This window comes from Eucyclogobius newberryi, unplaced genomic scaffold, assembly GCF_026437365.1.
Source record: "Eucyclogobius newberryi isolate DKJ021-1_F unplaced genomic scaffold, fEucNew1.0.hap1 SCAF_16, whole genome shotgun sequence".
NCBI lineage: Eukaryota > Metazoa > Chordata > Actinopteri > Gobiiformes > Gobiidae > Eucyclogobius > Eucyclogobius newberryi.
In genome coordinates, this window is record NW_027315790.1 from 691,342 (window position 1) to 835,520 (window position 144,179).

The 144,179-nt window shown below is 45.8% G+C and overlaps 2 protein-coding genes across 2 annotated transcripts in view; one reads left to right on the forward strand and one right to left on the reverse strand.

Annotated features, from left to right (window-relative positions):
* The first annotated feature begins 4,531 nt into the window (after positions 1-4,531).
* Positions 4,532-98,642, forward strand: LOC140361565 (inactive phospholipase C-like protein 2). The gene is made up of 13 exons (XM_072447275.1): positions 4,532-4,706; positions 10,176-10,277; positions 10,349-10,498; positions 15,688-15,848; positions 29,701-29,977; positions 34,785-34,976; positions 36,337-37,527; positions 50,978-51,227; positions 66,059-66,345; positions 76,881-77,084; positions 82,881-82,956; positions 97,745-97,854; positions 98,305-98,642. Exons 1-13 carry the CDS (start codon positions 4,575-4,577, stop codon positions 98,527-98,529), a joined length of 3,357 nt encoding a protein of 1,118 aa, XP_072303376.1. The 5' UTR covers positions 4,532-4,574; the 3' UTR covers positions 98,530-98,642.
* A 12,470-nt stretch (positions 98,643-111,112) lies between these two features.
* tbc1d5 (TBC1 domain family, member 5) overlaps positions 111,113-144,179 on the reverse strand; it is an 85,177-nt gene continuing 52,110 nt past the window's right edge. The window contains exons 17-21 of the mRNA XM_072447277.1: positions 139,739-139,938; positions 129,501-129,600; positions 126,983-127,062; positions 126,108-126,359; positions 111,113-111,478 (exon numbers count right to left, since the gene is read on the reverse strand). Of these exons, the coding sequence (XP_072303378.1) occupies positions 111,224-111,478; positions 126,108-126,359; positions 126,983-127,062; positions 129,501-129,600; positions 139,739-139,938 (887 nt within the window). The 3' untranslated portion in view covers positions 111,113-111,223. The remainder of the gene's footprint in view (positions 111,479-126,107; positions 126,360-126,982; positions 127,063-129,500; positions 129,601-139,738; positions 139,939-144,179) is intronic.

Below are 144,179 nucleotides of genomic sequence, written 5' to 3' on the forward strand. Positions count from 1 at the left end.
TGTTAGTGACGTATTAGTGCCATGTTAGTGCCATGTTAGAGCGATGTTAGTGCCATGTCAGTGCCATGTTAGTGCCATGTTAGTGTCGTATTAGTGTCGTATTAGTGACGTATTAGTGCCATGTTAGTGTCATGTCAGTGTCATGTTAGTGACGTATTAGTGCCATGTTAGTGCCATGTTAGTGTCATGTCAGTGTCATGTTAGTGCCATGTTAGTGCCATGTTAGTGTCATGTTAGTGACGTATTAGTGCCATGTTAGTGCCATGTTAGAGCCATGTCAGTGTCATGTTAATGCCATGTTAGAGCCATGTCAGTGTCATGTCATTGTCATGTTAGTGCCATGTTAGTGTCATGTCATTGTCATGTTAGTGCCATGTCATTGTCATGTTAGTGCCATGTTAGTGTCATGTTAGTGCCATGTTAGTGTCATGTTAGTGCCATGTCAGTGTCATGTCATTGTCATTTTAGTTCCATGTTAGTGTCATATTAATGCCATGTTAGTGTCATGTTAGTGCCATGTTAGTGTCATGTTATTGCCATGTTAGTGTCATGTCAGTGCCATGTCAGTGTCATGTCATTGTCATGTTAGTGCCATGTCATTGTCATGTCAGTGCCATGTTAGTGTCATGTTAGTGCCATGTTAGTGTCATGTTAGTGCCATGTTAGAGTCATGTTAGTGCCATGTTAGTGCCATGTCATTGTCATGTTAGCGCTATGTTAGTGTCATGTTAGTGCCATGTTAGTCTCATGTTTGTGCCATGTTATTGTCATGTTAGTGCCATGTCATTGTCATGTTAGTGCCATGTTAGTGTAATGTTAGTGCCATGTTAGTGTCATGTTAGTGCCATGTTAGTGTCATGTTAGTGCCATGTCAGTGTCATGTCAGTGCCATGTTAGTGTCATGTTAGTGCCATGTTAGTGTCATGTTAGTGTCATGTTAGTGCCATGTTAGTGTCATGTCAGTGTCATCTTAGTGCCATGTTAGTGTCATGTCATTGTCATGTTAGTGCCATGTCATTGTCATGTTAGTGCCATGTTAGTGTCATGTTAGTGCCATATTAGTGCCATGTCAGTGTCATGTCATTGTCATGTTAGTGCCATGTCATTGTCATGTTAGTGCCATGTTAGTCTCATGTTAGTGCCATGTTAGTGCCATGTTAGTGTCATGTCATTATCATGTTAGTGCCATGTCATTGTCATGTTAGTGCCATGTTAGTGTCATGTTAGTGCCATGTTAGTGCCATGTCAGCGCCAATGTTAGTGTCATGTTAGTGCCATGTCAGTGTCATGTCATTGTCATGTTAGTGCCATGTCATTGTCATGTTAGTGTCATGTCATTGTCATGTTAGTGCCATGTTAGTGTCATGTTGGTGTCATGTTAGTGCCATGTTAGTGTCATGTTAGTGTCATGTCATTGTCATGTTAGTGCCATGTTAGTGTCATGTTAGTGTCATGTCATTGTCATGTTAGTGTCATGTTAGTGCCATGTCATTGTCATGTTAGTGTCATGTTAGTGCCATGTTAGTGCCATGTTAGTGCCATGTTAGTGTCATGTTAGTGCCATGTCATTGTCATGTTAGTGCCAAGTTAGTGCCATGTCAGTTCCATGTCATTGTCATGTTAGTGCCATGTCATTGTCATGTTAGTGTCATGTTAGTGTCATGTTATTGCCATGTTAGTGTCATGTTAGTGCCATGTTAGTGCCATGTTAGTGTCATGTTAGTGCCAGGTCATTGTCATGTTAGTGTCATGTTAGTGTCATGTTAGTGCCATGTTAGTGCAATGTTAGTGTCATGTTAGTGCCATGTCATTGTCATGTTAGTATCATGTTAGTGTCATGTTAGTGTCATGTTAGTGCCATGTTAGTGCCATGTCAGTGCCATGTCATTGTCATGTTAGTGCCATGTCATTGTCATGTCATTGTCATGTTAGTGCCATGTTAGTGTCATTTTAGTGCCATGTCATTGTCACGTTAGTGTCATGTTAGTGTCATGTTAATGCCATGTTAGTGTCATGTTAGTGCCATGTTAGTGCCATGTTAGTGTCATGTTAGTGCCAGGTCATTGTCATGTTAGTGTCATGTTAGTGCCATGTTAGTGCCATGTCAGTGCCATGTCATTGTCATGTTAGTGCCATGTCATTGTCATGTCATTGTCATGTTAGTGCCATGTTATTGTCATGTTAGTGCCATGTCATTGTCATGTTAGTGTCATGTTAGTGTCATGTTAGTGCCATGTTAGTGCCATGTCAGTGTCATGTTAGTGTCATGTTAGTGCCATGTCAGTGCCATGTCATTGTCATGTTAGTGCCATGTCATTGTCATGTCATTGTCATGTTAGTGTCATGTTAGTGCCATGTCATTGTCATGTCATTGTCATGTTAGTGCCATGTTAATGCCATGTTAGTGTCATGTTAGTGCCATGTCATTGTCATGTTAGTGTCATGTCAGTGCCATGTTAGTGCCATGTCATTGTCATGTTAGTGCCATGTCATTGTCATGTTAGTGTCATGTTAGTGTCATGTTAGTGCCATGTTAGTGCCATGTTAGTGCCATGTCATTGTCATGTCATTGTCATGTTAGTGTCATGTTAGTGCCATGTCATTGTCATGTCATTGTCATGTTAGTGTCATGTTAGTGCCATGTCAGTGCCATTACGCCCCCGACAGTCACATCAGTACTTAAATTTTACCTTGACAGTGTTGGGAAAGTTCACTTTCTACATGAACTAGTTCAGGCACAACACTGCACCTGAACACCACAGCGTGCCGTCATTTTTACTGTAGTTTTCATCTTTGTATCGTGTCATCTTCATCATGCGCCTCTTCATCATGCTCCTCTTCATCACGCTCTCTTCATCATGCTGCTCTTCATCATGCTCCTCTTCATCATGCTCCTCTTCATCATGCGCCTCTTCATCATGCTCCTCTTCATCACGCTCTCTTCATCATGCTCCTCTTCATCATGCTCCTCTTCATCATGCTCCTCTTCATCATGCTCCTCTTCATCACGCTCTCTTCATCATGCTCCTCTTCATCACGCTGCTCTTCATCACGCTGTTCTTCATCACGCTCCTCTTCATCACGCTCCTCTTCATCACGCTGCTCTTCATCACGCTGCTCTTCATCATGCTCCTCTTCATCATGTGCCTCTTCATCACGCTCCTCTTCATCACGCTCCTCTTAGTCACGCTCCTCTTCATCACACTCCTCTTCATCACGCGCCTCTTCATCACGCGCCTCTTCATCATGCTCCTCTTCATCATGTGCCTCTTCATCATGCTCCCTTCATTACGCTGCTCTTCATCATACTCCTCTTCATCACGTTCCTCTTCATCACGCTCCTCTTCATCACACTCCTCTTCATCACGCTGCTCTTCATCACGCTGCTCTTCATCACGCTCCTCTTCATCACGCTCCTCTTCATCATGCTGCTCTTCATCATGCTCCTCTTCATCATGTTCCTCTTCATCATATTCCTCTTCATCATGCTCCTCTTCATCATGCTCCTTTTCATCATGTTCCTCTTCATCATGCTCCTCTTCATCATGCTGCTCTTCATCATGCTCCTCTTCATCATGCTCCTCTTCATCATGTTCCTCTTCATCATGCTCCTCTTCATCGTGCTCCTCTTCATCATACTCCTCTTCATCATACTCCTCTTCATCACGCTCCTCTTCATCACGCTCCTCTTCATCACGCTCCTCTTCATCATGCGCCTCTTCATCATGCTGCTCTTCATCATACTCCTCTTCATCACGCTCCTCTTCATCACGCTCCTCTTCATCCCGCTCCTCTTCATCATGCGCCTCTTCATCATGCTCCTCATTATCATGCTCCTCATTATCATGCTCTTCTTTAACATGCTCCTCTTCATCGTGCTCCTCTTCATCGTGCTCCTCTTCATCATGCTCCTCTTCATCATGCTCCTCCTCTTCATCATGCTCCTCTTCATTATATGATGTTATATTTTGCTGTATGAGCGGAAACACTTTATTAAATTCATACAGAATTGTGGATTGCAATGATTCGCTATGTTCCCCAAACATGCACAATTGAACTTGGGTTAAAACAATTGCTATTACTAATATAATGGAGTAATTAGGGGTGTGTTATTCTGTTCCTTGTCTGTGTTAATTACTTAATTACTAATTAATTGCTAATTGTCATCTTCCCTTCCTTCTGCAGCAGGTCATAAAGCCCGGCTCAGTCTGTCCAGTGTCCGAATCCCAAAGTCCCCGAGTCACCGCAGCGCGGAAACTCACGAGCGACGTGAGCGAGAGCCAAACATGATGATGGATGTGGGCGGGAGGAAGGCGTGTCCCCTCCCCGCGGGTGTCACCGCCGCCTCCCGCCGTCCTCCCGCTGCCCTCCCGCCGTCCTCCCGCTGCCCTCCCGCCGTCCTCCCGCCGTCCTCCCGCTGCCCTCCCGCCGTCCTTCCGTCCTCCCGTCGCCTCGCGTCCTCCGCCAGGACCGCTCACATCCGCCGTGACCAGCGCGTCATGACCGAGCCCGGAGAGAGGAAGACGGCCGTGTGGACGGACGGAGCCGGAGGACCAAGCCGAGACCGCTCCGCGATGTCCAATGGAAACTGCGGTGCTCCGGAGGCGGTCAGGCGCGTCCAGAGCGAGTGTTTGGCCGAGACATGGGACAATATCAGTCCCGATTCGGGTTCCAAGAGCCTCCCGCGCCGCAGCAGTCTCATCAAGGTAAGACACGGCTGTCTCCCGCTGTCTCCCGCTGTCTCCGGCTGCACAACGCGGACAACTTAGGGAACTAACTGTTGCCACTGCTCCTCTTCATCATGCTCCTCTTCATCATGCTCCTCTTCATCATGCTGCTCTTCATCATACTCCTCTTCATCATGCTCCTCTTCATCATGCTCCTCTTCATATGCTCCTCTTCATCATGCTCCTCTTCATCATGCTCCTCTTCATCATGCTCCTCTTCATCATGCTGCTCTTCATCATACTCCTCTTCATCATGCTCCTCTTCATCATGCTGCTCTTCATCATGCTCCTCTTCATCATGCTCCTCTTCATCATGCTGCTCTTCATCATGCTGCTCTTCATCATGCTCCTCTTCATCATGCTCCTCTTCATCACGCTCCTCTTCATCACGCTCCTCTTCATCATGCTCCTCTTCATATGCTCCTCTTCATATGCTCCTCTTCATCATGCTCCTCTTCATCATGCTCCTCTTCATCATGCTGCTCTTCATCATGCGCCTCTTCATCATGCTCCTCTTCATCATGCTGCTCTTCATCATGCTCATCTTCATCATGCTCATCTTCATCATGCTCCTCTTCATCATGCTCCTCTTCATCATGCGCCTCTTCATATGCTCCTCTTCATCATGCTGCTCTTCATCATGCTCCTCTTCATCATGCTGCTCTTCATCATGCTCCTCTTCATCATGCTGCTCTTCATCATGCTGCTCTTCATCATGCTCCTCTTCATCACGCTCCTCTTCATCACGCTCCTCTTCATCACGCTGCTCTTCATCATGCTCCTCTTCATCATGCTGCTCTTCATCATGCTGCTCTTCATCATGCTCCTCTTCATCATGCTGCTCTTCATCATGCTCCTCTTCATCACGCTCCTCTTCATCACGCTCCTCTTCATCATGCTCCTCTTCATCATGCGCCTCTTCATATGCTCCTCTTCATCATGCTGCTCTTCATCATGCTGCTCTTCATCATGCTCCTCTTCATCACGCTCCTCTTCATCACGCTCCTCTTCATCATGCTCCTCTTCATCATGCTGCTCTTCATCATGCTCCTCTTCATCATGCTCCTCTTCATCACGCTCCTCTTCATCACGCTGCTCTTCATCATGCTCCTCTTCATCACGCTCCTCTTCATCACGCTGCTCTTCATCATGCTCCTCTTCATCACGCTCCTCTTCATCATGCTCCTCTTCATCATGCTGCTCTTCATCATGCTCCTCTTCATCACGCTCCTCTTCATCACGCTGCTCTTCATCACGCTCCTCTTCATCACGCTCCTCTTCATCATGCTCCTCTTCATATGCTCCTCTTCATATGCTCCTCTTCATCATGCTCCTCTTCATCATGCTCCTCTTCATCATGCTGCTCTTCATCATGCGCCTCTTCATCATGCTCCTCTTCATCATGCTGCTCTTCATCATGCTCATCTTCATCATGCTCATCTTCATCATGCTCCTCTTCATCATGCTCCTCTTCATCATGCGCCTCTTCATATGCTCCTCTTCATCATGCTGCTCTTCATCATGCTCCTCTTCATCATGCTGCTCTTCATCATGCTCCTCTTCATCATGCTGCTCTTCATCATGCTGCTCTTCATCATGCTCCTCTTCATCACGCTCCTCTTCATCACGCTCCTCTTCATCACGCTGCTCTTCATCATGCTCCTCTTCATCATGCTGCTCTTCATCATGCTGCTCTTCATCATGCTCCTCTTCATCATGCTGCTCTTCATCATGCTCCTCTTCATCACGCTCCTCTTCATCACGCTCCTCTTCATCACGCTCCTCTTCATCATGCGCCTCTTCATATGCTCCTCTTCATCATGCTGCTCTTCATCATGCTGCTCTTCATCATGCTCCTCTTCATCACGCTCCTCTTCATCACGCTCCTCTTCATCATGCTCCTCTTCATCATGCTCCTCTTCATCATGCTGCTCTTCATCATGCTCCTCTTCATCATGCTCCTCTTCATCACGCTCCTCTTCATCACGCTGCTCTTCATCATGCTCCTCTTCATCACGCTCCTCTTCATCACGCTGCTCTTCATCATGCTCCTCTTCATCATGCTCCTCTTCATCACGCTGCTCTTCATCATGCTCATCTTCATCATGCTCCTCTTCATCATGCTCCTCTTCATCATGCTCCTCTTCATCATGCGCCTCTTCATATGCTCCTCTTCATCATGCTGCTCTTCATCATGCTCCTCTTCATCATGCTCCTCTTCATCATGCTCCTCTTCATCATGCTCCTCTTCATCACGCTGCTCTTCATCATGCTCCTCTTCATCATGCTCCTCTTCATCACGCTCCTCTTCATCACGCTCCTCTTCATCACGCTCATCTTCATCACACTCCTCTTCATCACGCTGCTCTTCATCATGCTCCTCTTCATCATGCTCCTCTTCATCATGCGCCTCTTCATCATGCTCCTCTTCATCACGCTCCTCTTCATATGCTCCTCTTCATCATGCTCCTCTTCATCATGCTCCTCTTCATCACGCTCATCTTCATCACGCTCCTCTTCATCATGCTCCTCTTCATCATGCTGCTCTTCATCATGCTCCTCTTCATCATGCTCCTCTTCATCATGCTCCTCTTCATCATGCTGCTCTTCATCATGCACCTCTTCATCTTGCTCCTCTTCATCATGCTGCTCTTCATCATGCTCATCTTCATCATGCTCATCTTCATCATGCTCCTCTTCATCATGCTCCTCTTCATCATGCCCCTCTTCATCATGCGCCTCTTCATCATGTGCCTCTTCATATGCTCCTCTTCATCATGCTCCTCTTCATCATGCTCCTCTTCATCACGCTCCTCTTCATCGCGCTCATCTTCATCACGCTCCTCTTCATCATGCTCCTCTTCATCATGCTCCTCTTCATCACGCTCCTCTTCATCGCGCTCATCTTCATCACGCTCCTCTTCATCATGCTCCTCTTCATCATGCTCCTCTTCATCACGCTCATCTTCATCACGCTCATCTTCATCACGCTCCTCTTCATCATGCTGCTCTTCATCATGCTGCTCTTCATCATGCTCATCTTCATCATGCTCCTCTTCATAATGTGCCTCTTCATATGCTCATCTTCATCACGCTCCTCTTCATCATGCTGCTCTTCATCATGCTGCTCTTCATCATGCTCCTCTTCATCATGCTGCTCTTCATCATGCTGCTCTTCATCATGCTGCTCTTCATCATGCTCATCTTCATCATGCTCATCTTCATCATGCTCCTCTTCATCATGTTCCTCTTCATCATGCTCATCTTCATCATGCTCCTCTTCACCATGCTCCTCTTCATCATGCTGCTCTTCATCATGCTCCTCTTCATCATGCTCCTCTTTATCATACTCCTCTTCATCATGCTCCTCTTCATCATGTTCATGTTCCTCTCAAAGTTAGGGGCCCCCAAGCATTTTCAGGGGCCCACAAGCGCGCGCGGCGTCATAAGAACAAGATAAATGTGTTGTTTTAAATCTGGTTATTAGCATGTAAAACAATGTAAAGTACTTTTATCTGTTATTTGATATGAAGAGCACAAATACTGAATCATATAAACCAGAGATCATTATCTTTAAAACTGTTTAATTCAATATAATAATGTTTCTTATATATAAAATAAATACTGTTTACAGCATTTGACACGAGGATATCTTGTGGAATATATGAAATCACGTCCTACAAAATAAACTACTAACATATAAACATTATATACATATATACATTGTACCTGTAAATAAGAGTGTTCTATTTTGTTTTTATTCAGTTTACTTACCTGCTAATAGTATTACCTAGTCTTGTGCTAGCTATTTTTACTTGACTTTATTTTATTTTTATTTTATTCTATTATCATTATTATCTTATTTTTATCTTTTTATTTTTATTTATCTATTTTATTTTATTCCCCCCCTCCATTCCCTATTAAGATAGGAGAGGAGTTTTTGTTATTAAGAGTTCATAAGAGTTCTATTAAGAGTGTGTTTGAAACTTCCTATAGTCTATAATCTGTCCTTTTCCTCTGTTTCTACTGCAGTGGAACAACCACATTTCCCCTTGTGTGACATTAAAGGATTATTTTATTTTATCTTATCTTACATTGCCCCGAAAATTAGACGGGGCATTTCCGAGGGCACGTGAACGCAACACGAACGCAGCGGCCAATCTGATGCCCGCTTTCACCGCTGTTACATCACGGAGACCGCTCGGCCAACGAGAAGCGTGTCTGTCAAAACGAAACTGAAGCGATGAAAATGCCCCGAATATGGACTTGTTAAATCTTGATTTTTTTCAAGGAGGGGCACGGCGGGTCCCCTGCTATTTCAAACCGCGGGCCCGCCGGAGATTCAACTGCTTGCGGGCCCCGGGCCCCCGTCTATTTCGCAACCTGATCATGCTCCTCTTCATCATGCTCCTCTTCATCATGCTCCTCTTCATCATGCTCCTCTTCATCATGCTCCTCTTCATCATTCTTTTGGACATAAGGTGTAGAAACGATAGTACACATTCAGAATAGAAATAGTCTATATGCGGCACAGTCCAGGCGCTATTGCACCTTCTCCCCTTTGCTCTACAAATAAAGGGAAACGTTTGCAGCTGCGCCGCACAAAGTCTGTGATTTTCAATAGATAAATCTCGATAACTTTTTTGATAGTCCACTCCTGAAGATGAGGGCTAACACTCCAGGAGGAGTTCATAAAAGTATAAAGTTATAAAGTTTACGTAAGCATGATCAAATTTCAGAGATTTGGCAATTTTCCCATTGGATTAACATGGGAGGTTTCTGTCACTATGGCGAAAAGCGAAATATTTTACTCCCTATATAAAATTTTATTTCACTCTGTAGGGGGCGCTATCATGACAAATGCATTTGTTTCACTTCAAGTAGGTTTTGGGCGAAGGGTTTAACAACTGATTCAAATTTGACGCAATTCGTACAATGTATGCGCAAACGGCAGAAAATGTACAACTTTACAGTTTGCGTCTTCGCCGCACAGAGACCGTGTAAGATGATGATGATGAAGAAGGCTTGAACAGTACAGATTATTTAGGAAAATGGCTCATTGGATGATAAATGAGTCCAACACTGAATCCACAAATGTTTAAATTGATAATTTTCTACTGAATTTACTCTCTAAACTTGCAGTTTTTAAATGGAACTGGACCAAATCTTTCCATACTTCCTATTCTGCAACAATATTAATTATAAAGTGGTAAAGGTGGTAAGCACTTCAGCCACACAGCTAGAAGGTCCTGTCTTCGACACCTGGGCTGGGCATGGAGTTTGCATGTTCTCCCTGTGTCAGCATAGGTTTTTCCCTTACCAATAAAATCATGTACAGTAGTCTCCTCTCTGGAACAGGACTGAAAATTAGATCCAAAAGTCTGTATTTGGAAGCAGGAGATGTGTTGTAGGTTGGGACAGGTTCAAAGTGATGTTGTGTATGCCCAGGAGGGGTCACGGTCCGGGCGGGAAAGGAAGAAGACTGTGTCCTTCAGCAGCAGCCTGTCAGAGAAAAAGATCAGCAGTGCTGCTGACTGCATTCACGCTATGGTAACTCATACTTTATTTACAGTGTGTGTGGTAAGGGACAATGTTTTTCAGATTGTACTGTGTGTTTTCAGGTGGAGGGCAGCGAACTGAAGAAGGTGCGTCCTAACTCGCGTGTGTACAACAGATACTTCCTCCTCGACACGGGGCTGCAGGCGCTGTGCTGGGAGCCCTCCAAGAAGGAGTCGTACAAGGCCCGGATCAGCCTGGAGTCTGTGCGAGAGGTTAGACTAGACAGCTCCTGCTACACAAGGAGTAACTGTGCGAGAGGTTAGACTAGACAGCTCCTGCTACACAAGGAGTCACTGTGCGAGAGGTTAGACTAGACAGCTCCTGCTACACAAGGAGTCACTGTGCGAGAGGTTAGACTAGACAGCTCCTGCTACACAAGGAGTAACTGTGCGAGAGGTTAGACTAGACAGCTCCTGCTACACAAGGAGTAACTGTGCGAGAGGTTAGACTAGACAGCTCCTGCTACACAAGGAGTAACTGTGCGAGAGGTTAGACTAGACAGCTCCTGCTACACAAGGAGTCACTGTGCGAGAGGTTAGACTAGACAGCTCCTGCTACACAAGGAGTAACTGTGCGAGAGGTTAGACTAGACAGCTCCTGCTACACAAGGAGTAACTGTGCGAGAGGTTAGACTAGACAGCTCCTGCTACACAAGGAGTAACTGTGCGAGAGGTTAGACTAGACAGCTCCTGCTACACAAGGAGTCACTGTGCGAGAGGTTAGACTAGACAGCTCCTGCTACACAAGGAGTCACTGTGCGAGAGGTTAGACTAGACAGCTCCTGCTACACAAGGAGTCACTGTGCGAGAGGTTAGACTAGACAGCTCCTGCTACACAAGGAGTAACTGTGCGAGAGGTTAGACTAGACAGCTCCTGCTACACAAGGAGTAACTGTGCGAGAGGTTAGACTAGACAGCTCCTGCTACACAAGGAGTCACTGTGCGAGAGGTTAGACTAGACAGCTCCTGCTACACAAGGAGTCACTGTGCGAGAGGTTAGACTAGACAGCTCCTGCTACACAAGGAGTAACTGTGCGAGAGGTTAGACTAGACAGCTCCTGCTACACAAGGAGTCACTGTGCGAGAGGTTAGACTAGACAGCTCCTGCTACACAAGGGCATTTACCCCATTATGAGATCTAGAGTGTGCCCTCTACTGTGGGTGGGGCCTCTCTGCTGTGGGTGGGGCCACTCTGCTGTGGGTGGGGCCACTCACATGCTGAGTTAAGCTACGTACACACCGCGGAAGCAAAATCGCAGCCGATACTTCAGAGCTGAGCAGAGTTTAGTCAATATCATTATTTGCTCCAAGAGCTGCGTTTTAAGGATTTTTTTTTATCTTGCCGGGTTTGTTTTGGGTCTTTTTCCTGGTCGTGCATAGCACGTCATCTCTGATTGGCTGCAGCACATCTGCTGCAGAAAGCTGAACAAATCTGAACACGTCGCGCCAGCCGCTTTGGCTGCCTCGGTTGCCTCATACGCGCGCTCAAAGCGTCGAGAGCGTAAGAAAACGCACCAATCGCGCCGCAAAAATGAAGGAATCGCGCTGCGGGAAACGCACGACATGCTCGACACGCGTTTACATAGACTTTGAATGTAAACTGGACGCTTCGGCTGCCGCGGTGTGAAGGCCCCTTAAGACTGAAGGTTTCAAGGACAGCATCAAGCTATTTAGCGTTTCTGTCACAAATATTATCCACATGAACGTTGAAATCACCTGTAATGACCAAACCATCAAAGTCTGTGCATACGACTGAAACATCTCAGTAAAATCATCAATAAAACGTTGGCAGGAGAGGCCTGTATAAAACAATGAAGAGAATGGATGGAGACCGTTTTAGCTCCATTTTAAAGGAGACATACTCAAATGATAAACACCCCAAAGGACAACCTGCGGGTAATTATTTCATCTCTAAAGACAGCACAGACTCCACCCCCTTTTTTGTTTTCTCATGTTTCAGATTCAAACTTAAAGTTGGGTGGAGCAGATTCTATCAGAACTACGGCGATGGGATGGTGATTGGCGTTTTCCCATTTGTGACAGTATATTTGCAGCTCCACGGCACAGAGACCGTAGCACTTAAAATCAAAATATGGATAGCTTTTGATGCCCCGCTTGTGTAGATGATATTCTCCAAATATGAACTTGATCGGACAATCGCCCTAGGAGGAGTTTGTTAAAGTGTGAAGCGTAAAAATGTGGTGATTTGAGCGATCCTACGATTTTCCCATAAGGATAACATGGGATGTTTCTGTCATAGCTACGGTTACGCCGTACAAAATATGACTTTGGCTCTCATACTTTTATGATCAGGATGGCAAATTAGAATTTTGTTCAAAATATCAGGTCATTTGGAAAAACTCTATTGTTTCTAGGCCACTCTGAAGGCCAAATAGTCAGAATTCTGGGAAACGTTTGCGGCTCCGTCGCACAGAAACCGTAAATGTTATCCTTAAAATTTGGATAACTTTAGATACACCACTTGTCTAGAGGACGTACACCGATTTTGAGGTTGGTGGGCAAAACGCACTAGGAGGAGTTCGTTAAAGTGTGAAGCGTAAAAATGTGGTCATTTTAGAGATTTCGCAGTTTTTCCATTTCTGACATATATTTGCGGGTCCGCCACACAGAGACTGTAGCACATAGAATCAAAATATGGATAAGTTTTGATGCCCCGCTTGTGTAGATGATATTCTCCAAATATGAACTTGATCGGACAATCGCCCTAGGAGGAGTTTGTTAAAGTGTGAAGCGTAAAAATGTGGTGATTTGAGCGATCCTACGATTTTCCCATAAGGATAACATGGGATGTTTCTGTCATAGCTACGGTTACGCCGTACAAAATATGACTTTGGCTCTCATACTTTTATGATCAGGATGGCAAATTAGAATTTTGTTCAAAATATAATGTCATTTGGAAAAACTCTATTGTTTATAGGCCACTCTGAAGGCCAAATAGTCAGAATTCTGGGAAACGTTTGCGGCTCCGTCGCACAGAGACCGTAAAAGTTATCCTTAAAATTTGGATAACTTTAGATACACCACTTGTCTAGAGGACGTACACCGATTTTGAGGTTGGTGGGCAAAACGCACTAGGAGGAGTTCGTTAAAGTGTAAAACATAAAAATGTGGTAATTTGAGAGATTTTGTGGTTTTCCCATAGGGATAACATGGGAGGTTTCTGTCATCGCTACGACTACGCCGTAAAAATTTAGGCATTTTTGTGATTGGCTTTTGTGATCGGGACGGCAAAATAGAATTTTGGGTAAAGTTTAGACAATTTTGGTAAAACTAATTTTTGACCTTCAATGTTAATTTAAAGGTCACTCTGTAGGGGGCGCTATCGCGGCCATTTCAATTTTGTCATCCTAAACTGGTCCAAACTAGAAAGTTTAACAACTGATTCAAATTTGGTCCTAATCGGACTGGTTTTGATCAAATGGGAGCAATTTTTAGACTACGTGCGCACTTTCGCAGCCGTGCTTCGCACGGCCTTACGAGATTAATAGGCCTCTCGCCAGCTTGTGGCGCTCGGGCCTAATTATTAATTAAGACTGATTTGTTACATAAGGATCTGACATTTAGCACAGCAAGTTTCAGACTAGTTTCAGTGGGACTGGGCTTTATCTTTTCACAGGGAATATGAATCACATTTCGATTGGGCCTGACTCACATTTTGTTTACCCATCTGTGGGATGTGACTACAGAAATAGCACTAGGGGGGGCAATTTTTACATAGGGCAACACTGAGTCCCAGTGAATCCTATCAATGGGAGATAGTTTGGGAAAGGCGAGGGGAGATGGATGGGGCTTTTGTTGGTGTAGTCGGCTTGTGCAGGGAAGAGTTGATAAGTATTGACATAGCATTGCTATATTGGGCGTGAGTGGAGCCATCTTAATGCCTGATTTGATCAGACTTTCAAAATGACTGGGAAGGCCCCTGGGTGAGGGTGGAGATGAGAAGGAGAATGAGGGATCTGTAGTGGGAGTAGATGTTGCAGGGGGAACCCAGGGCTGCTCTGAAGGCAGGGGCGATGACAGGGATGTTGTTGGGCCTGTCACAGATGGGTCAAAGGCCTTTGAAGATTGTTGTGGTGCTGTTGCTGATGAGTCCTTCGCTGGAGGCGGTGAAGGTGATTGTGGAGCAGCTGGAGCTGAATCCTTTGCTGGTGGTGGTGGAGCAGCTGCTGATGAATCCTTTGGTGGAGGCTGAGGTTGTGGTGCTGTTGATGTTGAAACATTGGCTCGGTCTCTGGCTGATGGGGCAGGGATTCTTCTCTCATTCCTCTCTTCTCTAACTATCTGCTCAGGACCCTGTCCAGGCCCAGTCCAATGCCTCAGAGCGTGGAGCAGGTTCTCTGTCAGCACCCTCACTCCACCTCTGCACCCTCACTCCACCTCTGCACCCTCACTCCACCTCTGCATAGGTGGGGGCCATTTCTCAGGTCCTCTCGTTTCCAGAATAAATAGAAGTTCTCAATGTAGTGCAGTCCTCTAGGTGCACACTCTTTGGACAGCCATGTGTTCAGCTGAAGCAGCTAAACTTTTTTACCTTCCTGTCGATGGAAGAGGTCCACTTATGAATGTTTTGATTTTCATTTTATCAAGCAGGTCTAATAACTTCAAGAAGTCTGTTCTCGTTGTATGTCCACTACACCCATGTGTACAATCAGCTGTTTAACTCCTCGATGTGTGGCCAAAACATTGGGAAGGAGTGACCTTATTTCAGAAATAGTGATGCTGGGAAAATAATGTGTTTGTATTTTTTCGTGCATCACGTAATTAATCGCAGTGTCTGCAATCAGAGCCAGAGTCTCTGTGACCTTGGCGTTTGACACAGATTCTCTCTGTCTGCTGCCTTTTGGCCACGTCTTGTATCACATTTTTCCTTTTTTCAATCACTTCAGTCTCTGAAAGTGGTAAAAATCTGTCTGTAAGCTGTATTTTCGGTGACTTTACGTAATCTTTGTATCGTTTAGGCTTTGCACCGAGTTTGTTCCAAGATACAGCCTGGTCTTTAGACTGTTTTGGAAACGACACTCCGGTTTAAGTTGAAAGTAGCATTTTTAATTATAAAAATGGTGGACTTCTTACCACTGGATGACGCTGGAATGCGGTGTCATCCAGCATTCACTAGAGTTTGTTTCCAATTTTGTCCCGAACAAAATTTTGTCGCTGGCACTTCAAATATGTTTTTCAAACTGTAAAACAGTTCTTAAATTTTTTGTTTTAAAAAAAAAAAATTGGAAGACAAAAAATGATTAAAAAAGGAAAGTGTCTGCACTTTTCGGAAGCCAGGTTAATAACAAGGCACCTTTTGAGAGAGTGAGAAAAAAGCTTTTCACTATAGCATGCACGTTAAAATATTTGGGTTTAATGGTGCTCTTATCTATGTTTTGAAGGTGCGCACAGGGCGTAACACTGAGACGTTCCGCTGCAGTGGAGTGTACGAGCAGATTTCTGAGGACTGTGCCTTCTCCATCATCTATGGAGACCTGTACAACAGCCTGGACCTGATGGCCCACAGTGCCGAGGTGGCCAACATCTGGGTCACTGGACTTAGGTGAGATCATCAGCCATGCAACATATTACCTTTCACAGGACTGGCTTTACAGTATTGCACATTGTGTCTCAATTTGATTTTCTTTGGATGTCTTCGTACTTTATTTACTTTTATATGAATGCTTTTGCTCTCTGGTTGTTTTCTGTTTTTGTTTTGAAATGTTTGAATTTAGAAAAAAAAAAAGGAAAACTGAATCTTTTAAAAGAACGGGTTGTGGAGATGCTGATTGCAATGCCACGTTTTGACAAGGTGGACCTTGTCGACCTGAGAGCTGACCTCGGAGATCTAGATAGGAGTATGGTGGAGACGGCGCAGAGCATCTCAGACAATACGGATCAGGAGCGTGAAATTAGTGCAGAGGTGGGAAAACTACGGGCAGGTAGCAGGTAACAAGGTTATAAAGAATACGCTTTTGGATTTGGAATCCAGGACTCACTGGAGAAATCTAAGACTCGTGGAAATCCCTTATGGCAAGGAGAATGACATGGACAAGGCTGTTATTTGGCACTCCACTTCACTTTGCAGAGGGCGTAACAGTTCGGCCTGATAATGTGGTTCCTGAATCTTGAGATAAGGAATGAGTGCTGCAAGCGAATAGGTTCAAAAGAGACATCCAGTGTCATGGCTCTTCAGGGTTCCTTAACCCAGACTTGGCAGAGGAGATTTCGTCAACAATGAGCAAAGTTTCGCTGTGTGTCTGAGGAATGGTGTTGGATGTTACCAATACAGTAACGCGTTATAATGAAACTATTTGTAATTGGATTACATTTATTAACAAAGTACTCCGTTTGTTACTAGCACCACTGGCTCTGCTTGCTTGAATAGCGAATGACACAAACTTCCTCTGCATGTATAACTCCTGCCACTATAAGACACTGTGCAGGCGAGCTGGCCCCTGTCGTCACTGGCATTTTTAACACCTCCCTGGAGTCATGCCATGTTCCAGCTTGCTTCAAGTCGTCCATCATTTTCCTTGTCCCCAAGAAGCCCCGGATCACTGGACTTAATGACCTGACGTCTGTAGTCATGAAAGTCCTTTGAGCACCTGGTCTTGCCCCACCTCAAGTCCCTCACCTCCCCCTGCTGGACCCCCTGCAGTTTGCCTACAAAGCCAACAGGTCTGTGGACGACGCCATCAATCTGGGATTCCACTTCATCTTGTAGCACCTGGACTCCCCGGGAACCTATCCCAGGATCCTGTTTGTGGACTTCAGCTCTGCATCAACACCACCTCCTGCTCTGCTCCAGGACAAGCTCTCTCAGCTCAATGTGCCGGACTAGTCACTGACTTCCTGACGGATCGGAGGCAGTGCGTGCTGGGGAAGAAAGTCTCCTGACACTCGGACTATCAGCACAGTTTACCACAGGGCTGTGTACTTTCCCCTCTGCTCTTCTTCCTGTACACAAACTGCTGCACCTCCAGCCATGACTATGTTAAACTGATCAAGTTTGCGGACATTACCCTCATCGGGCTCATCTCGACAGTGGAGATGATCGTGGACTTCAGGAAAGTCACGGCCCCCCCAGGAGGCCGGTCCATGTTTAGTCCTGACTCTGGCACCAGCAGGAGGCCGGTCCATGTCAAATCAAATCAAATCAATTTATTTTTGTAAGGCCCAAAATCACAACAACAGTTGCCTCTGAGGGCCACAGGGAGAAATGAATCAACAATGTCTGTGGTGGCGATGGAGTCAGACAATGTCTGTGGTGGCGAGGGACGATGTCCCAGGGTCCTCTGTCCTTAGACTCTCCTTCTCGGCCAGGAAAAACTACAAAAAAAAAAACCTCTTTGGGAAAAAAGCGTAGAAACCTGGAGGAGTTCCAGTGAAGGAGAGATCCGACTCTCACAGACGGACACGAGGAGACTGGAGCTGGACCCACTCTTCAGGCAGAAGAGGGACCGTCTGAGTCGAGCTGGACCCACTCTTCAGGCAGATGAGGGACCGACTGAGGCGAACTGGACCCAATCTTCAGGCAGAAGAGGGACCGTCTGAGGCGAGCTGGACCCACTCTTCAGGCAGATGAGGGACCGTCTGAGTCGAGCTGGACCCACTCTTAAGGCAGATGAAGGCATGTTTAGTCCTGACTCTGGGCACCAGCAGGAGGCCGGTCCATGTTTAGTCCTGACTCTGGCACCAGCAGGAGGCTGGTCCATGTTTACTCCTGACTCTGGCACCAGCAGGAGGCCGGTCCATGTTTAGTCCTGACTCTGGCACCAGCAGGAGGCCGGTCCATGTTTACTCCTGACTCTGGCACCAGCAGGAGGCCGGTCCATGTTTAGTCCTGACTCTGGCACCACCAGGAGGTCGGTCCATGTTTACTCCTGACTCTGGCACCAGCAGGAGGCCGGTCCATGTTTAGTCCTGACTCTGGCACCAGCAGGAGGCTGGTCCATGTTTAGTCCTGACTCTGGCACCAGCAGGAGGCCGGTCCCTGAGGTCGTCAGAGTCTGAGATGGTTCATATGGCTCTAACATGTCCGAGATGTACATTGGTACATTGTTAGGGTTAGGGTTATGCATAGGCTTCTTTTCCATTTTCCAATATTGGATTTTTGATACTTAGGCAGAGCAAAATAATATTTCTGTTTGCCGTAACCCGACCGAGCCGTCAAAATTATAGCCGACTGAAAAAAAAAATCTGCATTTTGTCAAAATTATGCCAAATTCTTTTATTTTTCTTATATTTCGCCAACTCACCGACTGTTTTTTCCAAAAAGCGCCATATTGAATAATTTTGTATCACTGGAACTCGCTAAAAATATTACGAAGCCGAAAAAGAAATTAAAATTAAACTTAACACGAGCGGAGAACGTTCAACTCATTGTCTGTTGAAGCTTGACCCCTGGCGGTCACTGCGTGTTGTGGATATTGATCAAATTATTGTCATGTCTGTGTCCTATTTATCATGAGTCACGACGATCTTGCTGCATATGGGTCTCAATGAACTATTCTGTGTATTTTAACTATTCTGTGTATTTTCTGATTATCTGTGGACTAGTCTAAACAATCTTAAAGCGGACGTCATGGCGAAGGCCTGGCGAAGGCCTGTTTTTCCATGTTTTCATCAAATAAAGAACTTGAGAACGATCTTCGCCTCTCGCAGTCTGTATAGACTAAACTTCGACAGTGTCACTGGTAGAATAAAAAAAACGGGATTCGACAGTGGGCTGAAATATGCAGAATTTGTCATATATGATGACCAAGACGTCGATGATTCTACGACATGAAAATGGCCAAAAAATAAAATCATTTTCCTGTACAAAAATAGTTTATTAGGTGGACTTTTATTTTTTTGTTTTGTACATTTACGGTAGCATCTCTTTTAATAAATGATAATATTAACTTAATTTCATAGGCAAATTATCATACATTTTTTATGCTTTAAAGTTAAAAAATAAATAAAAAATACCTTCCTACCTACCCACTTGAAAAAAATTGGTAGGGTTACACCAAACATACAATTAATTTTGGATCTTTTTTTGCCTTCAAAGTTTAAAAAAAAAATAATTTACCTACCTACCTAGCCACTTGAAAAATGGTGGGTCGGGTTACAGCAAACCTGCAGCCTTCCCTGTATTTGTTTTTCCGTTTGTTCCTGTGCCTCTCATGTGACCAGTTCCTGTTTCTGTCAACTCGCCAGTTTTGTCAATAGATTCTGTTTCTGCATTTTTGTTTCCGCCAGTTTGTTTGCCATAACACATTCTAATCAGAAAATGTATACTGGTAACATGAACATTCATGTCCTACCATTTAGAAGCACTGGAGCAAAAATAATTTTACACCTTAGGCTGCCCCAAATAAATTGTCTGTATGCTGTAACCCGAGTCAACATTTTTCAAGTGGGTCGGTCGGTAGGTAAATTCTTATTTTTTTTACTTTGAAGGCAAAAAAAACGATCAAAATGTTTTCATTTTTTGACTCGGAGTGACCGCCAGGGGTCAAGCTTCAACAGTCCAGGGGTCAGGCTTCTACAGTCCAGGGGTCGGGTTTCAACAGTCCAGGGGTCAGGCTTCAACAGTCCAGGGGTCAGGCTTCTATAGTCCAGGGGTCGGGCTTCAACAGTCAATGACGGAAAACGTCTCGATCAACCCGATCGGGAGACTAAATCTCACGATTTTGAGATATTTCAATCGACCTTTTGTACGCCGCTATCCTTTATTTTGGTAGCTAAGGCGAGCGGGGGGAACATGCGGGGGACATGGCTCCGCCATGTTTGTTGTGATGACACTGCTGGGCGTGTTTCAATCCCAGAATGCATTGCGTAAGTCAAATTTTACACCTTGATAGAGCGTGACATGTACTATGGACACTTCAGTGGCGCCAACAGACAAACCAACTTGTAAAAGGCAATATAACAACGCTTATGCGCGTTCTGTTTTGTCACAGACGCATGTGGAGGACTGATTAAGAACACGCACATGCATTGCGCAATGCGTTATCAGTCCTTTGGGATGAAAGATAGGTTTATCAAAGAACGGTCAGTGAGTTGGCGAAATAATTGAAAAATGAAAAAAATTGACATTTTTTTCAACAAAATGCTGATATTTTTTTTTCAGTTGGCTAGTTTTTTGGGTCGGTTGGGTTACGGCAAACAGACTTTTTGATATTATTTTGCTCAGCCTTAAGTTGAGGGTTTTGTGTGCACAGAGAAAAACACTTGTTGTTGGATTGGACAGGCGCTTTTACCAACAGCACCACAGCTCGGCAGGCTTCTGTATCTGAACAGGATTCCTGTGGCCAAAACTTTAAGATGTATAAAGTCAATTTGTAGAGTCTATATACAGTGGATACAGAAAGTATTCAGACCACTTTTTTCAATCTTTGTTTCATTGCAGCCATTTGAAATAAAAACACTTTAATTTTATTTCTCATTAATGTACACTCAGCACCCCATCTTGACTGAAAAAAACAGAAATGTAGAATTTTTGGCAAATGTATCGAAAAAGTTAAACTGAAATATCACATGGTCATCAGTATTCAGACCCTTTGCTGTGACACTCGTATGCTGTCCATTTCTTCTGATCCTCCTTGAGATGGTTTTACTCCTACATTGGAGTCCAGGTGTGTTTAATTAAACTGATTGTACTTGATTAAGAAAGGCACACACCTGTCTATATTAGACCTACAACTCACAGAGTAAATTAGAATGCCCAAGGAGATCAGAGACTGGATTGTGGCAAGGCACAAATCTGGCCAAGGTAACAAAATAATTTCTGCTCGAGGTTCCTAAGAGCACAGTGGCCTCATAATCCTTAAATGGAAGAAGTTTGGGATGACCAGAACTCTTCTTAGACCTGGCTGTCCAGCCAAACTGAGCAATTGTGGGAGAAGAACTTTGGAAGAACGTAAAGTTTACTGTGGGATGCAATAGGCAGATGGGAGATGTGGGAGTTCCACAGAGTCAACTATCACTGCAGCCCTCCACCAGTAGATTTATGGCAGAGTGGCCCGACTGAAGCCTCTCTTCAGTGTAAGTTTGCCAAAAAACACATGAATGACTCCCAGACTATGAGCAATAATATTCTCTGGTCTGATGAGACAAAGATTTAACTTTTTGGCATTAATTCTAAGCGGTATGTGTGGAGAAAACAAGGCAGTGCTCATCACCTGCCCAATACAAACCTAACAGTGAAACATGGTGGCAGCATCATGCTGTGGGGGTGATTTTCAGCTGCAGGTACAGGACGACTGGAAGGAAAGATGAATGTGGCTAAGTACAGAGATATCCTGGAAGAAACCCTCTTCCAGAGTGCTCAGGACCTTAGACTGCCCCGAAGGTTCACCTTCCAACAAGACAATGACCCTAAGCACACTGCTAAAATAACAATAGGCAAGGCAAGGCAAGTTTATTTGTAGAGCACATTTCATACACAAGGCAATTCAAAGTGCTTCACACAGCAGGAAAAATGCATTCAAATCACAAAGAAATTACAGAAACAGAAATACAATAAAATTAACTAAATTAAAAAATATCAATCCAACTGATTTTCTAAACTAATAAAATCACAAACAAAAGAGAAGAGTGCAAAGAAAAAATCCTTTCAGTCATATGCGCAGCTAAACAAAACTGTTTTTAGCTTAGATTTGAACATTGTCAGAGTTGAAGCCTGTCTCACATCTTCAGGAAGACTGTTCCAGATTTTAGCTGCATAAAACTGAAATGCAGATTCCCCATGTTTTGTCCTGACTCTGGGCACCAGCAGGAGGCCGGTCCCTGAGGTCCTCAGAGTCCGAGATGGTTCATATGGCACTAACATATCCAAGATGTACTTTGGTGCTAGGCCATGGAGAGACTTGTACACAAGCAGAGCTGCTTTAAAGTCTATTCTCTGAGCCACAGGGAGCCAGTGCAGAGACCTGAGAACAGGACTAATGTGATCATACTTCCTGGTTCTAGTCAGGACCCAAGCAGCAGCGTTCTGGATGTACTGCAGCTGTTTTACAGCTCGTTTGGAGAAGCCAGTGAGCAGGCCGTTACAGTAGTCTAATCTACTGGAGACAAACGCATGGATAAGTCTCTCTAAATCTGGTTTTGACACTATATTTTTGATTTTGGCAATGTTTTTTAGATGGTAAAAAGCTGCTGATGTTATTGATTTGACGTGGCTATTAAAGTTCAAGTCTGAGTCCATTATTACCCCCAGATTTCTAATTTGGTTTGTAGGTTTTAGAGCGAGACTCTGGAGGTGACCGCTAACACTTTCTCTTTGTTTCTGTGGGCCAAAAACGATTATTTCAGTCTTGTCTGAGTTCAGCTGGAGAAAGTTGTTTTGCATCCACAAACTGATCTGTTGGATGCAGTGACAGAGTGAATCTACTGGTCCATAGTCACCTGCCGATAGTGAAACATAGATCTGAGTGTCGTCTGCATAATTGTGATAGGACACATTTTCACTGCGTATCAACTGACCTAACGGCAGCATGTAGAGGTTGAACAGAAGGGGACCCAGGACTGACCCTTGGGGCACTCAACAGGTCAGGGTCATGTGGTCTGAGACACAGCTACCAATTTCAACAAAGTACTTCCTGTCTTCCAGATAGGACCTTAACCAGTTTAGGGCAGTGCCAGTGATGCCCACCCAGTCCTCTAGTCTCTGTAAGAGGATCCCATGATCGACAGTGTCAAAAGCAGCACTCAGATCTAACAGAATTAAGACTGAGGCTTTGCCCGTGTCAGTGTTCAGGCGGATGTCATTTGTCACCTTGACAAGAGCAGTCTCAGTGCTGTGATGAGGTCTAAAACCTGACTGAAAAACATCAAATGAGTTGTTTATTAAGAGGAAATCTGTGAGCTGTTGGTAAACAACCTTTTCAAGGACTTTGCCCAAAAATGGCAGATTAGAGATGGGCCGGTAATGACTCAGTACTGCGGCATCAAGACTGCTCTTCTTTAGGAGAGGCTTTATGACCGCAGTTTTCAAAGACATTGGGAATGTTCCAGATTGAAGCGACATGTTAACTATGTGAGTGAATGGTGCTAACAAACTGTTCAGCACAGACTTTAGAAATTTGGTGGGTAACACATCAAGGCAGCATGTAGATGAACTCAGACTGGTGATGATCTCATGGACAGTTTTGTCAGTTACTGGTGCAAAGTGAGTTAGCTCTAAGTGTCTTGGTGGTTTTAGGGTAATTTTTTGCATTGTGGGATTTATAGCATTTTTAATGCCCTGAACTTTGTCATTAAAGAATAATGCAAACTCATTACACTTGGATGTGGAAATGAGTTCTAACGGCAGCTGAGCTGGAGGGTTTGTTAATCTGTTTACTGTGGCAAACAGGACACGCGAGTTGTTACTGCAGCTTCCAATTATTTCAGAAAAATATCTTTCCCTAGTTCTACATAAGATTAGGTTGTACATGTTCAGCTTTTCTTTGTAAATCTCTTTTTGAACCTGGAGCTTTGACTTGCGCCATTTCCGTTCGGCCCTGCGGCACTCCCTTTTCTGTGCCCTGACCGAATCATCATTTCTCCACGGCGCCTTCTGCTTATTTTTAACCATTTTAGCCTTTATAGGGGCGATGGTGTCCAGAACATTCAAAACACTAGATGTAACAGAGTTCAACAAATCATTTACATTAGAACATGAGACATTTTCAAAGTTTATCATTTCCATAAACAGTGCACCTGTGCCATCACTTATGTGTCTCCTCTGAACAACTGCAGGACCAACCGGAGGTTGGGGAGAAACAGACAGGTCAAAGAAGACACAGAAATGATCAGACAGAGCAACATCGATCAACATTTGAAATATTTACCCCCTTTGTAATTATGAGATCTAGAGTGTGTCCTTTGCTGTGGGTGGGGCCTCTCACATGCTGAGTAAGACTGAAGGTTTCAAGGACAGCATCAAGCTCTTTAGCGTTTCTGTCACAAACATTATCAACATGCACGTTGAAATCACCTGTAATGACCAAACCATCAAAGTCTGTGCATATGACTGAAAGCATCTCAGTAAAATCATCAATAAAACTTTGGCAGTGCTGGGGAGGCTTGTATAAAACAATGAAGAGAATGGATGGAGACCGTTTTAGCTCCATTTTAAAGGATACATACTCAAATGATGAAAACACCCCAAAAGACAACCTGCGGGTAATTATTTCATCTCTAAAGACAGCACAGACTCCACCCCCTTTTTTGTTTTCTCGTGTTTCAGATTCAAACTTAAAGTTGGGTGGAGCAGATTCTATCAGAACTACATTTCCTGTGTTTTTGTCAAGCCATGTTTCAGTTAAAAACATAAAATCAAGATTATAAGAAGAAATAAAATTATTAATTAAGAGAGATTTGTTACATAAGGATCTGACATTTAGCACAGCAAGTTTCAGACTAGTTTCAGTGGGACTGGGCTTTATCTTTTCACAGGGAATATGAATCACATTTCTCAGATTGGGCCTGACTCGCATTTTGTTTTTCCATCTGTGTGATGATGTGACTACAGAAATAGCACTAGGGGGGGCTCTTTTTACATAGGGCCCCGGGTTGGTTTGATTTTTAATGTGACAATAAGTCCCGGCAACGCTGAGACCCAGTGCATCCTAGCTATGGGAGATACCAGGTAAAAGGCGAGGTTGGATGGGTGGTGGGGCTTTTGTAGCCAAGGAGAGTTTGGGACCAGGTGAGAGGCGAGGGGGGATGGGTGGTGGGGCTTTTGTTGGTGTAGTCGGTATAGCCCTTGCTATATTGGGCGTGAGTGGAGCCATCTTAATGCCTGATTTGATCAGACTTTCAAAATGGCTGGGAAGGCCCATGGGTGAGGGTGGAGATGAGAAGGAGAATGATGAATCTTTAGTGGGAGTAGATGTTGCAGGGGGAACCCAGGGCTGGTGTGAAGGCAGGGGCGATGACAGGGATGTTGTTGGGCTTGTCACAGATGGGTCCAAGGCCTTTGAAGATTGTTCCTTTGCTGGAGGCGGTGGAGGTGAATGTGGAGCAGCTGGAGCTGAATCCTTTGCTGGTGGTGGTGGAGCAGCTGCTGATGAATCCTTTGGTGGAGGCTGAGGTTGTGGTGCTTTTGATGTTGAAACATTGGCTCGGTCTCTGGCTGAGGGAGCAGGAATTCTTCTCTCATTCCTCTCTTCTCTAACTATCTGCTCAGGACCCTGTCCAGGCCCAGTCCAATGCCTCAGAGCGTGGAGCAGGTTCTCTGTCAGCACCCTCACTCCACCTCTGCATAGGTGGGGGCCATTTCTCTTAAACAGGTCCTCTCGTTTCCAGAATAGATAGAAGTTCTCAATGTAGTGTAGTCCTCTCGGGGAGCACTCTTTGGACAGCCATGTGTTCAGCTGAAGAAGCCGGCTAAACTTGTTTATCCTCCTGTCGATGTTTGGAAGAGGTCCACTAATGAAAGTTTTGATTTCCATTTTATCAAGCACGTCGAATAACTTCAAGAAGTCTTTTTTCAAAACTTCAGTCTGTTCCCGCCGCATGTCCACTGCACCCACGTGCACAATCAGCTGTTTAGCTCCTCCATGCTTAGCCATAATATTTGGAAGGAGTGACGTTATCTCAGAAACAGTGGCGCTTGGAAAAGAATGTGTGTTTATCTTTTCATGCGTCATGTGACTTATCGCGCCGTCCCCAACTAAAACAATCTGCGTGACCTTGGCAGATCCTCCTCGCTGTATTTTGGCCACGTCATCTTTCCTTTTTTCATTTAATTCCATCTCTGAAAGTGGTAAAAATCTGTTGGTGAGCTGTATTTTAGGTGACTTCACGTTATCTTTGTATCGTTTAGGCTTTGCTCCAAGTTTGTTCCAAGAAACAGCCTGGTCTAGAGTGGCTTTGGAACAACTCTGACCATTCTTGACCGGCGCTGCCAGAGCCCTGACCTAAACCCAACTGAGCTTCTCTGGAGAGACCTGAAAATAGCTGTCACCAACGTTCACCATCCAACCTGACGGAGCTGGAGAGGATCTACCGGGGCCCCAACCTGGAAACTGGGGTGGGTGCTCGACAGCGAGCATCTGGTGGCCGGGCCTTTCCCCACAGGGCATGGCCGGGCACAGCCTGAACGAGCGACGTGGGGCCGTCCTCCCGTGGACTCACCACCTGCACCCGAGCGGTGTTCAGTTATTGGACTTCTGTGCCACGGATTGTCCATAACGAACACCATGTTCAAGCACAAGGGTGTCCATCAGTGCACGTGGCACCAGGACACCCTAGGCCGGAGGTCAATGATCAACTTTGTTGTTGTGTCATCTGACCTCCGGCCGCATGTCTTGGACATTTGAGTGAAGAGCGGGACGGAGCTGTAGAGCACCACCTGGTGGTGAGTTGGATCCGCTGTTGGAGGAGGAAGCCGGACAGACTTGGAAGACCCAAGCGCATTGTGAGGGTCTGTTGAGAACGTCTTGCGCAGCCCTGTGTCGGTAGGGTGGTGGACACCGGAAGTAAGGGATGTCGTCAGGCTGAAGAAGGAGGCCTATCATGAGTTTCCACAGCCGGGTGGCTGGGCGCTCCATTAAGCTACGTACAGACCGCAGACGCCTAATCGCGCGCTCTCGACGCCCCAGCCACTGTACACAGGCGCTCGTACGGCGCGCTCGAGCTCTCTGCGCACATGCACAGTAGAGGTGTTGTCGCATGAGCAGTGGAGTTGTTGTCGGTGTGGCCTTTCATTGTGTAAAAATGGCGGATATCGAGAGCGTTGTTTTCACGTTTTTGGTTTTCAAAACTCTCACACGGAGGCGCCGGGCTTATTTCTATCTCTGTTCCACCGTGAATACATCGTACAGCTCTTTTCTCCCACACACGGCCACAATCAGTCTTTCGTCTGCCATTGTTGACGAGCAAGGAAAAAGTGGCGCTTCTTGGGGAATTCCACGGGGAATACCGGAAACGCGAGGGGAAATACGTACGTACGTACGTACGTACGTCACTGGAGCGTCAGCTCTGATTGGCTGCTGCGGCGGCTGCTACGCTTCAGCTGCAGAGACCTCAACATATCTGGGTTAGGGTGTGTCGCGTAAGCCGCATCAGCCGCATCGGCCGGCTCATACGCGCGCTCAAAGCGTCGAGAGCGTAAGAAAACGCACCAATCGCGCTGCAAAAACTAAGAAATCGCGCTGTGGATAACGCACTACGTGCTCGACGCGCGTTTATCATAGACTTTTTACCTTTAGAGATAGGGTGAGGAGCTCAGTTACACGGAAGGAGCTTGGAGTAGAGCCGCTGCTCCTCCAGTTGAGGTGGCTCGGGCATCTGTTCCGGAGCCTCCTGGGCGCCTCCCTGGGGAGGTGTTTCGGGCATGTAGAGGCCCCGTAGAAGACCCAGGACACACTGGAGGGACTACGTCTCTCGGCTGGCCTGGGAACACCTCAGGATACCCCTGGAGGAGTTGGAGGAAGTGTCTGGGTAGAAGGAAGTCTGGGAGTCCCTGCTTAGACTGCTGCCCCCGTGACCTGGCCCTGGATAAGCGGAAGAAGATGGATGGATGGAATATTTATTTATAATACCATTAGTGTTATTGATTGACACCAATGATTTCATGTGATAATTGAAATCTGTGGTCTTGTGTTTTATTCAGGCCAGGTTCTCACATTTTGATGGTGAGCTATTGGATTAATCCTTGAGCTCAAACCTGAAGATTTTGTCTACAACACTACAGACTGCAGCTGCTCTGGTCAGGTGGTAGGCGGCTCACTGAAGCCTTTTGAACAAATGTTGGAATGCAGTAAATATTGGTGTCGGGATTCGAACTCACAAATTCATTTTACCTTTCCCCTGTAATGCCAACATTTCGCGGGGAGAGGATTTGTATGACAAGGTGTCTGCTGCCATAGAGAAACGTAAATTACCTTGGAGTAAACTTGCCAATGTCACAACGGATGGATCACCAAATTTAACAGAAAAAACGTTGGGCTGCTGAAAAAAATCCAGGATAAAGTGAAAGAGGAAGACCCTGAGCAGGATGTGATTTTCCTTCACTGTATCATCCATCAGGAATCACTCTGTAATTCTATATTGCAGCTCAACCATGTTGTGAATCCTGTCATAAAACGTGTGAACTTTATTCAATTCAATTCAATTTATTTTTGTAACGCCCAAAATCACAACAACAGTTGCCTCTGAGGGCAAACTTTATACGTGCAAGGGGACTCCAGCATCGTCAATTCATCACGTTCTAGGAGGAAACTGATGTGGATCTTCAGGACTTGCCACTCTCGTGTCCGCTGGTTAAGTTTGGGCAAAGTATTTCAATGTGTCTGGGACCTGAAAAAGAAGATCGGCGCATTTTTGGAGTTCGGGGGGAAATCTGACGAATTTCCAAAGCTAAGCGACATGTAATGGCTTTGTGATTTTGCATTTGCTGTTGAGATATTTTTACACTTGAATGAGCTGACTGTGAAATTGCAGGGGAAAGTTTGCAGTTTGTGCACAACATGTACAAACATGTTACGGCCTTCAAATCTCAAACACATCTTTCACTAATTTCACCACATTTGGCACTCAAAAAGAGGCGACCTGCATTGAGAATTCAGTCGCCGATTCTCTGATTTAGGAAACATTGAAAAGTCACTTCAACTGGTGTCTTCCCCACTGTCACAAGATCCTGAAACAGCAGCACATGAGGTGCAATTGGAATTGATCGATCTTCACTCTTAAACTTAATGACTTATACTTCACTGAATGAAGCCACATTTCCAAACCTCCGGAGGACGGCACAGAAGATGCTGGCCCTGTTTGGCTTGACCTACGTATGTAAGACATTCAGTGTCATGAACATGAACAAAGCCCGTCACAGATCCAGCTTCACTGATCAACACCTCAGATCTATCCTGAGAATTGCCACAGCAAAACTTACTCCAGACTTTGATCCACTTGCAAAACAGGGAGATCAACACTGTTCCCACTGAAATTCAAGGTGAGTTTTCCTGCTGTGTCTATTAAACTGAAATGTAATTAAATTAATAATTGAATGCATTTGGAAAACAATTTGTACAATGAGCCTTGCATATTCATACTTTGTTACATGTTACAGGTAAAATCTTGCATGTAGTCTTTTGTAATTTACTAGTTCATAAAAACACTCAATCTGTTCCTGGCCCTCGAATCAAATAGTTTGCCCACCCCTGTTCTAGCCCAATGATCTGCTATCACTATAATATACAACTTATTATATGGCAATTTCATTTGACCAACCTATTATACCCGTTACAGATATTTAATTTTTTCTTTTTTTAATAAATTTGTATAAATGTCTACATTTCATTTTTTTCCATCAAGATGGGGTGCTGAGTTTACATTAATGAGAAATAAAGAGTGAAAAATGTAAAGGGGTCTGAACACTTTCCATACCAACTGTATGGTTTACAATTAGCTCAAAGTCAAATACTGGCCTTTTGCAGATACCTGGTGCAGTATGGGCGGCAGGCTCTGGACATGCTGGCACGCTCTCAGAACAGCTTGCGCCTGGGTTGGCTGGAGCACGTGTTCTCGTGTACAGAGGAGGCAGAGCGGCTGGAGGATGAGGACCAGGGGCTGAGGATGCTCTCTGTGGTCAGGCTCATCCAGGCAGTGAACCCCGGTGTGAGCAGCACCAAACTAGAGCAGCGCTTCAGGGAGCTGCAGAGGACCAGGCAGAGGAGCGGAGGAGGCAGCCTCACAAACGTCTCGGAGGCAGAGGTAGGTTGATCCAGGTAACACTAAACTAGTTTAATATTTAGACATAAGCTACATGAATCTGTACATATGAATAATGTAAGTGATGCTGGACAATAGGAACACTGAATTTCTATATGATCTGATTGTGATGGAATGCCTAATTCAGCTCTATACTCAAACTATCCAAGATGGCGCAGCTGATGGCGAAGAGCCCTTATCCATCAGAACCATAACTCCTACGGATCTAGTTCCAGTTGTTTTAGCATCTGCTGCTGTAACCGCAAAAGGGGAAAGCGAGCACGTTTCCTCCTGCACCTTAGGAAACATGGCACACGTATGTCCTTACCTAGGATATCTTCTTTAACATGAACTCACTACCCAACAAACTGGATGAACTGGTGCTGCTGATGAGACAAAATAGAGACTTTTCTTCATCTCCTGTTTTGTGTTTCACGGAGACGTGTCAGCGAGACGGTCACGGATTGCACCGTGGAGCTGGAGGGCTTCCAGTTGCTCTGCTCTGACCATCTGAGAGATATCTCCAGAGGGAAATCACGAGGCGGATGAGAAAACTGCTCTCCTGCTCTGGAATATCTTTTCATCAACTGCAAACTATTCTACTCTCCACGTGAGTACACCTTATTCATCCTCGCCGCTGATTACGTACCACAGAGCGTGCCCTCTGACTTCTGCATGTTTGCTTGTGGAGCGGCCCTTCCCGAACTTGTGTTTTATCCTGGGAGATTTTAACCAGGGGAATCTCAGCCACGAACTACCAAAGTACAGTCAGTTTATGAAAGTCCTGACCAGAGAGAAGAACACACTGGATCACTGCTACACAACAGTCAGCAACGCCTTCCACGCTGTGGGCGGAGCCACGCTGGGCTCGTCAGACCACGTCATGGTTCACCTGATCCCCACGAACAGACAGAGGCTGAAGCTCTCCAAACCTGAAGTGAGGACTTCTAAGAAGTGGACCAATGAGGCAGTGGTCACACACACAGGGACGTCATACATTTGATTCTGTGAGGACAGTATTATACTATACACACTACAGTCACTTTCAATCGACAAACCCTTGATCACACCAAAACTAAGGAAGTTAAGACAGAAGAAGGAGGCAGCGCACAGGGCCAGTGACAGAGAGTGCTACAGTATCAGTAATTAACCGCAAAGTATGGATTTAGCAGGGAGGGGTCGAGAGTTAGATCTCAGTACAATACACGTCTGAAGCAGCAGTTCTCAAACAACAAACCCCGCCTCTGTGTGGAGTGGGCTCTAGCTTCACCAACACCTTCATCGGGCTCATCTCGGATGGGATGAGTCTGCCTACAGGAGGTGGAGCAGCTGGTGTCCTGGTGCAGCGGTGACGACCTGGAGTTCAACGCCCAGAAGACAGTGGAGATGATCGTGGACTTCAGGAAAGTCACAGCCCCCCAGCCCCCTACCAAGAAGGCCCAACAGAGGATTTACTTCCTGCAGCAGCTGAGGAAAAACAAGCTGCTAGCGCAGATAAAAACAGAACAATTCAATTCTTCAGGAGGAGAACCAGTTCTTCAGGAGGAGAACCAGTTCTTCAGGAGGAGAACCAGCTCTTCAGGAGGAGAACCAGCTCTTCAGGAGGAGATCAGAAAACAAAACAAAAATATCAGCGTCTAAGTTGCATTAGTTACCCTGAACTACATGTGTACATTTACATTTTTATATTGAATCATCACAGCCAAAATGTTATTGTAGAGCACAATTCATACACATACACAAGCAATTCAAAGTGCTTCACACAACAGGAATAAATGGAATTAAAATCACAAAGAAATTACAGACCACATACATAGCATTTCAGACACTCTTTCCCATATTTATGACAAGCATGATGTGATGTGTCTCCGGGTTGGACACATCACTTTTTGATTCTTTCTCATATCAACGAGCTATCTGCCTCTGCCTTTGTGCTGAGTGTATGTATCTTTTACGACGACTCTCTGGTCGACGCCTCCACCTTATGTGTGGCGCTTTCAGCTGGAGAAAGTTGTTTTGCATCTACACACTGATCTGTTGCACCAGTAGGAGGCCCTCTGGCACCAGCAGGAGGCCCTCTGGCACCAGCAGGAGGTCCTCTGGCACCAGCAGGAGGCCAGTCCACACACTGATCTGTTGGATACAGTGACAGAGTGAATCCACTGGTCCATATTCACCTGTGACAGTGAAACATAGATCTGGCTCGTCTGCATCATTGTGACACATTTTCAGTGCGTGTCATGTGACCTAACAGCAGCATGTAGAGGTTGAACAGAAGGGGTCCCAGGACTGACCCTTGGGGCCCCCCACAGGTCAGGGGCATGTGGTCTGAGACACAAAGTACTTCCTGTCTTCCAGATAGGACCTTAACCAGTTTAGGCCGGGGCCAGTGATGCCCACCCTGTCCTCTAGTCTCTGTAAGAGGGTCCCACCCAGTCCTCTAGTCTCTGTAAGCGCGTCCCACCCAGTCCTCTAGTCCTTGTAAGAGGGTCCCACCCAGTCCTCTAGTCTCTGTAAGAGGGTCCCACCCAGTCCTCTAGTCTCTGTAAGCGGGTCCCACCCAGTCCTCTAGTCTCTGTAAGCGGGTCCCACCCAGTCCTCTAGTCTCTGTAAGAGGGTCCCACCCAGTCCTCTAGTCCCTGTAAGAGGGTCCCACCCAGTCCTCTAGTCTCTGTAAGAGGGTCCCACCCAGTCCTCTAGTCTCTGTAAGAGGGTCCCACCCAGTCCTCTAGTCTCTGTAAGAGGGTCCCACCCAGTCCTCTAGTCCCTGTAAGAGGGTCCCACCCAGTCCTCTTGTCTCTGTAAGAGGGTCCCACCCAGTCCTCTAGTCCCTGTAAGAGGGTCCCACCCAGTCCTCTAGTCTCTGTAAGAGGGTCCCACCCAGTCCTCTAGTCCCTGTAAGAGGGTCCCACCCAGTCCTCTAGTCTCTGTAAGAGGGTCCCACCCAGTCCTCTAGTCTCTGTAAGAGGGTCCCACCCAGTCCTCTAGTCTCTGTAAGAGGGTCCCACCCAGTCCTCTAGTCTCTGTAAGAGGGTCCCACCCAGTCCTCTAGTCTCTGTAAGAGGGTCCCATGATGGACAGTGTCAAAAGCAGCATCAGATCTAACAGTCTCAGTCACCATGACAACAGCAGTCTCAGCAGTGCTGTGATGAGCTCTAAAACCTGAAAAACATCTAATGAGTTATAGTAGAAAAAGCTTCAGTTGTAGTCATCTGGACTCAGTTTGAAAAAACTGAGTCCAGATGACTACAACTGAAGCTTTTTCTACTATGGAACACGCCTGGACGAATGAGGGATTACACCGACATCTAATGAGTTGTTTATTAAGAGGAAATCTGTGACTGTTGTAAACAACCTTTTCAAGGATTTTGTCCCAAAATGGCAGATTAGAGATGGGCCGGTAATGACTCAGTACTGCGGCATCAAGACTGCTCTTCTTTAGGAGAGGCTTTATGACCGCAGTTTTCAAAGACATTGGGAATGTTCCAGATTGAAGCGACATGTTAACTATGTGAGTGATGGTGCTAACAAACTGTTCAGCACAGACTTTAGAAATCTGGAGGTCACACATGGAGTCAGCTGTAGATGAACTCAGACTGGTGATGATCTCCTGGACAGTTTTGTCAGTTACTGGTGCAAAGTGAGTTAGCTCTAAGTGTCTATGTGGTTTTAGGATTATTTTTTGCATTGTGGGATTTATATCATTTTTAATGCCCTGAACTTTGTCATTAAAGAATAATGTAAACTCATTACACTTGATGTGGAAATGAGTTCTAACAGCAGCTGAGCAGGAGGGTTTGTTCATCTGTTACTGAGGCAACAGGACACGCCCCTTGTTACTGCAGCTTCCAATAATTTCAGAGAAATATCTTTCCCTAATTCTACTTAAAATGAGGTTGTACATGTTCAGCTCTTTTTGAACCTGGAGCTTTGACTTGCTCCATTTCCGTTGGGCCCGTGACACTCCCTTTTCTGTGCCCTGACCCAATCACCATGTCTCCATGGCAACTTCTGCTTATTTTTAACCATTTTAGCCTTCATAGGGGCGATGGTGTCCAGAACATTCAAAACACTAGATGTAACAGAGTTTGACACATAATTTACATTAGAACATGAGACATTTTCAAAGTTTATTATTTCCATTAACATAACTCCTGTGCCATCATTTAGGTGTCTCCTCTGAACAGCTGCATGACCAGCCGGTGGTTTGGGAAAAACAGACAATTTGTTGAATTTTAGAAAAAAGAGATAGCCAGAATGTAGAAATGCATGATTTTTAGAGGTGTGCAAATTTTGGTGACTTTTTGTCAATGTTAACTCGGTGGAAAATTACGGGGTTGGTCCCGAAGAAGAAGGAGAAGGAGAAGGAGAAAGAATTAAAGCCTCAAACGGCATCCAACGGCCCTCGCGGAATGCCGGGCTTCATACTCTGCACTTTCGACTTGATGAGGAGGAACTCTACCCCTCCTGGTGTTCCAAGTACATGCTTTTTACCTTCGAAAGTCACAGAAGAGTCGCTGGGAAAGAGAACCCATGTCTCAGTTTTCTCTTCCTGAGCCCCTCATAGATGTGGTGGATCTTCTAGCAGCAGGAAAAAAGCCCATCATAAGAAATGGCTGAGATAAACCTCACCAACATTCAAGGACTGGACCAACATAGTAAACAAAATAAAATGACATTCGGACTTAATTTTGAAATGGACAAATTTGAACGACTTTGGACTAAATGGGACATTTATTTAATTCAGTTTTTTGTGTGTTTTATGTTTAATCTTTAAAGTGTGGTGTGGTGTGTGGTTTGTTCTCCACAGGTGGACAGCAGGAGAATGGGAAAAGGTGTCAGGAATGAACGTGTCTCCAAAACAGACTTCATCCAGGTGTTCCACGACTTCTGCACGCGCCCAGAGATCTACTTCATGCTTGTGCAGTTCTCCAGCAACAAAGAGTACCTGGACACTAAAGACCTGAGCAGGTTCCTGGAGGCTGAGCAGGGCATGGCTCATGTGGGTAATGCAACCTCTGAACCTTTGTTAGGGTGAATCATACAGGCAAGATGGAGAGAGGCTCAGGAGGCGTGTATTTATGTACTGTATAAAGAATATAGTGATTGGTTGGAAGGTAAACAACAAAGCTATGAAACTTTTGAGGAGGCTCAACTGTAGCAGAATGTACCTTAAAATATAACATAATACTAAGTTTTGAAATGCTGTAAGACTTTCTTGATTAAAATATGGCCAGGAGCCTTAGTGATAGGTCACCGTCAGCTCTGGCCCGGGGTAAAGCTGAGTTTGATGTAGGGGGGGACAGGGAATGGTGAATGGAAATACATGGCCCACTAAATCAAATGTTAGGGAGGTCTTGATCCATCATATAACAAACAACATTAGAAATAAATCATTATTAATAGTAGGCCAATTATTATGATCAATAATAATTACATGGGAAAATATAAATATAATAGTAATTAATATAGTTAATAAATCGTATTAAAAGTATAATATTCATTATTTAGTTTGAAATAAAACACAACATACATTGTCTTTTTGATCATCTGACTCTATCGCCTGATTCAAATTAATAATTTGAGTCATGGGTTGTGAACGCTTAGCCACTAATACGCCTTTAATTTCAAGCATGCTGTTGTTTTCATTGTAATACTGTGTTTTTGTTGGTCTTCTGTCTCATAACACGTCCCTTCCACAGTATGATTTTGAAGTACTGCAGGGTCCATTTTCCCAGCTCACCATAAATCCCTTGCTCACTGCTCCTTGGGTGTTTTGAGGCAGACTGGTACGCATGAACCGCACTCAAGCACTGGCACAACTGAAAATTTCAAAATATTTGTTATCAGCGCACATACAAACTGGACAAAGCACTACTTTTTGAACCAGTTTTACTGCATTGCATTTTGAAAGCATCTTGCACCTGTGAAGAAAAAAATCTGTCAACCGACAGAACTAGCACTTGCTGTAAACTTTAGAGATAGAGCACCGTCTCAGTTTTAAATTGTTGCTCAAACTCGTTGTTTCTTCTTTACATAGCCTTGTGTGCTCTCTCATTTGCTTAAGCAAGTTTAATCCACCATCAAGTGGTGTTACAGCAGTATCAAAAGCACAGATGTTAGGATGAAAGTAGTGGCGCTGCAGCTGGAGCAGTGAATGTACCGCGCACAGACTGAACCAAGTAGTGGAAATTAGTAGAAGGAGTGGAGTTTGTTATTTTGAAACATATTTTAAAATGATTTCATTGTATGGAGAGTGAGTGTGAGGATCAGGGGATGTCCCCTCCCCCCGTGATTTTCACCTATATTTCTAGGTATCTGTTTTCCCCAAACAAGCATTTACCGCTGCTCTCTGCCCACAGGTGAGCGAGGACACTGCGCTGAAGCTGATCCAGACCTACGAGCCCTCTCCCCAGGGCCGGCAGCAGGGCTTCCTCTCCCTAGATGGTTTCAGCAGCTACCTGACCTCTGCCGATTGCCACATCTTCGACCGTGACCACAAGATCGTGTGCCAGGACATGAGCCAGCCCCTTTCACACTACTTCATCAGCGCGTCTCATAACACCTACCTCATTGAAGACCAGTACCGTGGGCCCTCCGACATCTCAGGCTACATCCGAGCACTTCGCATGGGCTGCCGCAGCATGGAGGTGGACGTTTGGGACGGGGATGACGATGAACCCGTGGTCTGCGTGGGACACACTCTCTCCCCTCCGTTGTTGTTCCACTGCGTTCTAGAAGCCATCGGGCGGTTTGCGTTTGTAGCCTCGGATTACCCGCTCATCCTGTGCCTAGAGAACCACTGCTCGCTGCGGCAGCAGCGGGTCATGTTGGGGCACTTGCTGAGGATATTGGGGGATAAGTTGTACCGGGATGAGCCAAAGGAAGGGGCTACATACTTACTGTCGCCGCAAGCCTTAAAACATCGGATTTTACTCAAGGGTAAGAAGTTGTCGTGTTGTGTGCCGGAGGAGGGGGAGGTTAGCGAGGAGGACGAGGGAGCGGACATGGTGGCCAAAATGAAAGCAACAAATTGTAGAGAGAAGGAACCCAAAAATGTATCACTAAATGTCACTGCACAAGCTAGTCCTCAAAAAACGTCAAGAAAGTTCAGGCTCCTGAAAGAACTGTCAAACCTGGTAACGCTCTGCTGCTCGGTGCAATTTGTGGACTTCCGAACTTCATCCGGTACTCAGAAACCCTGGGAGATATGTTCTCTCCATGAGGCTCTGGCGCTGAGGCTGGCCGGAGAGAACCCAGGGGAATTTGTGAACCATAACAAGCACTTTCTGACACGCGTGTACCCCAGCCCCATGCGTGTGGACTCCAGCAACATGAACCCACTTGACCTGTGGAAGTGCGGCTGTCAGCTGGTGTCCATGAACTTCCAGACGGCAGGGCTGATGATGGACATGACTACGGCTTGGTTCAGGCAAAATGGGAACTGTGGCTATGTGCTGCGGCCGGGCATCATGCGGCAGGAAGTGTCCTTCTTCAGCGCTGACACTAGAGACTCGGTCCCCGGAGTGTCTCCTCAACTCCTGCATGTGAAGGTATGCTCACAGTCATGGTCCTAATGCTGGTGATTAGGTCAAATATATTTGTGAAGGAGATGTTCTAATCTGAAACTGGGACCAGGGAAACAAACTATTTTATTTAGAATTTGTTAATGTAAATTAGAAAATAATATTTCTTCCCAGGTGTTTAACCACTGTATGGAAACATAGGAAAACGTCTACAAAATACTTAAATATCAGCTTTAACATTGTTGATATTAAAATTTGACTCCAGTGATAAAAATCAAATGTTTAGTTAAGCTGAACAAAAATATAAATGCAACACTTTTGTTTTTGGTCCAATTTTGGTAATGACCTGGCGACTTGGATTGAAGACAATCCAGGAGGTCCTCTCTGCTCTCTGGAGAACTGCTGCAGGTGAGGATCTTTCGTTAATCAAACCTGACTGATGCAGTTAGAGGATCCAACAATCTGGAAGGACAAATTCGCGGTCATGGAAATAATGTCAGTGTGTTTGAGAAGAGTCAAATCATTGGCATCAAGAAAACATCTAAAGAGAAGCAGAAACTAATGTACTCCAGATCTGAACCTGAGAGAGTGTTTGGGACGAGCTGGAGAAGGATTTGTCCATCATCAACACAAGATCTGTGTGAGGAACAATGACACGCTGAAGATCTGTGTGAGGAACAATGACACGCTGAAGATCTGTGTGAGGAACAATGACACACTGAAGATCTGTATGAGGAACAATGACACGCTGAAGATCTGTGAGAGGAACAATGACACACTGAAGATCTGTGTGAGGAACAATGACACGCTGAAGATCTGTGTGAAGAACAATGACACACTGAAGATCTGTGTGAGGAACAATGACACGCTGAAGATCTGTGTGAGGAACAATGACACACTGAAGATCTGTGTGAGGAACAATGACACGCTGAAGATCTGTGTGAGGAATGATGACACAGTCTGTCACTGAAGCTGCTCTCCAGAGTGGACAGAGTGTCCTGAAGGGGGCGACACTCATGGTCCAGCATAGATGTGAGTTTAGCCTTCTGTCCCCCACCTCCTGCACCGAGTCGGAGCTCTGTCCAGCTTCTTCCTCTCCCTCTCTGTGATGCTGCTGCTCCAGCAGACCACACCTACAGGAGCTGATGCCACCACAGAGTCAGAGAAGGTCTTCAGGAGTGGCCCTGTCACTCCAAAAGACCTGAGTCTCCTTAGGAGGTACTGTACGACACTCGTCCTGTACAGTGCGTCTGTGTTATGAGTCCAGTCCAGTTTGTGGTTCAGATGAACACCAGGTACTTGTATGAGTCACTCTCTCAATGTCCCTTCCCTGGATGTTCACTGGTGAGGGGGCAGTGGAGTGGCCTCTGGGGAAGTCCACCACCATCTCCTTGGTCTTCCCCGCGTTGATGAGGAGGTGGTTCCGCTGACACCAGTCCACAAAGTCCTGCTCCAGTCCTCTGTACTCTGCATCATCGTCGTCCGTGATGAGTCTGATGATGGCAGAGTCATCAGAGAACTTCTGCAGGACACAGCTGTCCATGTCGTTTCTGATGTCTGCAGTGTAGAGGGTGAAGAGAAGGGGTGCGAGGACGGTGCCCTGGGGCCCCCACACTGCAGGCCCTCCACACTGCAGGCCCCCCACACTGCAGGGCCCCCACACTGCAGGTCCGAGTGTCAGACACACAGTCCCGGGCTCTCACAAATTGGGGTCGGTCTGTGAGGTCGTCCAGGATCCACTCTGCAGGTCGTACTCCACACCAGCCGTCTCCAGCTTGTCCCTCAGGAGCTGATGGTGTTGAAGGCGCTGGAGAGATGAAAGGACAGGATCCTCACAGAGCTGCCAGGCTTCTCCAGGTGAGAGAGAGAGCGGTGCAGCAGGAGATGACGGCGTCCTCCACTCCGATGCCAGAGCCGGTATGCGAACTGCAGCGGGTCCATGGCTGAGCTCACGGTGGAGCGGAGGTGGTCCAGGACCAGCCGCTCCAGTGTCTTCATCAGGATGTGAGAGCCACCGGCCTGAAGCTGTTGAGGTCTTTGGCGCGCTGTGTCTTGGGCACAGGTACCAGACAGGAGGTCTTCAGACCTGTGGTACCACCTTCAGCTTCAGGCTCATGTTGAAGACATGCTCCACAACTCCACACAGTTCATCTGCAGGACTTAAGGAGCCTGGGGCTGATGCCGTCAGGTCCTGCTGCCTTCCTCACTTTAATCCTCTTCAGCTCTCTCCTCACCTGTGTTGCTGTGACAGTCAGTGGTTGGCAGGGGGACTGTGTGCTGGGAGGATGGGTGAGTCCAGGTGGAGTGGTGGTCTGATGGGCTGGAGCAGAGGTGTGAAGAGTTCCTCTGGCCATTGTCCAGCTGTGGAAGAGAGAGCATGCAGCTGTGCAGGGGGAGGGGTGGGTGATTGATAAAATCTCAGGAAGTGAGAATTTGGTTTGTTCACCCACTGTCGGTCCCCCTCCGTCTGGACAGGGGGAACTTCAGGCTCCTCCACACTCCCTGAATGTTCTTCTACTGCATGTGGGTCGTAGAGTTCAGTCCAGACAGTGGTGCTGAAGCAGTCCCTCAGAGCCTCCTCGCTCTCAGCAGACCACCTCCTTACCACACGGGGCACCACAGGCTGCCTGCGCACGATGGGTTCATACACAGGCCGCAGATGTACAAGGGTGTGGTTTGAGCTGCCCAGGGGAGGGAGGGGGGAGGAGCCTCCTGGTGTTGGCAAAAAACAAGTCCAGTGTTTTATTGTTCCTGGTGGGGCAGGTGACATTACTGGTGTATGTGGCAGAACAGAAGAGGGAGAAGTGTGGTTATAGTCACCAGAGATGAGGAAGAGCGCCTGTGTGTCTGTGACCTGCAAGTGCAGGAGAGCAATGCTTCACTAGCACTGTCAGCATTGGCAGACGGGGCCACATACACAGCAATCACAATCCCTTGTGAGAACTCCCGGGGCAAATAATATGGCCTCATGCCAACAGCCAACAGTTCAATGTCTTTCTTACACAGCTGCTCCTTCACTATGCAGTGACTAGGTCTGCACCACTTTTTGTTCACAAACACAACCATGTCCAGAGTAATGATGCACATGTTGTCTTTTGACTTGTTGGTCATGTCTGGCCAAGAAAGTTTAATCCCTCTAGTGACATGCCAGTAGTCTTTTCAACGCGCCCGCGGTCCGCTGCTGCGCCTCGGGACTAATTAGACTAAATTCTCCATGAATATGAGTCTGATTGTAATAAAACACACAGCGTTTTTTAAACTAAAAATATAGTGAACACGACGTGTCCCAAAGTCACAACCGCCGTTGTCTCGGAGGGCGACAGTGAAAAATGGATTAAACAATGTTCACAAGGACTTGGCAATGTCCCAGGGTCCCTTGTCCTTAGACCCTCCTTCTCACCCAGAAAAAAACTACAAAACCTCCTTGGGGAAAAAAAAGTAGAAACCTGGAGGAGTTCCACAGTGAAGGAGAGATCTGACTCATTGAGACGGACAAGAGGCGAGATAGACAGTGGAGCTGGAGCCACTCAGGAGGAGAACCAGTTCTTCCAGGCAGATGAAGAACCGTCCATATGGAGTAGAGACCATCTCTCCATGGAGTCGAAGAGCATCTGGGTCCACAGGTCATCGATGCGCCTGTCCCACTCCCCCCGGAGTGGCGGGAAGTGGGAGAAGAAGAAGAAAAGGAAATGAACAGATTGCAAGTGAAATTAAATATTAAATATTGTTTGATAGAATAAGTAGTCAGAAGCAGAGGATAGTGCTCAAGCTGCCATACTTCCCCCATAGTTGCTCCTAGGTCAGTGGAGCTGAATCTGTAGATTTGTATTTCTGTTCCTAACTGGTCTGACCATAAGTCATTTCAAAGAGGAACATTTTAAGCCTGGACTTAAAGGAAGAGACTATGTCGGCCTCTTTAACATGGACAGAGCTGATTCCATAACACAGGAGCTCTACCTCCTACTGTGCTTTTAGAGACTCTTGGGATCACCAGAAGGCTCTACCTCCTACTGTGCTTTTAGAGACTCTTGGGACCACCAGAAGGCTCTACCTCCTGCTGTGCTTTTAGAGACTCTTGGGACCACCAGAAGGCTCTACCTCCTGCTGTGCTTTTAGAGACTCTTGGCACCACCAGAAGGCCAGCATTTTGAGAGTGAAGAGCTCTGATTGGATGAGATGGTTCTATAGCATGTTTGAGGTGGGAGGGGCCATGTCATTTATCGCTTTGTAAATCAGGAGGAGGAGGATTTAAAATTTGATTCTAAACCGGACAGTAGCCAGTGAAGAGACTCCAGCACCGGCGTAATGTGCTCTGTTTTTTTAGTTCCTGTTAGTAATCTTGCTGCTGCATTTTGAACCAGTTAAAGCTTTTTATGGAGCTTTTAGGACCTGCTGTGAGCAGGAGTTACAGTAGTTTAATCTAAACGTTACAAATGCATGAATAAGTTTTTCAGCATCACTTTTAGGCCGGATTTTTCTTATTTGATCTATATTACGCAGATGGAAATAGTCTGTTTTACAGGCTTGATTTATATGAGCTTTAAATGAGAGCTCCTGGTCCAATAAGACTCTGAGGTTTCTTACAGTAGAACTGGAGGCTTCACTGACATTGTCCAGTGTGACTATCTGCTCAGATAAAGCGTCTCGTACATGTTTAGGACCAGCACAATCAATCAAGCAATCAAATTTATTTATAAAGCACAATTCATACAAACTGCAATTCAAAGTGCTTTACAGTGTTTAAAACACAATTTAAAACAAGTAATAAAGTAAAAACACAATGCAGTTTATAAAAATGTAAAACAATGTAAAGAATGAAAATAATGTAGTATTTTAAAATATTAAAAACCAGGTAAAATGATGTCAGGCATAGGCGCGGCTAAACAAAACAGTTTTTAGTTTGGATTTAAACACAGCCGGGGTGGGGGCCTGTCTCACAACTTCGGGAAGGCTATTCCAGACCTTTGCCCCATAGAACTGGAACGCAGATTCTCCGTGTCTGGGCTTGGCTCCTGGCCAACAGAACTGGACCCAGTACTGACCCCTGAGGCACACCGTAAGTTACTTTAGAGCAAGGGGAGGAGCTCTGGTTTACATTAGCAAACTGGTACCTATTAGATAAATAGGATTTAAATCAGCTGAGGACGGGACCTCTGAGGGCGGGGCCTCTGACACCTACATCACATTCTAAACTCTGCAGTCGAATGTTGTGGTCGATGGTCAAACGCTGAGGTCAGAACCAGGATTGAGACCAGTCCATCGTCTGCAGCTCTGAACCCTGCTGTGGTGGGCTCTGAACCCTGCTGTGGCAGGCTCTGAACCCTGCTGTGGCGGGCTCTGAACCCTGCTGTGGTGGGCTCTGAACCCTGCTGTGGCGGGCTCTGAACCCTGCTGTGGTGGGCTCTAAACCCTGCTGTGGCGGGCTCTGAACCCTGCTGTGGCGGGCTCTGAACCCTGCTGTGGTGGGCTCTGAACCCTGCTGTGGCGGGCTCTGAACCCTGCTGTGGCGGGCTCTGAACCCTGCTGTGGCGGGCTCTGAACCCTGCTGTGGCGGGCTCTGAACCCTGCTGTGGCGGGCTCTGAACCCTGCTGTGGCGGGCTCTGAACCCTGTTGTGGCGGACTCTGAACCTTGCTGTGGTGGGCTCTGAACTCTGACTGGAAAACTTCAAATAAGTTATTGTCCTGTAGGTGGCGACAAAGGTGTTTAACTACAACTTTTTCAAGGATTTTAGAGACAAAGGGCAGATTTGAAATGGGTCTGTAGTTTACCAATAGGTCAGGATCAACGTTAGGCTTTTTCAAAAGAGGTTTAATGACTGCATGTTTGAAGAATGTGGAACATAAGCACTTTCTACTGAAGTATTTATTATATTAAGAATAGAGTCTATGATTAGGGTGAGAATAAGGGCTGAGGTTATCTCTGCTTGATCAACAGCTGAACATTTCTATATTTACAGGTGATTTATATGGGACGTTAGATTTACAGCTTGGGCTAGTTCAGGGCGAATAGCGGGGGTAATTTCATCCAATTTATCTCTGATTGTTTTTATTTTATTGTTAAAAAATAGGAGGAAATCCTCAGAGCTGAGAGAAGCTGGGAGTGAGGGCTCTACTGCTGTGACAGTTTGTTACCATGGCTACAGCGTGTTACTTTAGTTGACTTCTATTAGATATGAATAGTATCTGGTTTGGGCCTTACACAGAGCCTGCTGATAGGACAGTAGCAGATTTTCCATGTTTTCAGGGATTATCTTGGATAATCTTTAAGAATACACTGAAAGGTAATTATGAAATGATCTGACAATATAGGGTTTTGAGGGAAGACAATGAGGTCACTAATCTCTGTTCCATACGTTAGGACAAGATCCAGAGTGTTCTTATGAGTGTGAGTCGGTTTATTTACATTCTGAGTGAAACCAATGCTGTCTAACAAGGCGCTGAAGGCATTACTGAGAGAGTCATCACTCATGTTCACGTGGATATGAAAGCCTCCAGCTATAACTACTTTATCCCAATGCTAACTCTAAGTTTGATATAAAGTCATAAAACTCTGTTAAAAACTCTGAATATGGACCAGGAGGTCGGGAGATAACTATGAACAAAACTCCATTTTGGTTTCTCATATTTGGACATTTTTGACAGCATGAGGCTTTCAAATGAGCGAAATGTGTTGTTAATTTTAGGACTCGTGAGTCGGCTTGAGTGTGAGATCACTGCCACACCCCCACCTCGGCCTGTGCTCCTGGCAGTCTGAAAGTTAACATGGGTGGGTGGGGTTAACATGGGTGGGTGGGTCTGACATCATCATCTTGTTGAAGCTAAGTTTCAGTTAGAGCTAGAAGATCTATGTTATAATCACTAATTCATTAATTGACTAAAAGTGATTTGGAGCAAATTGACCTAATGTTTAGCAGGCCACATGTGCTTATTTATTTGTTTATTTGTGTCGTTTGTGAGTGTTATTTTCCGTAAGTGAATTGGTCTGAGCCTGAAATAGTTTTTCGGAGGTTTGACTTTTTGTCATTATTTGCACGAGGGACACGAGGGACACACACAGTCTCTATCTGCCTTGAATCTGAACACTTCATGTGACAGAGCGGGCAGGAGCTCAGCGACAGAGAGGGCAGGAGCTCAGCGACAGAGAGGGCAGGAGCTCAGCGACAGAGAGGGCAGGAACTCAGCAACAGAGCAGGCAGGAGCTTAGCGACAGAGAGGGCAGGAGTTCAGCAACAGAGGAGCATCTTACCCTGCTGCTCTGTGCCCGGGGCTCATCCCTGGGTGCTCACTTTAGACTAAGGTCTAAATTAGTCGGGCTCCCAAGAGGGTTGCAACTAATAGGGATGAACCCTCTGAAGTGGGATGGTTCCATCCCTGCATATGAGCCTGGGCTTTCCCCAAAACGCACTCCAGTTTTCAACAAAGACTACATTGTTTTGTGAGCACCAACTAGATAACCAGCGGTTGAATGCTGAAAGACGGCTGTACAGTTCAGCATAGATTCGATTGGGCAGGGGACCAGAAAATATTATGGGATCTGACATCTGACAAATAGTGTGTATAATTTGTGGATTAACAATAGAAAGTAGCAAACAAAAACTCTGAAAACATGATACAGTTACAGCTACAGTGTGTCAAACGCTTGCACTTCCTGCTAGCTTGCCCCCGGTAATTAGATTTGATTATTAATTAATATGTTAATGGTGAATTTTATTTTCTGTGCTGCATAGATTTTCTTGTGCGCTGAGTATGTGCGAGCAGTGTGCGATTGTGCAGGCGCGCAGCTTAGAGAGAACAGTGCCCACAGGTTGTCCTTTGTGGTGTTCATTTAAATATGTATCCTTTTAAAATGGAGCTGAAAGAGTCTCCATCAATTCTCATCACTGTTTCATACAAGCCGCCCCAGCACTGCCAACGTTTTATTGATGATTTTACTGATATGCTTTAAGTCTCATGTACAGACTAAGGTCCTATCTGGAAGACAGGAAGTACTTGGTAATTGGTAGCTGTGACTCAGACACATGCCCCTTACCTGTGGGGGGACCCAAGGGTCAGTCCTGGGTCCCCTTCTGTTCTCTACATGCTGCCGTTAGGTCAGTTGTTAGGTCAAATGTGTCCTATCACAATGATGCAGACGAGTCAGATCTATGTTTCACTGTCGCAGGTAAATATGGACCAGTGGATTCACTCTGTCACTGCATCCAACAGATCAGTGTGTGGACCGGCCTCCTGCTGGTGCCAGAGGGCCTCCTGCTGGTGCCAGAGTCAGTGTGTGGAGGCAAAACAACTTTCTCCAGTTGAACTCAGACAAGACTGAAATCATCGTCTTTGTCACAGAAACAAAGAGAAAGTGTCAGCGTCACCTCCAGAGTCTCGCTCTAAAACCTACAAACCAAGTTATAAATCTGGGGGTAATAATGGACTCAGACTTGAACTTTAACACATCAAATCAATAACATCAGCCAAAATCAAAAATATAGTGTCTAAACCAGATTTGGAGAGATGTATGTGTTTGTCTCCAGTAGATTAGACTGCAACGGCCTCCTGCTAGTGCCAGAGTCAGGACTAAACATGGACCGGCCTCCTGCTGGTTCTACTCTGACAATGTTCAAATCCAAGATAAAAACTGTTTTGTTTAGCTGTGTTTGACTGAAAGGATTTTCTTTGCACTTTTCTCTTTTATGTCTTAAAATGTTTTGTGCTGTAATGAAGCACTTTGAATTGCCCTGTGTATGAAATGTGCTCTACAAATAAACTTGCCTGATAATTACAGGTTAATACAAATCCAGCGGGACTTGCACAGAGTTCAGTACACACTCTGTCAGGACTCTCGTCAACCCTGTGTGCTGTACATCAGGACAAAAAGCATTATGAATATTAATGAAGGTTGAATCTCTCAAGCCCGTCCCCCATAGTACATTTCTGTGGCTCCTTGCTCAGAGCTGCAGATTCTGTCTCTTCTGAGCTCGAGTCTTTCTCCGTGTCATTTTTGTTCTGTAACTGAAGGAACTCACTAAACACACACCGGCATATCAACCACACATGTGCAGCCAGGGAAACGTGCTGCTATGGGAACGAGGCTGCAGGTGTGCAGTAGCACGCAGGGAATGATTGACAAGTAGGAGAACTACTCGACTGTCCAAGCCACCAGGAAATGAGACTCAGATTGCGCGCCAAAAATCCTCTATTATTCCTTTAAAAGTTATTTCATCATTTGGTATTTTACACTAATTAAATATATATATTTATATACAACGTATCATGCCATTATTAAGTACCTTCCTGATTTTTGGTAAATTGTACAGTGTAAATTGCGTTGCACTGGGCTGTTTTTTACAGTGAAACTTCGCAAGTTCACAATCTGATCCTCAATCAACGAAGTTTTGGTTCTTCATTGCTCTTACTTTATATGATATATTCAGATTGCACATTTACTGCTACGGCAGCCCCGGAGCTTGGGGCCTGTAACACATGGACACAATCAATAGTTATATACTGTATATGGAGCATACTTATGGCAGCAGGAAAAAACCCCATCACAAAACAGACATTGCAGTGGACATACGGGAAATGGAAAGGATCACATTCAGACTAAATTCACATTCAGACTGCACTGCTTTGTGTAGTGCGCTCTGGTCATGTTTTGTGTTATAAAAAAAAAAAAAAAAAAAGAATAGCAATATATTTGTAATAAAAAACTATTTAGGCATCCAGGTCACACACATCAGCATTTGTGACTTTGTGCCCCTCCCTCCCTCCCTTCCTCCCTCCCTCCCTCCCTTCCTCCCTCCCTTATTATTCAAATGTATCTCCTAGATGGGGGTGTCGAGGCCCGGGAGCCTACAGCCCTCATCACCAGAAGCCCCAAAACTGTATCCAGTTCAGTCGACTCTTGTTGTTCATGTTTCTCGGATGCTAATAAATACTGTGCATCGTAGCTGGGGTTGTGGGTTTTGTGGATGAGCCAGTGAATGTTTAATTGTTTTGTTCCACCATAGAGTCCAACGCATTCAGAAATGATCATTGGCAAAATCAATATTATCAATCAATTTGCTTCAGAATTTTCACAAGTAGCATCCTTTAATGTTAACAAATCGAATGATCAAAAATGTTAACAAAAATGAGAAAAGAAAGAAAAGACATTATATTTTTACAAGAGACCCATTTGAACAACATTGAACATAGATAGAAATACAATAGTCATCATGCTCCTGTCTACATCTGTGTAGATTTAGAGGAAAGACAAAATAACGCAGTTGGGTTCAATGCAGCTGCTTCATGAGCCTTTGTTTAAGGAAAAAATGTCCAACAACATTAAGACTTATCTGGAGGAAGATTATACTGGTGAAATGTCTCTGCCTCCTTTGGGACGCTTCCAAAGCAGTCTTGAGAGGACAAATTATACCCATAGCCTCAGAAAAAAAGAAACTAAGGAAGAGAAAAACTTAATGATCTGCTAGAAAAAATAAACTTGGAGGAAAACCTTGCCAAAAAGCGGTGTCCTAATTGCTACAAGAAATTAGAAATATAAGAGGAGATTATAATGATCTGACTTCACAGGAAATAGTTAAAATCATAAATTACTATCTTTGAAAGTTAAACAACAAGCTGAAGGAACCATTTCTAAAATACAGGCAAAATTATGTAATCAGCATTAATATATATTCATTATTTTCTGGACACCCTCAAATTTCAAAATGTCAGAAACATTAGGAGATGAAATAACAGGTAGACCTGGACAGGTTGATGTCATGAGCTTTGGGTAAAGACCAAAAGGACAAGATTGCGGATACAAGGTCAAAATGAGTTTCCACCTCCGGGTGGCTGGGCGCTCCTTTAGAGATAGGGGGAGGAGCTCAGTCACACAGGAAGTGTGGGAGTCTTAGGCTGCTTCACCACAATAAGTGGAAGAAGATGGAGGGAAGCTTCCAACAGTTTTAGTTTGTTCTGTAAATCATTTGATTTTTAGCTGAGGCGACAGCTTTGGCCCTGTCCCTCAAAACTGCCTTCGCTGTATCCCAGAAAATGGGTGGAGAAACATTACCATGTCATTTTCATCTACAAACGTCTCAATGTCCTTTGTGATAATTTTAACAAATTGTGGGTCATTGACTAGACAAGCATTCAATCTCCAAAGTGTGTTTATTTGTTTCTGTTCCAGATCTACAGTGACGTAACAGGAGCACGATCACTTAGATCTATATTACCGACTTCTGCTTCTGCAATTCTTTACCTATCTTTGTTGAAAATGTAAAAAAGTAGTCTATTCTAGTCCAGCTCTTATATGGGTTTGAAAATATGTGTATATTGGTGGACATTAGGATTCATCTCTCTCCAGATATTGATCAACCCTACATTATGTATTAGTTTACAAAATGTATTATTTATAGATTTACCAGCACTTTGTGAGCTTGAGACATCCAATATCAGCTGAACATGTAAGTTCCAGTCTACGACAGACCAGGGTTCCCTCAGAGTGGTTTGCATCAGATCCACAACTTCAGTATAGAAAGTGAGGGCGCCTCCTGGTGGAGCATTACATGTATCAAAGTAAACACACTTACATTAATAGTTCCTTTGACCAGAACAATTCTGCCATCTTTATCTTTGTGTTCAAAACTATGTTCAAAGGCTCTTTGTGTTCAAAACTCATGTTTGCCCCTGAATGGTGAATAGTAAACACAAATTTTGTAAATGTTTGATGTTCTAAGTTGTGTAAATGGGTTTAAATGTAGGTATATAATATATTATTTATTTTCTAAGGGTTTGTTAATGTCTTTGACCGCTTAGGTCAAAGACATTAGTTTGTTACACAACTTTCTGGTCGAACACAACACACAAACACAGGAACCACTGAGGTGTGTTTTCTGCACATAGTATTCTGACATTGGAACCTCTTGTTTTACGACCGGAATACGGCAGCAGCGGGTCCATTGTTTAGGCAGGAAGAAGCTGTGTTGGAGGAGACTGTATGGGTATTTTTCTATGGGAGTGTCTGCAGAGCTGCGGCGCGCGGCCAAAACTGCCATGTTATTTTGTGCCGGCAGCGCGCCGCGGCTATAGGCTTAGGGTTAAGGTTAAGGTTAGGGTTAGGGTTAGGGTTAAGGTTAGGGTTAAGGTTAGGGTTAGGGTTAGGGTTAGGGTTAGGGTTAGGGTTAAGGTTAGGGTTAAGGTTAGGGTTAAGGTTAGGGTTAGGGTTAAGGTTAGGGTTAGGGTTAAGGTTAGGGTTAGGGTTAGGGTTAGGGTTAAGGTTAGGGTTAAGGTTAAGGTTAGGGTTAGGGTTAAGGTTAGGGTTAAGGTTAGGGTTAGGGTTAGGGTTAGGGTTAGCCATGAGGCTATAAGGGAAATGCCGCGGTCCCTGAACTGCGCGGCTATTTGACCGCGCCGCGGCTCTCCAGCCACGGCCTTTTTCTATACCTCTGATGCCTTATAGGCGTCCACCATCATACAATCTTAGTGAGCTTGTTTGGGTCAAAGATTATACTGAAGGGGTGTTTCTTTTTGGTGAAATGTCTATGAAAGATATGCTCAAAGCGTGGTCGTGGTTCTTCTATCTCGGCCAAGCTGAAGTTCCCAGGCACATGTCGACTGTCCTGTATTGATGCTGCTTTCTGTAATTCAAACATTTTCTAAAATACAGAGCAAGTGTCAGCGAGTTTTCCTCTCTTCTCCGACTCAACGCACATCAAGATCAACCTCAGGCACCACACCACAACAACAGATCACAATAGAAAAAATAAACTGCTAAAAAAGACCTGATATCGAAAAATACAAAGAGCAGAAGACCCACAGTTTTCAATACTTGGTCAGTGTTCTGGGGATTTTATGAGATAAGATAATCCTTTATTGTCCCACATGGGGAAATTTCATTGATGCAACGCAGGTAGATACAGAGGTAGATACAGAAGAACAGAACAGATCACTTATAGGAAGGTTGAAAAACACTCTCAGTAGAAGATCTCTTATAAACAAAAACTCCTATAGACAAAACCTCCCATTTCCCAACAAGGGATGGAGGGGAAAATAATAAAGATAATAAAGACAAAAATAAATACCATCGCACATGAATCACGACAGTAATTGCACAGTAGGACTAACAGTGTTTGTTATAAAGTCTGACAGCAGCAGAAGGAAATGCCTGCGAAACCTTTCCTTCACACAGCGAGGGTGGATCAGTCTCTCACTGAAGCTGCTCTCCAGAGCGGACAGAGTGTCCTGCAGGGGGTGAGACTCATGGTCCAGCATAGATGTGAATGTAGCCAGGACCCTTCTGTCCCCCACCTCCTGCATTTTGCTACCAATCTTCCCTTCACTGCTCGTTTTACCTTCTTTAGGCTCAAACCTGTGACGTTACAAAGCAGCTCTCACTCTGGATGTCCCTGTATTGTCTACACACAGTGGAAATAGAAATGTATGTTGTCATAACTAAGTCCTTGTTGTAATGCTGTTTGCTGCGAATGGCCTTGTGCATGTGTACAGGTGATCAGTGGTCAGAACCTGCCCAAGCCCAAAGGCTCCGGGGCCAAAGGTGATGTTGTGGACCCGTATGTGTACGTGGAGGTGCATGGCATCCCAGCAGACTGCACCGAGAGGAGGACCAGGACTGTCACTCACAACGGAGACAACCCCATCTTCGACGAGAGCTTCGAGTTCCAGATCAACCTGCCCGAGCTGGCCATGGTGCGCTTTGTGGTGTTGGATGACCACTTCATTGGAGACGAGTTCATAGGTGGGTCTACTTTGTCTGCTCTCGACATGTGCTGTACTATCCTGCAGCAGTGTGCTAAAATTGTGGTTTCAACCTGGGGGTCGGGCTCCCAAGAGGGTTGCAAAATTATTTCAGGGAGTTCCAAGATATGAAGGGATCAAAACTGATACAACTGTCTTAAACAAGGCTTAACATCCTTCAGTTGATGTGATAAATGTAGGTTATTTGTTTTTAGCCGACCAAAGTCATGTATTTAGGTCTAAATCATATATTTGAAATGAGGCTGGAAGAATGAGGGATTACACCGACCTCTTGCAAGTTTTTTTGTTTTTTCACTTTTGCATGTTAATGTTATGCACGAAATATTGGTGAACTCCCCAAATCTGCTTGCCCATCCTTAAAAGTCACCACATGCTACTGCTGTGAGGGTAATGTGTTGTTTAAAGACTATATACTGCCCCCAATCCGACAGATTTTCTGTTGTTTAATCCCTATTTGAGTGTGGACCCTTGGCCTAAACTCAACATAACCCCCGGTGTCAGGGCCCTGTCTGTGCACCTGTGACTGTCCCGCCGCTGCCACACACTCTGTGCATGGAGCTATCCCAGCGTGCTGAGCTCGGTCACCACTGCAACATTCTGCTTTTCTCACAAGATAGAGCATTAACACCCAAGTTAATAAAGTGGTTAACTCCGCAGTGGGAGGGTAAAAGACACTTGAATGAAAGTGTGTTTTAGGGATTTTTGGAGAGGAGAAGACACAAATGGCGTGATAGAGGAAAAGGGAGCTAAGGGAGCGTGTGCAAGTGCTTCTGATAACAGCAGGTACAGCACTTTAGCCTCATGTAAAATAATTTGACATGCTTATTCTACAATGAAAACTGCACAGAATGAAAAAAACTCTGTTTATTTAAAGTTACCCAGGTTCAGAGTACTTCATGTGCACGAGGTTAAGCCGGGTCGGGCTGGATGTTTTGTGCTTGATCTAAACTCTAATTCACAGGCTGCTTGAGCTGAGCTCACATGTGGCGATGTCTGCGTGGAAGAGCGCTAATGCAGACCGCCTCCGCTTTGTTTGTGTTCTTTTGTAACTAATTCCAGTATTTATTACGTTGGTTCATACAGTTAAGTTAACAACATCTGTCATACATCTGTGAGAAAGAGCAGCTGTTTTCCTGTTGTTCTGATGCTGATTTGGAGGGCTGGTCTTTATGTTGGATCTTTTATCCAATCATATTCAGTCATCATTCCTTGTGTCCGTCTGTCCGTCTGTGAGAGTCGGATCTCTCCTTCACTGGAACTCCTCCAGGTTTCTACGCTTTTTTCCCCAAAGAGGGTTTTTTTTGTAGTTTTTCCTGGCCGAGAAGGAGAGTCTAAGGACAGAGGACCCTGGGACATCGTCCCTCGCCACCACAGACATTGTTGATTCATTTCTCCCTGTGGCCCTCAGAGGCAACTGTTGTTATGATTTTGGGCCTTACAAAAATAAATTGATTTGATTTGATTTGATCATGTGTTGCCAGGGATCTAAAATCTGCCCTCTGACCTTCAGACCTCAACAGTGCGGGTGTTTGTCGCTTAAAGTGAATGGAAATGAAAAGGATGTGTCAACCAATCAGCTTCAGAGTTGGCTCTTGTACGTCAGGTGCATCACGTGCACGTCTTTTGATTGGATCACCAATATTGAGAAGCAGGTCTTATGGGCGGGACTCTGCAGAACCTCAGAAGAGGAAACTGAATTTGATAAACAAATTAATCTGTGTTCTACTAAGCTGTTTTTTCAACCCACAAAGGAGGAAAAGATACGGATTTGGTCGAGGAAATAATTATAACGTCTTTCTCAAGACAAACTTTTCAAGAAAAGTTAGACATTGTAAGAAGAGGTCGTCCGACGCCGACGCTGCAAAGCCTGTTACAGGCGGATTCGTTCCCCACTTTCAAAGTTCATCACACAACGGCGCGGACAACAACACAGATAAGGTGACGCAACTCCTGGTCTAAATGTATAGTGTCTAGAGCAGGGGTGGGCAATTATTTTCCTCTGAGGGCCATATTCGAATCCAGGCAAGTAGCGGAGGGCCGCGATCATTGGTGTGAAAAAAAAAAATCCCAAAAATTAAATATCAAATAAAATATCACTTTTCTGTCAAATATAGGCTATTGAATCTATTATTTAATTCATTTCACGTCATATTTATTAAGGATACACGTGCAGACAGCTGCCTGAGGGCAAAATATATATATATATATATAATTTTTCTATTTTTATTTTTTTACTTGGACAAGCTTGGCGGGCCGGATTGAAAGGCCCTGCGGGCCGGATGTGGCCCGCAGGCTGTAGTTGATGATGATAATAATGATGATAACAAGAGGTGGTTTCATTCAGGTGGGACTGTGTAGGACCTCACAGAAGGACCTCACTGAAGGACCTCACAGAAGGACCTCACTGAAGGACCTCACTGAAGGCCCAAGCCCCAGACCCACGGCCCGCCACTGAGGGAAATGTCTCTGCCTCCTTTGGGATGCTTCCAAAGCAGTCTTGAGAGGACAAAGTATAGCCATAGCCTCTGAAAAAACAAAAACAAAGGGAGAAGAATGCACGGGTGCACGGTTGCCTCCCAAGAAGGAGATCATGGGTTCAATTCCCGGGCCAGACCAACATCACATGATCTCTCTGGGTGGAGTCTGCATGTTCTCCCCGTGTTACTGTGGGTTCTCTCCGGGTTCTCCGGCTCCTCCCACCGTCCAAACACATGCATGTGTTAGATAAGATTGGCAACTCTAAATTGGCCCTAGTGAATGAATGTGAGAGTGAGTGGTTGTCTGTGTGTCTATGTCTCTGTGTTGGCCCTGCGACGAGTTGGCCCTTGTCCAGGGTGTATCCCGCCTAAGGCCCAAAGTCACTGGGATAGGCTCCAGTCACCCGCGACCCCTAACGGGAAAAAGCGGTAGAAAATGAAATAATGAATTGAATCATCAGCAGAATATGCATCACATTGGGTATGGACATTTCTGGGTTGGTCAAAGACAATAGAAATTAAAGCCGCAAGCGGCATCCAACGGCCCTCGCGGGCCGCCGGCCTTCCGACTCTGCTCTCTGCATTTTACAGAGATGGCGCTAACGCAATTGTCTAAGAACTAAGACAGCGACACATTGGACATGTACAATGCTGTGCTTAACCAGTGCAAATGAACACAAATGTCGGTCAAATGTGCAGCTCCAGCGCACAGAGACCGTGACACTTGGAATAAAAATATGGATAACTTTTGATGCTCCGCTTGTGTAGATTATTTTTCCCAAATATGAGCTTGATCGAGCTATTGCCCACAGAGGAGTTCATTAAAGTGTGAAGCATAAATGTGAACATTTCAAGGATTTGGCGTTTTTCCCATTTGTGACAGTATATTTGCAGCTCCACGGCACAGAGACCGTAGCACTTAAAATCAAAATATGGATAACTTTTGATGCCCCATTTGTGTAGATGATTTCCCCAAATATGAGCTTGATCGGGCAATCGGCCTAGGAGGAGTTGGTGAAAGTGTGAAGCGTGAAAATGTGGTCATTTTGGAGATTTCGCTGTTTTCCCATTTCTGACATATATTTGCGGGTCCGCCACACAGAGACCGTAGCACTTAGAATCAAAATATGGATAAGTTTTGATGGCCCGCTTGTGTAGATGATTTTCCCCAAATATGAGTTTGATCGGACAATCGCCCTAGGAGGAGTTTGTTAAAGTGTGAAGTGTAAAAATGTGGTGATTTGAGCGATTCTACGATTTTCCCATAAGGATAACATGGGATGTTTCTGTCAACGCTACGGTTACGCCGTACAAAATATGACTTTGGCTCTCATACTTGTATGATCAGGATGGCAAATTAGAATTTAGTGCAAAATGTCATGTCATTTGGAAAAACTCTATTGTTTATAGGCCACTCTGAAGGCCAAATAGTCAGAATTCTGGGAAACGTTTGCGGCTCCGTCGCACAGAGACCGTAAAAGTTATCCTTAAAATTTGGATAACTTTAGATGGCCCACTTGTCTAGAGGACGTACACCGATTTTGAGGTCGGTGGGCAAAACGCACTAGGAGGAGTTCGTTGAAGTGTAAAACATAAAAATGTGGTAATTTGAGAGATTTTGCGGTTTTCCCATAGGGATAACATGGGAGGTTTCTGTCATCGCTACGACTACGCCGTAAAAATTTAGGCATTTTTGTGATTGGCTTTTGTGATCGGGACGGCAAAATAGAATTTTGGGTAAAGTTTAGACAATTTTGGTAAAACTAATTTTTGACCTTCAATGTTAATTTAAAGGTCACTCTGTAGGGGGCGCTATCGCGGCCATTTCAATTTTGTCACCCTAAACTGGTCCAAACTAGAAAGTTTAACAACTGATTCAAATTTGGTCCTAATCGGACTGGTTTTGATCAAATGGGAGCAATTTTTAGATCTGCAATATTCCAAAATAAGTTGTCCAACTTTGCGGCTGCGCCGCACACAGACCGTTAAAGGTATCTCAAAAAATTGAATAACTTTAGATGCCCCACTTGTCCAGAGGACGTACGCCGATTTTGAAGTTGGTGGGCAAAACGCCCTAGGAGGAGTTTGTCAAAGTTTGACGTGAACAAAATGACTAACACAGCGTATTTTCATTTTCAAAGGAAGATGGCAGCCATAGGGTAAGTCTGGGGGCGTGGCCACAATGATTTTTTTTGTTCGTCCTCACGAGAGGAATGCGTGTCCCGAATTTCGTAGCTTTACGCCAAAGTTGACCTCGGGGCGTCTCCCATAGGCGCAATGTATTTTGACTTTTGTCGGTGGCGCTGTCGCGCCATTTTTTAACGAAAAAAAAAATGGCCCAGAAAAAATCAAATTTTTCGCCGATTCTGAATTTTGGGCAAAGTTTGGTGAGTTTTTGAGCATGTTCAGGGGGTCAAATTAGAGATCAAAAAGCAGAAGAACAAGAAAAATAAAAATAAATATAGCCGCAAGCGGCAATGATCGGCCCTCGCCACGCCGCCGCCACACCGCCGCCACGCCGCAAGAGGAGGGGGCGCTAACGCGCCCCAATTGTCCTTTTATCACGCCTACTGCTGAATCTGTGACGCTGTCACATGTTCTCCCCTTTGTTTTACCATCAAAAAGCTATTTTATTTTGAATTCTTGGCAAAATGTGCGGCTTTGCCGCACAGACACCGTGACTCTTTGAATGAAAATGTGGATAACTTTTGATGGTCCTGAAGATGAGTCTCACCAAATTTCAGGTTAATAGGGCTGACGCCCTGGGAGGAGTTTGTGAAAGTCTAAAGTGTAAACATGTTCTGGCCCCATTGGAATAACATGGGAGGTTTCGGTCATCGTTACGGCAACGCCATAACAATTATGACATGGGTCTCATTGACTTTTTTGATGGGGATGCTAAAATTGAGTTGTGTGTCAAATTTCATATAATTTCGCAAAACTAAACATTTAACCTCCATATAAAATCTGTAGGGGGCGCTGTGGCGCCAAATGAATTTATTTCACTTCAAGTAGGTTTAGGGCAAAGAGTTTAACAACTGATTCTAATTTGACGCAATTCGGACTTTATCTGCGCAAACGGCAGAAATTTTAAATATGGGAGATTTCTGAAATTTTAGTTACAGTTTGCGGCTTCGCCGCACAGAGACCGTGAGAGGTATCAATGTAATTTGGATAACTTTTGATGTCCCACTCCTCAGTAGCATTTTCACCAAATTTCAGCTTTTTAGGGCCAACGCCCTGGGAGGAGTTCGTAAAAGTACGACGTTTGGAAAGACTCCGAAGTCATGTTTAGCCATTTTTGAAGCAATATGGCCGACATTTGGTTCGGGGGACGGCGTTGCCGTAATAATATTTTTTACTTCTCTTGTCACCATCTACCTCTGCGCCAAATTTCATGATTCTACGATCAGATTTTTTTTGGGTCATTTCCCATCTCTCAATGCATTTTTGGTACATTTGGTGGCGCTGACGCGCCAATTTTTTTTATTTTAGAAAAGGGAAATAGCCAGAATGTAGAGAGGCACGATTTTTAGAGGTGTGCAAATTTTTGTGACTTTTCGTCAATGTTCACTGGGTGAAAAATAGGGGGGTTGGTCCCGAGAAGAAGAAGAAAGAAAGAAAGAAAGAAAGAAAGAATAATATTCCGATGCGAAAACAATGTTTCCCATTTTTCAAATATCATAAACTATACATTTTCGGAAAGCGCTCGCGCTTTCCTACCTCATGGTGTGGGTCCCTGGTCACTGACGGGTACTTTCGATAATTTTGAGTGGGCTCCGCCCACTTTGTGTTTTTGGCCCTCTATACAGTAATAATGTTCAATTTTTGCATTACATGCTTATATGCACGGAACATGCAAGAGATGGGGAACGTATTCGTGAGCTACTTTGCGCAAATGAGTGCTTTATATGGGGATGACGACCGCTTCGACCGCTTCGCGGTCGTCATCCCAATGTAAAGTGCTCGTTTAGTGCGAACTTTTGCACGGGCTTCGCCCGTTTACAACGGTAATGTTCCATTTTCCTACAACTAATTAGTATGCACGGGGCGTGCATGAGTGGAGGAGTGCGTTAGTGAGTGTTTGGAAGTGGGCGAGCGCTTCGCGCTCGATTTCGTGCGCACTACGTGCGCACTTTCGCAGCCGTGCTTCGCACGGCCTTACGAGATTAATAGGCCTCTCGCCAGCTTGTGGCGCTCGGGCCTAATAATATTTTTAGCAAAAACAATATAGCCGTTTCCACTATAACAACAAATTATACATCGTTTGAAAGCTCTAAGCCTTCCCCATGCCGCCATGGGGTGGAACCATCATTACGAGCGCTTACGCGCTCGTCACTCCCCATTCCGTCGGGATGCCCCGCCCACTCCCCATAGACTTCCATTGATTTGAGCAGATACAAGCATGGCCCATGCCTGCGGCATGGATTCTCGCGTACAGGACGATGCCAGGAGGGTTTTTGGAGGAATGCAGCGCTTCGCGCTGCTGTTGTCAACAATTTGTGAATGGGCTACGCCCATTCACAAATTGTTGACTATTTCTGTCATAGCAGGAGTAAGTATGCATGATCCATGCCTTCGGCATGGGCTAGTTCACTGTACTTGCCAGGGGCGACGGGGCACCAAACATGCGGGCTGCGCCCGCATGTTTGGTCAGACAGTTGCAACGCTGCCTTCGGCAGCGTTGCGGGAGCAATAGGCCCTCCGCCCTGCTGGGGCTCGAGCCTAATTAATCTGCAGCAGCCAATTTTCTGTTCCGTCCCATCACGTGTAACACTGTGCATTGTTTTTGATTGTCTAATAAATTGGGCCAATGGTTCCAAGTATAAATCCAACAAGAGGAGCGACCAGGCACAGCCCTGAATCACCCCTCTGTCAAGAGTCAGAGGATTTCTTCAGATGACCATTGATTTTAATTATTGATGTTGGAACATTGTAAAACGAACCAATATTTTTTATATTTAAGTCATCGATTTGAAATTTGTTTAGCACTTGAAATAAATAAGTCCAGCTACAAAATCAAAAGCCTTTTCAGCGTCTGGACTACTTATTACATCTTTGTTTTGTTGTTTTTGTATTTGGCTCATTATGTGTGAGGATGTCTTATGTCCTCTTGTGTTAGTCGTTTGTCATGAATCCTGTTTGATCTTTGTGGATTCAGTTTGGGAGGATTTGTTCCATTCTTTTGGACATAAGGTGTATAAACGATAGTCGAGAATAGAAATATGTCTTTATGAGGCACAGTCCAATCGGTCCTTCCCTTCTTTTGGTCTCAGGGACATGATGTCCTCTTTCACACGAGGAGGGGAGGAGTTTTCTTAAGTGTCCAGTTAAAGGTTGATGAAAGCAAAGGAGTAAGTGTGTCTTTAGAGCTTTATACCGCTCTGAGGTGAACCCATCGCTCCTGGAGATTGCATCTTTTAATTGTGCCTTGTATTTCAGGCAAATTGAGGGTTTCCAGAAAGGATTATATCATCTTCTTTTTCTCAACTATTTCCTGTGAAGGAACATTTTTTATTTTTCTTGTGTATATTTAGCTTTGTCTCCCTTTGTTTCTTTATTTCTGAGGCTATAGCTATAATTTGTCCTCTCAAGACTGCTTTGGAATTATCCCAAAGAATGGGTAGAGACATTTCCCCCAGTATCATTTTCCTCTTTATATTGTTGGACATTTTTTCTTTAAAAAAGGGTCATTCAGCAGCTGCATTGAACCTCTAACTGTGTTATTTTGTCTTTCGTCTAAATCTACTGAAATGTAGAGCATAATCACTTAGGTCTATTGTGCCTATATCTGCTTTAGTGAGTTTAGATCTGTCTTTATAAAAATAAAAAGTACTCTATTCTGGAATAGATTGTATGTGAATTAGAATAATGTGTCTACTGGCGCCCCCTAGGGTTCATCTCCCTCCAGATGTCAATCAAACCTATTTTCTTCAATAAGAGACAGAACTTATTAGGCCCGAGCCCCAGCAGGGCGGAGGGCCTATTGCTCCCGCAACAGCAGGTACAGCACTTTAGCCTCATGTCAAATAATTTGACATGCTTATTCTACAATGAAAACTGCACAGAATGAAAAAAACTCTGTTTATTTAAAGTTACCCAGGTTCAGAGTACTTCATGTGCACGAGGTTAAGCCGGGTCGGGCTGGATGTTTTGTGCTTGATCTAAACTCTAATTCACAGGCTGCTTGAGCTGAGCTCACATGTGGCGATGTCTGCGTGGAAGAGCGCTAATGCAGACCGCCTCCGCTTTGTTTGTGTTCTTTTGTAACTAATTCCAGTATTTATTACGTTGGTTCATACAGTTAAGTTAACAACATCTGTCATACATCTGTGAGAAAGAGCAGCTGTTTTCCTGTTGTTCTGATGCTGATTTGGAGGGCTGGTCTTTATGTTGGATCTTTTATCCAATCATATTCAGCCATCATGTGTTGCCAGGGATCTAAAATCTGCCCTCTGACCTTCAGACCTCAACAGTGCGGGTGTTTGTCGCTTAAAGTGAATGGAAATGAAAAGGATGTGTCAACCAATCAGCTTCAGAGTTGGTTCTTGTACGTCAGGTGCATCACCTGCACGTCTTTTGATTGGATCACCAATATTGAGAAGCAGGTCTTATGGGCGGGGCTATGCAGAACCTCAGAAGAGGAAACTGAATTTGATAAACAAATTAATCTGTGTTCTACTAAGCTGTTTTTTCAACTGCGCCCGCATGTTTGGTACCCCGTCGCGCGAAGCGCTGCATTCCTCCAAAAACCCTCCTGGCATCGTCCCGTACGCGAGAATCCATGCCGCAGGCATGGGCCATGCTTGTATCTGCTCAAATCAATGGAAGTCTATGGGGAGTGGGCGGGGCATCCCGACGGAATAGGGAGTGACGAGCGCGTAAGCGCTCGTAATGATGATTCCACCCCATGGCGGCATGGGGAAGGCTTAGAGCTTTCAAACGATGTATAATTTGTTGTTATAGTGGAAACGGCTATATTGTTTTTGCTAAAAATATTATTTTATTTTTTTTCTTGTTCTGCTTTTCGAGCTCTAATTTGACCCCCTGAACATGCTCAAAAACTCACCAAACTTTGCCCAAAATTCAGAATCGGCGAAAAATTTTGTTTTTTCTGGGCCATTTTTTTTTTCGGCAAAAAATGGCGCGACAGCGCCACCGACAAAAGTCAAAATACATTGCGCCTATGGGTGACGCCCCCAGGTCAACTTTGGCGTAGAGCTACGAAATTCGGGACACGCATTCCTCTCATGAGGACAAACAAAAAATATTACTGTGGCCACGCCCCCAGACTTACCCTATGGCTGCCATCTTCCTTTGAACATGAAAACACGCTGAGTCAACTATTTTGTTCACGTCAAACTTTGACGAACTCCTCCTAGGGCGTTTTGCCCACCGACCTCAAAATCGGTGTACGTCCTCTAGACAAGTGGGGCATCTAAAGTTATTCAAAATTCAAGGACAACATTTACGGTCTCTGTGCGGCGGAGCCACAAACTTTACCCAGAATTTGGACTATTTGGCCTTCAGAGTGGCCTATAAACAATAGAGTTTTTCCAAATGACATAACATTTTGCACACAATTCTCATTTGCCATCCCCAAAATAAAAGTATGGGAGCCAAAGTCATATTTTGTACAGCGTAGCCGTAGCGATGACAGAAACATCCCATGTTATTCCTATGGGGAAACCGCAAAAGCTCTAAAATGACCACATTTTTACGCTTCACACTTTAACGAACTCCTCCGTGGGCAATAGCCCGATCAAGTTCATATTTGGGGAAAATCATCTACACAAGCGGGGCATCAAAAATTATCCATATTTTTATTCCAAGTGTCACAGTCTCGGTGTGCTGGAGCCGCACATTTGACCGACATTTGTGTTCATTTGCACTGGTTAAGCACAGCATTGTACATGTCCAATGTGTCGCTGTCTTAGTTCTTAGACAATGAGGGCGTTAGCGCCAACTCTGTAAAATGCAGAGAGCAGAGTCGGAAGGCCGGCGGCCTGCGAGGGCCGTTGGATGCCACTTGCGGCTTTAATTATTTCTTGTTCCTCCAGAGCCTCTTGAGCCCCACACGTCTAGATAAGATAATTCTTTATTGTCACACACAGGGACATGTGGTTGTTCCACTGCAGTAGAGGAAAGGACAGATTATAAGAAGTTTAAAAAAACAGTCTTAATAGAACTCTTATGAACAAAAACAAAAAACTCTTATTAGCAAAAACTCCTCTCGTATCTTAATAGGGAATGGAGGGGGGAAATAAAATAAAATAGATGAATAAAAAGATAAAGATAAAAATAAGATAATAATAATAAAATAATGATAATAGAATAAATAAAAATAAAATAAAGTAAAAATAGCTAGCACAAGACTTGGTAATACTATTAGCAGGTAAGTAAACCGAATAAAAACAAAATAGAACACTCTTATTTACAGGCATTGCACATGGTTACATCAGTATTGCACATGAAGGTTCTAATCTCCTCCACAGGTCAGGGTTCCCTCAGAGTGGTTCAGGGTCAGGGGTCAGGGTTCCCTCAGAGCGATTCAGGGTCAGGGATCAGGGTTCCCTCAGAGTGGTTCAGGGTCAGGGTTCCCTCAGAGTGGTTCAGGGTCAGGGGTCAGGGTTCCCTCAGAGTGGGTCAGGGTTCCCTCAGAGTGGTTCAGGGGTCAGGGTTCCCTCAGAGTGGTTCAGGGTCAGGGGTCAGGGTTCCCTCAGAGTGGTTCAGGGTCAGGGGTCAGGGTTTCCTCAATCAGGTCCATGCCATCAGCAGTAGAGCTGGGTTGAAATAATCGATTTTCCGATTTTTAATCGATTCGCATATTGATGACCGATTATCGATTCGTATGTCCAAAGATCGATTTTTTTTTTTTTTTTTTTTTTTTTTTTAAATCAAAATTCTTTTCTACATTTCCCTCAGTGAGCTTCAATGTACCTTCAAGAAAGATAATTCAGGACTCCTGGATTATCTTTCTTGAAGGTAGATTGACCCTTAACCTTTTCATCAATCTTCCAGCCATCAGTAACTACCAATACTTGTAAGATTTGCTGTTTAATATTGATATAATACTAGTTTTAATATGTTGCTTCTCTACACAGTCATGAAGTGAAGGAAACGGTTCAAATACATTTTTCATTTTTAATAACATTAACCCCCGGATCGAATCGAAATCGGATTGAAATTTGAATCGAAACCCAGCTCTAATCAGCAGGGAGAGTGATATCGCCCCCTGGTGGAGCAAACACATTTAAAAGAGTGAAAACCTTTCCATTAATATTCCCTTTAACCAGTTCATATCTGTCCTCTTCATCCTTACATTCAAAACTATTCAGTTTTTTAGATCAATATAGCCACTCCCCTCTTATGTTTACCTCTGTATGACGAATAATAGGGTTTTATAACATGTTATAACTACATTTTGTTCCGTTGAAGCCTTTTGACAAACACACACAAGAACCATAAGAACACAGATCAACTGAAAAGGTAAAATGGAAAACAAAAGGGTTCATGCTTAGAACGGGCATCGAACCCAAAACCGGATCAAAAAAGATTGTAAAGGGAGAGAAGTCCAATTCTAATGAAGGGCCCCCATCTAAAAAAAACTCCATAGTCACTCCTGACACCAATCCTCAGAAAGAACTGGATCTATAAGATCCCTGGCTCACCACGTCCCTGCTGCACTCTGCATATACTTTCAATTTCCCACAAATCCAATCCCCCACGTTTGACACATCGATGAGCAGATGTGTTTAGTCAGAGTTAATGTAAAAAAAAGCAGACAGTCAACGGGTAGGGTTACCCATGGAGCATAAAGTCTGATGTTAAAAAATAAATTATAAAAAAGGGAGTGTCTGCAGAGCCGCGGCGCGCGGCCAAAACTGCCATGTTATTTTTGTGCCGGCCGCGCGCCGCGGCTCCTGAAACTGCGCCGCTATTTGACCGCGTTTTAGCGCCGTTTTAGACCGCGCCAGGTCAAGGTTAGGGTTAAGGTTAGGGTTAAGGTTAGGGTTAAGGTTAGGGCTCTCCAGCCACGGCGAATAAAAAAATGCTCCCATGCCCCACGTTGGTTGCTCCATCTTCCGTACTGTTCATTTCTCTGTGTTTTGCATCTTTCTTAAGAGTAACGCCTCTCCTGATCTGAATTTTCTACCTTCAAAAATCACCAGAAGAGTCGTGGGGAAAGAGAATCCATCTCAGTTTTCTCCTGAGCTCATCACAGATGTGGTGGAACTTTTGCTGTTGTACTGGAGGTCTCCTTTAACCCTGGAGGTCTCCTTTAACCCTGGAGGTCTCTTTTAACCCTGGAGGTCTCCTTTAACCCCGGAGGTCTCCGTTAACCCCGGAGATCTCCTTTAACCCTGGAGGTCTCCTTTAACCCTGGAGGTCTCCTTTTACCCTGGAGGTCTCCTTTAACCCCGGAGGTCTCCGTTAACCCCGGAGATCTCCTTTAACCCTGGAGGTCTCCTTTAACCCTGGAGGTCTCCTTTTACCCTGGAGGTCTCCTTTAATCCCGGATGTCTCCTTTTACCCCGGAGGTCTACGTCTCCTTTAACCCCGGAGATCTCCTTTAACCCCGGAGGTCTCCTTTAACCCCGGAGATCTCCTTTAACCCCGGAGGTCTCCTTTAACCCCGGAGGTCTCCTTTAACCCGGGAGGTCTCCTTTAACCCGGGAGGTCTCCTTTAACCCCGGAGGTCTCCTTTAACCCTGGAGATCTCCTTTAACCCCAGAGGTCTCCTTTAACCCTAGAGGTCTCCTTTAATCACGGATGTCTCCTTTAACCTTGGAGGTCTCCTTTAACCCTTGTCTCCTTTAACCCTGGAGGTCTCCTTTAACCCCGGAGATCTCCTTTAACCCCGGAGGTCTCCTTTAACCCTGGAGGTCTCCTTTAATCCCGGATGTCTCCTTTAACCCTTGTCTCCTTTAACCCTGGAGGTCTCTTTTAACCCTGGAGGTCTCCTTTAACCCTGGAGGTCTCCTTTAACCCTGGAGGTCTCCTTTAACCCTGGAGGTCTCCTTTAACTCTGGAGGTCTCCTTTAACCCTGGAGGTCTCCTTTAACCCTGGAGGTCTCCTTTAACTCTGGAGGTCTCCTTTAACCCTGGAGGTCTCCTTTAACCCCGGAGGTCTCCTTTAACCCTTGCAGCCTTCGTGACATGTTCTTTCACACGATCGTTAATAAACCTCATTATCAGGCCTCGTAGTTTATCAGCTGCTGGTCTTGGTTGCCGTGGAGATGTGCTCTTTCTGTGATGGGAGGAACTTCAACTCCTGAGCCATCAAGGAGCTCAGGAATAATCTTCTCCAAGAAGGTCTCTGTGTCTGTTCCTTCCTCTCCTTCTTCGCCCACAAGCCTCAGGTTTGGACGACGGGACCTGGACTCAGAGTCCAGTTATGTTTAATGTTATTGTTCTCGGACTCCAGCGCTGTCGCTCTGGCCCTCAGCACCATCTCAGCCCTTACTGTCTGCAGATCGTCCGTATTGTCTGAAACACGCTGCTCGACTTCCTCAAAGCGTGCTCCGGTTATTCCAGCTGCTTTCACTTTAGTGGTCACTGCCTTGACACTGCCGGAGTTAAGTTAGCTAACAAACGCTGCACTTCGGACATCTTGAGCCACAGCCGATAACCAATTACATTCTCTCCCCGTTCCGACGCAAAGAAGCCGCCAGAGTCTGGATCCGGACCGGCGGGACTCGGGGTCTCCGGCGGGGAGGGAACGCGGCTCTCTGGTTTGTTAGCCGTGTTAGCCTCGTTAGCTTGTGATGCGGGCTGTTTTCCAATGGAGCCGTGGGCCGTCTGCTTTGTTTGTTTTGTTTTCTTTTGTTTGGTGTCTTCCTTGTTTACTCATCTCTCGTCCTTGTTCTTTGGGAAAAGTGGGTCAAACTCTGACTTTATAACCACGTTTTGCAGCAGCGCTGTGAGGTGGGACTACTCAGTGCGTCACCACGACCGGAAGTCGGATCAACATTTTCATAACCGTTTTCCGCCGAGGTTACAGTCCATCAGCTTAGATTGTTTTGCTCCCAAAGCTTTGCTTTCCTTATTTTTTCCGTGTTTACTCATCTTGCTCCTCGTCTTAGAGATTTAATGGAAGAAACTAAGATTTTAAAGAGAATTGTTGCCAGAATGGCGTAGTACTACAGCTAGTCTTTATACAGGTCATGGTGTCTAATGTATTTGTTGTAATGTATATTGTTTTTAAAGTAGTGATAAATTGCAGAATATTATGTGAATTTTATTGATTATCGTGGTATTATTGTATAGCAAGCCATGGACTGATGCGCGTTCTAGAATCCATATGTATAACACCGTCCCCTCTCTGTCCCAGGCCAGTACACCATCCCTCTGGAGTGCCTTCTCCCTGGGTACAGACATGTGCCCCTGCAGTCGCTCACTGGAGAGGAGCTGCTTCACGCTCGCCTTTTCGTCCACGTGGCCCTCACGAGTCGCAGAGGCGGGGGCAAGCCTCACAAACGGGGCCTATCTGTGCGCAAGGCCCACAAAGGCCGAGAGTACACTGCCCTCCGGGACCTGGGGGTGCGGCCCATCGACGAGGTCTTCAAAAGGGCCGCCCCCCTGTTGAGAGAGGCCACGGACCTCAGAGAGAACATGCAGGTGAAACACGTCATGCCAGTATTATGTGTCTAGTTTAGGGTCTATCAGATGGAGCCCTATATATGATATAATTACATATAGTTATAATGATTGTCTGTTGTACACGTGGCGATGACACGCGGGTCTATTACACACGGAGAGCAAGATACAATGAAGTACCAATAACCTTACATTTAAATTATTTAATCAATTTGCGGCCATCATATTTTTTGTCAAATGTATTTATTTTTTTCAAATAATTTCAAAATGATCTGTTATATTAAATGGTTGGCAGGTTAATTGTTACAATTAACATTTTTCTCTGACTATTGAATATTGAAGAAACGTGAATAATACAATATCAATGTTTCCTTTCTTCATGCCAATAATTGTGATTAATCTGAAAATCGCAATATTTCCTTTCACAATCATCGTGGGTCTAAAATGTTATATTGTGACCTCCCTAGTCCAGTATGAGCTCAACCAGCCACGATATTGTCTTACGGTTCATGGGAAATGTCCACACATTTGTATGGCCAACTCTAAAATTCTGCAATATTCCTCTTTCTACATCACAACACGAGCTCTTTAGTAGGGATGTTTTTAGAGCAATATTTTGAAGAGAGTGAGGGAAAAATATTGAACACCCTGTGAAGTTCTCTCCCCCCTAAAACTAACCCTGTGAAGTCCTCTCCACCCTAAAACTAACCCTGTGAAGTTCTCTCCACCCTAAAACTAATCCTGTGAAGTTCTCTCCACCCTAAAACTAACCCTGTGAAGTCCTCTCCACCCTAAAACTAACCCTGTGAAGTCCTCTCCACCCTAAAACTAACCCTGTGAAGTTCTCTCCCCCCTAAAACTAACCCTGTGAAGTTCTCTCCACCCTAAAACTAACCCTGTGAAGTTCTCTCCACCCTAAAACTAACCCTGTGAAGTTCTCTCCCCCCTAAAACTAACCCTGTGAAGTCCTCTCCACCCTAAAACTAACCCTGTGAAGTCCTCTCCACCCTAAAACTAACCCTGTGAAGTCCTCTCCACCCTAAAACTAACCCTGTGAAGTTCTCTCCCCCCTAAAACTAACCCTGTGAAGTTCTCTCCCCCCTAAAACTAACCCTGTGAAGTTCTCTCCACCCTAAAACTAACCCTGTGAAGTTCTCTCCACCCTAAAACTAACCCTGTGAAGTTCTCTCCACCCTAAAACTAACCCTGTGAAGTTCTCTCCCCCCTAAAACTAACCCTGTGAAGTTCTCTCCACCCTAAAACTAACCCTGTGAAGTCCTCTCCACCCTAAAACTAACCCTGTGAAGTTCTCTCCACCCTAAAACTAACCCTGTGAAGTTCTCTCCCCCCTAAAACTAACCCTGTGAAGTTCTCTCCACCCTAAAACTAACCCTGTGAAGTTCTCTCCACCCTAAAACTAACCCTGTGAAGTTCTCTCCACCCTAAAACTAACCCTGTGAAGTTCTCTCCCCCCTAAAACTAACCCTGTGAAGTTCTCTCCACCCTAAAACTAACCCTGTGAAGTCCTCTCCACCCTAAAACTAACCCTGTGAAGTTCTCTCCACCCTAAAACTAACCCTGTGAAGTTCTCTCCCCCCTAAAACTAACCCTGTGAAGTTCTCTCCACCCTAAAACTAACCCTGTGAAGTCCTCTCCACCCTAAAACTAACCCTGTGAAGTTCTCTCCACCCTAAAACTAACCCTGTGAAGTTCTCTCCCCCCTAAAACTAACCCTGTGAAGTTCTCTCCACCCTAAAACTAACCCTGTGAAGTTCTCTCCCCCCTAAAACTAACCCTGTGAAGTCCTCTCCACCCTAAAACTAACCCTGTGAAGTTCTCTCCACCCTAAAACTAACCCTGAGAGACAGAATCTAAAACGCTCTGGTGGCGGCCCAAAGTGTCCGACGCTCAAAACGCAGGATTAGCGAAGCAAAAACACGCGTCCACATAGACTTTGAATGTAAACTGGACGCTTTGACGCCGCGGAGTGAATGGGCCATTAGAAAATTCAAAACGGGGTCACACGCGCCCCCGATCACCCCTGCCCCCAGGGGGGCGCGCCCCACTATTTGAGAACGACTGGTCTAATTAGTCCCGCAGCGCAGCGGACCTCAGGTGCACCGCGAGACCCCCGGTTCAAAAGACACATCACTACTGCGTTTATTTATGTGTAAATATCTCATGTTACAACGTGGGCACCTGTGGTTTATTTTCAGATGCCGCCCGAATATGGACAAGTTCTATTTTCTTCGTAAATTTCCTGTGGGCTGCTTTTATTCAGGAGCGCTGTAGCGCTTAGGGTAACCCTAACCCTAACCCTAACCCAAGTTATTCTGTTTGGTCCGACTAAACAAACCGAAGGCCTGAGAGGAATCCTGGGCTCCCTGACCCCATCTCTGGAACCACAGGTCACAAATCTTGGAGTGATTTTTGATCCAGAATTAGAATTTGATAAAGAGGTCAATGGTGTTGTCAAGGGCAGTTTCTATCAGCTCATTTTTAACTGCAGTAGACCTTGAGAAAATCTTACATGCTTTTATTACTTCAAGATTGGACTATTGCAATGCCCTTTATACTGGGATAAATTAATCATCTCTTTCAAGACTACAGCTAGTACAAAACGCAGCCGCTAGACTTCTTATCGGGACAAAGAAATACAAACCCATCACTCCAGTACTGGCCTTGCATTGGCTCCTGTCAAATTTAGAATCCAGTATAAAGTGGCATTGACAGGGTCCAGGTTATGTCTCAAACATGCTCAATTTTTACACTCCATCACGCTCACTAAGATCTGCATCCCACACACCCCTGGACACACCCCGTACCCCTGGACACACCCCGTACCCCTGGACACACCCCGTACCCCTGGACACACCCTGTACCCCTGGACACACCCCGTACCCCTGGACACACCCTGTACCCCTGGACACACCCCGCACCCCTGGACACACCCCTGGACACACCCCGTACCCCTGGACACACCCCTGGACACACCCCTGGACACACCCCTGGACACACCCCGTACCCCTGGACACACCCCTGGACACACCCCGTACCCCTGGACACACCCCTGGACACACCCCGTACCCCTGGACACACCCTTGGACACACCCCGTACCCCTGGACACACCCCTGGACACACCCCGTACCCGCACACAGAAAGGTGACCGGGCTTTCAGCACTTATGCACCGCGCCTCTGGAACAGTTTACCCCAAGACCTTAAATTAGAATCTTCAGTGACGGTTTTTAAATGTCTTTTAAAAAAAAAAAATTTCAGACCTGCTTTTAACAGCTCCTGACCCTGTGAAAGGAATGGAATGTTATGCCACTTTTATCCTGTCTCTTGCCTGTATGTTTCTTCTGTGGTTTTGTTACTGTCTGTTGTTGTCTGCTGTTTGAATTATTTTTAATCTTTTTCATTGTGAAGCACTTTGGTTTTTAAATGTGCTATACAAATAAAAATTACTTACTTACTCATCGGGCTCATCTCGGACGGGGATGAGTCTGCCTACAGGAGGTGGAGCGGCTGGTGTCCTGGTGCAGCGGTAACAACCTGGAGTTCGATGCCCCCCCCCCCTCACCATCTCAGACTCCCCCATCTCCACTGTGGACTCCCTCCACCTCCTCTGCAGCACCATCACCAGGACCTCAAGTGGGAGCCACCATCACCAGGACCTCAAGTGGGAGGAGCCACCATCACCAGGACCTCAAGTGGGAGGAGCCACCATCAGCTCCTCATCAAGAAGGTCCAGCAGAGGATGTACTTCCTGTGGATACAGAGGAAATTCAGGCTGCAGGAGGAGATGATGGTGCCGTTCTACACGGCCATCATTGAGTCCATCCTCACCTCCTCCATCACCTCCTCCATCACCTCCTCCATCACCTCCTCCATCACCGTGTGGTACGCTGGAGCCACAGCCAGGGACAAACAGAGACTACAGCACCCTCTGCTGAGAAGGTGATCGGCTGCAGACTTCATCTCTGCAGGACCTGAACGTCTCCAGGACTCTGGGACGAGCAGGTCGGATCACAGCCGACCCTTCTCACCCTGGACACGGACTATTTGAGCCACTCCCCTCAGGCAGGAGGCCACTCCCCTCAGGCAGGAGGCCACTCCACTTAGGCAGGAGGCCACTGCCCTCCAGCAAGAGGCCACTCCCCTCAGGCAGGAGGCCACTCCCCTCAGACAGGAGGCCACTCCCCTCAGGCAGGAGGCCACTCCCCTCAGGCAGGAGGCCACTCCCCTCAGGCAGGAGGCCACTGCCCTCAGGCAGGAAGCCACTCCCCTCAGGCAGGAGGCTCCGGTCCAGAACCTCCCGTCACAAGAACAGTTTCTTTCCCTCTGCCGTTGGACTCATGAACACTGCCTAAGCACTTTGCACTCACTGCACTGTTCACTTCTTATTGCACTACATATGTATATCTGTACAACTGTAAATTTATGTACAAATCAATCCTATTTTTAACTTTATTTTAACTTTATTCTTACTTATTTTTTATATATCTGGTAGCTATTCATTGTTCATTGTTTTGTTGTTTGTGTTGCATCGAATTTCCAGGACACGTTCCTATGTTTGTGAATTTTGTTCATTGGCAATAAACCTTATTCTGATTCTGGTGAACCGACACCTTAACGTGGTGGAGGGGTTTGAGCGCCCGAATGATCCCGGGAGCTATGTTGTCGGGGGCTTCAAGCCCCTGGTCGGGTCTCCCAAGGCAAACAGGTCCTAGGTGACGGGTCAGACAAAGATCGGTTCAGAAGCCTCTTATGATGACAACAAGAACAAGGCCGTTTACTTCGCCCGGATCGGCGTCACCGGGGCCCCATCCTGGAGCCAGGCCTGGGATGGGTGCTCTATGGCGAGCGCGTGGTGGCCGGGTCTTACTCCGCGGGGCCCGGCCGGGCACAGCCCGAAAGAGCGACGTGGGGCCGCCCTCCCGTGGGCCCACCACCCGCAGGAGGATCCATAAGGGGCCGGTGCAGAGAGATCTGGGCGGCAGTTGACGGCAGGGGGAATCGGCGACCAGATCTCCAGACACAAAGACTAACTCTGGGGACATGGAATGTCACCTCGCTGGGGGGGAAAGAGCCTGAGCTTGTGCGGGAGGTTGAGCAATACCGACTAGATATAGTTGGCCTCACCTCCACGCACAGTTTGGGCTCTGGAACCATCTCCTCGAGAGGGGCTGGACGCTCCACTTCTCTGGTGTTGCCCGCGGGGAGAGGCGGCGGGCTGGTGTGGGCTTATAGCCCCTCAGCTCAGCCGCCACGTGTTGGAGTTCACCCCGGTGAACGAGAGGGTCGCGTCCCTCCGCCTTCGGGCGGGGGACAGGTCTCTCACTGTTGTGGCGGCCTACAGGCCGAACAGCAGTGCAGAGTACCCGGCCTTCTTGGAGTCCTTGGGAGGAGTACTGGACAGTGCACCGACCGGGGACTCCGTTGTTCTACTGGGGGACTTCAACGCCCACGTGGGCAATGACAGTGACACCTGGAGAGGGGTGATCGGGAACAACGGCTTCCCCGATCTGAACCCGAGCGGTGTTCAGTTATTGGACTTCTGTGCTAGCCACGGTTTGTCCATAACGAACACCATGTTCAATCACAAGGGTGTCCATCAGTGCACATGGCACCAGGACACCCTAGGCCGGAGGTCAATGATCAACTTTGTTGTTGTGTCATCAGACCTCCGGCCGCGTGTCTTGGACACTCGGGTGAAGAGAGGGGCAGAGTTGTCAACCGATCACCACCTGGTGGTGAGTTGGATCCGCTGGCAGAGGAGGAAGCCGGACAGACTTGACATACCCAAGCGCATTGTGAGGGTCTGTTGGGAACGTCTTGTGGAGCCCTCTGTCAGTAGGGTATTCAACTCGCACCTCCGGGAGAGCTTCTCCCATGTCCCGGGGGAGGTTGGGGACATTGAGTCTGAGTGGACCATGTTCTCCGCCTCCATTGTTGATGCGGCTGCTCGGAGCTGTGGTCGCAAGGTCTCCGGTGCCTGTCGTGGCGGTAACCCCCGAACCCGGTGGTGGACACCGGAAGTAAGGGATGCTGTCAGACTGAAGAAGGAGGCCTTATTAGGCCACTCTGGCTTGTGGGTCTCCGGAGGTCATCGACGGGTATCGGCAGGCCAGGCGAGCCGCGGCTCGTGCTGTTGCAGAGGCAAAAACCCGGGCCTGGGAGGAGTTTGGGGAGGCCATGGAGGAGGACTATCGGTCTGCACCAAAGAAATTCTGGCAAACCGTCCGGCGCCTCAGGAAGGGGAAGCAGTGCCTCACCAACACCGTTTACGGTGCGGGTGGAGGCCTGCTGACCTCGACTGGTCAGCAGCGGTGGAAGGAATACTTTGAGGATCTCCTTAATCCCTCAGTCACGTCTTCCGAGGAAGTAGAGACCGGGGACTCAGAGGCTGGCTCATCCATCACCCAAGCTGAAGTCACTGAGGTTGTTCGCAAACTCCTCGGTGGCAGGGCTCCGGAGGTGGATGAGATCCGCCCTGAGTACCTAAAGTATCTGGATGTTGTAGGACTGTCTTGGTTGACACGTCTCTGCAACATCGCGTGGCAGTCGGGGACAGTGCCTCTGGACTGGCAGACCGGGGTGGTGGTCCCTCTGTTCAAGAAGGACCGGAGGGTGTGTTCCAACTACAGAGGGATCACACTCCTCAGCCTCCCGGGTAAGGCCTATTCCAAGGTACTGGAGAGGAGAATCCGACCGATAGTGGAACCTTGGATTCAGGAGGAGCAAAGTGGTTTTCGTCCCGGTCGTGGAACACTGGACCAGCTCTATACCCTTTCATCAGGTGCTCGAGGGTTCATGGGAGTTTGCCCAACCAGTCCACATGTGCTTTGTGGATCTGGAGAAGGCTTTCGACCGTGTCCCTCGGGGTGTCCTTTAGGGGGTGCTCCGGGAGTACGGGGTCCGGGGCCATTTGCTCAGGGCTGTCCGGTCCCTGTATGACCGGAGCAGGAGCTGTGTTCGCATTGCCGGCAGTAAGTCAGACCTGTTCCCAGTGCATGTTGGACTCCGCCAGGGCTGCCCTTTGTCACCGGTTCTGTTCATTGTTTTTATGGACAGAATTTCTAGGCGCAGTCAGGGGTCGGAGGGTGTGGTCAGGGGTCGGAGGGTGTCCGGTTTGGGGACCACAGGATTCCATCTCTGCTGTTTGCAGACGATGTTGTCCTGATGGCTCAATCAAACCCGGACCTGCAGCTGCACTGGGACGGTTTGCAGCCGAGTGTGAAGCGGCTGGGATGAGAATCACCTCCAAATCCGAGGCCATGGTTCTCGACCGGAAAAAGGTGGCTTGCCCTCTTCAGGTGGGTGGGGGGTCCTTGCCCCAAGTGGAGGAGTTCAAGTATCTCGGGGTCTTGTTCACGAGTGAGGGAAGGATGGAGCGTGAGATCGACAGGCGGATCGGTGCAGCGGCTGCTGAGCTGAGTCGAAAGGCAAAGCTCTCTATTTACCGGTCGGTCTACGTTCCTACCCTCACCTATGGTCATGAGCTTTGGGTAGTGACCGAAAGAACAAGATTGCGGATACAAGCGGTCGAAATGAGTTTCCTCCGCCGTGTGGCTGGGCGCTCCCTTAGAGATAAGATGAGGAGCTCAGCCACACGGGGGGCTGCTCCTCCAGCTGAGGTGGCTCGGGCATCTGTTCCGGATGCCTCCTGGGCGCCTCCCTCGGGAGGTGTTTCAGGCATGTCCCACCGGGAAGAGGCCCCGGGGAAGACCCAGGACACGCTGGAGAGACTATGTCTCCCGGCTGGCCTGGGAACGCCTCGGGATCCCCCCGGAGGAGTTGGAGGAAGTGTCTGGGGAGAGGGAAGTCTGGGAGTCCCTGCTCAGACTGATGCCCCCGCGACCCGGCCCCGGATAAAGCGGCTGAAAATGGATGCATGGATGGATGGATGATTCTGGTTCAATGAACAGAATTGTAGGAACTTCTCTTGGTGAGTTGAGGGTCATTTTCTCATAAAAGTGTTCTCGATTTGCCTAGAAGGTTCCACAGTATGATATAAACTCATCTATCTTTCATCTATCTAGTTAAAGGGTTTTTTATTGCCTTTTATTGCCTAAGTATTTTTTGCATGCTCTACTAAATAAAATGGGTGATGATCAAGAAATTAATTTTTAAAAATCTATACAAACCAATATTCAGCTCTTTTTTTTCATAACAAACCTATTGAATCAAGCTGATATTATATTGGAGGATTTTATACTATGGACAATATAAAATAAATAGATTAAAACACATACTCACCAAAGTACATGAAATTACCCCTATTTTGCTATTTTTTTTTTTTCTGGCAATGAATTAGGACTCTCTTCACTTGCTGTGATACTGGCATGACTACATTGTCACGTCTGATGTTACTCACAGGGGCCCGAGGGGCCGCTCAGGGAGTTTGTGTGTTTGCTCAGACACATGAAGAATTAGACGGAACATTGATTAAGACTTATCAGAAGGAAAATGACACTGGGGAAATGTCTCCGCCCTTTGGGACGCTTCCAAAGCAGTCTTGAGAGGACAAATGATATTATATATTATATAAGAGGAGGAATTAATGATCTGACTTCACAGGAAATAGGTCAGAAAATCCTCTTTCCCAAACAAAGATATTATGAGAGTGGATCAAAATGTTCTAATTAACTATCTTAGAAACTTAAAAAAAACAACAAGCTGAAAGAACCATTTTTAACACATTGGACGGGCAAAATGATGTAATCTTAACCAAACAAGACCACATTCATTCAGCATTTGAAACATTTGATAAAAAACTGTTTTCAAAAATTCCAGACGACAAAGATGATGATATAAATCCTTTCTGGAAATCCTCAATTTACCCGTTATGTCAGAAGAAATATTTAAAAAAATAAAGAATTAGGAGCTGAAATTACAGTTTTGGAAATACAAGGTACAATCAAAAGATTAAAGAACAATAAATAAGAGTGGTACAAAGCTGAAAACTCAGACCCATGACATCCCTGAATGTGCTTCATAGAGACCTATTTCTATTGTGGATGCTCCACATCCTATATTTATATGAGCTTCTTTAAAAAATAAAAAAACATTATAGAAGGATTCAAATGCTGATTGAATTTGGTCTTGTTTGGTTAATATTACATCTTTTTGCCTGTTGTGTATTTTAGCTTGTTGTTTTTTAAGCTTCCAAGATAGAATTTATTAACCATTTCCTGTGAAGTCCGAACATTAATTTCTCCTCTTTTTAATTCCTTGTAGAATTTTAGGACAACCCTTTTTGGCTTGGTTTTCCTCCAACAATTAGAATTTTTCCTGCAGATCATTTGGCTTTTTCTCCCTTTGTCTCTTTTTTTGGAGGCTATAGCTATAATTTGTCCTCTCAAGACTGCTTTGGAAGAATCCCAAAGGATGGGAAGAGAAATTTCCTCAGTAACATTTTCCTCCGGATAAGTCTTAATGTTGTTGTACATTTTTTCCTTAAACAAATGGTTTCTTCTTCTTTCCTCCAAATCTACAGAAATGTAGACAGAAGCATGATCACTTAGGTCTATTGTGACTATATCTGCTTCAGTGATTTTAGATCTGTCTTTTTTATAAAGTGTGGGTTAGGGTTTGTCTATTCTGGACTAGAGAGTATGTGGATTAGAATGAGGTGTAAACTGGCGCCCCCTAGGGTTCATCTCCCTCCAGATGTCAATCAACCCTATTTTCTTCAATAAGAGACAGAACGTCTTATTTCTTGTTCCTCCAGAGCCTCTTGAGCGCCACACGTCTAATGTAGCTGAATGTGAAGATTCTAATCACCACAGATCAGGGTTCTCTCAGAGTGGTTCAGGGTCAGGGGTCCCTCAGAGTGGTTCAGGGGTCAGGGTTCCCTCAGAGTGGTTCAGGGTCAGGGGTCAGGGTTCCCTCAGAGTGGTTCAGGGTCAGGGGTCAGGGTTCCCTCAGAGTGGTTCAGGGTCAGGGGTCAGGGTTCCCTCAGAGTGGTTCAGGGTCAGGGGTCCCTCAGAGTGGTTCACAATCAGGTCCATCGCCTCCTGGTGGAGCAAACACATTTAAAAGAGTGAAAACCTTTAAATTAATATTCCCTTTAACAGTTCATATCTGTCCTCGTCATCCTTACATTCAAAACTCTGTTCAAAAACTATTCAGTTTGAGATCAAAATTGCGACTTTAACTCTGGAGGTCTCCTTTAACCCTGGAGGTCTCCTTTAACCCTGGAGGTCTCCTTTAGGTCTCCTTTAACCATTGCAGCCTTTGTGACATGTTCCTTCACACGATTGTTAGAACCGTTCACGTGGGCGAGACGTTTGCGTGAGTGATATGGATGAACACCCTAAGTCTGTTGGCCCATCCATAAAAGTCACTGCACGCAACTGTGGGACTTGTAGTTCTAGTGGTAAAGTCATTGTATATTGATTGGAAATGTATGAATATTAATTAGATATGATTCTGATCTATGATAATTAGATATGTTCTGCATGGGCCACATCTCCAGTGCAATAGAGTATCAGAAATGTAAAAAACATATAATATTACAGTCTGACTTCAGTGATGTGTCTGTGTCCTCAGAGCTCCATTGGGCTGTTCCGGGAGCTTTGCGGTGTGTCAGCTGTGGCTAACCTGATGCAGTGTGTGTTGGCCCTCAACTCCACTGTATTGGGGCCAGATGGAGCTCCTCTGCTGCTATTTAACCTCAAGGACCAGTACCCCAGCCTGGAGCCTGTGGGGCCCCTGCCGGACGTCCTTCAAAGGCTTGTGACCACCTACAAGCTGGTGAGGAGCGACACTGATTTATACATTTTGTTTGTCAATGTTATTACATTGTGTCACTTCTTTGGACGCCGTAGGTTTTGTATTTCCTGAGACACGACCCTAAATATCATAAAAGCCGTATACAAAAATGTTCAAGTTTAGAAACACTTTATTCGCTCCGGTTTAGAAACATGCATTTGCCTCCGCTGGAATTTGAATTAAAAATGTTTGTTTCACCCACATAACCCCAAGAAATGAGAAGCGAGAGATGAGTAAACGGGAAAACAGGGCAGGTAAAGCTTCCAGTGGAACCTTTGTGGAAGACAGACCATCTCACGAGCTTATGAGGCTAACATGAACCAGCGTGACCATCCGTGGCTAGCACCAGCGTCCCGAGTCCTCTCTGCTCACAGCTGAGCCCCGTCCACGGTGAGGGCTCCCTGGGCAGTGAACATGACTTTACAACAGTTGGCCCTTACGTCACTGAGCGCTGAGAATGGTGCCAGGATTGATTTTGTATTATTGATTTAGTGGAACTGAAGGTGGGGGGAGTCGGCGCAGCATATTTCAGACATTATGGAGCTTTGCAGGAGAGTTTGTATCGCCAAAAAAAAAACAAATTGAATATGGTAATTACATATGTGCTTTTAATCTGTTTGTACATCCAACTCAACTTTCTGTGTACAGCACATTAGACCAACACAAAGTATCCAAACTGCTCAAAGTACAAAACCAGTCAAATCGATTTTTTAAAAAGAGGTGGGAGGTCTTTCCGGTGGGACATGCCCGAAACGCCCAGAGGCGCCCGGGAGACATCCGGAACAGATACTGGAGGAGCAGCGGCTCTACTCTGAGCTCCTCCCGTGTGACTGAGCTCCTCACCCCATCTCTAAGGGAGCGCCCAGCCACCCGTCTGTCACTCCCTCGTTAGTCTATAGGAGGGTATATATGCTCCCTCCCTCCCTTCACTCCCTCAATAGTCACATGCACAGCTAAACAAAACTGTTTTTATCTTAGATTTGAACATTGTCAGAGTAGAACCTGTCTCACATCGTCAGGAAGAATGTTCCAGATTTTAGCTGCATAAAACTGAAATGCAGATTCCCCATGTTTAGTCCTGACTCTGGCACCAGCAGGAGGCCGGTCCATGTTTAGTCCTGACTCTGGCACCAGCAGGAGGCCGGTCCATGTTTAGTCCTGACTCTGGCACCAGCAGGAGGCCGGTCCATGTTTAGTCCTGACTCTGGCACCAGCGGGAGGCCGGTCCATGTTTAGTCCTGACTCTAGCACCAGCAGGAGGCCGGTCCATGTTTAGTCCTGACTCTGGCACCAGCAGGAGGCCATGTTTAGTCCTGACCTCTGGCACCAGCAGGAGGCCGGTCCATGTTTAGTCCTGACTCTAGCACCAGCAGGAGGCCTGTCCATGTTTAGTCCTGACTCTGGCACCAGCAGGAGGCCGGTCCATGTTTAGTCCTGACTCTGGCACCAGCAGGAGGCCGGTCCATGTTTAGTCCTGACTCTGACACCAGCAGGAGGCCGCTCCATGTTAAGTCCTGACTCTGGCACCAGCAGGAGGCCGCTCCATGTTAAGTCCTGACTCTGGCACCAGCAGGAGGCCAGTCCCTGAGGTCGTCAGAGTCCGAGATGGTTCATATGGCACTAACATGTCCGAGATGTACTTTGGTGCTAGGCCAGGGGTGTCAAACATCCGGCCCAAATGTTTTAATCCGGCCCGCCGAACATTTTGAATTAATATTTAAAAAGAAAATCTGTTCATAGAACCATAGTTACTTCCGTAACCGTTGTTAGCGCTAATACTATACGTCCCACAATGCCGCTGGTGGCCGCCCCTTCCCCGCGCGGCTTTTCACTGCGTGTCTACTGCAGAGGGAGAAGTGCTGAGAAAAGTAAGACACGCGTTTGCGCACTTTACAGCACTTACGCACCTCAGAGCAGAGGTCTGAGCGAGGACAGACGTGTGGTTCACAGGTAAAAACACAGGTCAGAGTGTAATAAAGTATGAACATGACTGTGTCCACACTAATGTGACTGTGAACACACTAATAACACAAACACAATGACCTCATTTGAGTCACTACATGAATCATTTGTCACTAAGATCAGCTTAAACTATGAAAATAGCTCATATTGAGTTTGAGCAGAAACATGTCTGTGATATGAACATTTCACATCAGAAATCACATCAAAAGTCCATGTTCCTGCTGCTGCTGCTGCTGCTGAACATGGACTCAGTCTTTCACCTGCTGCACATTTGTGCAACAGTCTCCACAACTATTACTAGGCTGTAAAAAAGCAATTTAGTTTTATTGTTTTATGTTTTACGTTATGTTCGGCCCGCGACCCAGCATGAGCACCCAAAATGAGTTTGACACCCCTGTGCTAGGCCATGGAGAGACTTGTACACAAGCAGAGCTGATTTAAAGATGGGCTGCAATGTCTGTTAATAAGTGGAAACAGTGATCCCTCGTTTATCGCGGGGGTTACGTTCCAAGAAGAACCCGCGGGAGTCGAAATCCGCGAAGTAGAAACCTTTATTTTTTTACAGTTATTATGCAATGAAATACTCCATAAAACATTGAAAGCAAGGAAAAAAACCTTTTTACAGGCCCAAGCATTTGTTTAACAAAAAAAAACGTTTGTACTGTACTCTCACTGGCCTCTCCCGCAGCTAACGCGCCGGCTCTCTCCCGGAGCTCACACGCGCGCTCTCACCGGCCTCGCAAACTTCAATTTGGCAAGCGGTTTTACGTACGTGTGCATATTAATCCATAACGTTATTGACACAGGTAGAGAAGACGCGGAGAGACTGTTTAGCCAATCAGAATGCAGAACACAATGCATGATGAAAATCCGCGAAGCAGCGAGTCCGCGAAAAGTGAACCGCGATATAGCGAGGGATCACTGTATAGCTTTCATTTTTCACAACAAAGTCTGGACAGTTAGTTTTAACCAATGACAAAATAATTTCACCAGTTCATTCCGCCAAACCCGAGAACGTGTCATAGCAACCGCCTTGGTAGCCAGACCTTCATTGTTCTCCTCTGACATGTGCTAAACAGAGCGGAGTTGCAGAGACGTGTCAGTCAAGACAGTCCTACCACATCCAGAGGTACTCGGGGCGGATCTCATCCCCCCTGGAGCCCTACCACCGAGGAGTTTGCCAACAACTTCAGTGACTTCAGCTTGGGTGATGGATGAGCCAGCCTCCGAGTCCTCAGTCTCTGCTTCCTCTTCAGAAGACGTGACGGTTGGATTAAGGAGGTCCTCAAAGTATTCCTTCCACCGGCCGACTACATCCCCAGTCGAGGTCAGCAGGTCTCCACCCGCGCCGTAAACAGTGTTGGTGAAGCACTGCTTCCCCCTTCTGAGGCGCCGGACGGTTTGCCAGGACTTTCTTTGGTGCCGACCGATAGTCCTCCTCCATGGCCTCCCCAAACTCCTCCCAGCCCCGGGATTTTGCCTCTGCAAAAGCATAAGCTGTGGAACTCCTGGCCCGCAGATATCAATGGCCTCAGGAATCCTACAAGCCAAAAAGGCCTGACGGTGTCCACCACCGGGTTCGGGGGGTTACCACGACAGACACCTGAGACCTTGCAACCACAGCTCCGAGCAGCTGCATTGACAATGGAGGTGGAGAACATGGTACACTCGGACTCAAAGTCCACAGCCTCCAACGGGATCTGGGAGAATCTCACCCGGTGATGTGAGTTGAAGATCCGCTGAAGGAGGAGGAAGCCGGACAGACTTGGCAGATCCAATCGCATTAAGAGGGTCTGTTGGGAACGTCTTACGGAGCCCTCCGTCATGTCCTGCTGACGCAGGTGGTGATCGGTTGACAGCTCTGCCCCTCTCTGCCCCTCTCTTCACTCGGGTGACATGACAACAAAGTCGATCATTGATCTCCGTCCTGTGTCCTGGTGCCACGTGCACTGATGGACATCTCATGATCCCTTGTGCTTGAACATGGTGTTCGTTATGGACAATCCGTGGCACAGAAGTCCAATAACTGAACACCGCTCGTGTTCAGATCGGGGAAGCCATTCTTCCTGATCACCCCTCTCCAGGTGTCCCTGTCATTGCCCACGTGGGCGTTGAAGTCCCCCAATAGAACAACGGAGTCCCTGAGCTGAGGGGCTATAAGCAAGACCCACACCATTCCACCGCCTCTCCCCGCGGGCAACACCAGAGAAGTGGAGCGTCCAGCCCCTCTCGAGGAGATGGTTCCAGAGCCCAAACTGTGCGTGGAGGTGAGGCCGACTATATCTAGTCGATATCGCTCAACCTCCTGCACAAGCTCAGGCTCTTTCCCCCCCAGTGAGGTGACATTCCATGTCACCAGAGTTAAGTCTCTGTGTCTGGAGATCTGGTCATCGAGGCCCCTGCCATCGACCGCCACCCAGATCTCTCCTCACCAGCCCCTTATGGATCCTACTGCAGGTGGTGGATCCACGGGAGGACTTCCCCACGTCACACGTTCGGGCTGTGCCCGGCCGGAAAGGCCCGGCCACCAGGTGCTCGCCGTCGAGCACCCATCCCAGGCCTGGCTCCAGGATGGGGCCTGGGTAACGCCATTCCGGGCGACCTAACGGGCCTTGTTCTTGTACTCATCATAAAGGGCATCTGAACCGCTCTTGGTCTGCCCCGTCACCTAGGACTTGTTTGCCTTGGGAGACCCTTGGGAGACCCAGGCTTGAAGCCCCCGACAACATAGCTCCTGGGATCATTCGGGCCCTCAAACTCCTCAACCACATTAAGGTGACAGTTTAAGGAGGTTCTTTAAAAGATTGTTCTTAAAAAGTTTGACTAATAAAAAAACATCCTTAATTTAAAAAAAAATAACTCAGCTCTACTTACTGTGATTTTAAACCCTTATCTTTCAAAATTGCTTCACAAACTGCAAAGGAACTGAAGTAAAACTATGATTAATATTTACCGAAGGTGCTATTCACCAAACTAAGTCAGAATTGGTAAAAACACAATGGCAACCTGTTGCATCATTTAATCAGAATGAACATAGACATTAAAAGCATAGGCCCTGTCCCAACAGTCGCACTACGCACTACGCACAACGCACAACGCACTACGCACTACGCACTACGCACTACGCACTTGACTGAAGTGTGTATTTTCTGAATGGCTGCGAGGTGCTTAAGTGCACAAGGTAAACAGGGAGGTAAAGCAGGATAATTGGGCCTGTCACACTTCAGAGCGTTGTGAATGTGGTAAATAAAAACAGCTGTAAGTGACGTCCCTGAAGTCCTCATCGCTCCACACTTGCTGAAATGCAGAGATGACGCCTGGGGTGATATGTGGATCAAAATATTCTAAGAATGGCACACTTCAGCGGCTCACTGTGACCCCACATTTGAAGTGTGCAAGTGTCACGGACATGAAACCAAGCTCATAACCAAAGAAACTACCAGTGGAACAGGCAATCATCTGCTTAATCACACATGTCTTTCCCTGAATTAGTCCTGGCAATTTCACTAGGTCTTTACCAGGGAAAAGGCCGGATAAAAATTCTGGCTTTATTCACACTTACAATACACAAGCTAGACGCTACAATAAGACCTTACCATCACAGAGTGAGGGATGAAAGAATAATGACAAGAGAGTAGGGCTTCAACAAGCCAGTAAAGCACATTACACGTGTAAGGCATTATTATCGTCATGAATTCTACCTGAGAATTCTGACCTGCCTCAGCCAGAGTTTAACCTATAGGCATTCTAGAATGCTTAATAGGAGATACGTTTTTATATGTACGTCTCTCACAGACTGGGTTGTGCTGTACACAGATGATACAGGCCTGCAGTGCAGTGATGGAGAAGTGTGACGGATTGTACCAGAGGATCCTCCACGTCCAGACCTCAGGTTAGTCCTATTTTTTGCCAGAGCTCACCCCTACTCTGTGCCCCAAGTGTTCCCAAAAGTCTCTGCACCCTTTCTGCATTTTAAGGCACATTGACACATTGAAAGCGAGTAAGGCGAACAAGATGTGTGAACACTGGACGAGGCGTTAGGGTTATGGTGGTATTGTTATGGTGGTATGGTTATGGTTATGGTTATGGTGGTATGGTTATGGTGGTATGGTTATGGTGGTATGGTTATGGTTATGGTGGTATGGTTATGGTGGTATGGTTATGGTGGTATGGTTATGGTGGTATGGTTATGGTTATGGTGGTATGGTTATGGTGGTATGGTTATGGTGGTATGGTTATGGTTATGGTGGTATGGTTATGGTGGTATGGTTATGGTTATGGTGGTATGGTTATGGTGGTATGGTTATGGTTATGGTGGTATGGTTATGGTGGTATGGTTATGGTGGTATGGTTATGGTGGTATGGTTATGGTTATGGTGGTATGGTTATGGTGGTATGGTTATGGTGGTATGGTTATGGTTATGGTGGTATGGTTATGGTGGTATGGTTATGGTGGTATGGTTATGGTGGTATGGTTATGGTTATGGTGGTATGGTTATGGTGGTATGGTTATGGTGGTATGGTTATGGTGGTATGGTTATGGTTATGGTGGTATGGTTATGGTGGTATGGTTATGGTTATGGTTATGGTGGTATGGTTATGGTGGTATGGTTATGGTGGTATGGTTATGGTTATGGTGGTATGGTTATGGTGGTATGGTTATGGTGGTATGGTTATGGTTATGGTGGTATGGTTATGGTGGTATGGTTATGGTTATGGTTATGGTGGTATGGTTATGGTGGTATGGTTATGGTTATGGTGGTATGGTTATGGTGGTATGGTTATGGTGGTATGGTTATGGTGGTATGGTTATGGTTATGGTGGTATGGTTATGGTGGTATGGTTATGGTTATGGTGGTATGGTTATGGTGGTATGGTTATGGTTATGGTGGTATGGTTATGGTGGTATGGTTATGGTGGTATGGTTATGGTGGTATGGTTATGGTTATGGTGGTATGGTTATGGTGGTATGGTTATGGTGGTATGGTTATGGTGGTATGGTTATGGTGGTATGGTTATGGTTATGGTGGTATGGTTATGGTGGTATGGTTATGGTGGTATGGTTATGGTGGTATGGTTATGGTGGTATGGTTATGGTTATGGTGGTATGGTTATGGTGGTATGGTTATGGTTATGGTGGTATGGTTATGGTTATGGTGGTATGGTTATGGTGGTATGGTTATGGTGGTATGGTTATAGTGGTATGGTTATGGTTATGGTGGTATGGTTATGGTGGTATGGTTATGGTGGTATGGTTATGGTGGTATGGTTATGGTGATATGGTTATGGTGGTATGGTTATGGTTATGGTGGTATGGTTATGGTGGTATGGTTATGGTGGTATGGTTATGGTGGTATGGTTATGGTTATGGTGGTATGGTTATGGTGGTATGGTTATGGTTATGGTGGTATGGTTATGGTGGTATGGTTATGGTTATGGTGGTATGGTTATGGTGGTATGGTTATGGTGGTATGGTTATGGTTATGGTGGTATGGTTATGGTGGTATGGTTATGGTGGTATGGTTATGGTTATGGTGGTATGGTTATGGTGGTATGGTTATGGTGGTATGGTTATGGTGGTATGGTTATGGTTATGGTGGTATGGTTATGGTGGTATGGTTATGGTTATGGTGGTATGGTTATGGTGGTATGGTTATGGTGGTATGGTTATGGTGGTATGGTTATGGTGGTATGGTTATGGTGGTATGGTTATGGTGGTATGGTTATGGTGGTATGGTTATGGTTATGGTGGTATGGTTATGGTGGTATGGTTATGGTGGTATGGTTATGGTTATGGTGGTATGGTTATGGTTATGGTGGTATGGTTATGGTGGTATGGTTATGGTTATGGTGGTATGGTTATGGTGGTATGGTTATGGTGGTATGGTTATGGTTATGGTGGTATGGTTATGGTGGTATGGTTATGGTGGTATGGTTATGGTGGTATGGTTATGGTTATGGTGGTATGGTTATGGTGGTATGGTTATGGTTATGGTGGTATGGTTATGGTGGTATGGTTATGGTGGTATGGTTATGGTGGTATGGTTATGGTTATGGTGGTATGGTTATGGTGGTATGGTTATGGTTATGGTGGTATGGTTATGGTGGTATGGTTATGGTGGTATGGTTATGGTGGTATGGTTATGGTGGTATGGTTATGGTTATGGTGGTATGGTTATGGTGGTATGGTTATGGTGGTATGGTTATGGTGGTATGGTTATGGTGGTATGGTTATGGTTATGGTGGTATGGTTATGGTGGTATGGTTATGGTTATGGTGGTATGGTTATGGTGGTATGGTTATGGTTATGGTGGTATGGTTATGGTGGTATGGTTATGGTTATGGTGGTATGGTTATGGTGGTATGGTTATGGTTATGGTGGTATGGTTATGGTTATGGTGGTATGGTTATGGTGGTATGGTTATGGTGGTATGGTTATGGTGGTATGGTTATGGTTATGGTGGTATGGTTATGGTGGTATGGTTATGGTTATGGTGGTATGGTTATGGTGGTATGGTTAAGGTGGTATGGTTATGGTGGTATGGTTATGGTGGTATGGTTATGGTTATGGTGGTATGGTTATGGTGGTATGGTTATGGTGGTATGGTTATGGTGGTATGGTTATGGTGGTATGGTTATGGTTATGGTGGTATGGTTATGGTGGTATGGTTATGGTGGTATGGTTATGGTGGTATGGTTATGGTTATGGTGGTATGGTTATGGTGGTATGGTTATGGTTATGGTGGTATGGTTATGGTGGTATGGTTATGGTGGTATGGTTATGGTGGTATGGTTATGGTTATGGTGGTATGGTTATGGTGGTATGGTTATGGTGGTATGGTTATGGTGGTATGGTTATGGTTATGGTGGTATGGTTATGGTGGTATGGTTATGGTGGTATGGTTATGGTGGTATGGTTATGGTTATGGTGGTATGGTTATGGTGGTATGGTTATGGTTATGGTGGTATGGTTATGGTTATGGTGGTATGGTTATGGTGGTATGGTTATGGTGGTATGGTTATGGTTATGGTGGTATGGTTATGGTGGTATGGTTATGGTGGTATGGTTATGGTTATGGTGGTATGGTTATGGTGGTATGGTTATGGTGGTATGGTTATGGTTATGGTGGTATGGTTATGGTGGTATGGTTATGGTGGTATGGTTATGGTTATGGTGGTATGGTTATGGTGGTATGGTTATGGTGGTATGGTTATGGTTATGGTGGTATGGTTATGGTGGTATGGTTATGGTGGTATGGTTATGGTTATGGTGGTATGGTTATGGTGGTATGGTTATGGTTATGGTGGTATGGTTATGGTGGTATGGTTATGGTTATGGTGGTATGGTTATGGTGGTATGGTTATGGTGGTATGGTTATGGTTATGGTGGTATGGTTATGGTGGTATGGTTATGGTGGTATGGTTATGGTGGTATGGTTATGGTGGTATGGTTATGGTGGTATGGTTATGGTTATGGTGGTATGGTTATGGTGGTATGGTTATGGTGGTATGGTTATGGTTATGGTGGTATGGTTATGGTGGTATGGTTATGGTGGTATGGTTATGGTGGTATGGTTATGGTTATGGTGGTATGGTTATGGTGGTATGGTTATGGTGGTATGGTTATGGTTATGGTGGTATGGTTATGGTGGTATGGTTATGGTGGTATGGTTATGGTGGTATGGTTATGGTGGTATGGTTATGGTTATGGTGGTATGGTTATGGTGGTATAGTTATGGTGGTATGGTTATGGTTATGGTGGTATGGTTATGGTAGTATGGTTATGGTGGTATGGTTATGGTGGTATGGTTATGGTTATGGTGGTATGGTTATGGTGGTATGGTTATGGTGGTATGGTTATGGTGGTATGGTTATGGTGGTATGGTTATGGTTATGGTGGTATGGTTATGGTGGTATAGTTATGGTGGTATGGTTATGGTTATGGTGGTATGGTTATGGTGGTATGGTTATGGTGGTATGGTTATGGTTATGGTGGTATGGTTATGGTGGTATGGTTATGGTGGTATGGTTATGGTGGTATGGTTATGGTTATGGTGGTATGGTTATGGTGGTATGGTTATGGTGGTATGGTTATGGTGGTATGGTTATGGTTATGGTGGTATGGTTATGGTGGTATGGTTATGGTGGTATGGTTATGGTGGTATGGTTATGGTTATGGTGGTATGGTTATGGTGGTATGGTTATGGTTATGGTGGTATGGTTATGGTTATGGTGGTATGGTTATGGTGGTATGGTTATGGTGGTATGGTTATGGTGGTATGGTTATGGTTATGGTGGTATGGTTATGGTGGTATGGTTATGGTGGTATGGTTATGGTTATGGTGGTATGGTTATGGTGGTATGGTTATGGTGGTATGGTTATGGTTATGGTGGTATGGTTATGGTGGTATGGTTATGGTTATGGTGGTATGGTTATGGTGGTATGGTTATGGTGGTATGGTTATGGTTATGGTGGTATGGTTATGGTTATGGTGGTATGGTTATGGTTATGGTGGTATGGTTATGGTGGTATGGTTATGGTTATGGTGGTATGGTTATGGTGGTATGGTTATGGTGGTATGTTTATGGTTATGGTGGTATGGTTATGGTGGTATGGTTATGGTGGTATGGTTATGGTGGTATGGTTATGGTGGTATGGTTATGGTGGTATGGTTATGGTTATGGTGGTATGGTTATGGTGGTATGGTTATGGTGGTATGGTTATGGTTATGGTGGTATGGTTATGGTGGTATGGTTATGGTGGTATGGTTATGGTGGTATGGTTATGGTTATGGTGGTATGGTTATGGTGGTATGGTTATGGTGGTATGGTTATGGTTATGGTGGTATGGTTATGGTGGTATGGTTATGGTGGTATGGTTATGGTGGTATGGTTATGGTGGTATGGTTATGGTTATGGTGGTATGGTTATGGTGGTATAGTTATGGTGGTATGGTTATGGTTATGGTGGTATGGTTATGGTGGTATGGTTATGGTGGTATGGTTATGGTTATGGTGGTATGGTTATGGTGGTATGGTTATGGTGGTATGGTTATGGTGGTATGGTTATGGTGGTATGGTTATGGTTATGGTGGTATGGTTATGGTGGTATAGTTATGGTGGTATGGTTATGGTTATGGTGGTATGGTTATGGTGGTATGGTTATGGTGGTATGGTTATGGTGGTATGGTTATGGTTATGGTGGTATGGTTTTGGTGGAAGCTCAGAGCCATCAATGTGAACACCGTGACTGGTGTGGCGCCTTTGTACTCCAGAGGAGACCTCATGAGAGGATACTCCTTTCTCCCTGATGATTTTGGTTCCTGTGGTGATTTCCCTTAAATAATAACTAAACCCACATACTTTTGTATATTTAGTGATGTTCAGGAGTCCAGATTCACAGGTTCTGTGTCACCGGTGGGCAGGGCCTACTCAGAGTAGGATAAATATATGAGTTCCCAGTCTTGATTCGCAGATCGAGAATGACCTTTGGATCAGAGTCGAAACTTTTGGTTTTTTCTTAAAAAACAGAGTCCAGATGACTACAACTGAATCTTTTTCTACTTAACAAACTTAATTTCACTAGCAAGGACCACAACCCCAGTTATGATGACATGCGAGTAACATGAACAACAGAAATGTTCAGAAATGGATGCCTTTTTGGAACTTTTGGCGATGAGGGCTGTAGGCTCCCGGGCCTCGATCCCCCCAAAAGAAGCTTAACAGAGGCAGTGCCAATTGGCGGACTGCAGATTATGAAGGTTAATAGTTGTGGACAAGGCAACCTCTGAGCAGGGAAAAAAACAAAGAAGGCAAAAGGAACATGCTTTTAACGACCATCGTTGTTTGGTCTCTTCACAGAACGGCAAGGGGATCGTCGAGCTTAAGAACATCCTAAAAAGATGTTTATGCCGCTCGGTTAGGCTTTAATTACCAGTAAATAGAGACTAGTAGTCGAAGGTGAATGGGAAGTAATAGGTTAGAGAGAGTAGGTCGAATGCGGGAAAGGTACATTGAAACCATTATGGAAGGAGCCGAAGCTGTAGCAGGTGGTCTAGAAGGAAGAGGAGGTCAGCCAGAGCAGGGCTCAGGTGTGGAATGTGGTAGCTGAGAATGGAGGAACTGGGGTCGGTGACAGTTCTGCCTCGGGAATCAATGTTCTGAATGTATGTTGTTTGTTGATGGAGTCGATGAATGCAGGGTCACTGGATTACAGACTGGATAGCCCGACAGGAGGGCGGCAATCCCAACGGTATCGATCTAAAACAAGGCAGCCGAATTGCAATATGCAAACTCGCAGATGAAGTGGAGAAACTCGTCAAGCTGGGGGGAATAACCCAGCTGATGGAACGGCATATCAAAGTGGAGCAGCGACTTGATGGACTGGATGAGAATGAAACTTTGGAGTGATGAACAGAAGATGGTAGGGTCGGGATGTGGGAGATTAAGGGCTTGTCCCAGGGGGATGAAGGTGAAGTTGAGATGACCAATGATGAAGAGCTCTGTTTGGATGAGATGGTTCTATAGCATCTTTGAGGTGGGAGGTGCCATGTCATTTATGGCTTTGTAGGTCAGGAGGAGGAGTTTAAATGTGATTCTAAACTGGACAGGAGCCCAATGAAGAGACTCCAGCACCGGCGTAATGTGTTTTCTTCTTTTAGCTCCTGTTAGTAATCTTGCTGCTGCATTTTGAACCAGTTGAAAGCTTTTTATGGAGCTGGAGTTAGGAGTCTAATACGATAACTACAACCTTTTCTAAGATTTTAGAGACAAAGGGAAGATTTGAAAGAAGTCTGTAGTTTACCAATAGGTCGGGATCGAGGTTAGGCTTTTTCAAAAGAGGTTTAATGACGTCATGTTTGAAGGATGTGGAACATAGCCACTTTGGAGTGAAGTATTTATTATATTAAGAATAGGGTCTATAATTAGGGGGAGAATGTCTTTGAGGAGCTTGGAATGGGGTCTAGGACACAAGTTGAGCTTTTAGAGGACATAATGGCTGAAGTTATCTCTGCTTGATCAACAGCTGTGAACCTTTCTAAGTTTACAGGTGGATTTATCTGAGACGTTAGTTTTACAGCTTGGGTTTGTTCAGGGCGAATAGAGGGAGTAATTTCATCCAATTTATCTCTGATTGTTTTTATTTTATTGTTAAAAATAGGAGGAAATCATCAGAGCTGAGAGAAGCTGGGAGTGAGGGCTCTAGGGCTGTGACAGTTTGTTACCATGGCTACAGCGCTTAATTTACAAAATACTGAACAAAGTGAGATGTATGTGGCTCTGGATTGTTTGTGGAGCAATCAAACTTTCACTAGTGTGTATATGATGCTAAAATAGTGTGTATAATTCGTGGATTAATGATAGAAAGTAGCAAACAAACAACTCTGAAAACGCGATACACTCACCCGGAAGTGATGTCACAGGAAGTCGAGGATGTGTCGGTACAACATGAACGTAAAGGGGAGGGCACAGATCCTTTTGGCCACGTCATGTATTACATTTTTCCTTTGTTCCTTTAGTTAAGTCTCTGAAAATGGTAAAAATCGGTTTGTAAGCTGAATTTTAGGTGACTTTACGTTATCTTTGGATCATTTATTGTAAAAAAAGGTTGTTTCATCTGGACTCATTTTTTGTAAAAAAACGAAAAATTTCAACTCTCATCCAGGAGTCATTGTCAATCTGCATTTTTAGACCGGGAAATCAGACATTTATTCTGTTCTGTGGTAAGCCCCGCCCACCGGGCGGGACCTCCTGATGACAAAGGTTGTTGGTTCCAACCGAAACTACACCTCTTTGTTTCCTGTCAAACTAGCCTCTTGTACTATCAGTCCTTTAATGGGCTATTAGTCTTCTTATCTTTTTTCCCTGCTTAGAATCTTCACCTCACTGTCTTCAAACGAGTGATGTGAGGCTTTAAGATGCAGATGCACGGCGTTCTGTGGTCCTGAACTCCAGTGTCTTCTGTGCTGATAGAGCCTCTTGTGCAGAGGCTGTTTCGTCTCACTATGTAACGCTCTTTACACTTTTCCTCACTGCATTGGACAGAATAAACTACATTGCTCTGTTTTTGTGTTGCATCTTGTCCTTAGGATGAAACAGTTTTTGTCTTATAGTGTTGCCTAGTTTAAAAAAAACAGGGACTTCATGTTGTCTAAAAAAATTTGGACAGTCCCGAAACGTTTCTTTTTTTTCTAAAACTGAGTACAAATGATACAACTGAACCTTTTCTACAATGGAACACTCCTGGACAAATGAGGGATTAAGATAAGATAAGATAAGATAAGATAAGATATTCCTTTATTGTCCCACATGGGGAAATTTCATTGGTGCAACGCAGGTAGATCCAGAGGTAGATCCAGAAGAACAGAACAGATCACTTAGGAAGTCTGAAAAACACTTTCAGTAGAAGATCTCCTATAAATAAATAAAAACTCCCATAGACAAATAAATAAATAAATAAATACCATTGCATGTGAACCCGACAGTAATTGCACATGAATATGTGTCACGACAGCACATAGATTGCACATGAATTTCACAGTAATTGCACATGAATTGCACATGAATTCCAACAGCAATTGCACATACGACAGAATTGCACATCAGTATTAGGTTAGGTCAGTATTGCGAGTGTTCAGTACTAACAGTTTTTGTTATAAAGTCTGACAGCAGCAGGAAGGAAAGACCTACGGAACCTTTCCTTCACACATCGAGGGTGGATCAGTCTCTCACTGAAGCTGCTCTCCAGAGCGGAGAGAGTGTCCTGCAGGGGGTGACACTCATGGTCCAGCATAGATGTGAATCTAGCCAGGACCCTTCTGTCCCCCACCTCCTGCACCGAGTCCAGAGCACAGCCCAGGACGGAGCTGGACTTCTTGATGACTCTGTCCAGCCTCTTCCTCTCCCTCTCTGTGATGCTGCTGCTCCAGCAGGCCACACCTACAGGAGCTGATGCACCACAGAGTCATAGAAGGTCTTCAGGAGTGGCCCTGTCACTCCAAAAGACCTGAGTCTCCTCAGGAGGTAGAGCCGACTCTGGCTCTTCCTGTACAGTCTGTGTTATGAGTCCAGTCCAGTTTGTGGTTCAGATGAACACCAGGTACTTGTATGAGTCCACTCTCTCAATGTCCCGTCCCTGGATGTTCACTGGTGAGGGGGCAGTGGAGTGGCGTCTGCGGAAATCCACCACCATCTCCTTGGTCTTCCCCGCGTTGATGAGGAGGTGGTTCCGCTAACACCAGTCCACAAAGTCCTGCTCCAGTCCTCTGTACTCCGCATCATCGTCGTCCGTGATGAGTCCGATGATGGCAGAGTCGTCAGAGAACTTCTGCAGGACACAGCTGTCCGTGTCGTGTCTGAAGTCTGCAGTGTAAAGGGTGAAGAGAAAGGGCGCGAGGACAGTGCCCTGGGGCGCCCCCACACTGCAGGTCCGAGTGTCAGACACACAGTTCCGGGCTCTCACAAACTGGGGTTGGTCTGTGAGGTAGTCCAGGACAGAATCGAAGAACAGAATCCTCACAGAGCTGCCAGGCTTTTCCAGGAGAGAGAGAGAGCGGTGCAGCAGGGAGATGACGGCGTCTTCCACTCCGATGCCAGACCGATAGGCAAACTGCAGCGGGTCCATGGCTGAGCTCACGGTGGAGCGGAGGTGGTCCAGGACCAGCCGCTCCAGTGTCTTCATCAGGTGGGACGTGAGAGCCACTGGCCTGAAGCTGTTGAGGTCTTTGGGGCGCGGTGTCTTGGGCACAGGTACCAGACAGGAGGTCTTCCAGACCTGTGGTACCACCCTCAGCTTCAGGCTCATGTTGAAGACATGCTCCATAACTCCACACAGTTCATCTGCGCAGGACTTAAGGAGCCTGGGGCTGATGCCATCAGGTCCTGCTGCCTTCCTCACTTTAATCCTCTTCAGCTCACTCCTCACCTGTGCTGCTGTGACAGTCAGTGGTTGGCAGGGGGAACGTGTGCTGGGGGGATGGGTGAATCCATGCGAAGTGGGGAGCTGATGGTCCGGGGCAGATAAGCGAAGAGGAACAGATGCAGGGCATTGTCCAGCTGTGGAAGAGGGAGCGTGCAGCAGTGCAGGGGGAGGGGCGGGTGACCGATCAAACCTCAAGAAGTGAGCATTTAAATCATTCACCCACTGTAGATCCCCCTCTGTCTGGGCAGGGGGGATTTTGAAGCCCGAGATGGTTTTCAGGCTCCTCCACACTCCCTGAATGTTCTTTTGCTGCAGCTGCTCCTCCATCCTCCTCTTGTAGCCGGCCTTAGCCTGCCTGATCTTCCTCCTCAGCTCCTTCTGCACAGTCCTCAGCTCCTCCTTGTTCCCTGACCTGAAGGATCTCTTCTTCTCCTTCAGCAGATTTGTATCGTTTAGTCTTTGCACCAAGTTTGTTCCAAGACACCGCCTGGTCTTTCTGGTCTTTAGACAGTTTTGGGAACGACACAGAGTCACTCCAGCGTCAGATATGTCATTAAAACTGTAAAGATGTTCTTAAAATCCTTGGTTTACTTAGTCATAAGCAAAAATGTTTGGAAGAAACTGATTAAAAAGCAAAATAAATAAGGAAAGCAGCGATAGCAAAGTGGAGCGAGCAAGAAAGCGTCTGCACTCTTCAGGAGCAGGAAGTACATCAGGAACAGCAAAGATACTGAAGAACCCTCAGGCTCCCAGAGGCCTCTGGTAGAGGACCCCAGCCTGAAGAGGGAGCAATAGAGACTGACTGCCTGCGGAGGGTGAGGAAGAGTTATATATATATATATATATATATATATATATATATATATATATGTGACTGAACGTGGCCAATCCAGTTACATGTCTACCCGGAGACATTTTGAGTTATTCACAGATTCTGAAAGTGTGAATTCAAAGCTTTCCAATGATGTCTGATAATATTTGAGTAAGTTGTGGTCATTTGAATGTAAACAACTCTCAAACCCTTTCACTGAGAAAACGGGGCTCAAAGTTTCTCACCTGAGTGAGCCCAGAGTCACAGGGGGCGGGGCTCATTTGCATCTCATTGAGATAAGCCCTCCCCCTGTCACACTGACAGCACCTCCCCCTACAGCTGTCACTCAAGACTCAAGAGGAGTGTTGTTATTGATGGTAACTGGATTTGAATCAGAATTAGAAGTTACTATATTAAAATGGAAATACTTGGATTACAAAAGGCCCTGAATAGAATCAAAGAATCAGAATGAGAATCGGGTTCATTGCATTTGTCGATAAACATAATTCACAGGTGATTCACCAACAATGGTGCACTGAATGATTCAACACAAACAACAAAAGATAAGATAAGATAGCCTTTAATGTTACAACGCAGTAGATACAGGGGGAAAGGACAGTAACTTATAGGAAGTTTAAAAAACACTCTTAATAGAAGAACTCTTATAAACCGATGCCAGGGCCAGGTATACGAACTGCAACGGGTCCATGGCTTTGAATATATGAGATATGAGATAATAGATATGATATGTACACCACCAGAGTCCAATTACATCAGAGATCACATCCTCATCCTCTTCTTCGTCTGCGCACTCTTCTGTGCTGTGACTCTCGGCTCTTGGCATCAAAGCTGTAAACAAATAACAGGACATTTAAGAAATGGCTAACTATTTCACATAAAACACTCATTAAGTATTTTTTTTTTAACACAATGTGAGAGTTTCAATATAAATACCTGAAGTGCTGATAACTCTTGATCTTTGGAAGCCGTCTGAAGAAGGGACTCAGATGCTTCTGCCAGTCCAAGTTCTTGACAAACACTTTGCCATCCGCCGTTCCAACAAGCTGTGGGATACTGAGGTGAGACTCAGGAGAGCTGTTTTCCACTACCTGATGACAAGGGCGACAATGTAAAAAAATGAGAACAGAAGAAACATATCTTAAGCAGAGAGCAGCACTGAAGTTTTGCCAGGCTAATGTTTACACATTACAGTAGTCAAATAATATAAACTAACCTCAACGATGTCTTCCAAAGTGTCAACCCTGGTCTTCATGTATGCTCGCTTGATAATCTGATGATCTGTGTGTGGCCTGCAGCTTCTGATGTGTGGGAGAAGCTGTTTCCACAGTGATCTGAAGCTTGATGTACAAACTGCAGGCTCACCTGAAAAACAGATGTTGCTTATGGTTAATTATACTCTAATCATTAAAACACGAAAATCACCAAAATAATGTTTTACACTTACCACGCTCCTTAGCAGACTTCACGTAGAGACAGGTCATGTCAGTCAGGGTGTCTTTGCCAATTCTGAAAAGGGGGATAAAAGGATTAGGGTTAACAGTAATATGGGAATAACACGCTTCACAGATAACAGTTCACATTGTGACGTTAGCGGTGTATTTAAGATGCAAAACGTGGAGATATTGGGACATCTGCCCTCGGCTAGCGATGCTAGCTAGCTCACTTGAGATAACACTGCTCGTAAAAGCAAAACACTTGCAGAACAGCACACCAAAACATAAACATACACTCGAGTTTAAAACCGGTGCACATTAAAGTGATTAAAAGCGGGTGTTTTAGTCGCAAAGCTTACCTGGTTCAGCCGTCCTGTTGTCTCTCCCAACACCGTGCAGAGAGACACAAAGGAAGCTGAAAATGGCCAGGCAAGCGCGTGATTGGTTCGAGTGACGCAGTGCGTGCGTGACGTGCAACGTACGTAAGCCACGTGACCAGAAGTGGTATCGGGAGTTGTAGTTTTTTTCCTCTTCCCTCGCCGAAAAATAACCCGATAACATAGCAAAGTTTAGCTTACAACTTAGCTCCGAATAGCTGCGTTTAGCTCCGGGCTGTGGGGCTAACAGCCGGTTTAGCAGCATAAAACACACACAAAGCACGACCCACACAACCCACGGGCCAACCCACGCCGAAAAATAACCCAATAACATGGTGATAACAGCAAGTAGTCACATTAAGCCCGTATTGCAGAGTGCACTGAAGCAACATGTTAGCTTAGCATTAGCTCCACCGGAGCAGACAAGTAAGATTCTAAAGTGATCACGAGACCGCCTTAAAACACAGCGTTAAAGCAATAATTTAGTAGTAAAGTAAAAGTGTACCTGAGTAAACAGTTCTGTTCCAATGTAGTCCAGGAAATGTAAGCTCTGAAGACTGTGCTCTGCAGACGGTCTGGAGTAATGAGAGGAAAACACGGAGCAGAGCACGCAGCTGTAGCCATGCGGATCACAGCTGATTGGTGGAAAATGTAAACAACACGTTTGCTAGAAAAAGGTGACGCCCCCCAGGAGAGCAGGAAAAAGACCCGAAAACTCCACATTTTTAACAGCTTAATGTATACGTTTAAGACAACCAATAGTGTTATCTGAAGCACACAGGGGCTTATTCATAACTTCAACTAGCACATTCTGCAAAAAAACGAAAATCACAAATTTAGGGAAAAAAAAGTAAAATGCTGTTTTTCTCAGTTTCACCGAGGCCGACATGGTCCGACAATTCCCGTGGCGAGTCACATATATATATACACACACACACACACACAACACAAGTCCACAACAAATTTTCCCAAGGGAACAATAAAGTATATTTCATATTGTATTGTAAATCGTCCGTCTGATGTCACATTCATGTTTTTCAGTCAATATAAACTATTATCAAAAAGGACAAACAACTATTTAACATAAAGAAGGTTATATAGAACAGGGGTCTGATATAGAATATATACCATTTAAGTCATAATGTGGCAGTGACCTGAGTTCACATACCTCAGGTGTGGACTTCTGGCTCCTGTTGCTGTCCAGTTCTTTCTTCTTTAGTTCTGCTGAGGAGCATTTCTGCCTCCGCTTGCGTTTTGAGCAAGTATTTTTTTACATTCGTATGTCACCAACAGAATGGCCAGAATGGCCAGAAAAGCCATGCCTCCGCCGCCGCCGCCGCCTCCTCCGCTTAAACTCCTCAACTTGTTGACGATTGCTGTCTGGTCAATTCTGGGTGAAATGCACCGTCTTGCCCTTGTAGACAATGTCCTCTGAGTCCTGCAGCTGCAGAACTCTGTCCTTACCACAGGGATTCAGGAAGCACATTATCCGGCCAACAGAAGGAAGCTGTGGTGACTTGAGTGACGTTCCCGTGAGGCGACGTGTGTAAATAAAAGATACACGCTGAGGCCGTTCTTCTGTACTTTCAAAAAATGCTTTTAATACAGAATTAACAGCGTCAGATTACAGGACAACTTTATCGCCTGGGTGCTCCTCTGATCAGTAGGATCTCTGGGCGTACATCGCCTTATATATGCAAGCTCCACAAAGACCTCTAGATCATACCTTTGACAGCCATGATCTCATACATGGAAAGATGGTCAGTCTATGGGAGACCAGATGTAAAGAATATCCATATTTGGGTAGAACCATAGGAGAAAAGCATCTCCCATTTGGGTAGTTAATCAGATGTGGGCCCCTTACATTCCGTGGAATAGACATTTTGGTATAAACAAGCACATTCCTAAAAGCCAGGCTCAGAAACAGGCCTGACTTTACATGGGCCTAGTTTAATACACTTCAAAGCCACAAGGGTTAAAGGAATTAGCTTTCTTGTTTTTTTCTTAAGAGCCAGTTTTCACAGTTTGTGGCGGTTTTTGAGGGCCCATTGGGCTGGTTTTATTTTGTGGACCAGGCAACGCTGGACACACTAAGATGAGTTACTCCTTGTTTTGTAGCTATGGAGTTCCACGAGGGGCTCCAGAACATGGCCACGAAGGAGGGCCTGAAAGGTCAAAAGGTCAGCAGAGCATTAGAGAACTTCAGCTGGAACATCACAATCCTCAAGGTACTCACTCACCGACCTCCACACCGACCTCCACACCGACCTCCACACCGACCTCCACACCGACCTCCACACCGACCTCCACACCGACCTCCACACCGACCTCCACACCGACCTCCACACCGACCTCCACACCGACCTCCACACCGACCTCCACACCGACCACCACACCGACCACCACACCGACCTCCACACCGACCTCCACACCGACCTCCACACCGACCACCACACCGACCTCCACACCGACCTCCACACCGACCTCCACACCGACCTCCACACCGACCTCCACACCGACCTCCACACCGACCTCCACACCGACCACCACACCGACCTCCACACCGACCTCCACACCGACCTCCACACCGACCTCCACACCGACCTCCACAGAATACCAGACTGACCACCTTTACTGACCACCACACACCACTATTGACCACTCTCTCTCTCCTCCAGGGCCAGGCTGACCTGCTGAAACATGCCACGGCAGAGGTGCAGGAGAACATGAAGCAGATCCACGACGCCGCTCGGACCGGGCACCTGTCCAAGCAGAGTCCAGGGGCCCGCAGTGTCCAAGTCCAGAGGAGAGCCAGTCCAGACCCCAGAAGAGTCCAGGATCAGAGCAGAACCAGTCCGGACCACATGAGGGGTCACCAGGGCACCAGGGGGACATCCCCGTGAGGACCAATCAGTAGAGAGGTCTGTCTGTGTGCGGACCAATCAGGAGAAAGCCAGCAGACATGCTCCTACTGTGCCGCTGTCATAGTGACCACTGGTCAAAGCTGGCCACTTTCTCTTATCTCGTGATCTCTCTCTTACTTTTCTCTTATCTCTGGCCCCCGTTCTCTGTCTCTGGCCCCGTCCTCTGCCTCTGGCCCCGCCCTCTGCCTCTGGCCCCGCCCTCTGTCTCTGGCCCCGTCCTCTGCCTCTGGCCCCGTCCTCTCTGGCCCCGTCCTCTGGCCCCGTCCTCTGCCTCTGGCCCCGTCCTCTGCCTCTGGCCCCGTCCTCTGCCTCTGGCCCCGTCCTCTCTGGCCCCGTCCTCTGGCCCCGTCCTCTGCCTCTGGCCCCGTCCTCTGTCTCTGGCCCCGTCCTCTGTCTCTGGCCCCGTCCTCTGTCTCTGGCCCCGTCCTCTGCCTCTGGCCCCGTCCTCTGGCCCCGTCCTCTGCCTCTGGCCCCGTCCTCTCTGGCCCCGTCCTCTGGCCCCGTCCTCTCTGGCCCCGTCCTCTGCCTCTGGCCCCGTCCTCTGTCTCTGGCCCCGTCCTCTGCCTCTGGCCCCGTCCTCTGCCTCTGGCCCCGTCCTCTCTGGCCCCGTCCTCTGGCCCCGTCCTCTGCCTCTGGCCCCGTCCTCTGTCTCTGGCCCCGCCCTCTGCCTCTGGCCCCGTCCTCTGCCTCTGGCCCCGTCCTCTCTGGCCCCGTCCTCTGCCTCTGGCCCCGTCCTCTGTCTCTGGCCCCGTCCTCTGCCTCTGGCCCCGTCCTCTGCCTCTGGCCCCGTCCTCTCTGGCCCAGTCCTCTGGCCCCGTCCTCTGCCTCTGGCCCCGTCCTCTGTCTCTGGCCCCGTCCTCTGTCTCTGGCCCCGTCCTCTGCCTCTGGCCCCGTCCTCTGGCCCCGTCCTCTGCCTCTGGCCCCGTCCTCTCTGGCCCCGGCCTCTGGCCCCGTCCTCAGTCTCTGGCCCCGTCCTCTGCCTCTGGCCCCGTCCTCTGCCTCTGGCCCCGTCCTCTGGCCCCGTCCTCTGCCTCTGGCCCCCGTTCTCTGTCTCTGGCCCCGTCCTCTGCCTCTGGCCCCGCCCTCTGCCTCTGGCCCCGCCCTCTGTCTCTGGCCCCGTCCTCTGCCTCTGGCCCCGTCCTCTCTGGCCCCGTCCTCTGGCCCCGTCCTCTGCCTCTGGCCCCGTCCTCTGCCTCTGGCCCCGTCCTCTGCCTCTGGCCCCGTCCTCTCTGGCCCCGTCCTCTGGCCCCGTCCTCTGCCTCTGGCCCCGTCCTCTCTGGCCCCGTCCTCTGCCTCTGGCCCCGTCCTCTGCCTCTGGCCCCGTCCTCTGCCTCTGGCCCCGTCCTCTGCCTCTGGCCCCGTCCTCTCTGGCCCCGTCCTCTGGCCCCCGTTCTCTGCCTCTGGCCCCGTCCTCTCTGGCCCCGTCCTCTGGCCCCGTCCTCTGCCTCTGGCCCCGTCCTCTCTGGCCCCGTCCTCTGCCTCTGGCCCCGTCCTCTGTCTCTGGCCCCGTCCTCTGCCTCTGGCCCCGTCCTCTGCCTCTGGCCCCGTCCTCTCTGGCCCCGTCCTCTGGCCCCGTCCTCTGCCTCTGGCCCCGTCCTCTGTCTCTGGCCCCGCCCTCTGCCTCTGGCCCCGCCCTCTGTCTCTGGCCCCGTCCTCTGCCTCTGGCCCCGTCCTCTCTGGCCCCGTCCTCTGCCTCTGGCCCCGTCCTCTGTCTCTGGCCCCGTCCTCTGCCTCTGGCCCCGTCCTCTCTGGCCCAGTCCTCTGGCCCCGTCCTCTGCCTCTGGCCCCGTCCTCTGTCTCTGGCCCCGTCCTCTGTCTCTGGCCCCGTCCTCTGCCTCTGGCCCCGTCCTCTGGCCCGGTCCTCTGCCTCTGGCCCCGTCCTCTCTGGCCCCGTCCTCTGGCCCCGTCCTCTGCCTCTGGCCCCGTCCTCAGTCTCTGGCCCCGTCCTCAGTCTCTGGCCCCGTCCTCTGCCTCTGGCCCCGTCCTCTGCCTCTGGCCCCGTCCTCAGTCTCTGGCCCCGTCCTCAGTCTCTGGCCCCGTCCTCTGCCTCTGGCCCCGTCCTCAGTCTCTGGCCCCGTCCTCAGTCTCTGGCCCCGTCCTCTGCCTCTGGCCCCGTCCTCTGCCTCTGGCCCCGTCCTCTCTGGCCCCGTCCTCTGGCCCCGTCCTCTGCCTCTGGCCCCCGTTCTCTGTCTCTGGCCCCGTCCTCTGTCTAAATGTAAATGATCTGTACATTTAATCACATCCAACAATAAGTAATAAAGTTTATTTTGTATGAATTATGATGCGGTTGTTTTAAGCAGGAACATGGAGCTTTTACAAACTGAACCTTCTCCTAATGTAGAGCTGCTGAAGGTCTGAGTTCAAACCCGACGCAGAGAGCGGCTTCATTCCTGAAACAACCAGATGGAAAGACTAAATCCCATGGTCATGGAAAATATGTCAGTGTTTGAGAGGGTCAGATCATTGGCATCGAGCAGAAGAAACTAATGTACTCCAGATCTGTGTGAGGAACAATGACACGCTGAAGATCTGTGTGAGGAACAATGACACTGAAGATCTGTGTGAGGAACAATGACACGCTGAAGATCTGTGTGAGGAACAATGACACGCTGAAGATCTGTGTGGGGAACAATGACACACTGAAGATCTGTGTGAGGAACAATGACACGCTGAAGATCTGTGTGAGGAACAATGACACGCTGAAGATCTGTGTGGGGAACAATGACACACTGAAGATCTGTGTGAGGAACAATGACACTGAAGATCTGTGTGAGGAACAATGACACGCTGAAGATCTGTGTGAGGAACAATGACACACTGAAGATCTGTGTGAGGAACAATGACACGCTGAAGATCTGTGTGAGGAACAATGACACGCTGAAGATCTGTGTGAGGAACAATGACACGCTGAAGATCTGTGTGAGGAACAATGACACACTGAAGATCTGTGTGAGGAACAATGACACGCTGTAGATCTGTATGAGGAACAATGACACGCTGATGATCTGTGTGAGGAACAATGACACTGAAGATCTGTGTGAAGAACAATGACACTGAAGATCTGTGTGAGGAACACTGACATTGAAGATCTGTGTGAGGAACAATGACACTGAAGATCTGTGTGAGGAACAATGACACACTGAAGATCTGTGTGAGGAACAATGACACGCTGAAGATCTGTGTGAGGAACAATGACACACTGAAGATCTGTGTGAGGAACAATGACACACTGAAGATCTGTGTGAGGAACAATGACACGCAGTAGATCTGTGTGAGGAACAATGACACGCTGAAGATCTGTGTGAGGAACAATGACACGCTGAAGATCTGTGTGAGGAACAATGACACACTGAAGATCTGTGTGAGGAACAATGACACGCTGAAGATCTGTGTGAGGAACAATGACACGCTGAAGATCTGTGTGAGGAACAATGACACACTGAAGATCTGTGTGAGGAACAATGACACACTGAAGATCTGTGTGAGGAACAATGACACACTGAAGATCTGTGTGAGGAACAATGACACGCTGAAGATCTCTGTGAGGAACAATGACACGCTGAAGATCTGTGTGAGGAACAATGACACGCTGAAGATCTGTGTGAGGAACAATGACACGCTGAAGATCTGTGTGAGGAACAATGACACTGAAGATCTGTGTGAGGAACAATGACACGCTGAAGATCTGTGTGAGGAACAATGACACACTGAAGATCTGTGTGAGGAACAATGACACGCTGAAGATCTGTGTGAGGAACAATGACACTGAAGATCTGTGTGAGGAACAATGACACGCTGAAGATCTGTGTGAGGAACAATGACACACTGAAGATCTGTGTGAGGAACAATGACACACTGAAGATCTGTGTGAGGAACAATGACACGCTGAAGATCTGTGTGAGGAACAATGACACGCTGAAGATCTGTGTGAGGAACAATGACACTGAAGATCTGTGTGAGGAACAATGACACGCTGAAGATCTGTGTGAGGAACAATGACACACTGAAGATCTGTGTGGGGAACAATGACACACTGAAGATCTGTGTGAGGAACAATGACACTGAAGATCTGTGTGAGGAACAATGACACGCTGAAGATCTGTGTGAGGAACAATGACACGCTGAAGATCTGTGTGAGGAACAATGACACACTGAAGATCTGTGTGAGGAACAATGACACGCTGTAGATCTGTATGAGGAACAATGACACGCTGATGATCTGTGTGAGGAACAATGACACTGAAGATCTGTGTGAAGAACAATGACACTGAAGATCTGTGTGAGGAACACTGACATTGAAGATCTGTGTGAGGAACAATGACACTGAAGATCTGTGTGAGGAACAATGACACACTGAAGATCTGTGTGAGGAACAATGACACGCTGAAGATCTGTGTGAGGAACAATGACACACTGAAGATCTGTGTGAGGAACAATGACACGCAGTAGATCTGTGTGAGGAACAATGACACGCTGAAGATCTGTGTGAGGAACAATGACACGCTGAAGATCTGTGTGAGGAACAATGACACACTGAAGATCTGTGTGAGGAACAATGACACACTGAAGATCTGTGTGAGGAACAATGACACTGAAGATCTGTGTGAGGAACAATGACACGCTGAAGATCTCTGTGAGGAACAATGACACGCTGAAGATCTGTGTGAGGAACAATGACACGCTGAAGATCTCTGTGAGGAACAATGACACGCTGAAGATCTCTGAGGAACAATGACACACTGAAGATCTGTGAGAGGAACAATGACACACTGAAGATCTCTGTGAGGAACAATGACACGCTGAAGATCTCTGAGGAACAATGACACACTGAAGATCTGTGAGAGGAACAATGACACACTGAAGATCTCTGTGAGGAACAATGACACACTGAAGATCTGTGTGAGGAACAATGACACGCTGAAGATCGGTGTGAGGAACAATGACACGCTGAAGATCGGTGTGAGGAACAATGACACGCTGAAGATCCGTGTGAGGAACAATGACACGCTGTAGATCCGTGTGAGGAACAATGACACTGAAGATCTGTGTGAGGAACAATGACACTGAAGATCTGTGTGAGGAACAATGACACGCTGTAGATCTGTATGAGGAACAATGACACGCTGATGATCTGTGTGAGGAACAATGACACGCTGTAGATCTGTGTGAGGAACAATGACACTGAAGATCTGTGTGAGGAACAATGACACTGAAGATCTGTGTGAGGAACAATGACACTGAAGATCTGTGTGAGGAACACTGACACTGAAGATCTGTGTGAGGAACAATGACACTGAAGATCTGTGTGAGGAACAATGACACGCTGTAGATCTGTATGAGGAACAATGACACGCTGATGATCTGTGTGAGGAACAATGACACGCTGAAGATCTGTGTGAGGAACAATGACACTGAAGATCTGTGTGAGGAACAATGACACGCTGAAGATCTGTGTGAGGAACAATGACACGCTGATGATCTGTGTGAGGAACAATGACACTGAAGATCTGTGTGAGGAACAATGACACGCTGAAGATCTGTGTGAGGAACAATGACACGCTGAAGATCTGTGTGAGGAACAATGACACTGAAGATCTGTGTGAGGAACAATGACACTGAAGATCTGTGTGAGGAACAATGACACACTGAAGATCTGTGTGAGGAACAATGACACTGAAGATCTGTGTGAGGAACAATGACACGCTGAAGATCTGTGTGAGGAACAATGACACACTGAAGATCTGTGTGAGGAACAATGACACTGAAGATCTGTGTGAGGAACAATGACACTGAAGATCTGTGTGAGGAACAATGACACGCTGAAGATCTGTGTGAGGAACAATGACACACTGAAGATCTGTGTGAGGAACAATGACACTGAAGATCTGTGTGAGGAACAATGACACGCTGAAGATCTGTGTGAGGAACAATGACACACTGAAGATCTGTGTGAGGAACAATGACACACTGAAGATCTGTGTGAGGAACAATGACACTGAAGATCTGTGTGAGGAACAATGACACGCTGAAGATCTGTGTGAGGAACAATGACACACTGGATGTTTATTTATTTTTGATAATGAAATATAAAACACAATAACAAACAGAACACAACCAAAGAGCGGATTATAAAATATAAAATACAAATAGATAAATAAAACACTATTTTGTCCAAAATTGGTCAAATTTCAGAATAAAATTTGAAGGTAATTTTGTCATTTGTCTGATGTCTGTTCCTATCTCAGTCCAGTCCTTGATCGTTGGTGATGTTCGTGTCAGCCATTTCTTTGTGATGGTCTTTTTCCTACTGCCAAAAGTGTGTTCCAAAAGTATCCATTTATTGAGTCCATGGCAGGAGTTCATAGTTCATAGTTCTAAAGTTCAGATGGAAACATCAAAAACAGTCTGCAGAGCGTCGTGACCTTGTCCCATATTTCAGAAGGAATGGACAGAACATGTGGTTTGTCTCCTGGCGCCGCATGAAGCATGTTCTGAACAGACCAGGAGACCAGGAGACAACATGGGTCAGGATGTGTTGTATTGGGAATATTGGGAAGACAAACAAGGGATATTACTTCCGGCTGCTCGTTACAACGCTCCCTCTCTTTTCCAGTATTTTTGTGCTCCATTTATTGTAATTCTGTAAATATCTTTGTACATTCATTGTACGGCCGGGGTTCGCAGACACACGCTGGATCTGCTTTGATTCAACCTTGTTTCGTTGGATTATTGCGTGTTTTTGTCGTTACGATGTGCGTTGGCCCCCAGCCACCCCGGCCTGTTTGAGCTCCGGAGCACAGCGGTTTTCCCCCAGGACCGACTCGAGATCCCTGCTGTTCTTCGTAAGACCTGCAGAGGCCGGCGCGCGGGATGTAAACTCCGGGAAAGGAAGAGATGCTCCAGACCCGTTCTTCCCGCCATCGTCACGGGAAACGTGAGATCTCTCCAGACAAGACGGCGGAGCTGGTGGGACTCACACGATCTCAGCGGGAGAACAAGGACAGCAGCGTCATTCTTTTCACTTTATTACCACTTTCATCTGCTGCGTGCTGATAGGACGAGGGAGAGTGGGAAGAGGAGGCGGCCTGGCTCTGTTTGTGAACGAGAAGTGGTGCAAATCTGAACACTGCACAGTGAAGGAGCAGCTGTGTAACAAAGACACTGAACTGTTGGCATGAGGCCATATTATTTGCCCCGGGAGTTCTCACAAGGGATTGTGATTGCTGTGTATGTGGCCCCGTCTGCCAATGCTGACAGTGCTAGTGAAGCATTGCTCTCCTGCACTTGCAGGTCACAGACACACAGGCGCTCTTCCTCATCTCTGGTGACTATAACCACACTTCTCCCTCTTCTGTTCTGCCACATACACCAGTAATGTCACCTGCCCCACCAGGAACAATAAAACACTGGACTTGTTTTTTGCCAACACCAGGAGGCTCCTCCCCCCTCCCTCCCCTGGGAGGGAGGGGGACATCAGGACATCAGCACCATCACAGAGCATCAGGACATCAGCACCATCACAGAGCATCAGGACATCAGCACCATCACAGAGCATCAGGACATCAGCACCATCACAGAGCATCAGGACATCAGCACCATCACAGAGCATCAGGACATCAGCACCATCACAGAGCATCAGGACATCAGCACCATCACAGAGCATCAGGACATCAGCACCATCACAGAGCATCAGGACATCAGCACCATCACAGAGCATCAGGACATCAGCACCATCACAGAGCATCAGGACATCAGCACCATCACAGAGCATCACGGACTACATCAACTTCTGTTTTGAGAACTTAGTTCCCTCCGGACGGTGTTTTCCAAACAACAAGCCCTGGATGAACCGTGACCTGAAGGCTCTGCTGAAGGAGAAGAAGAGCCTTCAGGTCAGAACAAGGAGGAGCTGAGGACTGTGCAGAAGGAGCTGAGGAGGAAGATCAGGCAAGAGGAGGCTACAAGAGGATGGAAGATGGGACTTTGTGGACTGGTGTCAGCAGAACCACCTCCTCATCAACACGGGGAAGACCAAGGAGATGGTGGTGGATTTCCAAAGGTGGTTCCGCTGACACCAGTCCACAAAGTCCTGCTACAGTCCCCTGTCCTCCGCATCATCGTCATCTGTGATGAGTCTGATGATGGCAGAGTGGTCAGAGAACTTCTGCAGGATAAGATAATCCTTTATTGTCCCACATGGGGAAATTCCATTGATGCAACACAGGTAGATACAGAGGTAGATACAGAAGAAAAGAACAAATAACTTATAAAAATCTCAGGATGTCCGCCGGGATAACGTGACAATCTCTGGGTAAGACGACTGTTCTCTGCAGTTTCATGAGTTCCTCCTTTGTGTAAACGCGGTACGGCACCGGCCGGGGGGACGCAGGGGGGCCGGGGGGCCTCGGAGCCAGGGCACATCGCGATGACACGAAAACACTCAATCCAGCCGAACAAAGTCAAAACAAGTTGAATTAAAGCGATTCCAGTGCGTGTCCCGATCATTCATGAAGTTCCTCTTTTATATAAACGTGTACCGGCGGCATACTGTACGTCAGGACGGCCGGAGGGCGCGGGGGGGCCGGGGGCTAGCTCAGAGCTAGCGCACATCACGACGAAAACACTCAATAATCCAGCCGAACAAAGTCAAAAACAAGTTAAATTAAAGCGATTCCAGCACGTGGGCCTATTGTACAAGTAAAGTAGATTTTTTTTTTACAAAATACAAAAGATAAAGCACAATAAGTGTGAAAAAAGTGTGAGAAAAGAGTGGAGCGTTTACACCGGGCTGCCAGCTGGACCGGCGCCTTTTTTTCAGGATACAGCTGTCCGTGTCTGAGGTCTGCAGTGTAAAGGGTGAAGAGAAAGGGCCGTGGACGGTGCCCTGGGGCCCCCACACTGCAGGTCCCTCACACTGCAGGTCCCTCACACTGCAGGTCCCCCACACTGCAGGTCCCTCACACTGCAGGTCCCTCACACTGCAGGTCCCCCACACTGCAGGTCCCTCACACTGCAGGTCCCTCACACTGCAGGTCCCCCACACTGCAGGTCCCCCACACTGCAGGTCCTCCACACTGCAGGTCCTCTACACTGCAGGTCCTCCACACTGCAGGTCCCCCACACAGCAGGTCCCCCACACTGCAGGTCCCCCACACAGCAGGTCCCCCACACTGCAGGTCCCCCACACTGCAGGTCCTCTACACTGCAGGTCCTCCACACTGCAGGTCCCCCACACTGCAGGTCCCTCACACTGCAGGTCCCCCACACTGCAGGTCCCCCACACTGCAGGTCCCCCACACTGCAGGTCCCTCACACTGCAGGTCCCCCACACTGCAGGTCCCCCACACTGCAGGTCCTCCACACTGCAGGTCCTCTACACTGCAGGTCCTCCACACTGCAGGTCCCCCACACTGCAGGTCCCCCACACTGCAGGTCCGAGTGTCAGACACACAGTTCCGGGCTCTCACAAACTGGGGTCGGTCTGTGAGGTCGTCCAGGATCCACTCTGCCAGGTCATACTCCACACCAGCCGTCTCCAGCTTGTCCCTCAGGAGCTGATGGTGTTGAAGGCGCTGGAAAGATCGAAGAACAGGATCCTCACAGAGCTGCCAGGCTTCTCCAGGTGAGAGAGAGAGAGGTGCAGCAGGAGATGACGGCGTCCTCCACAGGCCAGTATGCAAACTGCAGCGGGTCCATGGCTGAGCTCACGGTGGAGCGGAGGTGGTCCAGGACCAGCCGCTCCAGTGTCTTCATCAGGTGGGACGTGAGAGCCACTGGCCTGAAGCTGTTGAGGTCTTTGGGGCGCGGTGTCTTGGGCACAGGTACCAGACAGGAGGTCTTCCAGACCTGTGGTACCACCCTCAGCTTCAGGCTCATGTTGAAGACATGCTCCATCACTCCACACAGTTCATCTGCAGGACTTAAGGCGCCTGGGGCTGATGCCTTCCTCAGAGCAGCACATTAGAGCTGCACATTAGATCTGAGTCTTAGAGCTGACATTATATTGGACTAGACACATTCAAACTTCATTTGAAAATGGACACATTTGAGTGGACTAAATTGGAAGTTTTTTTGGTTTTGTTGGATGTTCTACTGATTTAGCTTCATCTTTTTTCTCTTTGGTTTTGTTTTCTTCCACTGTGAATATTTTTTTTTTCTTTTTTGAAAAATAAAAACAAGTAAAATATATAAAAAGGCAAGATGTGTCTCAGGTGAGTTTAAGCTGGTGGTCTTCATCTGGTCTTCATCTGGTCTTCATCTGGTGGTCTTCATCTGGTCTTCATTTGGTGGTCTTCATCTGGTGGTCTTCATCTGGTCTTCTTCATCTGGTCTTCTTCATCTGGTCTTCATCTGGTCTTCATCTGGTCTTCATCTGGTCTTCATCTGGTGGTCTTCATCTGGTCTTCATTTGGTGGTCTTCATCTGGTGGTCTTCATCTGGTGGTCTTCATCTGGTGGTCTTCATCTGGTGGTCTTCATCTGGTCTTCATCTGGTCTTCTGGTGGTCTTCATCTGGTCTTCATTTGGTGGTCTTCATCTGGTGGTCTTCATCTGGTGGTCTTCATCTGGTCTTCTTCATCTGGTCTTCATCTGGTCTTCATCTGGTCTTCATCTGGTGGTCTTCATCTGGTGGTCTTCATCTGGTCTTCTTCATCTGGTCTTCATCTGGTCTTCATCTGGTGGTCTTCATCTGGTCTTCTTCATCTGGTCTTCATCTGGTCTTCATCTGGTCTTCATCTGGTCTTCATCTGGTCTTCATCTGGTCTTCATCTGGTGGTCTTCATCTGGTGGTCTTCATCTGGTGGTCTTCATCTGGTGGTCTTCATCTGGTGGTCATCTGGTGGTCTTCATCTGGTCTTCATCTGGTGGTCATCTGGTGGTCTTCATCTGGTGGTCTTCATGACACTTCATCTCAGTCTTAAATGACAAACACAGATGTATTTGAATGTAAAGCAGGAGCGTGTCATTTATTGATGTATAATTTATATTACAGCATATGAACAAACGCACTGATCATACATCTAAAACAGTCACATTTAAAATGATTTGACAAAGAACAGAAAACAGACCATCATTTAATCATTCTCTTAAACTAAAAAATACTTAAGGATTAAAAGATTTTATATAAAAAAGTAAATATAACAAAGGAAAGAATTGGTTTTGAGACGGATGGAGGCACTACACGTGTCAGAGCTGCAGCAGAAGCAGTCGGGCCACTAGAGGGAGCCAAATATTCAAACGTTATTCCTGACTTTGCGCAGACCATTAGTGTGTTAGTGTTCACACAGTATCAGCTCCAGCACTGGAGAGGGACAGGCTGGAGAAATATTACAGGGAATATTATAACAACTGAATACATTTGCTTCTTGTACACTCATAAGTAAAGAGCATTGAATTCAAGCTGCTTCATATAATATCTAATCACTGATATCAGATACAACTCCAAATTAAGACTATATTCAAACTAGGAACTCACTTGAGCAGCAACTGATCCTATAACTTAGGATTTTAAAATGGTAAAAGGCTTTCATTGTGTCTTTAGAATACAGCTTGTGACTTTTCATATTGTGACTAAGGTGCAAATAATTATTATTTTAGTTGTCGACTTGTCAGAATCTATTTTCAGTCAGTCGAGTTGACTAACAATTACTTAAATAGTACTAAGAGATGCGTTTCCCATTTTAACCAAGTTAAGCTTAAAACATGATAACTGAAGATAAGAAATGAACTGTATTCATAATAAAACAAATACATATTCCCCGTCTCATTGGAATTTTATAATGGCAGTGTCTTTGTGATAAAACCAGCAAATGACATGTTCTTGACCCATTATTTCAGTGGTGGATCCAGTCTGGGGGCGGGTCCAGTCTGGGGGCGGTCCAGTCTGGGGGCGGTCCAGTCTGGGGGCGGTCCAGTCTGGGGGCGGTCCAGTCTGGGGGCGGTCCAGTCTGGGGGCGGTCCAGTCTGGGGGCGGTCCAGTCTGGGGGCGGGTCCAGTCTGGGGGCGGTCCAGTCTGGGGGCGGTCCAGTCTGGGGGCGGTCCAGTCTGGGGGCGGTCCAGTCTGGGGGCGGTCCAGTCTGGGGGCGGTCCAGTCTGGGGGCGGTCCAGTCTGGGGGCGGTCCAGTCTGGGGGCGGTCCAGTCTGGGGGCGGGTCCAGTCTGGGGGCGGTCCAGTCTGGGGGCGGTCCAGTCTGGGGGCGGTCCAGTCTGGGGGCGGTCCAGTCTGGGGGCGGTCCAGTCTGGGGGCGGTCCAGTCTGGGGGCGGTCCAGTCTGGGGGCGGGTCCAGTCTGGGGGCGGTCCAGTCTGGGGGCGGTCCAGTCTGGGGGCGGGTCCAGTCTGGGGGCGGTCCAGTCTGGGGGCGGGTCCAGTCTGGGGGCGGTCCAGTCTGGGGGCGGGTCCAGTCTGGGGGCGGTCCAGTCTGGGGGCGGTCCAGTCTGGGGGCGGGTCCAGTCTGGGGGCGGTCCAGTCTGGGGGCGGGTCCAGTCTGGGGGCGGTCCAGTCTGGGGGCGGTCCAGTCTGGGGGCGGGTCCAGTCTGGGGGCGGGTCCAGTCTGGGGGCGGTCCAGTCTGGGGGCGGGTCCAGTATGGGGGCGGGTCCAGTATGGGGGCGGTGTCACAGTCCAAATGCATATAATAAACAATATTTGGCCCCGTGGCTCTGGAGATGGGGGCCGTTCACAAGTCGGCGGGGTTGACCATGGTGAAGTCCGAGTCTTTACTGTTGGTGGAGCCCGCGTCAGGACTAGAGGATCCCGAGGGACTCCCGGTGGTCAGAGGGTCGTGGAAAGTCCCGGCTGAGCCCTCTGGTTCAAGGCGCACCAGGCCCCGACCCCTCCGGATGGCTCCACCCCCCTGGACTTCCTCATCCTGAGAGACCAGGATGTAGTCACCCCAGTTCCTACTAGCATCTGAGCCCAGGGAGGACGCCACCTGGAGGGCACAGAGGGAAGGACAACATGAGACCAACATTAAGGTTTGATCTGAAGTGAACTCCCTGGCCTTGTCCCAACACAGCTGTCCAGAGACGTGCCCAGAGACGTGCACAGAGACGTGTACAGAGACGTGTACAGAGACGTGTACAGAGACATGCCCAGAGACATGTCCAGAGATATGTCCAGAGATATGTCCAGAGATATGTCCAGAGATATGTCCAGAGACATGTCCAGAGACATGTCCAGGGATATGTCCAGAGACATGTCCAGAGACATGTCCAGGGATATGTCCAGGGATATGTCCAGAGACATGTCCAGAGATATGTCCAGAGATATGTCCAGGGATATGTCCAGAGACATGTCCAGGGATATGTCCAGAGACATGTCCAGAGACATGTCCAGAGACATGTCCAGAGATATGTCCAGAGACATGTCCAGAGACATGTCCAGAGATATGTCCAGAGATATGTGCAGAGATATGTCCAGAGATATGTCCAGAGATATGTCCAGAGACATGTCCAGAGACATGTCCAGGGATATGTCCAGAGACATGTCCAGAGACATGTCCAGAGACATGTCCAGAGACATGTCCAGGGATATGTCCAGGGATATGTCCAGAGACATGTCCAGAGATATGTCCAGAGATATGTCCAGAGACATGTCCAGAGACATGTCCAGGGATATGTCCAGAGACATGTCCAGAGACATGTCCAGAGATATGTCCAGAGACATGTCCAGGGATATGTCCAGGGATATGTCCAGAGACATGTCCAGAGATATGTCCAGAGATATGTCTCTGCAGAAGGAGGGTGTAAGGACAGGGGATGCTGGGACATTGCCAAGTCCTGATGAACCTCGCTTAATCTGTTTTTCACTCAGTCTCGAGGAAACTGCTGTTTTGAATTTGGGCGTAACAAAAATAAATTCAATTTAAGTAAATTAAAGCCGCAAGCGGCATCCAACGGCCCTCGCGGGCCGCCGGCCTTCCGACTCTGCTCTCTGCATTTTACAGAGATGGCGATAACGCAAGAACTAAGACAGCGACACATTGTACATGTACAATGCTGTGCTTAACCAGTGCCAATGAACACAAATGTCGGTCAAATGTGCGGGTCCGCCGCACAGAGACCGTGACACTTGGAATAAAAATATGGATAACTTTTGATGCCCCGCTTGTGTAGATGATTTTCCCAAAATATGAGCTTGATGGAGCTATTGCCCACAGAGGAGTTCATTAAAGTGTGAAGCATAAATGTGAACATTTCAAGGATTTGGCGTTTTTCCCATTTGTGACATATATTTGCAGCTCCACAGCACAGAGACCGTAGCACTTAAAATCAAAATATGACTAATTTTTGATGCCCCGCTTGTGTAGATGATATTTCCCAAATATGAGTTTGATCGGACAATCGCCCTGGGAGGAGTTTGTTAAAGTGTGAAGCGTAAAAATGTGGTGATTTGAGCGATTTTGCGATTTTCCCATAAGGATAACATGGGATGTTTCTGTCATTGCTACGGTTACGCCGTACAAAATATGACTTTGGCTCTCATACTTTTATGATCAGGATGGCAAATTAGAATTTTGTTCAAAATATCATGTCATTTGGAAAAAACTCTATTGTTTATAGGCCACTCTGAAGGCCAAATAGTCAGAATTCTGGGAAACGTTTGCGGCTCCGTCGCACAGAGACCGTAAAAGTTATCCTTAAAATTTGGATAAATTTAGATACACCACTTGTCTAGAGGACGTACACCGATTTTGAGGTCGGTGGGCAAAACGCACTAGGAGGAGTTCGTTAAAGTGTAAAACATAAAAATGTGGTAATTTGAGAGATTTTGTGGTTTTCCCATAGGGATAACATGGGAGGTTTCTGTCATCGCTACGACTACGCCGTAAAAATTTAGGCATTTTTGTGATTGGCTTTTGTGATCGGGACGGCAAAATAGAATTTTGGGTAAAGTTTAGACAATTTTGGTAAAACTAATTTTTGACCTTCAATGTTAATTTAAAGGTCACTCTGTAGGGGGCGCTATCGCGGCCATTTCAATTTTGTCATCCTAAACTGGTCCAAACAAGAAAGTTTAACAACTGATTCAAATTTGGTCCTAATCGGACTGGTTTTGATCAAATGGGAGCAATTTTTAGATCGGCAATATTCCAAAATAAGTTGTCCAACTTTGCGGCTGCGCCGCACACAGACCGTAAAAGGTATCTCAAAAAATTGGATAACTTTAGATGCCCCACTTGTCCAGAGGACGTACGCCGATTTTGAAGTCGGTGGGCAAAACGCCCTAGGAGGAGTTCGTCAAAGTTTGACGTGAACAAAATGACTAACACAGCGTGTTTTCATTTTCAAAGGAAGATGGCAGGCATAGGGTAAGTCTGGGGGCGTGGCCACAATAATATTTTTTTTTTTGTCCTCACGAGAGGAATGCGTGTTCCGAATTTCGTAGCTTTACGACAAAGTTGACCTCGGGGCGTCTCCCATAGGCGCAATGTATTTTGACTTTTGTCGGTGGCGCTGTCGCGCCATTTTTTAACGAAAAAAAAAATGGCCCAGAAAAAACAAAATTTTTCGCCGATTCTGAATTTTGGGCAAAGTTTGGTGAGTTTTTGAGCATGTTCAGGGGGTCAAATTAGAGCTCGAAAAGCAGAAGAACAAGAAAAATTAAAGCCGCAAGCGGCATCCAACGGCCCTCGCGGGCCGCCGGCCTTCCGACTCTGCTCTCTGCATTTTACAGAGATGGCGCTAACGCAATTGTCTAAGAACTAAGACAGCGACACATTGGACATGTACAATGCTGTGCTTAACCAGTGCAAATGAACACAAATGTCGGTCAAATGTGCAGCTCCAGCGCACAGAGACCGTGACACTTGGAATAAAAATATGGATAACTTTTGATGCTCCGCTTGTGTAGATTATTTTTCCCAAATATGAGCTTGATCGAGCTATTGCCCACAGAGGAGTTCATTAAAGTGTGAAGCGTAAATGTGAACATTTCAAGGATTTGGCGTTTTTCCCATTTGTGACAGTATATTTGCAGCTCCACGGCACAGAGACCGTAGCACTTAAAATCAAAATATGGATAACTTTTGATGCCCCATTTGTGTAGATGATTTCCCCAAATATGAGCTTGATCGGGCAATCGGCCTAGGAGGAGTTGGTGAAAGTGTGAAGCGTGAAAATGTGGTCATTTTGGAGATTTCGCTGTTTTCCCATTTCTGACATATATTTGCGGGTCCGCCACACAGAGACCGTAGCACTTAGAATCAAAATATGGATAAGTTTTGATGGCCCGCTTGTGTAGATGATTTTCCCCAAATATGAGTTTGATCGGACAATCGCCCTAGGAGGAGTTTGTTAAAGTGTGAAGTGTAAAAATGTGGTGATTTGAGCGATTTTGCGATTTTCCCATAAGGATAACATGGGATGTTTCTGTCATAGCTACGGTTACGCCGTACAAAATATGACTTTGGCTCTCATACTTTTATGATCAGGATGGCAAATTAGAATTTAGTGCAAAATGTCATGTCATTTGGAAAAACTCTATTGTTTATAGGCCACTCTGAAGGCCAAATAGTCAGAATTCTGGGAAACGTTTGCGGCTCCGTCGCACAGAGACCGTAAATGTTATCCTTAAAATTTGGATAACTTTAGATGCACCACTTGTCTAGAGGACGTACACCGATTTTGAGGTTGGTGGGCAAAACGCACTAGGAGGAGTTCGTTGAAGTGTAAAACATAAAAATGTGGTAATTTGAGAGATTTTGCGGTTTTCCCATAGGGATAACATGGGAGGTTTCTGTCATCGCTACGACTACGCGGTAAAAATTTAGGCATTTTTGTGATTGGCTTTTGTGATCGGGACGGCAAAATAGAATTTTGGGTAAAGTTTAGACAATTTTGGTAAAACTAATTTTTGACCTTCAATGTTAATTTAAAGGTCACTCTGTAGGGGGCGCTATCGCGGCCATTTCAATTTTGTCAGCCTAAACTGGTCCAAACTAGAAAGTTTAACAACTGATTCAAATTTGGTCCTAATCGGACTGGTTTTGATCAAATGGGAGCAATTTTTAGATCTGCAATATTCCAAAATAAGTTGTCCAACTTTGCGGCTGCGCCGCACACAGACCGTAAAAGGTATCTCAAAAAATTGAATAACTTTAGATGCCCCACTTGTCCAGAGGACGTACGCCGATTTTGAAGTCGGTGGGCAAAACGCCCTAGGAGGAGTTCGTCAAAGTTTGACGTGAACAAAATGACTAACACAGCGTATTTTCATTTTCAAAGGAAGATGGCGGCCATAGGGTAAGTCTGGGGGCGTGGCCACAATGTTTTTTTTTGTTCGTCCTCACGAGAGGAATGCGTGTCCCGAATTTTGTAGCTTTACGCCAAAGTTGACCTCGGGGCGTCTCCCATAGGCGCAATGTATTTTGACTTTTGTCGGTGGCGCTGTCGCGCCATTTTTTAACGAAAAAAAAAATGGCCCAGAAAAAATCAAATTTTTCGCCGATTCTGAATTTTGGGCAAAGTTTGGTGAGTTTTTGAGCATGTTCAGGGGGTCAAATTAGAGATCAAAAAGCAGAAGAACAAGAAAAATAAAAATAATAATATTTTTAGCAAAAACAATATAGCCGTTTCCACTATAACAACAAATTATACATCGTTTGAAAGCTCTAAGCCTTCCCCATGCCGCCATGGGGTGGAATCATCATTACGAGCGCTTACGCGCTGGTCACTCCCCATTCCGTCGGGATGCCCCGCCCACTCCCCATAGACTTCCATTGATTTGAGCAGATACAAGCATGGCCCATGCCTGCGGCATGGATTCTCGCGTACAGGACGATGCCAGGAGGGTTTTTGGAGGAATGCAGCGCTTCGCGCTGCTGTTGTCAACAATTTGTGAATGGGCGTAGCCCATTCACAAATTGTTGACTATTTCTGTCATAGCAGGAGTAAGTATGCATGATCCATGCCTTCGGCATGGGCTAGTTCACTGTACTTGCCAGGGGCGACGGGGTACCAAACATGCGGGATGACGCAGGGGTTAGTTAGATGATGCAGGGGTTAGTTAGATGATGCAGGGGTTAGTTAGATGATGCAGGGGTTAGTTAGATGATGCAGGGGTTAGTTAGATGATGCAGGGGTTAGTTAGATGATGCAGGGGTTAGTTAGATGATGCAGGGGTTAGTTAGATGATGCAGGGGTTAGTTAGATGATGCAGGGGTTAGTTAGATGATGCAGGGGTTAGTTAGATGATGCAGGGGTTAGTTAGATGATGCAGGGGTTAGTTAGATGATGCAGGGGTTAGTTAGATGATGCAGGGGTTAGTTAGATGACGCAGGGGTTAGTTAGATGATGCAGTGTAAGTTACGCCACAACATTTTTTAGCTTAGCCTGAGGTAAACTCACTGATCTGTACTGCACATTCATAGTCATCAAGTATTTGGTTTCTCCATATAGAAGTATATATAGGAAACCTATACACAGATCAAAATCTGCTCTTTGATTCTACTCACCCACTACAGCACAAGCTAGAGGTGATCAGGACATTACAACATGCCCACCAGCTCAGAAGGCAGGGCAAGAGGTGCCCACCGGCTCAGAGCCCAAGAGGTGCCCACCGGCTCAGAGCCCAAGAGGTGCCCACCGGCTCAGAGCCCAAGAGGTGCCCACCGGCTCAGAGCCCAAGAGGTGCCCACCACTTTTATGATCAGGATGGCAAATTAGAATTTAGTGCAAAATGTCATGTCATTTGGAAAAACTCTATTGTTTATAGGCCACTCTGAAGGCCAAATAGTCAGAATTCTGGGAAACGTTTGCGGCTCCGTCGCACAGAGACCGTAAAAGTTATCCTTAAAATTTGGATAAATTTAGATACACCACTTGTCTAGAGGACGTACACCGATTTTGAGGTCGGTGGGCAAAACGCACTAGGAGGAGTTCGTTAAAGTGTAAAACATAAAAATGTGGTAATTTGAGAGATTTTGTGGTTTTCCCATAGGGATAACATGGGAGGTTTCTGTCATCGCTACGACTACGCCGTAAAAATTTAGGCATTTTTGTGATTGGCTTTTGTGATCGGGACGGCAAAATAGAATTTTGGGTAAAGTTTAGACAATTTTGGTAAAACTAATTTTTGACCTTCAATGTTAATTTAAAGGTCACTCTGTAGGGGGCGCTATCGCGGCCATTTCAATTTTGTCATCCTAAACTGGTCCAAACAAGAAAGTTTAACAACTGATTCAAATTTGGTCCTAATCGGACTGGTTTTGATCAAATGGGAGCAATTTTTAGATCGGCAATATTCCAAAATAAGTTGTCCAACTTTGCGGCTGCGCCGCACACAGACCGTAAAAGGTATCTCAAAAAATTGGATAACTTTAGATGCCCCACTTGTCCAGAGGACGTACGCCGATTTTGAAGTCGGTGGGCAAAACGCCCTAGGAGGAGTTTGTCAAAGTTTGACGTGAACAAAATGACTAACACAGCGTGTTTTCATTTTCAAAGGAAGATGGCGGCCATAGGGTAAGTCTGGGGGCGTGGCCACAATAATATTTTTTTTTTGTCCTCACGAGAGGAATGCGTGTTCCGAATTTCGTAGCTTTACGACAAAGTTGACCTCGGGGCGTCTCCCATAGGCGCAATGTATTTTGACTTTTGTCGGTGGCGCTGTCGCGCCATTTTTTAACGAAAAAAAAAATGGCCCAGAAAAAACAAAATTTTTCGCCGATTCTGAATTTTGGGCAAAGTTTGGTGAGTTTTTGAGCATGTTCAGGGGGTCAAATTAGAGCTCGAAAAGCAGAAGAACAAGAAAAATTAAAGCCGCAAGCGGCATCCAACGGCCCTCGCGGGCCGCCGGCCTTCCGACTCTGCTCTCTGCATTTTACAGAGATGGCGCTAACGCAATTGTCTAAGAACTAAGACAGCGACACATTGGACATGTACAATGCTGTGCTTAACCAGTGCAAATGAACACAAATGTCGGTCAAATGTGCAGCTCCAGCGCACAGAGACCGTGACACTTGGAATAAAAATATGGATAACTTTTGATGCTCCGCTTGTGTAGATTATTTTTCCCAAATATGAGCTTGATCGAGCTATTGCCCACAGAGGAGTTCATTAAAGTGTGAAGCGTAAATGTGAACATTTCAAGGATTTGGCGTTTTTCCCATTTGTGACAGTATATTTGCAGCTCCACGGCACAGAGACCGTAGCACTTAAAATCAAAATATGGATAACTTTTGATGCCCCATTTGTGTAGATGATTTCCCCAAATATGAGCTTGATCGGGCAATCGGCCTAGGAGGAGTTGGTGAAAGTGTGAAGCGTGAAAATGTGGTCATTTTGGAGATTTCGCTGTTTTCCCATTTCTGACATATATTTGCGGGTCCGCCACACAGAGACCGTAGCACTTAGAATCAAAATATGGATAAGTTTTGATGGCCCGCTTGTGTAGATGATTTTCCCCAAATATGAGTTTGATCGGACAATCGCCCTAGGAGGAGTTTGTTAAAGTGTGAAGTGTAAAAATGTGGTGATTTGAGCGATTTTGCGATTTTCCCATAAGGATAACATGGGATGTTTCTGTCATAGCTACGGTTACGCCGTACAAAATATGACTTTGGCTCTCATACTTTTATGATCAGGATGGCAAATTAGAATTTAGTGCAAAATGTCATGTCATTTGGAAAAACTCTATTGTTTATAGGCCACTCTGAAGGCCAAATAGTCAGAATTCTGGGAAACGTTTGCGGCTCCGTCGCACAGAGACCGTAAATGTTATCCTTAAAATTTGGATAACTTTAGATGCACCACTTGTCTAGAGGACGTACACCGATTTTGAGGTTGGTGGGCAAAACGCACTAGGAGGAGTTCGTTGAAGTGTAAAACATAAAAATGTGGTAATTTGAGAGATTTTGCGGTTTTCCCATAGGGATAACATGGGAGGTTTCTGTCATCGCTACGACTACGCGGTAAAAATTTAGGCATTTTTGTGATTGGCTTTTGTGATCGGGACGGCAAAATAGAATTTTGGGTAAAGTTTAGACAATTTTGGTAAAACTAATTTTTGACCTTCAATGTTAATTTAAAGGTCACTCTGTAGGGGGCGCTATCGCGGCCATTTCAATTTTGTCAGCCTAAACTGGTCCAAACTAGAAAGTTTAACAACTGATTCAAATTTGGTCCTAATCGGACTGGTTTTGATCAAATGGGAGCAATTTTTAGATCTGCAATATTCCAAAATAAGTTGTCCAACTTTGCGGCTGCGCCGCACACAGACCGTAAAAGGTATCTCAAAAAATTGAATAACTTTAGATGCCCCACTTGTCCAGAGGACGTACGCCGATTTTGAAGTCGGTGGGCAAAACGCCCTAGGAGGAGTTCGTCAAAGTTTGACGTGAACAAAATGACTAACACAGCGTATTTTCATTTTCAAAGGAAGATGGCGGCCATAGGGTAAGTCTGGGGGCGTGGCCACAATGTTTTTTTTTGTTCGTCCTCACGAGAGGAATGCGTGTCCCGAATTTTGTAGCTTTACGCCAAAGTTGACCTCGGGGCGTCTCCCATAGGCGCAATGTATTTTGACTTTTGTCGGTGGCGCTGTCGCGCCATTTTTTAACGAAAAAAAAAATGGCCCAGAAAAAATCAAATTTTTCGCCGATTCTGAATTTTGGGCAAAGTTTGGTGAGTTTTTGAGCATGTTCAGGGGGTCAAATTAGAGATCAAAAAGCAGAAGAACAAGAAAAATAAAAATAATAATATTTTTAGCAAAAACAATATAGCCGTTTCCACTATAACAACAAATTATACATCGTTTGAAAGCTCTAAGCCTTCCCCATGCCGCCATGGGGTGGAATCATCATTACGAGCGCTTACGCGCTGGTCACTCCCCATTCCGTCGGGATGCCCCGCCCACTCCCCATAGACTTCCATTGATTTGAGCAGATACAAGCATGGCCCATGCCTGCGGCATGGATTCTCGCGTACAGGACGATGCCAGGAGGGTTTTTGGAGGAATGCAGCGCTTCGCGCTGCTGTTGTCAACAATTTGTGAATGGGCGTAGCCCATTCACAAATTGTTGACTATTTCTGTCATAGCAGGAGTAAGTATGCATGATCCATGCCTTCGGCATGGGCTAGTTCACTGTACTTGCCAGGGGCGACGGGGTACCAAACATGCGGGATGACGCAGGGGTTAGTTAGATGATGCAGGGGTTAGTTAGATGATGCAGGGGTTAGTTAGATGATGCAGGGGTTAGTTAGATGATGCAGGGGTTAGTTAGATGATGCAGGGGTTAGTTAGATGATGCAGGGGTTAGTTAGATGATGCAGGGGTTAGTTAGATGATGCAGGGGTTAGTTAGATGATGCAGGGGTTAGTTAGATGATGCAGGGGTTAGTTAGATGATGCAGGGGTTAGTTAGATGATGCAGGGGTTAGTTAGATGATGCAGGGGTTAGTTAGATGATGCAGGGGTTAGTTAGATGACGCAGGGGTTAGTTAGATGATGCAGTGTAAGTTACGCCACAACATTTTTTAGCTTAGCCTGAGGTAAACTCACTGATCTGTACTGCACATTCATAGTCATCAAGTATTTGGTTTCTCCATATAGAAGTATATATAGGAAACCTATACACAGATCAAAATCTGCTCTTTGATTCTACTCACCCACTACAGCACAAGCTAGAGGTGATCAGGACATTACAACATGCCCACCAGCTCAGAAGGCAGGGCAAGAGGTGCCCACCGGCTCAGAGCCCAAGAGGTGCCCACCGGCTCAGAGCCCAAGAGGTGCCCACCGGCTCAGAGCCCAAGAGGTGCCCACCGGCTCAGAGCCCAAGAGGTGCCCACCACTTTTATGATCAGGATGGCAAATTAGAATTTAGTGCAAAATGTCATGTCATTTGGAAAAACTCTATTGTTTATAGGCCACTCTGAAGGCCAAATAGTCAGAATTCTGGGAAACGTTTGCGGCTCCGTCGCACAGAGACCGTAAAAGTTATCCTTAAAATTTGGATAAATTTAGATACACCACTTGTCTAGAGGACGTACACCGATTTTGAGGTCGGTGGGCAAAACGCACTAGGAGGAGTTCGTTAAAGTGTAAAACATAAAAATGTGGTAATTTGAGAGATTTTGTGGTTTTCCCATAGGGATAACATGGGAGGTTTCTGTCATCGCTACGACTACGCCGTAAAAATTTAGGCATTTTTGTGATTGGCTTTTGTGATCGGGACGGCAAAATAGAATTTTGGGTAAAGTTTAGACAATTTTGGTAAAACTAATTTTTGACCTTCAATGTTAATTTAAAGGTCACTCTGTAGGGGGCGCTATCGCGGCCATTTCAATTTTGTCATCCTAAACTGGTCCAAACAAGAAAGTTTAACAACTGATTCAAATTTGGTCCTAATCGGACTGGTTTTGATCAAATGGGAGCAATTTTTAGATCGGCAATATTCCAAAATAAGTTGTCCAACTTTGCGGCTGCGCCGCACACAGACCGTAAAAGGTATCTCAAAAAATTGGATAACTTTAGATGCCCCACTTGTCCAGAGGACGTACGCCGATTTTGAAGTCGGTGGGCAAAACGCCCTAGGAGGAGTTCGTCAAAGTTTGACGTGAACAAAATGACTAACACAGCGTGTTTTCATTTTCAAAGGAAGATGGCGGCCATAGGGTAAGTCTGGGGGCGTGGCCACAATAATATTTTTTTTTTGTCCTCACGAGAGGAATGCGTGTTCCGAATTTCGTAGCTTTACGACAAAGTTGACCTCGGGGCGTCTCCCATAGGCGCAATGTATTTTGACTTTTGTCGGTGGCGCTGTCGCGCCATTTTTTAACGAAAAAAAAAATGGCCCAGAAAAAACAAAATTTTTCGCCGATTCTGAATTTTGGGCAAAGTTTGGTGAGTTTTTGAGCATGTTCAGGGGGTCAAATTAGAGCTCGAAAAGCAGAAGAACAAGAAAAATTAAAGCCGCAAGCGGCATCCAACGGCCCTCGCGGGCCGCCGGCCTTCCGACTCTGCTCTCTGCATTTTACAGAGATGGCGCTAACGCAATTGTCTAAGAACTAAGACAGCGACACATTGGACATGTACAATGCTGTGCTTAACCAGTGCAAATGAACACAAATGTCGGTCAAATGTGCAGCTCCAGCGCACAGAGACCGTGACACTTGGAATAAAAATATGGATAACTTTTGATGCTCCGCTTGTGTAGATTATTTTTCCCAAATATGAGCTTGATCGAGCTATTGCCCACAGAGGAGTTCATTAAAGTGTGAAGCGTAAATGTGAACATTTCAAGGATTTGGCGTTTTTCCCATTTGTGACAGTATATTTGCAGCTCCACGGCACAGAGACCGTAGCACTTAAAATCAAAATATGGATAACTTTTGATGCCCCATTTGTGTAGATGATTTCCCCAAATATGAGCTTGATCGGGCAATCGGCCTAGGAGGAGTTGGTGAAAGTGTGAAGCGTGAAAATGTGGTCATTTTGGAGATTTCGCTGTTTTCCCATTTCTGACATATATTTGCGGGTCCGCCACACAGAGACCGTAGCACTTAGAATCAAAATATGGATAAGTTTTGATGGCCCGCTTGTGTAGATGATTTTCCCCAAATATGAGTTTGATCGGACAATCGCCCTAGGAGGAGTTTGTTAAAGTGTGAAGTGTAAAAATGTGGTGATTTGAGCGATTTTGCGATTTTCCCATAAGGATAACATGGGATGTTTCTGTCATAGCTACGGTTACGCCGTACAAAATATGACTTTGGCTCTCATACTTTTATGATCAGGATGGCAAATTAGAATTTAGTGCAAAATGTCATGTCATTTGGAAAAACTCTATTGTTTATAGGCCACTCTGAAGGCCAAATAGTCAGAATTCTGGGAAACGTTTGCGGCTCCGTCGCACAGAGACCGTAAATGTTATCCTTAAAATTTGGATAACTTTAGATGCACCACTTGTCTAGAGGACGTACACCGATTTTGAGGTTGGTGGGCAAAACGCACTAGGAGGAGTTCGTTGAAGTGTAAAACATAAAAATGTGGTAATTTGAGAGATTTTGCGGTTTTCCCATAGGGATAACATGGGAGGTTTCTGTCATCGCTACGACTACGCGGTAAAAATTTAGGCATTTTTGTGATTGGCTTTTGTGATCGGGACGGCAAAATAGAATTTTGGGTAAAGTTTAGACAATTTTGGTAAAACTAATTTTTGACCTTCAATGTTAATTTAAAGGTCACTCTGTAGGGGGCGCTATCGCGGCCATTTCAATTTTGTCAGCCTAAACTGGTCCAAACTAGAAAGTTTAACAACTGATTCAAATTTGGTCCTAATCGGACTGGTTTTGATCAAATGGGAGCAATTTTTAGATCTGCAATATTCCAAAATAAGTTGTCCAACTTTGCGGCTGCGCCGCACACAGACCGTAAAAGGTATCTCAAAAAATTGAATAACTTTAGATGCCCCACTTGTCCAGAGGACGTACGCCGATTTTGAAGTCGGTGGGCAAAACGCCCTAGGAGGAGTTCGTCAAAGTTTGACGTGAACAAAATGACTAACACAGCGTATTTTCATTTTCAAAGGAAGATGGCGGCCATAGGGTAAGTCTGGGGGCGTGGCCACAATGTTTTTTTTTGTTCGTCCTCACGAGAGGAATGCGTGTCCCGAATTTTGTAGCTTTACGCCAAAGTTGACCTCGGGGCGTCTCCCATAGGCGCAATGTATTTTGACTTTTGTCGGTGGCGCTGTCGCGCCATTTTTTAACGAAAAAAAAAATGGCCCAGAAAAAATCAAATTTTTCGCCGATTCTGAATTTTGGGCAAAGTTTGGTGAGTTTTTGAGCATGTTCAGGGGGTCAAATTAGAGATCAAAAAGCAGAAGAACAAGAAAAATAAAAATAATAATATTTTTAGCAAAAACAATATAGCCGTTTCCACTATAACAACAAATTATACATCGTTTGAAAGCTCTAAGCCTTCCCCATGCCGCCATGGGGTGGAATCATCATTACGAGCGCTTACGCGCTGGTCACTCCCCATTCCGTCGGGATGCCCCGCCCACTCCCCATAGACTTCCATTGATTTGAGCAGATACAAGCATGGCCCATGCCTGCGGCATGGATTCTCGCGTACAGGACGATGCCAGGAGGGTTTTTGGAGGAATGCAGCGCTTCGCGCTGCTGTTGTCAACAATTTGTGAATGGGCGTAGCCCATTCACAAATTGTTGACTATTTCTGTCATAGCAGGAGTAAGTATGCATGATCCATGCCTTCGGCATGGGCTAGTTCACTGTACTTGCCAGGGGCGACGGGGTACCAAACATGCGGGATGACGCAGGGGTTAGTTAGATGATGCAGGGGTTAGTTAGATGATGCAGGGGTTAGTTAGATGATGCAGGGGTTAGTTAGATGATGCAGGGGTTAGTTAGATGATGCAGGGGTTAGTTAGATGATGCAGGGGTTAGTTAGATGATGCAGGGGTTAGTTAGATGATGCAGGGGTTAGTTAGATGATGCAGGGGTTAGTTAGATGATGCAGGGGTTAGTTAGATGATGCAGGGGTTAGTTAGATGATGCAGGGGTTAGTTAGATGATGCAGGGGTTAGTTAGATGATGCAGGGGTTAGTTAGATGACGCAGGGGTTAGTTAGATGATGCAGTGTAAGTTACGCCACAACATTTTTTAGCTTAGCCTGAGGTAAACTCACTGATCTGTACTGCACATTCATAGTCATCAAGTATTTGGTTTCTCCATATAGAAGTATATATAGGAAACCTATACACAGATCAAAATCTGCTCTTTGATTCTACTCACCCACTACAGCACAAGCTAGAGGTGATCAGGACATTACAACATGCCCACCAGCTCAGAAGGCAGGGCAAGAGGTGCCCACCGGCTCAGAGCCCAAGAGGTGCCCACCGGCTCAGAGCCCAAGAGGTGCCCACCGGCTCAGAGCCCAAGAGGTGCCCACCGGCTCAGAGCCCAAGAGGTGCCCACCGGCTCAGAGCCCAAGAGGTGCCCACCGGCTCAGAGCCCAAGAGGAAAGAGGAAAACACGTCCGGAATGCTCTCTCAGCCTGTGAATACCCCGCTTGTGCTCTCAACAGAGTGAAGAGAAGCAAAAAGCAGGGCAAAAGGGACAAAAGGGAAACAGAACAGAAGGAAGGGTGTTTCTATCCCTTATGTCTCAGGACTTAGTAGTTTGTGAAAAACAGCATTTTGAAGCCATGGTGCGGTATCTGCCCTGGCCATTCTGATGCAGGTACACATCAGTGATGAGGAGCTGCGGCAGCTAACAATAGGATGTCTATGACCCATTATAGAGCTGTTGGGGTAACAAAGAAGATTAGCGTAAGGGGAAACTTAAAAAACTTTTAGTCAGAGTATGATAAATATCCAATTTCACAGACTAGATCCAGATTGAGAACGACTCTTGAGTTGAAACGTCTCATCTTTCAAAAGCAGTGTCCAGATAATACAGCTGAATATTTTCAACAATTGTGAATTATTGATTTTCCTTGCAGTTCCTCTTCCGGTCTCTCACTTACAGATGAGTGCCTTTTTATACTCACAAGTATAATCCACCTCTGACATAAGAACATGTGTTTATGCTGTACCTGCTGCTCTGGGGGGGTCAAGGCCTCTTCATCCCTCTCCTCCGTGCTCATGCGGCCCTCCACGTCTGAGTCGGGGTGCCCTGGGGTGTGTAGGCGTGGCTGGTTGGCGTGCTGGTTGGCGTGCAGGGTGGTCTCTGCGGTGGCGACTGCGGTAGACGTGTAGTGGTCGTCTGCAATGGTGATCTCCTCGTTCTCTTCGGCCTCCAGCAGGCTCTGGTTAAAGCGCAGCGCCCCCTTCAGGATGTCTTTGATCTGGCACAAGAACACTACACATTACTGCTGTGTGTTACGTGTCATCACATAATGCAGACGCTTTGACCATGTTAATGACGGAACCCCCTTAGGGTTGATTTTCCACCCTATTCCGGAAACCCGTCTGGGCGCCGCTATCCAACGCACACACACAGGGCACATGAACACAGGGCTGCCGACCTCCAGAGAAAATAAGCTCTACACAGACTAAAGCCTTTTTTGGGCCGCCCAGGGAATCAGTGTATTGTTGACTTGTTGGTCACGTGAACATTGGATATTTTACACAAATCAATCTACTTAAGAGCATGTTTTAGAGGAGAGACTTTCCCTTCGTTCTCCACAGCACGGAGTTACCGCTCGACCGGAAGTGTCATTACAATGGATGTGCTGATCAGTTGCAAAAAGAGACAAAAGTGGGTGGGTGGGGCGGATAAGGTAAATAATGATTAATTTAAGCTTTTGGAGCGTGAACTGATCGTGACTCTTCTTTGTGTGTTTGCACTTTATAAACACTGCAAGTCAAAAGTCAGAAAAGACAGCAGCAGATTCCAAGATTAGGTTAACGCCAACTTGGTTAATACACTCCCACAAGACTGATATCTCCATAGCGACAGCTCACTGACCTGTTTGAGTCCAGCCAGTGACACCAGCACCTCGTCCTCCTTCTGCAGGTGCTCCTGTAGAATCACATCCTGGATTTTACCTGAGGAAACACACATGCAAATGGTTTCATTCCTTGGTTATGCAAATACCTATAAAAGTCCTATTTCTCCAAGTCAAAGGACAAATATATATTTCTCCAAGTCAAAGGACACACGCACGCACGCACAGCTCTTTTTTCACACTAGTTGTACGATCAAGTGTTTTTCGTTGTGATGTGCGCTAGCTCCGAGCCCCCCCGGCCCCCCCGGCCCCCCCGCGCCTCCCGGTGCCGTTCACGTTTATACAAAGGAGGAACTCATGAAACTGCGGAGAACCATCGTGTTACCCGGAGATCGTCACGTTATCCCGGCGGACATCCTAATTTTTCCCCTCCATCCCTTGTTGGGAAATGGGAGGTTTTGTCTATAGGAGTTTTTGTTTATAAGAGTTCCCCAGCCCTAATATACACACACACACACACGTATGTGTGTGTGTGTGTGTATATATATACATATATATACATATATATACATATATATACATATATACATATATATACATATATATACATATATATATATATATATATATATATATATATACATATATATATATATATATATATATATATATATACATATATATACATATATATATATATATATATATATATATATATATATATACATATATATACATATATATACATATATATATATATATATATATATATATATATATATATATATATATATATATATATATATATATATATATATACATACATACCTAAATATATTATGATATAATATTATATAAGAGAAGTCCTGAGCAGTTTTTCAATTCGGTATCAATTACCCAATCCCATACTGACCTTCTATAAACCTCTGTCACTGTGAATGTCCATTTTGTATAATACAGGATGTTTATCTAAATTTAGTTCTAAAGTTCTGAAGCATGACTAGTATTGGGATTTAATGCAATGAAATCCTCTTTGTGAAAACAGTATAGCGATAAAGGCCCTCGCTCCTCTTGCGACCGCGGGGTACGAGCCACGGCGAAGAGCACAGCTCTAATCCCCCCGCCTACATCACCCCTCCCCCACAAACAGTACCAACTTTATACTACTTCACTCAACATTTTCACGACTGAGCGGCTCGAGATAGAGTTATGTCCCCACTGGCTTTTATGTTCAGTGTGATGTGGAGAGTAAGTGTGCTACATTTGTTAATGACAATTAACTGTTAATGACAAAGTACATGTTGATGACAATTAAAGTACATGTTTTCATCCTATTCAAAATGCCTGTAAACCAAAACACATGGGAGTGTTTGTCAGGTTGCCACGGTAACATGCTTTTACCTACAGGTATGCTGTCAATGACTTTTTAGTTAAAAAAGGTAAGAAGAATGTCTGTGCCAAACTTAATTTGTCTACGTCAAAGTAAATGTTTTTCCTTCATTCAAATGGTCAAGAGGGCGCTGTAGAGCATTTATAAAATATAGCTGTATATATTGTGTATCATTGCGTACACAGTTCATCATTTTGCACAAAACGTACATTCATGCCGGGAAATATAACATCTCATGCCAGAGATATGCAGGTTTTAACACTTAAAAAAATGGGAATTTTTGTCAACAATTTGTAATTTTGACAAATTTTCAAGCCATTTGACTGAAAACCCTTGTGGTGTTTGGAGTGGGGTCATAATATCGTGTTTTACCAATCCTGACATGAGGTACATTTGTACCAACATTCATAAGTCTACGATGAAAAAGGTCAATCATTTCACTAATGTATTTTGAAATTTGAGAGGGCGCTAGAGAGTCATTTTATGAGCTAGCCACTTCATTTGCATATCATTGCGTTCAGCTTGGAAATCTTCACAAACCGTCAACATTTCTATTGGAAACGTAGATATTGTATAAATTGTCCATAAATATCAGTGTATCAGCTTCAACTTCATAACATACATCATGGGTCAATGAAAATTGCAGGAGAAAATGCCAAATGTACGACGAGGTGCACTTTTGTCAGCGCTGTTTTTGATCCAATATGGCCGACTTCCTGTATGACTTAGGGCGGGGTCATAAAATCATTTTTCCCTTGTCCTCACATGAACTATTTCTTGAAGTGGGCATCATTTTTACTGGGACTTTTTTTGGCGTCGGGCTCCCATTAGCCCCATGTTCATCGATTTTTGAGGTGGCGCTATTGAGCCGTCTTTCAATATTTTTTCATGGAAACTTCACTTCGACACCACTTTTGGAGAGCTTGTCCATCTTTGTTTACTACTCGATGTTTGCGTTTTTTCATCCCCGGGATACAATATTAATAAGTCCTTCGGCTCGGGTCTAATTATTGCTATATTCAACACCAAATATTTCCACATTGTGACTATGTAACAAAACCTTCCCCAGCAGTCGTGCCTGAAAAGTGTAGTAGTGTGTAGTAGTGTGTAGCAGTGTGTAGCGGTATGTGCAGAGTGTGCGCACTCACAGATGTGTGTGTTCATCATGCGGGCGCAGTACTTGCTCATGGCCTCCAGGTGGTTGATTTGACCCTGAAGAAATGAGACCTGCGCCTCCAGATCCTCCTCCTGAGGATAACAGACACAGACACAGACACAGACACACGAGAGTTAAGTCAGAAACTGAAAATGAAACTAGAATATTGTACAGAAATAGGTGTTTTACAGAAAGAAAATTATTCAAGCAACATTTTATCCGTTTTGAATTAAGGTGACACAATTTATAATTATGTTTAACAGGGGAGAGGAGCCGCGGCGATATAGGCAAACACGACTTCTTTTGTTCCAAGGCTGCAGCTGCTGACACAGCGTGTTTATTTGCCCATCACACTTCACTTAAGACTGCTTCAAGAATTACGGCCAATTTGAAGCTGGGCTTCAAGTTACAAGTTCTACGTTAAATTTGAGATAAAAGAAGACGATGGAGCGCGAGAGCTGTAAGTACTAAAGCTACATGTACAAGCTACATGTACATGTGCGACTCACGACGAGGCATTTGTTATTACATTGTTTTGTGATGACTTTCATTTATTAAAATGACTCTGCAAGTGCTTGAAATGTGATTATTGAGTGTCTGCGTCAAAAAGCAGACACTATATGTTCTAGTATTCCCATTTATTTTTCCATATCAGAATTTTTGACGCGTTTCAACTCCTTAACACTTTCACCGATTTCAACAAGCTATAGCCCTTACGGTCTGGACTGGACTGAGATAGGAACAGACATCAGACAAATGGAAAAGACGACATCCGGACATCATTTGTAAAAGGAGACGTTTGAACGTTTCTGTCCTTTCTCCAGATCTGAGCCTGATACAATCCTGTGTCTCAGGTCTACAGACAGTTCCTTCATGTCTTGGTTTGTGCTCTGACATCACTCTTACTGTGGGACCTTCTCTAGACAGATGTGTGCTTTTACCAATCATGTCCAATCAAGTGAAATCAACACAGATGGACTTAATCAAGTTGTAGAAGCATCTCAAGGTTGATCAGAGGAAAAATCTCAGCTTCATTTTGGGTGTCATGGCAAACACTGTAAATACTTCTGTACTCTACTTCCTGTGTGTGTAAGCTGTGAATACTTCTGTACTCTACTTCCTGTGTGAATACTTGTGTACACTACTTCCTGTGTGGGTAAGGTGTGAAAACTTGTGTACACTACTTCCTGTGTGAATACTTGTGTACATTACTTCCTGTGTGGGTAAGGTGTGAATACTTGTGTACACTACTTCCTGTTTGGGTAAGGTGTGAATACTTGTGTACACTACATCCTGTGTGAATACTTGTGTACACTACTTCCTGTGTGAATACTTGTGTACACTACTTCCTGTGTGGGTAATATTTGTGTACACTACTTCCTGTGTGGGTAAGGTGTGAATACTTGTGTACACTACTTCCTGTGTGGATAAGGTGTGAATACTTGTGTACACTACTTCCTGTGTGGATAAGGTGTGAATACTTCTGTACTCTACTTCCTGTGTGGGTAAGGTGTGAATACTTGTGTACACTACTTCCTGTGTGGATAAGGTGTGAATACTTGTGTACTCTACTTCCTGTGTGGGTAAGGTGTGAATACTTGTGTACACTACTTCCTGTGTGGATAAGGTGTGAATACTTGTGTACTCTACTTCCTGTGTGGGTAAGGTGTGAATACTTGTGCACACTACTTCCTGTGTGGGTAAGGTGTGAATACTTGTGCACACTACTTCCTGTGTGGGTAAGGTGTGAATACTTGTGTACACTACTTCCTGTGTGGGTAAGGTGTGAATACTTGTGTACACTACTTCCTGTGTGGGTAAGGTGTGAATACTTCTGGACACTACTTCCTGTGTGAATACTTGTGTACACTACTTCCTGTGTGAATACTTGTGTACACTACTTCCTGTGTGGGTAAGGTGTGAATACTTGTGTAAACTACTTCCTGTGTGAATATTTGTGTACACTACTTCCTGTGTGGGTAAGGTGAGAATACTTGTGTACTTCCTGTGTGTGTGTGGTCTGAATACTTGTGTACTTCCTGTGTGGGTAAGGTGTGAATACTTGTGTACTTCCTGTGTGTGTAAGGTGTGAATACTTGTGTACACTACTTCCTGTGTGGGTAATATTTGTGTACACTACTTCCTGTGTGGGAAAGGTGTGAATACTTCTGTACTCTACTTCCTGTGTGGGTAATACTTGTGTACACTACTTCCTGTGTGGATAAGGTGTGAATACTTCTGTACTCTACTTCCTGTGTGGGTAAGGTGTGAATACTTGTGTACACTACTTCCTGTGTGGGTAATATTTGTGTACACTACTTCCTGTGTGGGAAAGGTGTGAATACTTCTGTACTCTACTTCCTGTGTGGGTAATACTTGTGTACACTACTTCCTGTGTGGGTAAGGTGTGAATACTTGTGTACACTACTTCCTGTGTGGATAAGGTGTGAATACTTGTGTACACTACTTCCTGTGTGGATAAGGTGTGAATACTTCTGTACTCTACTTCCTGTGTGGGTAAGGTGTGAATACTTGTGTACACTACTTCCTGTGTGGGTAAGGTGTGAATACTTGTGTACACTACTTCCTGTGTGGGTAAGGTGTGAATACTTGTGTACACTACTTCCTGTGTGGGTAAGGTGTGAATACTTGTGTACACTACTTCCTGTGTGGGTAAGGTGTGAATACTTCTGTACTTCCTGTGTGGGTAAGGTGTGTATACTTGTGTACTTCCTGTGTGGGTAAGGTGTGTATACTTGTGTACTTCCTGTGTGGGTAAGGTGTGAATACTTGTGTACACTACTTCCTGTGTGGGTAATACTTGTGTACACTACTTCCTTTGTGGGTAAGGTGTGAATACTTGTGTACTTCCTGTGTGGGTAAGGTGTGTATACTTCCTGTGTGGGTAAGGTGTGTATACTTCCTGTGTGGGTAAGGTGTGTATACTTGTGTACTTCCTGTGTGGGTAAAGTGTGTGTACTTGTGTACTTCCTGTGTGGGTAAAGTGTGTGTACTTGTGTACTTCCTGTGTGGATAAGGTGTGTATACTTGTGTACACTACTTCCTGTGTGGGTAATACTTGTGTACACTACTTCCTGTGTGTGTAATACTTGTGTACACTACTTCCTGTATGTGTAAGGTGTGTATACTTGTGTACGTCCTGTATGTGTAAGGTGTGTATACTTGTGTACTTCCTGTATGTGTCAGGTGTGTATACTTGTGTACTTCCTGTATGTGTAAGGTGTGTATACTTGTGTACTTCCTGTATGTGTCAGGTGCGTATACTTGTGTACTTCCTGTATGTGTCAGGTGCGTATACTTGTGTACTTCCTGTATGTGTAATACTTGTGTACTTCCTGTATGTGTCAGGTGTGTATACTTGTGTACTTCCTGTATGTGTAAGGTGCGTATACTTGTGGACTTCCTGTATGTGTCAGGTGCGTATACTTGTGTACTTCCTGTATGTGTCAGGTGCGTATACTTGTGTACTTCCTGTATGTGTAAGGTGTGAATCCTTGTGTACTTCCTGTGTGTGTAATACTTGTGTACTTCCTGTATGTGTCAGGTGTGTATACTTGTGTACTTCCTGTATGTGTCAGGTGTGAATCCTTGTGTACTTCCTGTATGTGTTAGGTGTGTATACTTGTGTACTTCATGTATGTGTCAGGTGTGTATACTTGTGTACTTCCTGTATGTGTCAGGTGTGTATACTTGTGTACTTCCTGTATGTGTCAGGTGTGAATCCTTGTGTACTTCCTGTATGTGTCAGGTGTGTATACTTGTGTACTTCCTGTATGTGTCAGGTGTGTATACTTGTGTACTTCCTGTATGTGTCAGGTGTGTATACTTGTGTACTTCCTGTGTGGGTAAGGTGTGAATACTTCTGTACTTCCTGTGTGGGTAAGGTGTGTATACTTGTGTACTTCCTGTGTGGGTAAGGTGTGTATACTTGTGTACTTCCTGTGTGGGTAAGGTGTGAATACTTGTGTACACTACTTCCTGTGTGGGTAATACTTGTGTACACTACTTCCTGTGTGGGTAAGGTGTGAATACTTGGGTACTTCCTGTGTGGGTAAGGTGTGTATACTTCCTGTGTGGGTAAGGTGTGTATACTTCCTGTGTGGGTAAGGTGTGTATACTTGTGTACTTCCTGTGTGGGTAAAGTGTGTGTACTTGTGTACTTCCTGTGTGGGTAAAGTGTGTGTACTTGTGTACTTCCTGTGTGGGTAAGGTGTGTATACTTCCTGTGTGGGTAAGGTGTGTATACTTCCTGTGTGGGTAAGGTGTGTATACTTCCTGTGTGGGTAAGGTGTGTATACTTGTGTACTTCCTGTGTGGGTAAAGAGTGTGTACTTGTGTACTTCCTGTGTGGGTAAAGTGTGTGTACTTGTGTACTTCCTGTGTGGGTAAGGTGTGTATACTTGTGTACACTACTTCCTGTGTGGGTAATACTTGTGTACACTACTTCCTGTGTGGGTAATACTTGTGTACACTACTTCCTGTGTGGGTAAGGTGTGTATACTTGTGTACTTCCTGTATGTGTCAGGTGTGTATACTTGTGTACTTCCTGTATGTGTCAGGTGTGTATACTTGTGTACTTCCTGTATGTGTTAGGTGTGTATACTTGTGTACTTCATGTATGTGTCAGGTGTGTATACTTGTGTACTTCCTGTATGTGTCAGGTGTGTATACTTGTGTACTTCCTGTATGTGTCAGGTGTGTATACTTGTGTACTTCCTGTATGTGTCAGGTGTGAATACTTGTGTACTTCCTGTGTGGGTAAGGTGTGAATACTTGTGTACACTACTTCCTGTGTGGGTAATACTTGTGTACACTACTTCCTTTGTGGGTAAGGTGTGAATACTTGTGTACTTCCTGTGTGGGTAAGGTGTGTATACTTCCTGTGTGGGTAAGGTGTGTATACTTCCTGTGTGGGTAAGGTGTGTATACTTGTGTACTTCCTGTGTGGGTAAAGTGTGTGTACTTGTGTACTTCCTGTGTGGGTAAAGTGTGTGTACTTGTGTACTTCCTGTGTGGATAAGGTGTGTATACTTGTGTACACTACTTCCTGTGTGGGTAATACTTGTGTACACTACTTCCTGTGTGTGTAATACTTGTGTACACTACTTCCTGTATGTGTAAGGTGTGTATACTTGTGTACGTCCTGTATGTGTAAGGTGTGTATACTTGTGTACTTCCTGTATGTGTCAGGTGTGTATACTTGTGTACTTCCTGTATGTGTAAGGTGTGTATACTTGTGTACTTCCTGTATGTGTCAGGTGCGTATACTTGTGTACTTCCTGTATGTGTCAGGTGCGTATACTTGTGTACTTCCTGTATGTGTAATACTTGTGTACTTCCTGTATGTGTCAGGTGTGTATACTTGTGTACTTCCTGTATGTGTAAGGTGCGTATACTTGTGGACTTCCTGTATGTGTCAGGTGCGTATACTTGTGTACTTCCTGTATGTGTCAGGTGCGTATACTTGTGTACTTCCTGTATGTGTAAGGTGTGAATCCTTGTGTACTTCCTGTGTGTGTAATACTTGTGTACTTCCTGTATGTGTCAGGTGTGTATACTTGTGTACTTCCTGTATGTGTCAGGTGTGAATCCTTGTGTACTTCCTGTATGTGTTAGGTGTGTATACTTGTGTACTTCATGTATGTGTCAGGTGTGTATACTTGTGTACTTCCTGTATGTGTCAGGTGTGTATACTTGTGTACTTCCTGTATGTGTCAGGTGTGTATACTTGTGTACTTCCTGTATGTGTCAGGTGTGAATCCTTGTGTACTTCCTGTATGTGTCAGGTGTGTATACTTGTGTACTTCCTGTATGTGTCAGGTGTGTATACTTGTGTACTTCCTGTATGTGTCAGGTGTGTATACTTGTGTACTTCCTGTGTGGGTAAGGTGTGAATACTTCTGTACTTCCTGTGTGGGTAAGGTGTGTATACTTGTGTACTTCCTGTGTGGGTAAGGTGTGTATACTTGTGTACTTCCTGTGTGGGTAAGGTGTGAATACTTGTGTACACTACTTCCTGTGTGGGTAATACTTGTGTACACTACTTCCTGTGTGGGTAAGGTGTGAATACTTGTGTACTTCCTGTGTGGGTAAGGTGTGTATACTTCCTGTGTGGGTAAGGTGTGTATACTTCCTGTGTGGGTAAGGTGTGTATACTTGTGTACTTCCTGTGTGGGTAAAGTGTGTGTACTTGTGTACTTCCTGTGTGGGTAAGGTGTGTATACTTCCTGTGTGGGTAAGGTGTGTATACTTCCTGTGTGGGTAAGGTGTGTATACTTCCTGTGTGGGTAAGGTGTGTATACTTGTGTACTTCCTGTGTGGGTAAAGAGTGTGTACTTGTGTACTTCCTGTGTGGGTAAAGTGTGTGTACTTGTGTACTTCCTGTGTGGGTAAGGTGTGTATACTTGTGTACACTACTTCCTGTGTGGGTAATACTTGTGTACACTACTTCCTGTGTGGGTAATACTTGTGTACACTACTTCCTGTGTGGGTAAGGTGTGTATACTTGTGTACTTCCTGTATGTGTCAGGTGTGTATACTTGTGTACTTCCTGTATGTGTCAGGTGTGTATACTTGTGTACTTCCTGTATGTGTCAGGTGTGAATACTTGTGTACTTCCTGTGTGGGTAAGGTGTGAATACTTGTGTACACTACTTCCTGTGTGGGTAATACTTGTGTACACTACTTCCTTTGTGGGTAAGGTGTGAATACTTGTGTACTTCCTGTGTGGGTAAGGTGTGTATACTTCCTGTGTGGGTAAGGTGTGTATACTTCCTGTGTGGGTAAGGTGTGTGTACTTGTGTACTTCCTGTGTGGGTAAAGTGTGTGTACTTGTGTACTTCCTGTGTGGATAAGGTGTGTATACTTGTGTACACTACTTCCTGTGTGGGTAATACTTGTGTACACTACTTCCTGTGTGTGTAATACTTGTGTACACTACTTCCTGTATGTGTAAGGTGTGTATACTTGTGTACGTCCTGTATGTGTAAGGTGTGTATACTTGTGTACTTCCTGTATGTGTCAGGTGTGTATACTTGTGTACTTCCTGTATGTGTAAGGTGTGTATACTTGTGTACTTCCTGTATGTGTCAGGTGCGTATACTTGTGTACTTCCTGTATGTGTCAGGTGCGTATACTTGTGTACTTCCTGTATGTGTAATACTTGTGTACTTCCTGTATGTGTCAGGTGTGTATACTTGTGTACTTCCTGTATGTGTAAGGTGCGTATACTTGTGGACTTCCTGTATGTGTCAGGTGCGTATACTTGTGTACTTCCTGTATGTGTCAGGTGCGTATACTTGTGTACTTCCTGTATGTGTAAGGTGTGAATCCTTGTGTACTTCCTGTGTGTGTAATACTTGTGTACTTCCTGTATGTGTCAGGTGTGTATACTTGTGTACTTCCTGTATGTGTCAGGTGTGAATCCTTGTGTACTTCCTGTATGTGTTAGGTGTGTATACTTGTGTACTTCATGTATGTGTCAGGTGTGTATACTTGTGTACTTCCTGTATGTGTCAGGTGTGTATACTTGTGTACTTCCTGTATGTGTCAGGTGTGTATACTTGTGTACTTCCTGTATGTGTCAGGTGTGAATCCTTGTGTACTTCCTGTATGTGTCAGGTGTGTATACTTGTGTACTTCCTGTATGTGTCAGGTGTGTATACTTGTGTACTTCCTGTATGTGTCAGGTGTGTATACTTGTGTACTTCCTGTGTGGGTAAGGTGTGAATACTTCTGTACTTCCTGTGTGGGTAAGGTGTGTATACTTGTGTACTTCCTGTGTGGGTAAGGTGTGTATACTTGTGTACTTCCTGTGTGGGTAAGGTGTGAATACTTGTGTACACTACTTCCTGTGTGGGTAATACTTGTGTACACTACTTCCTGTGTGGGTAAGGTGTGAATACTTGTGTACTTCCTGTGTGGGTAAGGTGTGTATACTTCCTGTGTGGGTAAGGTGTGTATACTTCCTGTGTGGGTAAGGTGTGTATACTTGTGTACTTCCTGTGTGGGTAAAGTGTGTGTACTTGTGTACTTCCTGTGTGGGTAAGGTGTGTATACTTCCTGTGTGGGTAAGGTGTGTATACTTCCTGTGTGGGTAAGGTGTGTATACTTCCTGTGTGGGTAAGGTGTGTATACTTGTGTACTTCCTGTGTGGGTAAAGAGTGTGTACTTGTGTACTTCCTGTGTGGGTAAAGTGTGTGTACTTGTGTACTTCCTGTGTGGGTAAGGTGTGTATACTTGTGTACACTACTTCCTGTGTGGGTAATACTTGTGTACACTACTTCCTGTGTGGGTAATACTTGTGTACACTACTTCCTGTGTGGGTAAGGTGTGTATACTTGTGTACTTCCTGTATGTGTCAGGTGTGTATACTTGTGTACTTCCTGTATGTGTCAGGTGTGTATACTTGTGTACTTCCTGTATGTGTCAGGTGTGTATACTTGTGTACTTCCTGTATGTGTCAGGTGTGTATACTTGTGTACTTCATGTATGTGTCAGGTGTGTATACATGTGTACTTCCTGTATGTGTCAAGTGTGTATACATGTGTACTTCCTGTATGTGTCAGGTGTGTATACTTGTGTACTTCCTGTATGTGTCAGGTGTGTATACTTGTGTACTTCCTGTATGTGTCAGGTGTGTATACTTGTGTACTTCCTGTATGTGTCAGGTGTGTATACGTGTGTACTTCCTGTATGTGTCAGGTGTGTATACGTGTGTACTTCCTGTATGTGTCAGGTGTGTATACGTGTGTACTTCCTGTATGTGTCAGGTGTGTATACTTGTGTACTTCCTGTATGTGTCAGGTGTGTATACTTGTGTACTTCCTGTATGTGTCAGGTGTGTATACGTGTGTACTTCCTGTATGTGTCAGGTGTGTATACGTGTGTACTTCCTGTATGTGTCAGGTGTGTATACTTGTGTACTTCCTGTATGTGTCAGGTGTGTATACTTGTGTACTTCCTGTATGTGTCAGGTGTGTATACGTGTGTACTTCCTGTATGTGTCAGGTGTGTATACGTGTGTACTTCCTGTATGTGTCAGGTGTGTATACGTGTGTACTTCCTGTATGTGTCAGGTGTGTATACTTGTGTACTTCCTGTATGTGTCAGGTGTGTATACTTGTGTACTTCCTGTATGTGTCAGGTGTGTATACTTGTGTACTTCCTGTATGTGTCAGGTGTGTATACGTGTGTACTTCCTGTATGTGTCAGGTGTGTATACGTGTGTACTTCCTGTATGTGTCAGGTGTGTATACTTGTGTACTTCCTGTATGTGTCAGGTGTGTATACGTGTGTACTTCCTGTATGTGTCAGGTGTGTATACTTGTGTACTTCCTGTATGTGTCAGGTGTGTATACTTGTGTACTTCCTGTATGTGTCAGGTGTGTATACGTGTGTACTTCCTGTATGTGTCAGGTGTGTATACGTGTGTACTTCCTGTATGTGTCAGGTGTGTATACGTGTGTACTTCCTGTATGTGTCAGGTGTGTATACTTGTGTACTTCCTGTATGTGTCAGGTGTGTATACTTGTGTACTTCCTGTATGTGTCAGGTGTGTATACTTGTGTACTTCCTGTATGTGTCAGGTGTGTATACGTGTGTACTTCCTGTATGTGTCAGGTGTGTATACGTGTGTACTTCCTGTATGTGTCAGGTGTGTATACTTGTGTACTTCCTGTATGTGTCAGGTGTGTATACGTGTGTACTTCCTGTATGTGTCAGGTGTGTATACTTGTGTACTTCCTGTATGTGTCAGGTGTGTATACTTGTGTACTTCCTGTATGTGTCAGGTGTGTATACGTGTGTACTTCCTGTATGTGTCAGGTGTGTATACGTGTGTACTTCCTGTATGTGTCAGGTGTGTATACTTGTGTACTTCCTGTATGTGTCAGGTGTGTATACTTGTGTACTTCCTGTATGTGTCAGGTGTGTATACTTGTGTACTTCCTGTATGTGTCAGGTGTGTATACGTGTGTACTTCCTGTATGTGTCAGGTGTGTATACGTGTGTACTTCCTGTATGTGTCAGGTGTGTATACGTGTGTACTTCCTGTATGTGTCAGGTGTGTATACGTGTGTACTTCCTGTATGTGTCAGGTGTGTATACGTGTGTACTTCCTGTATGTGTCAGGTGTGTATACGTGTGTACTTCCTGTATGTGTCAGGTGTGTATACGTGTGTACTTCCTGTATGTGTCAGGTGTGAATACCGTGTCTTTGCGGCCCAGGCTCTTGCTGTGGGAGCGAGAGCGTGTGATGTTGAAGAAGGAGTCTTTCTTTGAGGCCAGTGGAGGAGACGTGTTCAGATCACTTCCTCTGGAGGTCTGGAGGGGCGGGGACGCACTGGACTGAGCCTTCCCTGATAGGCTCTCCACGCTGGGGGAGGAGCTGAGCGCCTGAGGGCCCTGACCTGGAACAATCATGAGGACATTCTATAAGTGTAAAAAACACATGGCATAAAAACAGATGCAGGGCAACTATTACTATTATAACTATTCACATGAAAACAATCACAAAGCACGACTCAAGGCAAAGGAAGTGATACAAAGTGGTATAATATGTACAAACAGAGCCAAATGAATCATTATCAAGGTTAATTTGTTTTCAAAGTTATATTATATTAATATTCTTGGCCTTTCTAGACATTTATGTAACTTCGAATGTTGATCTGGTTATTTTGGAATGTCTCAGAGAAATAAAGATTAGGCTGAATAAAACTAGTAATATTCTTTTTTAAAACCTGATTGATTGATTAATTAATTGATTGCCTTTATTCTTTCATTCCTACTGGCAAAAACAGTCCTTTTAGAATGTATTTTCAGATATATTAAGAAATCTGATTAGATTTCAACTGAAATTCATGATTACATTTATAATTCCATGTAAATGTCATATTTTCCATAATTATAAGTACATTAGGAGTGTGGGTGGGTTCTGCGTGCATCAGAGTGCCCTGTGTGCTAATGCTGACCATTACAGCCTCATTCAAATGTAAATGAAATAGAAGCAATTAGTTTTAGTTTAGTTTTAGTTTTAGTTTTAGTTTTAGTTTTAGTTTTAGTTTAGTTTTAGTTTAGTTTTAGTTTTAGTTTAGTTTTAGTTTAGTTTTAGTTTAGTTTTAGTTTAGTTTTAGTTTAGTTTTAGTTCAGTTTAGTTCAGCTTAGCTTAGCTCAAGTGCTTCTGTCCACGTGTCGTCCCTGAGCAGCTGAAGAAATGATGGTGGAGTGAGCAGAGAAAAGCCAGAGCAGAACATGCAACAGACGTCAAGCCAGCATGGTAACCATGACGGTGGTAACCATGACGGTGGTTACCATGACGGTGGTTACCATGACCGTGATGGTGGTTACCATGACCATGACGGTAACCATGACGGTGGTAACCATGACGGTGGTAACCATGACGGTGGTTACCATGACCGTGATGGTGGTTACCATGACCGTGACGGTAACCATGACGGTGGTAACCATGACGGTGGTTACCATGACGGTGGTTACCATGACCGTGATGGTGGTAACCATGACCATGACGGTGGTTACCTGGAGCGCCAGCGTGAGTCTGACACACACAGGAGTCACACACACACACAGGAGTCACACACACAGGAGTCACACACACAGGAGTCACACACACACACAGGAGTCACACACACACACAGGAGTCACACACACACACAGGAGTCACACACAGGAGTCACACACACACACAGGAGTCACACACACAGGAGTCACACACACAGGAGTCACACACACACACAGGAGTCACACACACACACAGGAGTCACACACACACAGGAGTCACACACACACAGGAGTCACACACACACAGGAGTCACACACACAGGAGTCACACACACACACAGGAGTCACACACACACACACACACACAGGAGTCACACACACACACAGGAGTCACACACACACAGGAGTCACACACACACAGGAGTCACACACACATAGGAGTCACACACACACGAGTCACACACACACGAGTCACACACACACGAGTCACACACACACGAGTCACACACACACAGGAGTCACACACACACAGGAGTCACACACACACAGGAGTCACACACACAGGAGTCACACACACAGGAGTCACACACACAGGAGTCACACACAGAGGAGTCACACACACACAGGAGTCACACACACACAGGAGTCACACACACACAGGAGTCACACACACACAGGAGTCACACACACAGGAGTCACACACACACAGGAGTCACACACACACAGGAGTCACACACACACAGGAGTCACACACACACAGGAGTCACACACACACAGGAGTCACACACACACAGGAGTCACACACACAGGAGTCACACACACACAGGAGTCACACACACACAGGAGTCACACACACAGGAGTCACACACACACAGGAGTCACACACACACAGGAGTCACACACACAGGAGTCACACACACACACAGGAGTCACACACACACACAGGAGTCACACACACACACAGGAGTCACACACACACAGGAGTCACACACACAGGAGTCACACACACACAGGAGTCACACACACACAGGAGTCACACACACACAGGAGTCACACACACAGGAGTCACACACACACAGGATTCACACACACACAGGAGTCACACACACACAGGAGTCACACACACACAGGAGTCACACACACAGGAGTCACACACACACAGGAGTCACACACACACAGGAGTCACACACACAGGAGTCACACACACACAGGAGTCACACACACAGGAGTCACACACACACACAGGAGTCACACACACACAGGAGTCACACACACACACAGGAGTCACACACACACAGGAGTCACACACACACAGGAGTCACACACACACAGGAGTCACACACACACAGGAGTCACACACACAGGAGTCACACACACACACAGGAGTCACACACACAGGAGTCACACACACACAGGAGTCACACACACACAGGAGTCACACACACACAGGAGTCACACACACACAGGAGTCACACACACACAGGAGTCACACACACACAGGAGTCACACACACAGGAGTCACACACACACAGGAGTCACACACACACAGGAGTCACACACACACAGGAGTCACACACACACAGGAGTCACACACACACAGGAGTCACACACACACAGGAGTCACACACACACAGGAGTCACACACACACAGGAGTCACACACACACACACACAGGAGTCACACACACAGGAGTCACACACACACAGGAGTCACACACACACAGGAGTCACACACACACACACACAGGAGTCACACACACAGGAGTCACACACACACAGGAGTCACACACACAGGAGTCACACACACACAGGAGTCACACACACAGGAGTCACACACACACAGGAGTCACACACACAGGACAGAAGTGTTGACCCTGTTCCACTTAAGACGCCTGAAGCATTCTTCAAAACTGTTTATTCATTATGAATCAACACTTTGTTTTATCAATCCTAGTGAAGGTGCAATTATTAAAACGTGCAAACTAAAGGTAGTATTAGGAACTATTAAAATGTTTTTTTGGACAATCAACCCTTGACAATTAAATGATGCAAATATAAATATGAAAGCAGAAAAAGGAGTAAGAGAGTTTAAATATCCAGAGAAGTGTTTGTTTATAAAAGTGAAATACAGAACTATTTAGACTTCTATTTTAGGAAGAAAACCCAAATCTCACAAATCTGTATTAACAGTATTAATCCATTCATTTATTTTTGTCACGCCCTAAATCACAGCAGCATTTGCCTCAGTTCAACCATTTGTTACATTTTTAGAGATTCTTTCATAGTGCGACATGTGAATAATTGCAATAATAGTACGACCTGCATGAGAAGATCTCCTCTCTCCTTTTACATTTTAGTTTACTTTGATTTCACATATTATGTGAAATAATGTCCATAAAGAAACCCAAAACCTTTGGATCTAGAGTCTGGAAAAGCCAAAATGACCGCTCTCGGGGACAATTTTACAGACAGATTCATGGCTGTGCCATGGGCTCGCCCGTGTCTCCCATAGTGGCCAACCTGTACATGGAGCACTTTGAAAAGAAGGCACTGGCCTCATTCTCAGGCTCCGCCCCAAAACTGTGGCTCCGCTATGTCGATGATACTTTTGTAACAATCAAGAAACAAGAGCTGGAAACCTTCTCTGATCACATCAATGCTGTGGACCCACATATCAGGTTTACAAGAGAAGACGCTAAGGAGAACCGCTTGGCCTTTCTTGATTGTTCCACGGTCAGAGGAGAGGACGGGAAACTCCAAATAGAAGTATATAGGAAACCTACACACACGGACCAGTATCTGCTCTTTGGCTCCAACCACCCACTACAGCACAAGCTGGGTGTGATCAGAACCTTACAACACAGAGCTCAAGGTGTGTCCACCAGCTCAGAGGGCAAGAAGAAAGAGGAAAAACATGTCCGAAATGCCCTCTCAGCCTGTGGTTACCCCGCTTGGGCTCTCAACAGAGTGAAGAGAACCAAGAAGCAGGACAAAAGGGAAACTGAACAGAGAAGGAAGGGTGTTTCTATCCCTTATGTGTCTGGCCTGTCGGAAAAACTGCAGAGAATTTTTAGACAACACGAAGTCCCTGTTTATTTTAAACCAGGAAACACTTTAAGACAAAAACTGGTTCA

Bases quoted from the DNA above. Each gene is read 5' to 3' on its own strand.
- LOC140361565 (XM_072447275.1), top strand. From the start codon at position 4,575: ATGTCCAATGGAAACTGCGGTGCTCCGGAGGCGGTCAGGCGCGTCCAG. The intron at 34,977-36,336 runs GTGGGTAATGCA...CTCTGCCCACAG, and splicing joins CTGAGCAGGGCATGGCTCAT to GTGAGCGAGGACACTGCGCT. The intron at 37,528-50,977 runs GTATGCTCACAG...GCATGTGTACAG, and splicing joins CTCAACTCCTGCATGTGAAG to GTGATCAGTGGTCAGAACCT.